Below are 128,796 nucleotides of genomic sequence, written 5' to 3'. Positions count from 1 at the left end.
CAGGACTCAAGGTCAAGAGACTGCCGCTGGAGGCAATGGTGGTGGAAGCAGTAGTGACACTAGGGGTGGAAATACGGGTAACAACACCGGCGAAGGTTGAACTATTGGATGAATTTTGACTTGTCAAACTATTGAAATCTACAGGGGTAGGAGAAACTGAACCTAAAGATCCATTATGAAGAAAAGAACTATTAGGAAGGTTGCCGAAGGAGAATATACCAGCCGTTGGTGTTAGCGTTGATAAAGAAGAAGGAAGTCCAGTTTCAGGTACACTAGAAAACATTTCATATCTGAAACGTCATCAATACCAACTTTTGATGGCTCGGGCACTTTAAGTACAGATCTGTTGCATTGGCTGGCACAGTAGGAAAGCTGTACATGAAGCAAGCAGAAGAAAAACAATAAATTTAGACATACAAGTTCTAAAATGAGAATGCCACCAAGTAACATAATTTCAGAAGATATATTACTACCAAAGAAATATTCTCAGTATTTCTTACTACGCTGCATATTGCTATAAATTGCCAACCAGTGCACATTTTTACCAAAAATATCTCAAGGAGATGGATCGCGCAGACACGATCAGCCAACCCAGTTACATTTACGCCAGACCTAAAACATGCACCAACCATACATCATTTTCACATGTAATATGTCATACAATCTACATCCATATTTCTGCATCGAGCATCATGGCATATTGCTTCATATTGCAATATAGAACACCTATCCCACCCTTCCCTTTTAAATATAAATAAATAAATAAATAAAGCAATTCACATACCTACCTAGCATAAAATAAAAAGGGTGAAATTTATAATATCCAGCACAAAACAACAGAAACATTAAAAAAGATCTAAAAGAGATGAAAAATTAAAGATCTATACCACTTTGACTTCTCTGGAACCCAAAATTCATGGATTTCTCTTGAGAATTTCATCATATTCATAACGACCTAACCCAAATTTTCAATATTACAAATAACAGGAATGGTAAAAAATTATTTAATTTACTTAATATGAGAAAACAAGAAAAGGGAAAAGAAAATTCTCAATATAAGAGTTTACTAATAATTAATATTCAAAATAACCTTGAAAAACAACCAGCCATATATCAGCATCAAGCAGCATAAAAGATACTAGATCAACAGTCCACCAACACCACATGAGTTGCAACGAAGAAAAAAGGGATCGAGATCATTCAAATTTTAAATAATAAAATACGAATCTAAAATTTACAAAAGAATCAAAAAATAAAAAAATAAAAATGAAAATAACAAAATTCAGTGCCGCAATGCACCCCGACGCATCGGAAAGGAACAACCATAGAAGCATTTGTTTGAGAGAGATACATAACCGTTTTCTTTTTCTTATGATACAAATAGCAGAGTACACAGAACAGAGTGAATAGCATATTATCGCCAAAACCAGAAATCTATCACCTACATGTACTAGTACAAAGCATAACCATTCTTACACTAGACAGAGAGAGAGACTGATACAAAATTGTCAAAACTTATGCTGGCATTGCAACCATAATTTTCCCTTACAAAGAAACAAAAATAAAAGACAAAGCCAAAAACACAAAAAATGAAAGAACAAAAATTAAGAGACAAATATTTAGAAGGAGAAAACAGAATCGTTCTGACCTTCTGGACTTTATAGAAGCTGATCACGTTAAAATAATTCAGGATGATCAACATAACCAGCAACCTCCTGCTGGCGAGGTATTGCAATGGTAAAAATTGTTTTGCACAATCGCAGTACACTACGAAATTTGATGAGGAAACACCAACACTGCTGGTGCAATTACTTCTTCCGCTGCTTACCTTTAATCTTGTAAAATTTTCTATTAGACTTGTCACCACCACCACCACTTCCCATGGAGAAGTTACTCCCTTCAGGAAGTAATCCCATACTACCAGAGACTGGAAATGGAGAAGAGTTCTGAGGGGCTGGCACATTCAATTGGCTTCCGTATTGAAATGGAGTACTTGAATTGATCGTTGTAGCACCAGAAACTGTGGATGGTCCAAAGGAAAATCCAGGTGACGGAGATGCAGAACTGAATGTGGAACCAAATATGGAAGATTTTGCAGCTTGCCAACTGGTACCCAACAAGCCTGTAGGAGTACCACTACTGGAGCTAATGGGGTTGGTATCTGATGGCGAAGCAGCAGAACCGAGTCCAGTAGTTCCTGAACCAAACACTTTAGCAGGAATACTAGAACCAAAGATAGAACTGCCAGTAGAGATGCTATCCCCAGCCAAACCTGAGGATGGAGAAGATGTGGTTGAACCAAATTGAATAGGTATACTAGTGGAGGATGCATTCCCAGTCCCAACAGACAATGCCTGACTATTAGGCATAGATCCACTGCCAGCACCGAAAGTAGAACTCTTAGATTGGTTATCAGCAGTTGAAGTAGCAGTTGCACCAAACCCAAAAATGCTACTGTCAGTGCTTGCAGTGGCAGCAGCTGTGACACCAAATGGTGTGCCACCTACCAAAACCTGTGTCCTTGGCCATGCTTTCTGAGGATGGCAAGTCCGATGCGGCTGAAACTGGTGCAACCGCAGTTGAAGCTGTAGAACCAAATTGAATAGGTATACTAGTGGAGGATGCAATCCCAGTCCCAACAGACAACCTCCGCGGCTTACCTTTAACCTTGTAAAATCTTCTATTACACTTACCTTTCACCTTCAATTGACCTTTAACCCTGTAAAATTTTCTATTAGACGTGTCAACACCACCACCACCACCACTTCTCATGGAGAAGTTACTCCCTTCAGGAAGTAATTCCATACTACCGGAGACTGGAAATCGAAAAAGGGTTCTGAGGGCTGGCAAAATCAATTTGATTTCGAATTCAAATGGAGTACTTTCCGATGGACCCGCTGAACCGAATTGAAATGGAGACGGAAAGCTGTACATGAAACAAGGAGAAGAAAAACAATAAAGTCAGACATACAAGTTCTAAGATGAGAATTCCACCATGTAGACAGACCTAGGCATCAACACAAAACATAAATTTAGAATAATTACTACCAAAATAAACATTCTCGGTAATCCTCACTACACGGCATATTGCAGCATATAAATAGCCATCCAATACTCATTTTTACCAAATTTATTAAACCATTCCAGTTTATTTGTTCACAAGAAATATATTTTTAGATTGTCAACTGTTGCATCAATAACTGAGTTCATGTGTATGTGTATGATTCGATAGTTGATATCTTTCCCCTGTTTTTTTGTTCTCATTATCTAATAAAACTCTTAATTACTTATTAAAAAATAGGGGAAAAAAAAAAAGAAAAGCAAAGATGAAAACAAACATCAAGATAAATGCAAATGAACTATTCAAAATACCAATGAAGCTTCCATAACACTTGTAAATAAAAAAACCAATTACAATCTTCAATTAAATAAGGGCCAAGAAGAGTTTACCTGCTTGAGGTTTCAGGCTTTTGGTCTGGAAAAGAACCAGATTCTGTGGCTGCTGATTCAGTAACAACTGCCGGGGAGGAGGCAAATATTGTAAATGTCTCTGGAACTTCATCAGCAGGTTTAGAGCCAAAACTACTTGTGGGAGAAGCAGCATCTGAATCTTTTGACGATGCAACTTTTGACACCTTGGGTGGAGAAGCTACATCAGATGTCAAGGGAGACTGAGTAGCAACCTCGGTGCACAGAACTGCCATACTAGGGGAAGATGCATCTGCATTGACAAAGTTGCTATTTTTCTCAGCACTCACAGATCCATCAGAGGTTTCGGGATCAGGTTTCTTATTCACTGCAGATTTAGAAGGTTCGCATTCCAAGAAAGCTAGGGGCGGCTTCTCCAGTATAACAGCTTCAGTATTGTGGCTCTTCCTCTCTGCTGAAAAGGTATCCACCTTCTGTGTCCCATCGGTCGATGAATGAGATGCAGCACCATTGGAAGATACTTAGTTTCAATATTCATTGATGTATTCTTCTTTGGCACCGCAGAATCTACATCAGTCACCACATCAGTGGCCACGTCACAAGAAGCGACAGTTTTTAACCGACCACTTTCTTCAACCGTGTCTTGTTCAAGTGAAGCAGTGTCTCGAGCATCGTGTACTTTCTTGTCAAGTGAAGCATCCAACTTATTCTTATATTGTTCATCACCCCGATAATTTGATGAATCAACAGCCTTAAGGCTTTTCAGAGGCTGTCCATGTGGCATGGATGGTAACATATTAGTAAGTGATTTATCCATTGAAGTTAGCAGATTTGGCTCAGATAATTCGTCTTTTGGTAAGACCAACCTATGTTGCTCGGACCAGGTGCGGGAGTCAGATACGGACACATATCTAAGAGTTGGATTTGTGAATTTTTAAAATTTAAGATACGAGGACGGATAATAAATATTAAAAATTTAGATACGAGTACGGAAATACGTTTGAAATGATATTCTTGTTTAGTAATATGGACATTTTAATTCCTTTTAAATGTTATATCTTTTAAAATTAATATACTAATAGTAAAAATTAAAAATAAAAACTAATAATAAAAAAAAATTAAAAGCACCAATTTTTTATCTAATTTTTATTTAATATAAAATTAATAAAATAATAATAAAAATAGGATTGTTTTCTTCTCAATACTTTTAAAATCACATTGGAAAATATATAGCAGACAGATTGGACTCTGCACGTCTCTTCATTGTCCAATGCTTTTCTTCTCTTCCCTATGCTTGTCTTCAAACCTTTCTCCTCTCTCTTCTCTTTCTTGTTCCACCATGGAAGCTCAGCAGGTAGGAAACTCTGTTCTTTCTCTTTATGCCATGGATGCTCGGATCCTTTCTTTTATATCTCTTTTCCTTTCTTTTTATATCTCTTTTCCGTCTCTATCCTTTTTTCTTCTCTTTATCAATGCTTTTCTCTCTTTTTTTTCCTCCTCCATGGATAGATTCCTTATTTTCTTCATGGAAGCTTTGTAGATGTTGGTTGTGTGAAACAACCGCACCCATTTTCTCATGGCGTATCCGGAACGGATTCCGCACCCGTATCTGTGTCGTGTCGTATCGACATGGTGCTTCGGTGATTTTGACGAGTCCGAGCATCACAGAGACAAACTTATCAAGTTGCTGCAACATTTTAGAATCCATCTCACTCGATTTTGTTGGAACAGAGGAGAAACTTGTACTAGGCACGGTGCTTTCCTCGTTTTCAGTTGAAGCTTCCTCGTAATCATTCTTAAGTTCACCGGATGAATTCAGGTTCTGTATTGAAGATGATGGTTTTTGAGCAGCCACAGACCCAAGTCCAATTTTGGGAATGGAAAGGCTACCAGAAACAGATGGACCGCTTGATCCAATGTCATTGTCTAACACAGAACTCTGGCACTGTAAAGCCTGAAAACGAAATAAACAACCATGGAGTGAATCCCAAAATTTAAAGAAGCATTCAATAATCAATAAAGATTTCTTACCCCTTCTTTAGACGATGTAAATAGGCTTTGCTCGCGTGCAGACTGAGAAGATGATGGTCCACCATAAGGACTAACTGCAGGCCCCACATCCTGGAATATGATCAGACAGAATTAAGAACATTATCTCTCAACAAAATTTAGAATATATTATATATAATATATGATACATATATATATATATATATATATGGCCAGAAGTTCTTGGTAGGCAAGACACATTGTGGAATTCCCCTGCAGCTTGGATTTCAATAGCAGCTTCCATTGCCATCTCCTTTGCTTTCCTGCTCATCCGATGGCGGGACCCCAAATCCAGTAACTTCCCACTCAAGCAATTAATATTTGCTCTGCCTTCATTTGTTAGAAACTTCTCTGAATGTTGAGAGATCTTCCTATCTACTTTGCTAAGCCAGTTGGCAACATCAGCTTCAATTTGGTCTTCACTGTTTTTCTTAGCCCTATAGTGGATTGATGAAGCTTATCTCTTTCATCCTTCAAAAGCTAAATTTGGGTTTTGAGGTTTTCTGTCAGAACCCGCCCAGAATTCCTTCCCCGGAACCCTAGACAAGCCCTGATCCCAAGGAAACCCTACCGAACTCTCCAACGGAAAATCCGGCAGAGCCTCCCCTAAGGGATTTACTTACCACAAATTTACCTGCACTGAAAACACACTTCTATACTCATCCCCTTATTCCTCCCGCAAACTACAAATTGTTCCACAAATTTCAGCACTTCTCAAAAACAACAACAGTCCAGTGCATAAATAAAACATAAGTATTCCAATAGTATACAGAGCCTTAAGAAGTGCTAAACAATAGAAATACCACAAGGCTGAAAGAAATAATACACTGAAATGAAAGAGTACAGAAGTATTTCTCGAAACACAACAGCAGCGGAAAACTTGGTTCGCTCCGGAAGAACGTCTACCACCATTTGCACCTAAGGGAACGGAATTTAAGAGTGTGAGATGCTAATCATTTCCGTGAGTAATCCGAACTACTGAACACCTTTTGTGATAATAAAAATAATAGTAATAGCAATTAAGGAATAGAACACATACCAACAATTAATAAATAAATAATAATAATAACTGTTGAAAAATAATAATTTCCCTCAAAACTCTCACCAATTGCTTCGTTTGAAATGTTCCCTTTTTAAAACCTTTTCGCAAAACCCAATGTACATACCTCCCAAAAACCAAGGGATTAAATAATTTAACAACAACAATTAAATAAATAAATACCCCAAATATAATTAAAATGTAATAAATTATAATAAATAATTTTTGAACACCTTTGGGGTTTAAAACATTATTTGCAATTTACACCGACGCACCACACCATATACCGCTGATGCCCTCCGATACCCAGCGTCCCAAGCACCGACTGGCGGGGGGTTAAAAAGAGAGAAACCTGGAACGGTCACTTCGGCGTCCCGACAGTACCGCTGCTAAAACCATCAACCCGGCCAAGGAGGGGGGCGGCTGTGCGCAACAATAACCTTGCCTGCCCACGGTCCAATGGCAACTCACAGGTGAAGTAATAACCGTGCGCTAAACCACATAATAACCGCGCACTACCACGTGTCCATACACCATACACCAGAACATCAATACTGTATGAGTGCGTCTAAAAATAAACATTAATAACCAACCGTACCGTTTTCCAAAATTACCATGGGAAGTATACCAAATTTTCACAAAACACCATCCCACATATTTTATTCAACAACCCGGTACGAAACAGCGATAATCAACAACCCACAACTTTTTCGAAGTACGAGATGCAACCATAAAAATACCGCGGGCATAATTTATAAAATTTAAACAAATATTTTCGTAAAATATTTAACCCAATTATGCCCGGAAAAAATCAAATTTAAAACCACGTACAAATACTACCAAAATACACCTTGCTCATGCATAATAAATTAAACCACAATATAATTTATAAATAAATCACACCACATAAGCATAATTTAAATACCAATTTAAATACCAATTAAACATAATTAATTGCCCAAAATAATTTTGAAGGTGGGTCACTCACCTTGAGCACGCAAATCAACTAAGATCTTCTTCGGGATCAACTCCACCACTAGTACGCGCACCTAAACAACCACAGTGCACCAACCAAAAATATTAATATTTTATTCAGGTAATTCCTAAATGGATACCCGGGGAGCGAACACCAAGCGATATCTAAGGGTTACGAGTTATATACCGAGTCGAAGCTCGCGTGATGAGGATCACGGATTCGGTCTTACTTTCCGGTGATCGGACCCGAAGGGGTCGGAATCTCGCCGGAAAGCTTTTCGAGTTTCGGCTCCGCAATTCTCCCAAACCATCGCGAATTGGCAGAAATGGAAGCCGGATTCGGGTTCAAGAGGTCGAACACAGCGGACTGGAACAGTACTTTCCAGCGAGTCGCCGCGGTCACCGGCAACTGTCGCCGGCGGTGGCGCGTGCGGTGGCCGTTGGTCGTGAAATTTTGTCGACTTGTAGATCGTGAGGAGAGCAATCCAACGGGACCGACGGTGAGCAAAACGGAGGCCGGACGGCGGAGAAATCACCGTTTGAAGATTTTTGGTGGGTCGGCCGGACTTGAGGAGAGGATCAAGGGTGTACGGCGCATGTGGCCGGAAAATGGCCGGAAGTGGGTCGATTTGCGGTGGCCGGCGGTGGAGGGGTAAAACTCGCCGCCGATCTTCAGAGGTCCGATCCGGGCGCGTCCGGCGGCCGTTCGCCGTGAAATTTGGAGGTTTTGTCGGAAATGGGGAGGGGAAGCTTTCTGGCCGGCGTGTGTACTGTAGATCGGTCGGAACAGTGGAAAAATTCAGGTGGCCGGCGGTCTCTCTCTCCTCTCTCTCTTTCTCTCTCTTCCCCGAGAATTTTATCAAATAAAAACCCCTATGTGACACTGTTCATGCCACATGGACCAATCAGAAGCCGACACGTGGCATTTCACTGTTCACCGACCCAAAAACATTAAAATATTACGGTATCCTAGTACAACTTTTTAACCAGATGTCCGTTTTGAGCGTGCCGCTAGTCTGTGAACTCGTATCGACGAGCACTTCACAACCATGCACTAGTCAAAGCTCATTTCCCCATAAACAAAAAGTCAACTCCGGCACCCTTGGACAGTTTGGACCGCAACTTGTTTTGTCCATAACTTTCAAACCGTAGCTCCGTTTTCGATGTGCTACCAGTCTACGAACTCGTGGCATCGTGCACTTCGCCACGGTACCTTGGTCAACTCAAAATTCCCACCGAGTCAAAAAGTCAACTTTTGACCCCTTCGGTCAACGATTAACGGTCAACCTCGGTCAACGTGCACGGATTCCGGTGTGATTTGGGACGGGGTGTTACATTTTCTACATTATTTTTATAGTTAAAAAGGTAACCCAATTGGCGGCCAATAGGCTCAACGGTGTACTCACTAATCTTTGACCCTATGCTAATGATTATCGCCATGGGTTGGTTTACTTGGAATTTGAGTAAATTTTCAACCCAATAAAAGCAAAATGGTAAGGATGAATAAACGGCAAGAAAATAGTTCAATTGGATTCAGCACTAGGGATGTCAATTTGCCCCGCCCATCCCCGAAACCGCGGTGCACCGCCCCTAACGGGGCGGTTTTTCCCCTCAAAAACGGGGTGACAGGGCGGGCTTGGGCTTACTCTCTTAGACCCGAAGCGGGGATGGGCCGGGACCGGGTATTAAAGACCCCGGCCCGAACCCGGCCCGTATATATTACCTTTTTTTTTAATATTTTTTTAAATATTTTGAAAATTAAAATTAAACTTATTCGATTGGTTATGGGCTGAAATTAATGGTATGAAAAATTAAATTTTATATTTTTTTTGTGTTTAATAATTTTTGTATTTATTGTTAACTAATTAATCTCATTTTTGTTAGCTTCATCTTCTTCACCGTATGTTGGAGCTTGTTCTTCTATTATGAGTGACATAGAAATTGATGAGGAGGTAAATTGAATTTATTTATTACAAAAAATGTTTATATTAAATTGTTTAAAATTTTTTGATATTATTTAATATTTTTATCTATTTTTGTAGCAATCAACTCTTACGGAACATTTTTTCATGGAGACTTAAGGAAATGAGAAGTAAAACTTTATTATGTGTGCATGTGTATTTTTATAAATTTTATGTTTATGTATTTGGATTATATTATATTGTATTTTTTGAGAATGTATGTTATTAAAATTATAAATTTGAACTTTGATATCTTTTATTGTATTTTTATTATATTTTTGGTCATTTTATTTATATTTTGCTTATAGAAGAAATTTTTTTAATATAAATTTATCAAAAGAAATTATATTAATTATATGAAAAAAAACAAATGGGGAAACCGTCCCCGCACCGCCATCGATTGGGGAATCCCCGTCCCCGTCCCGCTTCTAAAAAAACGGGGAAAATTGCGGGGATGGGATGAAAAATCCCATACGGGGATGGGGACGGGATTTTAAAAACCGGCCCCGTCCCGCCCCGTTGACATCCCTATTCAGCACAATGAAATGAAAGTGATAATCACCAAAAATACATGCAGCAAAACAAATGAAAGAAATAAGAAAAAAGTAAAGCAAGTTTGCGTGCCTGTGCTTGAAGAAACTACAAAGTAGAGTGAAAAGCAAAAATGAAAACCCACCCACGTGGTTTAATCTGTGTATTGTTATGGAAAAAGGGCCATGATCGTGGATGAAAAGTGGACAATCAGGACAACGACGTACGTCTTTGATTAGTATCATATATTGACTCTGCGTCAACGGGCCAATATAACTTACTCATTTTTCTATCAAATTAAGTAATGTACTCCACCCGTGACATAAAGAGCTCAAAGTAGTTTTTTTTTTTAAATTTTTAAATTTTATTTTTTATTTTCCTTTTATGTAATGTTTGTTTGTTTTAAAATTTTATTTTTTCTTGTCCTTTCCAAGAAGGATAATTCAAAACAACTATGTGTCTAGCTTCCGCAATTTTTTTTTTCAACGTTGGTAAATGGTATTGAAATTATATAGCAATCAATTGGTCAATACCAGAATTGGCCATTCATTATTTTGTCTCAAACATTGCTACACGGCTGAACCAACATGATTATTTTTAGTCTATATATATATATATATTTGGATTTTTTATCTAGTTCTTCTATAATTCAGTTATGCTTTCATTTGTTTGTAGTATGACAATGAAAGATTATCCAATTTTCTTTGTCATTTATGGAAGAGGAAATTCCTAAACTTTTCACCTGAAACAAAAAAAAAAAAAAAAAAAAAAAGAGGGAAATTCACAGCACGACTAAACTTCCTTCGTGATAATTTTAGAGGAGAAGGTGAAAAATAATATGGTAGCAGAAGCCCTTTTAACATGAACACACACAATACATGGTATATCCACAGTCCACCTTCCCAAGACTTGGAAATTGTCTCCAAAAGCCTCTTCAAATAAGTGATACAGACAAAAAATAAAATCAGTATTTAAATAGAAATATGCTTCATTTGCATGCTAAGCAATTTGTGTGCCAAACACAAAATTATAAGACAAAGGTAACTTGAGGAAAATTCATTTCTGGGTATGAACAATTGGGAACCATTAGATAAAGCTCAGGTTAAACTTGCTCTTCTACATGCCATTATTATTTCAATTTTAGATGACATTACTCCAAACAAAATAATACGAATTTGCTGCAGCTTGAAGCAAGGTTTCCTCTTTTCTCCACCAGAAGTTCAACCTACACCAGGAACACTATCAAAACCAACGAGAGCACAAAAATAAGTCCCAGTTAACTACAACGTTATCACGTAATAGGATGAACTTTGAATCAAGCTCCAGGCTGAAAATCTTAAAAGAATTTAACACTACCTTACACTTTCAATGTTTTCCATTTCAATTCCTTCCTGAGATTTTACAAGCAAGCCTAATGATCTCTTCTGAATGATTAACAAAATGCTGCATATGCTCCTTCAATTTTGGGTCTGCATATATAAACCCCAAATCATAGGCATTAATGTAAGACAGAACAATGAAAAGTCATGTTTTCTTAGGCATTAAGAAAGTAAAGCATATTTACCCAAACTGCACGCTCAGGCTATTTCTTTTCTTGCATCATAGCTCTTAGTAAATTCCTCCTCAATCGATTGAGAAGGGCATTTGGAATCTGTTGACCTGCAACTACACAGAAAGCTGCATCATGCAAAAGTCAATCCTAGTTTGAAGACTCGTTTACATATATGCAGCAAGGTTCAAAGAAATAACAACATTGCTATGACAAGTGTGGGATGCATTTAATTATATCTTCAAATCAACTTATTCTGATTTCGTTTTGTACTTAGCAGTCATACACTTCGTAGTTGAATTATCAACACTGAGAGCCTCAACATCTGCTGCACCCGGTCTTGCCTATGATCTTCTTAATGGCCATATATGAATGGAAATAAACAGGGCAGAAAAGTGCAGCATATCAATTTAACACAGTTACCATCCTTAAGAAAGACTAAGAATAGCAGCTATTGTATCATGAGGTTTTTTGAATGTAACATGAAAATCATATTTCTTGTAGCCAAAATAGGCATTCGTCCATACTCAACCACAAGACTGCAGAGAAAAACTTAAACTGTAGAACAAAAGATACAAAACTAAAAGAAAAATAAAACTATTTATCCTGTGCTCTTTAAACCTTGGATTTTGTTTTATGTTAAAAAATAGCAGTGCTTTTGCAGTTTAATATAATGAATAAAGGTATTCTCAGAAGTTCAACACAGAGGAATAAATAAGCTGAATCTGTTTAGACCTATTCCATGTACAATTGTTGCAAGGCCAGACCACCTTGGTCCTCCCAAAGCTGTCCTATGGCGGTATTAATGTCACCCTCTAGTAACTCTTTTATGAGCTTATCGCTGTCCACCTTTTCATCGCTGATTATCAGCAGCTCATCAAAATACAGTTCTGTGTTTCTGGCAATTTTATGTCGTCATTATCAGTGTGAAATTGTGCATCTTTTGACTTTTCATCAAGCAGTGTCAATTTGTCTGGTTGTGGAGTGCTTACGATTCCATGATAGAAACTCCTCATCTCAGGCAGTAACTGATGCCCACATATTTCATTGGAAATCCCATCGTAAAGTTACCTGAACAGAAGCTTGTGAGGCTAGATAAGCATTGATCTTGCAATTCTACCAATTGGTTGAAACTGATTTTAACTCCTATTTCTCTTCCCTCGTGTGCGATTGTTTCCGTCATGCTTTTTCATCCACTAATGTCCATCCCTTTCAGTTGTGTCATAATTTTAGCTGTTGAGGAAGTCAGTAAATTTACCATTCTATTGAAGTTTGATACTCGCAGTACTATCAAAGTTCGGAAAGATATCCAGGATGGTGGAAGGTTCTTTAACTAGTAACATTTTACTACTTGAATAACCTCCAAATTCATGAAGTCTCTCTCTGCATGGTAGCTCTCATCCCTTAAGTGTATCATCAAGTTGGGCAGTTTGGACAGTGTCAGTCCTCTCAAACTGGAAAATACACATGTAGGTTCTTCATGACCAAGTACGCTTTTAGATTCACCATTTGATTAAACTTAGAAAATGCGACCTGGTAAAACAATTATGTGAGCATTAAAAGAATTGGATGAATTCTCTCAACTGGTCTGGGAAAGGGAAAAAAAAAAAAAAATTTGGAAAATATGCTAAAAAATTCGTGGCAAAGCTCATATATTTCCTACTAGAAGAGATACTCCTTTGCAATTTAATAACAAAACTCACATCATATAACAATGTGGTTAGCCTACTTTAAGATTGAAGCTTTTGAATTCTAATAATGTAACTTCTTTTATGGTCACATAATGCATTGTAAATAAAATATTTTTCCATCTAATATGCACATTAAAGTAAAAATTAACATGGTAAAGTTATGAGACAGGTGATTGAGCCTGTATAGCAACTTTGCCAAGTCCTACAAGCTCAAACAGTTAGCAATGCAATCATTAAAAGACCAAAAACAATATTTTAAAGTCATCTCAATAAACCGTACCTTTTCATTCAAAGCGGACTTGCCAAATTTTGCAACCAGCTGCTCATCTTTCCTTTGGTTTCTGCAGTTTGTCTCAACTTGAGAGTAAAAGTGCATGACGTTTGGTAGACAAGACACCTTCAAGGTGCGAAATTGAGGAAATTGAATCTTTTGGAATGTTTCATTACTAATGTTTTGAGATTCATCTTCTTTTTCACCAATGTTATAAAATCTCTTAATGTTGAGGAATCATCCTATCTACTCTGCTAAGCCAGTTGAGAACATCAGCTTCAATTTCTTCTTCATAGTTTTTCTTAGCCTCATCAATGGAATGGTGAAGCTCATCTTTTGCATCCTTCAAATGCTGAATTTGCGTTCTGAGATTTTCTATATTGCTTTGATAATAAAAGAGGTAACCCAGTTGGCAGGCAATAGGTTCAACTGTGTACTCACTAATCTTTGCCCCTACTCTAATAATTATCTCCATGGTTTGGTTTTTCTTGCAATTTGAGAATAAAAGTAGAAAAATGGTAAATAATAGTAAATTGACAATATAGTTCAATTAGATTGAACACAATGAGATGTAAAGGGAATTCACAAAATCAAATGAAGCAAAGTAAAACAAAATTAAACACAAAAGAGGGAATTAAGTAAAAGCAAGTTTGTGTAGCTGGGGTTAGCTTTAGCTTGAAGAAACTGCAAGGAAACAAGAGACCCAAGTGCTAAATATCTGTGCTTTGGTATGGAAAAATTATGGAAGCAGAACAGAAGGGACTAGGATCGCTGATTAAAGTGGGCCATCACCACCACGTGGACGACAATTATCAGAGGTTGACAATGAGTCAACGGGTCAAGAGTTTACTTAATTTTCTTTGCTTATTGAATACATGTCAAAATTGGTAAATCCATTTAATTATTTTCTTATTGAATACATGTCATAAGTGCTAAATCCATTTAATTATTGACACTTACTGTATTAATTAATTAATTATCAAAGTTCCCAACTGAGTATTTCAGGATAACAGGTGTATGTTTGGGTAGATGTAGAAATTCATTGTGAAAGAGTGAGTCTTTTTATAGGAATAATTTTCACATAGAGATATGCAACGATCTGTTTGCCTCTGTTTTTATTATTATTTATTAACTTTGGTAATAACACATTTGGAACTGCATGATGATATACTTCATTTAATTGAAATAACAAAACAGGACAGTTTTCTTCATAATTTTTTTTTTCACTGTGCAGGAAGAACGTTGTTGTTGGTTTTTGTTTTTATTTTTTATCTTTTATTTTTGTTTCTGGTACAAGGTGCAAGATGAAAGTTGTTATATTTTATTTGAAATATAAAATTATAAATTTACAGCCGGAAAATCCTTTTTTTTTTTTTTTTTTTTGTTCAAAAACAGTCTAAGATATTTTATCAAGCCATTATAGTGTGGAGTAATGACGATGACCTTCCATTTTCCAACCAAGGAGCTGTTTTTGGGTTTTTTTTTTTTGGTCACAATTTAATGGCTGTGGGGGTGATATATGAGCATAAGCTTAAACAAGGTACAGATAAATCTTCCGAATCAAGAATTTGATGAAAACTTGTGGAAAACAGTTCGTTAGATTGACTTTAACTCACTAATTTATTAATTATTTATATAATATTGCAATTTAAATACCTAGAAATGCCTGTACAGATGGTAATTAACAATTACTATATTTACCTATCAAAAATAAAACAAACGATACTTTGGCCCAGATAATGTTCCATGCATCAGCCACGGACTTAGTCTAAGCCATTCTAAATTTGGGGTTCTCTGTCTTGGGCTTTTGCAACAATATATGCACAGAACTCCACAAGTGGAAGAATCTTATAAGAAGTATGGTACCAAAACATCTTCAACATGACACATACATTCACCTCCCAAGAATCTCTACACCGGACAATATCCCAAATTTCCTTCACAAATCACATTAAGATATCAACCAAAATACCCACAAATCATCCTGATGCATATAAATACAGTGTGCTTGTTATATCTTACAGTTTCAAAATGCATTAAGCATTTGATGAGAAGCAAAAGACTACCATATACAAGTACATTCATCAGGAAAAGCATAAAAGCAAAAGTTGTCTGGGACCGATGCATACTTCATACGGATGGAGTATCTTGTGCTCTACAAACCTTCATAGTCTTCTCCACAGTCTAGTATGCATAGAATTCGTCATGTTAGAAAATAAGAGTGTTGTTGCAGTTGTATGCAATGCAATGCAAAACTCTTAAAAATTTCAAGAAAAAATGAAACTAGTATTTTTACCTATTCTGTGAACAATTGTCGCAATGCCAAACCAATTTGGTTCTTCTCCTGAAGATGTCTTATGGTTGTATTAATGTCGCCTTCTATCAACTCTTGTTGTATGCTCTCACCATAGTTCAGCTCGTCATCACTGATCAACTCATCAAAATCCAATGCTGTGTTAAATCCGTCTGGCAATTCCATATCCTCATCGTCAGTCTCAAATATTACCTTTTCCAACTCTTTGTCAAGTAGCGTTAATTTGTGTAGTTGTGGAGTGCTGACGACTCCACGAGAGAAACTCCTCATCTCAGGGCAGAGACCAATGCGTACACATTTCAATTTCGGAAATTTCATCACAAGGTTTCCGGAGTAGAAGCTTGTGAGGCTTGGTAAACGACGAACTTCGAGCACTAACAATTCATTAAAAACAATTTCACCTCCTGTTTCACTTCCTTTATTAGCAATTATTTCATTCATGCTTTTGCATGCATTAATGGTCATCATTCTCAGCTGTGACATACTTTTTGCTGTTGAGGAAGTAAACAAATTTACCATTCCATGAGAATTTGACACTGCCAAAATCATTAAATTTTGGAAAGATATCCAGGATGGTGCTAAGTTCTTGAACCTGTCACATCTAGATACTTTTAGAGCCATCAAATTCAAGAAGGCTGTGTCTGTATGGTAGTTCTCATCCCATAAGTGCATCAAGTCGGGCAGTTCGGATATTGTCAATGAGGCCAAACCGGAAAATACAGATGTAGGCAGACCTTCAGATTGACCATGCCATATCTCCTTCAGGAAACCAACCTCTTTCAGTGTCAAATTTTTCAACTTAGGAAATGTGACCTGGGAAAACAATAATGAAAGCAATGCAAAAATTTTCCCAATCTATTAAAATCCTTCAATGCGTTAAAATTCATGGCATAGCTCAGAATCCAACAATACTAATGCAACGCCAAAAACCAAAAAACCATATTATAGTTTGAACTCAAAACTGTACCTTTTCGTGGAAGAAGGGTCTGGCAAAGTCTGCAATCAATTGCTCGTCTTTCCTTTGATTTCTGCAATTTGTCTCCACTTGAGAGTGATACTGTATAAGGTTTCGTAGAGAACACAGCTTCAAGGTTTTCAATTTAGGAAATGGAATCTTTTGGAAAGTTTCATTACTTATGCTTTGAGAATCATCCTTTCTTTCATAAATAACTTCCTCCATCGTTTCGCATCCAACCACTTCAATCTTTTCAAGGTGCAAAAGGCCTATTGCAATGGAAAATGAGAAAAGGTTCTTCAATTTATCACAGTTGGACACTTCTATAACTCTTAATTTTCCAAAGCAATTTTCTGTAAGTTTTCCATGGCATATCTTTTCGAGACTCCATAAACCATTAAGTTGCAATATATCCAAACTTACAAAGGCACTACAAGCATGAATCTTTTCCACCGAGTTGATGATGTATTGAATTCCAACAATCGATTGTAGTTGGAGATGCTTCAGTTGTGGAAACCCTTCCGCATCCAATTCATAAACAACATTGTTGAAGCCCGATGATCCACTTAAATACAATACTTCAGACTTTTTCAGTAACATTTCAAGACCATGATCATTGAATATGTCTCTTTTATTGATCTTGAGGTACAACTGTTTTGAAGATCTAGAATCAGGAAGTACAACATTAACATCTCCGATTACTATGTTATATTTTTCCCATTTTTCACTGAAAAATTCTTTTGGTAGAAGTGCAGCATTTGGTATCTGCAAATATAAAGTGGTAAGTCGATGCAAGTCCTTTAACTCCAAAAGACTGGCATTCCTTATTTCACCTTCATTTCCATTAACATGCCAGTCTGCGAAACTGCCTGCCATATTCAACTCTTCTAATCTTGTTAAGCTTGATATGATATTTGGTTGAACCACTTTCAGCTTGTAACAATGTTTCAAATCTAACATTCGTAGCTGAGTTAGTTGTCCAATTTGTTTCGGTAGCTCTTCTATGCTAGATCCTCTGAGGTCAAGAATTTTTAAATTTTTTAACTCTCCAATCATACCTACTTCTCCGATGTCACAGCGCCACAAACATAGCGTTTGAAGATTTTGAATGGAAAAAATGGACGAAGGTAATGGTCTCAAACAAACAGAGATCAACTCTAAAACTCTAAGCTCCTTCATTTCTTCAAAAAAGTGGTTTGGGATTTCCAATTCTTTACCATACTGTTCATATATATACCTCTGATTTAGAAGATTGTGCATGTTAAAATTCTGGAAAGGTCTACTTCTGTTACTCAAGCAAAATAACTGAACTTTTGGAAATTCTAACTTTTCAGGTAGCCGACAAATGTGATCAATTTCTGAAAGCGAAACTGCAATTGAATCCACAAGTTTTCTACTACTGAAACATTCTTCCAACTCAGCAACATTTCGAAGATTATACATGTGTCTATCATTAGATCCAATTGATAAAGTAACATCCCGAATGACATCATGCATTTTAGCACAACCATCATAATCACCATCCAACAACAAGCAACAAGCCTTTAGATCTTCAATTAACGTAACCACCTTGTTTCTTGCCTCCTCCAATTTAGTTATGCCTTGAAATAGGCCCCAACCTGTAGCTTGTCTCAACAAGTGTTCGATCTCTATGTTTGCATCCTCATGAAACCAACTACAAAGCAACAACAATGACTTTGCTTCCTCACTTCTCAAAGAATCATAACTCAACTTTATACCAGAATAGACTTTTTCATGCATTCCTTTGATGTTAGTTGGGGTGGAAATTCTTAGCTCTTGCAATGCATTTTTCCAAACATGATGACTTTTATTTCTTAATGCATTTGCAACGGTTGCAATTGCAATGGGTAAACCTGCACATTCTTTAATAATCTCACTTGCTAAAGGTTGGATGCTAAGTTTTCTAACTGTATCACCCACTATTTTGTCGAACAAATTAGTTGCTTCACTCTCTGATAAAACTCCAACCAAAAAATTAAGCTCGACACCCATATCATTATATAAAACTTCTTGAGATCTAGAGGTTAGCAGTATCTTGTATTCCTCATTATCATCTCCAAATGATATTCCAATATCCTCCAACTCAAGTTTCTCCCAAATGTCATCTAGAATTACAAGCAAACTTTTTTCTTTTCTCAATTTATATCTTAGTCGATCTGCTCTCCCGGGTATGCTTTTCTCTTCCAACTTTAGTCCTAACTTCTCCGCAACTTCTTGTTGAATGCTTTCAAGACTTGGAGTCTGGGATACAGTAACCATGACGGCCTTAGCGAACAACATTTGTTCTTTGACCTGTTTAGCAACCTCTTTACAAAGCATAGTTTTTCCGACACCACCCATGCCATAAACCCCAATCATGTCAACATCCGGATCTCTTAGAGCCTCCATAATTCTGTTCAAGGTTGACATTCTTGATCGAAAAGCCACGTAGCCTTTGACTTCGAAAACACTTGGTATAGTTGGAAGGTAAGACACCTTGTGGAATCCCCCTGCAGCTTGGATTTCACTTGCAACATCCAGTGCCATCTTCTTCGCCTTCCTGCTCATCCGATGTCGGGACACCAAATCCGGAAAATTCCCACTCAAACACTTCATATTTAACTGGCCTTCATTTGTTAGAAAGTTCTCCGTATGTTCTGAAATCATCCTGTCTACTCTGCTAAGCCAGTTGACAACATCAGCTTCGATTTCTTCACCGTTTCTTTTTGCCTCATCAATGGAATGGTGAAGCCTATCTTTTGCATCCTTCAAATGCTGAACGTGGGTTCTGAGGTTCTCTACATTTCTTTGATAGTAAAAGAGGTAACCCAGTTGGCGGGCAATAGGTTTAACTGTGTACTCACTAATCTTTGCCCCTATCCTAATAATTATCTCCATGGGTTTGCTTTACTTGCAATCTAAGAGTATTTTCTACCCAATAAAAAGCAAAAACAGTAAGGATGATAAACAGCCAAAAATAGTTCAATTAGATTCAACATAATGAAATAAAGAGATGATCATCAAAATCATACGCAGAGAAACAAATGGAATTAAACCAAAAATATTTATAAAAAAGAAAAAATGTAAAGCAAGTTTGCGTACCTGGTGTGGTCAAATTACAGGATAAAGTAAGTTTTGCTTGAAGAAACTGCAAGGTGAAAACCAGAGAAGAAAACTCAAAGAGCTGCTTAATCTGTGTTTTTGGTAACGGAAAATGGGTAGAAGAGAAAAAGATGCTTTGCAGGTGCTGGGGCTAAACGACCACCGACCAAAGTGGCACTATTAGATGTTGACCTTGCGTCAACGGGGCCAATAACTTTTGCAGTATCTTTCAAAATAATCGGGTAATGTACTCCAGCTGTCATACAGAAGCTCAAAGTTTTTTATCGTTTATTTATTTATTTAAGGAATTGGGTTTCTAAGAATATCCAAAATAAGTCTGTGCTAAGCTTTTGCAGTTTTATATTATTTGTTTATTTTGATAAAATTATTTTATTTTTGTTTTAAATGGTAAATGGATTCAAATTATACCGCAAACAATTGGTCATAATTTTGTCTCAAACATTCCTACAAAGCTGAACCAACATGACGGAGAGCATTTTTTACTGGTTATGGAGATCCTTTTAATCAGCCTCAAGATTGTTTCAAATTTTATAATCTTTTTTTTTTTTTTGATATATATTATAGATATGTCATCTTTTGCTCCTCTAATTCAATACCATGGTATGCTTCATTTATTTGTCACATATAACAATCAAAGATTATCCATTTTTCTTTATTAATTATGGAAGAGGAAAATGGTATATTTTTTAACTGAAACATAAAAAAATAAAAAATAAAAAAGAAGGAAGTTTACAGCACTACTAGACTTCCTTTGTGGTTATTTTAGAGGAGAAAAATTATATGGTTACAGAAACTCTTTAACATGAACATATATAATACAAAAATAATTGATATACTTTCTTAACATCATAACTTCCCCTTATGTTATATCTCTCGTTTATTATTATTAATATTAAAATGAAAAACTAATTATTATTACTATTAATAAAAATTATTATTAATAGTAATAGTAAATAATAAAAGTAATAAAAATTATTATTGCTATTAATAAGAAAAAAAGAATGTTGATTTTAATGAATAAATCTCCCAATATTCTAAGCCAATCACTGAATTCTAATGATGTATGGTTCTTATAAAATGTGAGCTTGTTCATTTAACGTTTCACAGCACGAAACAAGTTGCTTTAGATAGATATAAAATCCAAAAATGGATAAATGATAACTTTTAATTATTAAATGGAAATAAATTTTATCTGCAAGGAAGATAAAATTTGATTAAGATAAAACCTATAAAGTATTTTATCACAAATTTAGATTGGAGATTATATAAAAGGGGTAGAAGATATCGCTATTTACAAATTCATTAACTGTTAGTCTCTAACTTTCATTTAACTGTTATTTACATTTTATTTTGCCATTCTTTTATTTTTGCCAATTTTTTTTGTGAGTTAAATTTCTTCTATTTAGAAATCCAATTTTGTTCTCTGTTTCTATTACTGGTAGTTTTGTCATTTATTTTATTTTTTCTTAAATTTACATTTACTCACCTTGCAATAGTGAAAACTGCTAAATATTGTAAGACATACCGACAGTATTTCTACATATCTTTTGTTCAACCTTTATTCATAGAGCTTTATTATATCGTATGCTACAGGTCATTTTCACAGTTCAATTCAATTAGACTATTTTGTTATCGTTGTTTGGGGGCTAGTACCATTGAATCCTTGTAGTTTCACAACCCATGGAATATTAGTTTCTATCTTTTACGGAACTCAAAGTTTATATCCCTTTATAATTTAAGAAAGTCCCAGAAATACTTCTCTGCTCAAGTCCATTTCAGTTTCCAGATTCGATAGGGACGGCAAGGAACTTAGTTGTCATGAACCTTTTTATTTTTATTTTTTCCCTTCTCCTTTTGATAAAAAGAAAATAAAATTCCACAGATTTTGAATTTTGATGGAACCCAATGCTTAGTGATTGATGCATAAAACTTCCCTAGAGAACATTCTATGACTAAAAATTGTCCAAAACAACTCTTGATTAATTTCATCATATTAAAAATGACCATTTTTAAGTTTTAAAACGTTTAGAAAAAAGTGTCTATGAAATGAACCAAAAAACAATTCATTTAAAATAAAGCTAATCCTAATTTTCAATATTACAAATTTACAAATAATAGGATTGGAAAAAAATTATTTAAAAAATATTTAAATTTCTATATGTATAAGGAAACAAGAAAAAGAAAAAGAAAATTCTTATCATAGAGTTTGTTAATTGACAATTAATATTCATCATAACCTTGCAAACCAATCTGCCATGTATCAACATCCAGGAAGCAAAAATGAAAACTATATACAAGCCAACAAAATAATGATAACTCTATTTTACCAATGTTGACCTCTAATCACCTCCATCTTTCGGTGTAATGAGGATATAAAATGTCCGTCTGCCTATTTCTTTGTGGAGTTTGAATATGAAAAGTCTGCAGCGGCCATGGAAGATAGATAGATTCTCAAACTTGCCAGAAGGTTCTGCTCTGCTTTTCCGCTGCTTTCCAATAATCAACTTTGAATTCAATCATCATCCCTTCTTTGTTTGAGATTTTTTGCTGGTAGAGATTCTCATCATTTAAGGAGTGCCATATACAGCAATGTAGTAAGTTGCAGGGGTTGCTGTAAATTCAAGGAGATCAAGGTATCATCTTGAATATCTCTAAATGCTTTGGAGTTGGATTTTTTAGATTTTGCCGAAGTTGAGATTGAAGCTCCAAGTCTTGTTTCCTTGACTTATCAATTGACTAAACAATTAGTATCGGTTGGACCTCCCGAGATCTGCATAAGCAGCAGCTCTACAAAACTGAAGCACCTGCACTAGCTCAGAGTGTAACTGTTATTACACTAAACAGAGCGATGGATACACACTTGGCATGGTGACCATAGTGTTTCCTTTCCCAAAAAAAAAAAAAAAAAAAAAAAAGAAAAAGAAAAGAAAATTAAAACTAGAAAACATGATCATCAGACCTTCCAGACCTCACTACAGCAAAATGATCGTTTACTGATGAAACTTTTTCCGACGACACATAATATTGTGGCTAAAGAGACATTTACCGACGAAAATACACTTTCTCAGTAACATTGAGACTTTTGGTGACAAAACATAAAAGTCATGGGCAAATGATATCTTTTTAATGATGAAAACACAATTTCGCCGCTATTGTAATAGTTTTTACTGACGAGTTTTGATGTTGCTGGGAAAAAGTGGAATTACCGACGAAATGTTAACTTCGTCGGCAAAAGTAGCATCTTTTACCGACAATTTAAAATTATCTCGGCAAAACGTTTACATTTACCTACAAATGGCATACTTTTGTCGGTAAAAGGTAATATCCCAATATATAAAATTTTGTATTATTTTTACTTAGGTAATTTATGTATTTTATTTGTTTGTAATTAATATATACTATGTTTGAAAATGTTGGCAAAAGGTGTTGGAATTTTTATTTCCCAAAAAATGTATTGTTTGAAAAAAATCCCAAATATTTAATTTGGCCACTATCTATTTTTATGGCATATGTGTACACTTTTTTATTAATGTTTGTAACACTTTTATGACATATGCTTATTAGTTAGTACCATAATAATATAGAAGTTATATTATTAGTATTATTATCATTAGTATTAATAAGAGTACTATTATTTTGGCCCGTAAGCTATAAAATTAAATTGAATCAACCTATTTACAAGTTACTTTTTATCTTAACCTACCTTTAATTTTGCAGGTAAGTTATATTGATGTTAATGCTAGTGGTGGAGAGCAGCTATATTTGTTTTAGTATATATTTATATCATTTTTTAAAACATAGTAAACATTTGTTGATAAAATTTATATTTTATTTACTTGGTAAAGGTATTGCTTTTTTATTTTTGTATTTAGTTAAAATTGACATGTATTGTTTACAAAATAAAAAACTGATATGTATTGTTAATTGTGTGGAAAATGATTTTTTTACTGACGTAATATAGCACATAAATTCAGAAAAAAATAATAATTAGAGGGCTGTGTTTGCCAACGAAATATGGTTGTTCTCGGAAAAAGGTTTGTTGGTGACGAACTGCATTCCTCGGTAAATATCCTATACCGACAAAAGGGTTTATTCCTCGGTAAAAAGTTAGTTTAAGGCGCCCCCAATCTCGCCACACGATCCCGCCATTCTTCAAATGGGAAAATAAATGAAAATACAATAGTTTCTCCTTTCTTTTCATTTTTCTCCTCCATTTGATCTCTTTATTATTCCTTTGCAATAGATTGTGGTTTTCGACTTTCTCGGTGGCTGAATATCTCTGGGTTTTCATCTGCTTCAACAGCAAGTCAAAACAGCAGCTCTCTACATCTCCAAAGGTTGAAGCAACTCATATCACTCTTTGAATTTCGTCTTAGCATTTCTCTCAGAAAAAAGTTTATCTTTGACTTTCTTTCCTTCTTCTGTAGGTAGCCAATCGTCTAGACGTTTATGCTGTTCTGGTTGCCGATCTGGTTTTTGACGTTCTGGAGGTTGGTTTTCTATTTTTTGGCCCTTTTGTTATTCTCTCTCTGTCTGTCTTTGAATTGGTGCAGCTCTGTTTTTTTCCTTGTTTTTTTGCCGTGCTGTCTTGGCCATTGTTGTTAGAAAGAAATGTTGCATTGTTTTGTCAAAATGTGAGGATTTGGGAAACTTGGTGTTGCATATGGCCTTCATATTTTCTGTTTTCGCTATGAGTTGTCGTGGTGTTGATGCTATTACATTTCATGACCATGAACTGTTCATTGAAATTACTATGTGAATGTTAGTCTTAGGAGTTTGGATCGGATTAGATGGAGAGTGATATTATTAGACTTACTAAAACAAATGAAAGGACGAATTACCCATATAACTACAACACACTGACTGTGATAAGAAAGTTTAGCTGATGAAAGGCTTTGTTGCTATAGATGATGGCTAATAAATTCCATCGACATCCACATACATATGTTTGATAATTTAGATGTTGCTTACAAATACAAAAAGAAAAGAAAATGTTTGAATAAAATTAAATAATATAATAAAAATATTGACAGAAAAATTACAAGATTAAAAACTTATAGTTTTTAAAACAAAAGTAAGTGTCTGGTTCCTACATAGGTTTTATATTGAAACATGTAATTGGGAGGCAAAAAGGGCAAGAAAGAGATTTTAGATTGAATTGTGTATTGTGTTAGATTTTAACATAACATAGATAAATCAAAGGTAGTAGTCAATAAGAAGTGTTATGAAGTTAATGAAATTTGTTTTAGTAAATCTTAAGTTTACTAAATCTTAAGAAAGCTGCTAGTGAGCCATAAGATGTTGATAATGGTGAGCATATCTTTATGTATATGTATGAATTAGCTAGATGTGATTATGGAAATGAAGCGAGTCAAGCTAAATGATTCATATGGCATTCATCTAGTTCACACAAAAAACCAGAAAGTCCCAAAGATCCTTTCCTATAGATTGATGAAATATATGTAAACAGACACACAAAAATATAAAATACTTAGAAAAAGAAATCCGGATATAATATGCAAGGATCTAACTATTAAGGGAAAAAAAAAAAAAAAAAAGAAGGCATAGACAAGCTGTGTATGTCTTGTTTTCTTTCATCGATTAAGTTGTGTATCGTTCTCTCCATTCAAATGTAAATCATTCTTTCTCAACTCTGAGATAACATAATCTGCAATTGTTCTATTTTTATTTTTTAAACAAAATATATATATGTTTAGTTCATAAACATATAGAGGTAATTTTTTTTTCTTATTTATGTATTTCTAATTATTAATAAGACATTATTATATGGTAGCTGCAGATTTGGTTAACCAAGATTTGCACATAAAGTTATTGAAAATAAGATGGTCAAATGTCATCCTTATTGTCATGCACAAACTTTGTTGGCTAGCTTATTTTATATAATATAATATATATACATCCTACAAATTAATTGCTAGACTAGACTACACTTGATCAAATGATGACGCATAGAATGAAACGTGACTAATTTGTTTGACAAAATCACATGGAAAAGTCTTGAATCTGGAACATGAATGGATGAAAATATTTCTTAAAAGCAGAAAAGTAGTCCATGAGTCATAATTTTTTACTTTTTTATTGTTGACCAAAAAAATTAAAAATTTAATGCTAAAATCCAACTATTTATGTTTTCAGGGAAAAAAAAAAACTATTTGTTGATTTATTGAATTAGGTAAATTATAAGTTAAACTATTTTCTATTTTTTGCGTGCTGAATAAATAACACACCTTTTTATTCCATTTTATTTTATTTTCATGCGAGATAACACATTTTGATTGGAGGAAATGTTGGATGAATGGTATATACTTTTACAATGAATAGGAATATGCCACGTTTAAACTCTTAGGCCCCCTCCGTAATCGCTTTTTCTATATAGGTTTATATTAAAGCACTTAAGTCTGTTAATTGCTTTTTCTATATAGGTAATCAAAAGGCATAGACAAGCTTCAAATGGTTTTGTCTTGTCATCATTATCCTCAATTCTTTATTATCACTATGATATTTCTAGCTACCTTTGGATAAAAAAAATAAGTTGCTAGTGAGCCATAGGATGTTGATAATGGTGAGCATACCTATATGTATATCTATGAATTAGCTAGATGTGCTTATGTCTATGTCCAAATGGGATGGATTGTTTATTATCTGTTGATGTATGAAATAGATGGATAAAAGTTGGATCGACTTTCTAGAGAATATGTTAATGGGGTAGCATCTTTTATCGAAGTTGCTAAACAACATTTGGATGATGAGGGGAAGACACGTTTCCCGTGCTGTAATTGTCTTAATGCTTATTGGAAATTTATTGAGATTGTACATAAACCTATTCATAGGTATGGGTTCTCTAAATTATATGTAAATTGGATGTTCCATGAAGAAGAACATGTGGCATCCACGAGCAATTCGAGTGTTAGAGAGCAACAAACAGGAGATATGGATGAATATTATGATGATGATATGTTGGACATTTTGAATGATGTGTATCAATCTTATGAAGCAGATGATGTGGAAAATGTCGAGCCAAATACTTCCAATGAGGAAATCAGAAATGATAACAATGGATTTGACAATCTTTTTGTTGAGGCTGGAAGAAAACTATATCCAGGTTGTAAGCTCTTGACATTAACTTTTGTGGTTAAGTTAATGCATCTCAAGGTTCTAAACCATTGGAGTAATAAATCACTTGACATGTTGCTTCAATTATTAGGTGATGCCTTTCCAGAAGGTGTAAATATCCCCAAAGATACATATTCCATGAAGAAGATGTTACGTGCACTTGGATTAGGGCATGAGAAGATTCATGCATGTCGAAATGATTGTGTTTTGTTTTGGAAAGAGAATACTGATTTAGGGAGATGTCCAATATATGATGAGAGTCGTTATAAAGTTAAAAACATTCCACACAAAGTACTTAGATATTTTCCACTGAAACCGAGATTGCAAAGATTATATATGTCGAGACATACGTCAAGGGATATACGGTGGCATAGTGAGAAGTGAGTTGATAATTGTGTGCTTCAACATCCAGCTACTGGTGAAGCTTGGAAAGAATTTAACAGAATGTAGCCATTGTTTTTGGATGATGCATGTAATGTATATCTTGGTCTTGCATCCGATGGGTTTAATCCCTTCGAAAATATCAGTAGTTCATATAGCATTTACTCGGTTATTCTTACACTTTATAATCTACCACCATGGAAATGTATGAAACAACCATATATGTTCATGTATTTATTGATATCCGACCCAAAATCTCCTGGTAGAGAAATTGATGTGTATTTACGACCTTTGGTTGAAGAACTTAAAGAGTTGTGGAATGGGGTGGCAATATCTGACTATTTAACCGGTAAAATCTTTCAAATGCATGCTGTAGTGTTATGGACTATTAATGATTTTCCAGCATATGGACTTCTCTTAAGTTGGAGCACAAAAGGTTATATGGCTTGTCCCGTGTGCAACAAGGAAACATCATCGTTAAAGTTGAGAAGTAAAATATGTTACATGCGTCATCGTCGGTATTTACCTTCTGAACATCGCTGGAGACGAAGTCTTCTACATGATGGTCAATATGAAAATTGACTTGCACCAAAGGAATTATCTGGTGAGGATATAGTGCGGCGGTTGCAATGTGTAGAAACGATGAAATTGGAAAAGCATCCAAGTCTGAAACATAAGCGTACACCAGCAGAGTTAAATTGGACCAAAAGGAGTATATTTTTTGAGTTAGAATATTGGTTCTCTTTGAAAATAAGACATATTCTTGATGTTATGCACATTAAGAGAAATATATGTGATAATATAGTTGGAATCTTGTTGGACATTGATACCAAAATAAAGGATACCAATAAAGCTCGAAAATATTTGGAAGACATGAGAATAAGGAAAGAGCTGCATTTAGTAAAATGTGGTGACCAAAGGTACGTAAAAGCTTCATGCAAAATACACATTAAACGCTAAGAGAGAGTCGAATTTTGTCATTTTTTATCCACCATACAATATCCCTCTAGATATGTAGCAAACATCTCTAAAAGTGGTAATGTTAAAGATGATAAGATAACGGGCCTCAAAAGTCATGATTGTCATGTCTTACTTCAACATCTTCTTCTTATTGGCATTCTAAAATTTTTGCCATGGGATATTTGCATTCCTTTGGTTGAGTTATCAAGTTTTTTCCAACAAGTATGTGCAAAGACAATTTCCATTAATGATTTGATGAAGTTGGAAGATGGAATTGCACTTATATTGTGAAAATTGGAAAGAATATTCCCACCACCAAAAGGTTCCATAGCAGAGGCATATAATGCGAATGAGGCGTTGACATTTTGTTCAATATATTTTCGGGATATTGAGACTAAATTTAATAAGTAGGAATGAAATGTTGATGTTCCACATGAAGCTGGAGGTATTTCTTGTTTCAACCAGCGAGCAAAACCTTATGGTGCTTCCCAGCTAAAACTATTGGAGGAAGAGAAAATTAAGAAAATACAATGGTATATTCTTAATAATTGCGAGGAAATAGCTGATTATTTAAAGTAAGCACATATCATCTTTAGATTTGGAATATATTCTTCATATTCCAATTTATGATAATGTTGGTGGTATGAATTTCACATATTTATTTCTATATTTTAGTGAGCATTTGTTGGAATTGGAAAAAGAAAGTAGTGACAACCTGTTCCAAAGGCAACAAGAAACGTTTCCAGCATGGTTCCAAAATCGTGTAAGTACTTTTGTATCATTTCAAGTCATATGAGAGTAATTATATCATTTTTTGTAGGCATTGTTCGTTTGCCAAACTCTGGAATTTTGTGATTTAGATGGAAACTTTACGGTCTCAAAGAGCAGCAGTAGCAACAGATGATTTTTTTTCGCTAGCAAGTATGCTTGATCATCGAGTGCACATTTATCTTGCTTGCATTGTCAATGGAGTATGATTTATTGTTAAATCATGGGATGATCGACTAACAACTCAAAATAATGGTGTTATGGTACGGGAGTACATGAAGGGGCTGAGATAGACTTCTATGGCATTTTAGAATCAATGGTTAAAGTGCATTATAAGTGGGATAAATTTGCATTTGTGTTCAAGTGTACATGGTTCAATACGAATCCTAAAAAAAATGGGTGCAAAAGGATTTTCACTTAACAAGCATCAATATTTGTCATCAGTGGTATACTAGCGATCCTTACATTTTGGCAAGTCAAGCTCAACAGATTTTCTACATCGATGATCCTAAATTAGGGATCCATTGGAAAGTTGTTCAAAAGGCACACCAAAGAAATTTGTGGGATATTCCTGACAAGTTAGAGGAGGATGATGAAGTTGAAATATCATCACTAGATGCATATCAAGAGGATGAGTCATTAGCTGTTGAGTGGATGGTTAATGATGAGTTAAATGACCTGCAGCTGCAACGAGTTGACGTTGATCTAGACTTTGTTGCATATGTTGAACGACATGTTACAGCCTTATGTGATGATGGCTTTATAGATGATGGAAGTGATAATTCGATGAGTGGTGATAATCCTGCATCTGACAGTGAAGATCATGTATTAACAGAAGAAGACGATAGTGATTGATCACCTGATCTGTGGTGCTGGTGTTGTCTTCATTTGTTCCTTTCTGTTTTTGGTTGTTGTTTTTGTCTTTGTTTCTGTATTTGTTTTTTTTGTTTTTTGGATTATGGGATATTATATGATGGTTAAATTAGTTGTCCAAGTTGTAAAAGCACACTAATGTCCTATGTTTGACCGATCAGTATGTTTGTTGCTTCCAAACACAGACTAAGTGGATTTTGCTAATAATAATAAAAAAAAAGTGTTTAACAGTTGAGTACATACTTTTACTTCAATCTTATGTGTTATACTTTGCTTCCTTATCATGTATCCCTTTCATTATAAGCAGAATATCATATATTCAATTAGATGTATAAGTTACGGTGTGGTCATTCTTGAGTTGGTGCCCATGAGCATGGCCGTGGCCGTGGATGTGGTTGTAGTCGTGGCGAATCAGGGGATATTAATGCAGTTCCATCAACTCCGATCATTCCGACACCTAGCATATCAGAACCGAGCTCATCAATTCCATCCCCTTCATCTGCTCCTCCTGCTTCAGCTGCTCCATCTGTTTCATCCAGCACATGTCCTAGTCTTCATAGGAGCACAGGTACACTTAAAATTTAGTATATGTGCATCTTTCATGTTTACTTCGCAAGCAAGCAAGTTTATCTTCTGCACCATCACCATATTTCGAATTGAGACTATATACATATACATATAAATGAAAATGTGTCATCTTTTTGCTGCAAAGCTGCCAATCATGAATAGTCACTGCATAGAGTTTCATGATATAGAAAACCAAAAAATTTGAGTCTGTGTATTTCATTGAACAGAACATGCATGTGAAGTGGTTTTGGTATTTTTCATTTGGTAGGCTAGCATGCTAACTGAATTTGGTACCAGCAAAAATTGATAACTTTGTTCAACTTTTCCTGAAAAGTGTTGGATGAAGTTTCCCTAACGATGCTTCTCTGATAAATAGACCGAGTGTTTGGCGCTTAGCATTGTGGGACTAGTACAACCATTGGTCTTTTTGCTTTAATGATAATGACTATGTACTGTAGCAGCCAGGAAGTAGATATAGACCAGAAGCTACCGGTTTTATTTTATTTTGCTTCATGGCTTTTCAAAGCAGGTCAAAAAAAAAAGAAAAAAAAAAAAAACATTGAAGGGCTCTATGTGACTAATCATCATTGCTGTCAAAAGTAGAAAAGTTAATTGAAAGTTACATGTGAATCTACAGGAGTTTGGATGATTACATTCGTTTTTCTTATTCTTTGATAGAATCTACATAAATGGACTTAAGAGAATTGTAAACTAGTAGAACACAACTAGAATTGTAAGCTTGTTGGAATTGTTCAGAAGCATTATCAATTTTCCAGGATACTGTTCATGCAAAAACTTTGTCAAACATAAAATTGATAGTAATTATTTATAGATTCATATGATTGAAATTAACAGGAAACTTCCATATATGCATTTTTTTTTTTTAATTTTTTACTTTACTCAAACAAGCTTTGAATTTAATTATACCATTTGGTCTCTGACACCTTGTCAAATTTATATAATATTATAACTATAAGTAAATTCCTAGATCAGACAAACATAGAGAGATAGAGATAGATATAAGCAGCTAGCTAGCTTAAGTGAGCTAGTTTGAGACAATTTCTGCAAGGTTGAGTTCTTAATTAAGAAGTTAGAGAGCCTAGCTAGCTGGTTTCTGCATCTTCTTGAAGCAGAGCCTAATTAATTAGTTATTTATCTAACAGTGCAGGCCACTGCATAAGCCCAGAACTTGAGGTGCTCTTTCATGGCCATATTATCATGAAAAGGAGGCATCTTATAATTATACTTGCAAAATACAGCTGATCCAAAACTCCCATTGCAATACCCACATGGACAGATGCAAACTAAATATATATATATATATGTATATTTTACTCCAAAGCACAAAATAAATAAATAAATAAATAGATATATATATCCATATTTATAAGCAGAAAGTATGGCCTTAGAAATTCCAGAGTTACTAACTTAGACAAGAAGGACCAAGCCTTACCATTTCCTGCAGTAGTAGTTTAATATCAGTGACTATAAATACATGCTTAAACTAGTATTAAGAAGTCTATATTATGTACATAAATGTCTTGTTTTGCTATTGCATATTTTCAGCATCCAATTTGCAAAGCAAAAATGTTAAAGGAGGGACTATTGGCAAAGGAACTGCAGCTATGGTTGCAACTATGGGGAGGTTAACGATGGAACTCGATTATGACATTGGGAGACCCACGAACAAGGAGATTTCAAGTAAATTAACAAGTGAGTGTGGTTATCTAGTAAGAAAGCATGCTCCTCTACACATTGAAGCATGGACGAAGATTGGTGAGAATGAAAGAAAACGAATCAGAGATCTTTTACAGGTTCATAACCATTTTGGATTTTCCTCTATGTTTTCTAACTATTAAGGCTACTCATCTATGAGGTCCTATGCTAGTGCTGCTAATGCCTATTTCATTAATTATTCTTCTATATGCATTTTAAAATCTTCTCTTCCTGCATTACTAGTTTGTAAATCTTCGCAAAATATACTTCATCTTTATGCCAATATTAAATGCTAACTAATTTATATTGGTTCTGTTGGAAGTGTATGTGTATATATATATATTATATATACATATATATATATATATATATACTGAAATGTCTACATATAGATAAGTGCTAATGGTTCTAAGTGCTATTGGATTTTCTAAGCATCTAAGGTTGTTGATGGTGTTAAGTGTTATTGGATATTATATATATACATATATATATATATATATATATATACTGAAATGTCTACATATAGATAAGTGCTAATGGTTCTAAGTGCTATTGGATTTTCTAAGCATCTAAGGTTGTTGCTGGTGTTAAGTGTTATTGGATATTTCTAAGCATCTATACTTCTATTATTCTTTTTGCAATTTAAGTTTGATATTGACCGAGAAGATGAGAGATATGTTAACTATGTCAATACTTTAATGGGCAAAGCATATAGTGATTTTCGTCATAGACTTCATATTCGCTTTTTGGAGTTTGAGACTATCGAAGAAGTTAAACAATCTACTCCTCCCTTAGGTGTAAAGGAAGTGGATTGGCATTGACTATGTGATTTCTTTGGCACCAACCCAAAATATCTTGTATACGTGATTAATTTTTATTATATTTACGGTTATTACATTATACTTTCAAATTGATTAAAGGTAACATGTGCAGCACCGTTCACAAGTAAACAAAAAAAATCATGAAAATGTGCCTTATAGTCATTATGGAGGATCGAAACCCTTTTTATATCATCTTCAGGAAAAATCAAAGGTATATATATACATGTATATTTTTGTCCAAAATTCTCTGTATAACATTTAAAATTGGCAATTTGCTTGTTTATTAATTTTCTGTACATAACATTTTTATGAACAACAGAATTTTCTTGAAGGACAAACATAAGGAAGGGTGGAATTTTTTCATGATATGCATTATCATGATAAAAAATGTTGGATCAATGAGACAGCTCGACAAAGATATGTATGTAAATAATTTTCTACATTTCTCCTTCCAAACTAAGAAACACCTTACTTGTAATTCTTAATTTTCTAAGTGAATAATACATTCATATGAATTTTTGTTTTTTGTAGGAGGACATGCATCAAAGATGTTCACAACTACGTGAGGAAGGATTCGAATCGGTGGATGAGAATGTGATTGTTGATGAAGTATTAGGAACTACAGCTGGATATATACTCGGCATGGGATATGGTCCGAAACCAGCCTCATATTCTCATAAAAGACAACCATCACCAGGTGCAACTGCTTTGCATGAGCGATTGTCAAGTTTGAAAGATGAATATGACTCATATAGGCAACAAAGTGAAGAATGGATGACAATTTTAAAAGAAGAATATGACTCATACAGGCAACAAAATGAAGAACGGATGTCAAAATATGAAGAAGATATGAGCCAAATGAGAAAGTTTATACGACAAATTATGGTACAGCACTCTTGCTCTGGTTATGGTACATCTATTCATTTTCCTCCACCACCTCCACCCCCTCCATCAGCTGCTTGTTGACAAAGATGGATATTTTCATTTTATTGTGGTAGCTTTTGGATTTTTATTCACGTGTATGTTCATAAAATTAAAGAATTCTCTCTTTTGTTCACTTACTTCTGTACAATATGAAAATTTGTATCATATTTGTGTTGATAAAACATATTCAGGTTGATAAAAACTTTCATCCACCATATTTTGCAAAAAATTTTTTAAAAAAATTGGAAATACTTTTGCCAACAAAACTCACTTTCGTCGGCAAAATGATTATCGACCAAAAATTTCCTTGGTAAATGATTGAATATGTACCAATAGAAAAAGTTTTACCGCTAAAACATTTTATTGACAATGGTATATTTGTCCCACAAAACCATTGCTGAAGACCAGTTTCCTCGCTAAATAGCTATTTGGCAACAAATATAAATTTTGTCGACAATAATAAATTTTCCGAAAAACTATAACTTCATCTTTAATGGAGCCTACGCCAACAAATTATAGTATCGTCGTTTGAGAACTCATTGCTGACAAACAATCAATTCGTTGCTAAAGGTGCCTTGTCCGACAATATCTTGTTGTCGCTAATGGTTTTAAAATTTTCAGCATTGTATTTTCAACTGCTTCTTTTTTTGTCTGCAAAGCCCTTTATCGACAATTCTTGGGTCGATGGAAATATTATTTGGCTAGAAAGTTTAGTATTCATCGATAAAGGGATTCACCGAGAAACATAAAATATTTCTCGATAAATACAATCCCAGAGGACGTATACCAGACAACAGTGCCGACAAATTTAGTTTCCTCGGTAAATCCTTTACCAATGAATTTTCCAGTTTCGCCGACAATTTATGTTCATCGGTAATTGATAATTTTCTTGTAGTGCCTCAGAGAAGCGGGGGATGACCAACATAACCAGCATAGCAATGGTATAAATCGTTTTGCACAATTGCAATTCACAATGAACATTGATGAGGAAACCTATCTGGGAATTACATCCTCCGCTGCTAACCATTAACCTTGTAAAATTTTCTATTACACTTGTGAACACCACCACCTCCATCACTTCCCATGAAGAAGTTGCTACCATAGATGAGTTGTTTATGGTAGCACCAGTAGCTGTGAACATGAATTGTTTGTGGTAGCAGCAGAAGCTGTGGATAGTCCGAAGGAAAATCCAGGTGATGAAGATTTAGAACAGAATGTGGAACTAAATATGGAAGATTTTGCAGGTTGCCAACGAGTACCAAGCAAGCCTGTAGGAATACCACCTCCGGAGTTTAGGAGGAGCAGTAGAACCAAAGATAGAATTGCCAGTAGCAGTTGCACCAAACCCAAAAATGCTACTTCCAGTGCTTGTAGTGGCAGCAGCTGTGACACCAAATGGTGCGCCACTTATGCAAAAACCTGTGTCCTTCTTGGCTATGCTTTCTGAGGATGGCAAGTCCAACGTGGCTGAAACTGGTGCAACCGCAGTTGAAGCTGCAGAACCAAATTTAAAAACTGATACAACTGGAAATGAAGATGCAGGAGTCAAGGTCAAGAGACTGCCGGTGGAGGCAATGGTGGTGGAAGCAGTAGTGACACTAGGGGTGGAAATAAGGCTAACAACACCGGCCAAGGTTGAACTATTGGATGAATTGTGACTTGTCAAACTATTGAAATCTACAGGGGTACCAGAAGCTGAAGCTAAAGACTACTAGGAAGGTTGCCGAAGGAGAATATACCAGCAGTTGGTGTTGGTGTTAGCGTTGATAAAGAAGAAGGAAGTCCAGTTTCAGGTATACTAGAAAACACTCCATAGTCTTCTGAAACGTCACTACTACCAACATTTGATGGCTCGGGCACCTTAAGTACAGAATCTGTTGCATTGGCTGGCACAGTAGGAAAGCTGTACATGAAGCAAGCAGAAGAAAAAAATAAATTTAGACATACAAGTTCTAAAATGAGAATGCCCCCAAGTAACATAGATTAGAAGATATTTCTACCAAAGAAATATACTCAGTAATTCTTACTACGCTGCATGTTGCTATAAATTGCCAACCAGTACACATTTTTACCAAATATATCTCAAGGAGATGGATCGCACAGACACGATCAGCCAACCCAGTTACATTGAGGCCAGACCCAAAACATGCACCAACCATACATCATTTTCACATCTAATATGTCATACAATCTACATCCATACTTCTGCATCGAGCATCATGGCCCATTGTTTCATATTGCAAAGAGATGAAAAATTAAAGATCTATTCCACTTTGAATTCTCTGGAACCCAAAATTCATGGACTTCCCTTGAGAATTTCATCATATTCATAGCGACCTAACCCAAATTTTCAATATTACAAATAACAGGAATGGTAAAAAATTATTTAAATTACTTTATATGAGAAAACAAGAAAAGGGAAAAGAAAATTCTCAACATAAGAGTTTATTAATAATTAATATTCAAAATAACCTTGAAAAACAACATGCCATATATCAGCATCGAGCAGTATAAAAGATACTAGATCAACGGTCCACCAACACCTCATCAGTTGCAACGAGGAAAAAAGGGATCGAGATCATTCAAATTTTAAATAATAAAATACGAATCTAAAATTTACAAAAGAATCAAAAAATAAAAAAATAACAATGAAAATAACAAAATTCAGTGCCGCAATGCACCCCGACGCATCGGAAAGGAACAACCATAGAAGCATTTGTTTGAGAGAGATACATAACCGTTTTCTTTTTTTTATGATACAAATAGCAGAGTACACAGAACAGAGTGAATAGCATATTATCACCAAAAACAGAAATCTATCACCTACATGTACTAGTACAAAGCATAACCATTCTTACACTAGATAGAGAGAGAGACTGATACAAAATTGTCAAAACTTATGCTGGCATTGCAACCATAATATTCCCTTACAAAGAAACAAAAATAAAAGACAAAGCCCAAAACACAAAAAAAGAAAGACAAATATTTAGAAGGAGAAAACAGAATCGAACAAAAATTAAGAGACAAATATTTAGAAGGAGAAAACAGAATCGAACAAAAATTAAGAGACAAATATTTAGAAGGAGAAAACAGAATCGTTCTAACAAAAATTAAGAGACAAATATTTAGAAGGAGAAAACAGAATCGTTCTGACCTTCTGGAGTTTATAGAAGCTGATCACGATCAAATAATTCAGGATGACCAACATAACCAGCAACCTTCTGCTGGCGGGGTGTTGCAATGGTAAAAATTGCTTTCACAATCGCAATTCACTATGAAATTTGATGAGGAAACACCACCACTGCTGGTGCAATTACTTCTTCAGTGGCTTACCTTTAACCTTGTAAAATTTTCTATTAGACTTGTCACCACCACCACCACCACCACCACCACATCCAAAGGAGAAGTTACTCCCTTCAGGAAGTAATCCCATACTACCGGAGACTGGAAATGGAGAACTGTTCTGATGGGCTGGCACATTCAATTGGCTTCCGAATTGAAATGGAGTACTTGCCGATGGACCCGCTGAACCGAATTGAAATGGAGATGAAGAGGGTGAGGGCAAGACTGATTGTTGACCAAATACTGGGACCGAAGGCACTGATGCTACAGTGTCCTCAGCCACGCTGTCTTCCATATTCATTTGATCATTATTAGCTGCGGCAGAAGAACAAAATGAGAAAGCAGAACTAGGGTTACCAAACGTAGGCTGTGTTGAGGCACCAACAAAGGGTGAAGTGAATGAAAAAATGGAACTTGTTGATGCACCATTGGATGATCCAAAAAATGCAGGTGCACTATTTGTGGCGGCAGCGGAACTTGTCGATGCCCCAAAAACCATGGGTGCACTGTTTGTGGTAGTAGCAGAACCTGTGGACGCCCCAAGAACCATAGGTGAATTGATCGTTGTAGCACCAGAAGCTGTGGATGGTCCAAAGGAAAATCCAGGTGATGGAGATGCAGACCTGAATGTGGAACCAAATATTGAATATTTTGCAGGTTGCCAACTGGTACCCAACAAGACTGTAGGAGTACCACTACTGGAGCTAATGGGGTTGGTATCTGATGGCGAAGCAGCAGAACCAAGTCCAGTAGTTCCTGAACCAAACACTTGAGCAGCAGTAGTAGAACCAAAGATAGAACTGCCAGTAGAGATGCTATTCCCAGCAAAACCTGAGGATGGAGATGATGTGGTTGAACCAAATTGAATAGGTATACTAGTGGAGGATGCATTCCCAGTCCCAACAGACAACCTCCGCTGCTTACCTTTAACCTTGTTAAATCCTCTATTACACTTACGGTTAACCCTGTAAAATTTTCTATTAGACTTGTTAACACCACCACCACTTCCCATGGAGAATTCCACCATGTAGACAGACCTAGGCATTAACACAAAAAATAATTTTAGAACAATTACTACCAAAAGAAACATTCTCGGGAATCCTCACTACACTGCATATTGCAGCATACAAATAGCCATCCAATACTCATTTTTACCAAATTTATTAAACCATTCCAGTTTATTTGCTCACAAGAAATATATTTTTAGATTGTCAACTGTTGCATTAATATCTGAGCTCATGTGTGTGTGTATGATTCGATAGTTGATATGTTTCGATAGTTGATATCTTTCCCCTGTTGATTCGATAGTTGATATCTTTCCCCTGTTTTTTTGTTTTCATTATTATCTAATAAAACTCTTAATTACTTATTAAAAATAGGGAAAAAAAACAAAGATGAAAACAAGCATCAAGATAAATGCAAATGCACTACTTAAAATACCAACGAAGCTTCCATAACACTTGCAATGACAAAACCAATTACAATCTTCCATTAAATAACGGCCAAGAAGAGTTTACCTGCTTGAGGTTTCAGGCTTTGGGTCTGGAAAAGAACCAGATTCTGTGGCTGCTGATTCAGTAACAACTGCCGGGGAGGAAGCAAATGTTGTAGATGTCTCTGGAACTTCATCAGCGTGTTTAGAGCCAAAACTACTTGTGTTAGAAGCAGCATCTGAATCTTTTGTTGATGCAACTTTATCCCCAAAGCTAAATATGGGCAGGGCGACATTTGACACCATGGGTGGAGAAGCTACATCAGATGTCAAGGGAGCCCGAGTAGCAACCTCCGTGCACAGAACTGCCATACTAGGGGAAGATGCATCTGCATTGACAATGTTGCTATTTACGTCAGCACTCACTGATCCATCATAGGTTTCTGGATCAGATTTCTTATTCACTGCAGATGTAGAATGTTTGCATTCCAAGAAAGCTAAGGGCGGCTTCGCCAGTATAACAGCTTCAGTATTGTGGCTTTTCCTCTCTGCTGAAAAGGTATCCACCTTCTGTGTCCCATCGGTCGATGAATGAGATGCAGCACCATTGGAACATACATCATCATCATCATCATCATCGAGCTCCAGAAAATCCTACAAGGAATATCCATAACAAAAATTCTGAAGATTCATTTTCATGAAGGTTAAAAATTAATAAATATTAAAGAGAATATTCACTGGAAAAAAAAAAAAATGTCACTATCTCACAGTGAAAAAATGTTGAATGTTATAAGACCAGTCTAATGTCAAATTCATAAGAAATTGTTTAACCAAACTATCATACAGCATATTTATCTCGCTGTAAGGACATTCTATGATTATACATATGCTGCAAGTAGTTACTTCAAATATGATATAACAGCAGAAATAAAAAGAATAGATAAATAAGATGCTGTATAAATCAGAGTATTAACTTCCCATAACTTCTCGATGTTTATGAACCGTTGGATAAACCTATATGAGGGATAAAATCATTTGTCAAAAAGACTGTCAGATATCAAGTCGATGGACCACTTCCCAATATATATGGTTAAATAAAGATATCTACACGTAGTAGAAACCAAGAAAACTAAAATACCTCAGGTACACTCATCCGAAAAGCCCACTTCTTTTGTGGAGGAGAGGCAACAAAGATTGGTGCATCAGAAACTGTAGAATCACTATTCATTGATATATTCTTCTTTGGCACTGCAGAATCTACATCATTCACCACATCAGTGGCCTCGTCACAAGAAGTGACAATTTTTAACCGGCCACTTTCTTCAACCGTGTCTTGTTCAAAAGAAGTAGTGTCTCGAGCATCCGGTATTTTCTTGTCAAGTGAAGCATCCAACTTATCTTGTACATCACCCAGAAATTTTGATGAATCAACAGCCTCAAGGCTTTTCAGAGCCTGTCCGTGGAGCATGGATGGTGACATATTAGTAGGTGATTTATCCGTTGAAGTAGGTAGATTTGGCTCAGATAATTTGTCTTTTGGTAAGATCAACTTATCAAGTTGCTGCAATATTTTAGAATCCATCTCACTCGATTTTGTTAGAACAGAGGAGAAACTTGTACTAGGCATGGTGCTTTCCTCGTTTTCAGTTGCTTCCTCATAATCATTCTTAAGTTCACCAGATGAATTCAGCTTCTGTATTGAAGACGATGGTTTTGGAGCAACCACAGACCCAAGTCCAGTTTTGGGAATGGAAAGGCTACCAGAAACAGGTCAACTCTTAATTACTTATTAAAAAAATAGGAAAAAAACAAAGATGAAAACAAACATCATGATAAATTCAAATGCACTATTTAAAATACCAATGAAGCTTCCATAACGCTTGTAAAGACAAAACCAATTACAATCTTCCATTAAATAAGAGCCAAGAAGAGTAACGGTATCAAGCTGAGTCGAAATATCTTATCCATCTCTACAGCAAAATGGATATCTCCAGAAAAGATTTTAAGTTCAATCTTTTTTTTTTTTTTCCCCTCTCTACTCGTACCAATCCACCTGCTCGACTTCTTATATTTAAAGTGATTCGTGTATCTATTCCAATCATACTATTGTTCCGTACCATTATGGAAGAAGATTCGGGTAAAATATGCACTTCCTCGGGAATGAAAAAAAAATCGATCTACTTTCATTTGGTATTTTGGCTTAAATACTTTGACTCCTCGATACTCAAGCAAATCCTCTTTTTTGAGGATTGAATACAACCCTGTCGTCCCATATTTAGTAATTTCTGAACTTTTTCAACCCTGTCATCCCATATTTAGTAATTCCTGAACTTTTTCTTCTGTATTGAGGATCATCAAAATAAGCAAAAATAATATTTCAACGAAAAATACCATTTATCGGTATTTCAATCTTACCTGCTTGAGGTTTCAGGCTTTTGCTCTGGAAAAGAACCACATTCTGTGGCTCCTGATTCAGTAACAACTGCTGGGGAGGAAGCAAATGTTGTAAATGTCTCTGGAACTTCATCAGTGGGTTTTGTTGGGCGAGAAAATAAATTAATTCTACTATACTAATAATTTATACAAGCAAATACATTGATATAATATAAAATACTCATACACATGCAGCAGGACCCACACACATAATTAAGACTCAACACATAAACACAACTCTTAACATTTATTGACACATGAAAGCTCTCTCTTTCTAAGAGCTTACTCTACTCAATTGAGTAGCTCTTTCATTCACACCAACCGAGAGCCTCCTTGGAGCTCACTTGTGTAGCTCACCAAGCAGGGAAGCCAAAGCTTCCTTTTATACTTGACAAAGTCGGTTGCTTTGGCCTACTCAAAGCTTCTAGACTTCTCCACTGTGTCCTTGGTCTCATCCTCAATTTTAGATATTTTTTCCACAAATTCCAATGCTCGACTTCCAACCAAGTATATCAAATATACTAGTTAATTCTAGAATCTTCTAGGTCAATATTGATCCTTCAGGTTTAGAGCCAAAACTACACGTGGGAGAAGCAGCATCTGAATCTTTTGTCGACGCAACTTTATCCCCAAAGTTAAATATGGACAGGGCAACATTTGAGACCATAGGTGGAGAAGCTGCATCAGATGTCAGGGGAGACTGAGTAGCAACCTCAGGGCGCAGAATTGCCATGCTAGGGGAAGATGCATCTGCATTGACAAAGTTGCTATTTTTCTCAGCACTCACAGATCCATCAGAGGTTTCTGGATCAGGTTTGTTATTCACTGCAGATGTAGAAGGTTTGCATTCCAAGAAAGCTAGGGGCGGCTTCTCCAGTATAACAGCTTCCGTATTGTGGCTCTTCCTCTCTGCTGAAAAGGTATCCACCTTCTGTGTCCCATCGGCCGATGAATGAGATACAGCTCCATTGGAATATACTGTAGTTTCAATATTCATTGATGTAATCTTCTTTGGCACTGCAGAATCTACATCATTCACCACATCAGTGGCCTTGTCACAAGAAGCAACAATTTTTAACCGGCCACTTTCTTCAACCGTGTCTTGTTCAAGTGAAGTAGTGTCTCGAGCATCGGGTACTTTCTTGTCAAGTGAAGCATCCAACTTCTTCTTATCTTGTTCATCACCCAGATAATTTGATGAATCAACAGCCTCAAGGCTTTTCAGAGCCTGTCCATGTGGCACGGATGGTGACATATTAGTAAGTGATTTATCCATTGAAGTTAGCAGATTTGGCTCAGATAATTCGTCTTTTGGTAAGACCAACTTATCAAGTTGCTGCAACATTTTAGAATCCATCCCACTCGATTTTGTTGGAACAGAGGAGAAACTTGTACTAGACATAGTGCTTTCCTCGTTTTCAGTTGAAGCTTCCTCGTAATCATTCTTAAGTTCACCAGATGAATTCAGCTTCTGTATTGAAGATGATGGTGTTTGAGCTGCCACAGACCCAAGTCCAGTTTTGGGAATGGAAAGGCTACCAGAAACAGATGGACCACTTGATCCAATGTCATTGTCTAACACAGAACTCTGGCACTGTAAAGCCTGAAAATAAAATAAACAGCCATGGAGTGAATCCCAAAATTTAAAGAAGCATTCAATAATCAATAAAGATTTCTTACCCCTTCTTTAGACGATGTAAATAGGCTTTGCTCGCGTGCAGACTGAGAAGATGATGGTCCACCATAAGGACTAACAGCAGGCCCCACATCCTGGAATATGATCAGACAGAATTAAGAACATTATCTCTCAGCAAAATTTAGAATATATTATATATATAATATATGATACACACACACACACACACACACATATATATATATATATATATATATGGCCAGAAGTTCTTGGTAGGCAAGACACCTTGTGGAATTCCCCTGCAGCTAGGATTTCAATAGCAGCTTCCATTGCCATCTTCTTTGCTTTCCTGCTCATCCGATGGCGGGACCCCAAATCCAGTAACTTCCCACTCAAGCAATTAATATTTGCTCTGCCTTCATTTGTTAGAAACTTCTCTGAATGTTGAGAAATCATCCTATCAATTCTGCTAAGCCAGTTGGCAACATCAGCTTCAATTTCTTCTTCACTGTTTTTCTTAGCCTCATCAATGGAATGCTGAAGCTTATCTCTTTCATCCTTCAAATGCTGAATTTGAGTTCTGAGATTTTCTACATTGCTTTTATAGTTAAGGAGGTAACCCAGTTGGCGGCCAATAGGTTCAACTGTGTACTCACTAATCTTTGCCCCTATGCTAATGATTATCGCCATGGGTTGGTTAAGTTGGTATTTGAGTAAATTTTCAACCCAATAAAAGCAAAATGGTATGGATGAATGAACGGCAAGAAAATAGTTCAATTGGATTCAGCACAATGAAATGAAAGAGATAATCACCAAAAATATATGCAGCAAAACAAATGAAAGAAACAGAAGAGAAATAAGAAAAAAGTAAAGCAAGTTTGCGTACCTGTGCTTGAAGAAACTACAAAGTAGAGTGAAAAGTAAAGATGAAAACCCACACACGTGGGTTAATCCGCGTATTGGTATGGAAAAAGGGCCATGATCGTGGATGAAAAGTGGACAATCAGGACAACAACGTACGTCAATGATTAATATCACATATTGACTATGCGTCAACGGGCCAATAAACTTATTCATTTTTCTTTCAAGTTAAGGAATGCACTCCACCCGTGACATAAAAGAAGCTCAAAGTATTTTTTTTTTTAATTTTAATTTTTAATTTTTTCTTTTCCTTTTTTGTACTGTTTGTTTGTTTTAAGGAATTGGTTTGCCAGGAAGGATAATCCAAAACAACTGTGTTTAGCTTCCGCAATTTTTTTTTTTTTTTTCAACGTTGGTAAATGATGTTCAAATTATATAGCTTGGTCAACACTGGAATTGGTCGTTAATTATTTTATCTCAAACATTCCTACACCGTTGAACCAACATGATTCTTTAAGTTTTAGTCTAAATAGATATTTATATATATATATATATATGGATTTTTTTATCTGCTGCTTCTATAATTCAATACGTTTATATTTCATTTGTTAGAAGTATAACTATGAAAGATTATCCAATTTCTTTATCATTTATGGAAGAGGAAATTCCTATACTTTTTACCTGAAACATAAAAAAGGAAATTCACAGCACGACTAAACTTCCTTAGTGATAATTTTAGAGGAGAAAAATTATATGGTAGCAGAAGCAGTTTTAGCATGAACACAATACATGGTATATCCACAGTCCACCTTCCCAAGACTTGGAAATTGTCTCCAAAAGCCTCTTCAAAGAAGTGATACAGAGAAAAAGATGAAATCAGTATTTAAACAGAAATATGCTTCATTTGCATGCTAAGCAATTTATTTGTCAAACAGAAAATTATGAGACAAAGGTAACTTGACGAAAATTCATTTCTGGTATGAACAATTGGGAACCATTAGATAAAGCTCAGGTTAAACTTGCTCTTCTACATGCCCACTATTATTTCAATTTTAGATGACATTACTCCGAACAAAATAATACGAATTTGCTCCCGCTTGAAGCAAGGTTTCCTCTTTTCTCCACCAGAAGTTCAACCTGCACCAGGAACACTATCAAAACCAACGATAGCACCAAAATAGGTCCCAGTTAACTACAGCGTTATCACTAATAGGATGAACTTTGAATCAAGCTCCAGGCTTGAAAATCCTTTATTTTCAATGTTTTCCATCTCAACTCCTTCCTGAGATATTACAAGCCAGCTTAATGATCTCTTCTGAATGATCAACAAAATGCTGCATATGCTCCTTCAATTTTGGGCCTGCATATATAAACCCCAAATCCTAGGCATTAATGTAAGACAGAACAATGAAAAGTCATGTTTACTTAGCCATTAAGAAAGTAAAACATATTTACCCAAATTCCATGCTTAGGCTATTGCTTTTCTTGCACCATAGCTCTTAGTAAATTCCTCCTCAATCAATTCAGAAGGGCATTTGGAATCTGTTGACCTGCAACTACACAGAAAGCTGCATCATGCAAAAGTCAATCTTAGTTTGAAGACTCGTATACATATATGCAGCAAGGTTCAAATAAATAACAATGCTATGACAAGCGTGGGATGCATTTAACTATTTCAAATCAACTTATTCTGATTTCGTTTTGTACTTAGCAGTCATACACTTTGTAGTTGAATTATCAACACTGAAAGCCTCAACATCTGCTGCACCCGGTCTTCCTTATGATCTTCTTAATTGCCATATATGAATGGAAATAAACAGGGCAGAAAAGTGCAGCATATCAATTTAACACAATTACCATCCTTAGTAAAGACTAACAATAGCAGCTACTGTATCACAAGGCTTTGAATGTAACATGAAAATCATATTTCTTATAGGCAGAATAGGCATTCGTCCATACTCAACCACAAGACTGCAGAGAAAAACTTAAACTGAAGAACAAAAGATACAAAACTAAAAGAACAAAACAATGCAAAGCAAAGCAAAAGAAAATGGAAAGAAATATATACATATATTATTTTCCCTTCAAGATGTCTAGGTGGGTGTGGTGAGGCTAAGTAAACTGCATTTATGCATCACATGCTCTGCAAGGTTAGAGTGCTTAATCACCTCTACAACTATCACCACTTTTCTTCCAGTAAGCTACCGACAACCTTGGTAGAAATAAAACAACTCTGCTGATAAAATCATTGAGTATAAAATCTCGTTATCCAACAAAACAAAAGAAACAGAAAGAAAAGGAATTCAAATCTACAGAAAAATTGTAAAGCACCACTTTAAAGCATCTGAAATCTCTACCAATTTCCACCTATAACAAATGGATCTTTTATTCATCTTCAAGCATTGCAATCGCTAGGGATGTTTGATCGTGTAAACTGATGTAGAATGAGAATGATGATGTCAGTACCATTACCTCTAGCAGCACCAAGCGTCTTGATCACCATCGATCTTAATTCCAACTCAACGTCTTTTATCAGTCTCAGTATAACCAGCCATTGAAATGTATGTCTGTGATCGCAAGTGCAGTAGCATATCAACCTCTTAACAATAAACAACAAGCATTTCAAAGAAAATGCAATCCTTTTCAACTACAACCCATAAACAAAAGGTCGATACTTATATAGCATTTCTAACCATTTATGTTAAAATTGTGTGTAAAACATTATTTCAACATGTTGCCATGAAGCAGACTCCATCTTTATTATTATTCAAATATATTTATATGAATAAATTATATAAGCCTATGAATTTCATTCATACACAGCCAAGATAACAAAGGAAAGCATGAATTTCTTGCTAAGTTGAACCATATATCAATTTTATGGCCAAAAGAATTAAAAAAAAAAAATTAAATGGAAAAAAACATTTCATGATGTCCATGTGCAGAGATTAGTGGAATCCAATGCAAGCTCATAATACAATTTCATATATGCTCAGTGGTATACAAAATTTGGTATCCAATTTGATGCCCAAAGCATTACTCAAGAATAAATCACTTTGAAAGCATAGGGATCGGTTGCATATAAAACTTGGACAAATTTCCGTCACGCTTAGTTTTGTATACTACTACTATGAGGAAAAGGTTGAATCTCCTATATCTAATTATCCACAATTATCAAATAAACTAAACCCAGTTCAAACTTGCACCAAAAAAGTAACAAAGGAACTTAAAAAAAAAAAAAAAAAAAAATTGTGCACACTCTGGGATGCTTTGGTTGCAACTTGCAATAGTGGGTCAGGCCTACAACCAGGCTTGGTAACCTACATTTCCATGGGAATGGGGTTTCAGAGAAATCCCACATCAAAAGTTAACTGTCCAAATCACAACATATAAACCTTCTATTGAGCAGTCGAGATTACGACCTAACTAGAACAGGATCTGTTCTATAGGCTCGTACGTCTCTATCCTTGTGATCAAAGAAGACAGGAACCTCAAAACTGGTGGATGAAGCATGACCGTGTGATCAGAGCGTGATTAACAGCTTGGATGGTCTGTGGACCGTCTGACGCAGTAGATCATTTCCACTCGGACTTCTGGCTGGGATGGTCACACGGTTGTCTGACAGGTTTCCCGTCCTTTTTAACTCTTTGTTTACTTCTTCATCTCCTTTACCACACTACCCATAATCCAGCCTCACAGTCTTTTTTATTTTTTATTTATCTTTTGTGTCAATAATCCAATCTCAGCTTTTTTATTTTTTTGGGTAAATAATCCAGTCTCAGAGTCTTTTTTTTTTTTTTTGGTTTGAAATCCAGTCTCACAGTCACCGACTTTTTGTCATTTCGCTTGTCATCATTTTCCCTTTGTCACTGGTTTGAGAATTTCTGAATACAAACTATAAATTTAGTGTGTATATATGTGATATAACCATATAATGAAGTAACAACTCAGCTTCTTGTAAAATAATAATAATAATAAATAAAACCCACAGTTTTCACCTATTGAATTTTTCCCAATAACATATTTGTGTGTATATATATATATATATATATTTTCTTTCTTTCTTTTAATGAATTTCCCAATAACATATAAACCGATATTGAAAGGGCGCTACATAGAATTGGTTGGTTGTAAAATATTAAATATACGATTTGAGTGGTTGGGTGGCAAGAAAAACGCTCCAACTTTCGCATTAAGATGGTATGCGGTCCCTGAGTAGTTTTTTTTGTCTTCTTTTGTTCTTGAAGGAAAGTGTGAAATATTACAATTAAGCTAATGTTTTCAATTCCATTTAATTATATATATGTACACTTTTTTTTTCTTTCCCTTTTTGTTGTAATGATATATATATATATATATATACATTTTATGTCATATATTTGACAGTAATCAATTTTTAACTGACGCTGTGACCTGTCCGTGGTCTGATATGACTTTTCAATTTTTATTTTTATTTTTTCCATTTTATTAATTTAATTTTGATATTGACAGTTTGCTACCTTCTTAATGCCGTTTCGTTTGCCGAGAAAAGTGACTTGTTCAAAGCATTTAAAGCAGATGTGTGGCACATATTACTCCAACTCTGCAGCTCTGCTATCATCACAAGTCGCCTTCTTCTTCGTTCCTCATACACACACACAAACAAAAAGAAGAAAAAGAAAAAACAAAGCCATGGCAGTAGTAGCCTCCACATTGCTAGGATTTATGTTCCCACCTCCTCCTTCTCTTTTCATCAACACCATGTCTGTAATCAGTGCAACTTCATTAGCTGTTTCTGGGTTATCTGAGATCAGAGGCAAACACTTGCAATATTCCAAATTCTGGGATGTTTCTCATCCTCAAAACCCGCAACCCAAAAACCAAATTAAGCTTTCAAGCAGAACTGGGATGCTTTTGCTTTACACTCCTGCCTTCCTTGCTGCTTTCTCATCCTTCCTGTTTTTCCCCATTAATGGTGGTGATATCAGATTCCTCCTCCTCAGTTCTGCTTTAGCCCTCCATTTCTTCAAGAGGGATTTTGAGGTATATATGTGTATATATATTTTGTATATAATAAAACTTGTTTTGATTCTTACCAATGTCCATTTTATTTTATTTTATTTATTTATTTATTTTTATGCAGGTTCTGTTTGTTCACAGATATAGTGGTGGGATGGTTCTTGACAGTGTCATTGTTATAACCCTAAGTTATTTCTTATCCACTGTAAGCATGATTTATGCACAGAATCTAACACAAGGGCTTCCTGATCCACCAATTGATTTAAAGTACCCTGGAGTTGTGCTTTTTCTAGTAGGGATGTTTGGGAATTTCTACCACCATTACCTTCTTTCTCAACTAAGAGGAAAGGGTGAGAAAGAGTATAAGATTCCCAAAGGTGGTCTATTTGGGCTTGTTATTTGCCCACACTACCTGTTTGAGATAATGATTTTTGTTGGGGTGTCATTTATTTCTCAGACACTCTATGCATTCTCATTCACAGCAGGAACAATTTTCTACTTGATGGGAAGGAGTTATGCCACTAGGAGATGGTACCTTTCCAAATTTGAAGCCTTCCCTCAACATGTCAAGGCTCTCGTTCCATTTGTCTTTTAAACATGTATGTATATGTATATATATGTGTGTGTGTGTGTGTGTATCATCTAAAACCATAATTCTGTAAAGGGTTGAAGATGAAAGAACTGTTGTTGCTGTCCTTTTTTCTTTTCTTTTTTTGTGTTTGCGTTGGGGTGGGGGTGGGGGTGGGGGCGGGGAGGGAAGGGGTTTGTTTTTTCTTTGGTCAAAGAAGGGAAGGATTGCATAACTGTAGCTTTCAATAATTGTGGTGGAAACAAACAATTTTTTTGAATTTAAGAAAAGGAAACCAGTTGTGATAATAATTAAAACTTTAGACTTTGTGGTCACTGACAAAGTTTCTTGGCTGATTAAGTTGCTTCCAATGTGTAAGATCGTTATATAGACGACTCTTGTTTTGGGTCTGCATATGAAAATTGCAAATCATATACATGGTCATTCTTTATTATGAGTGTATATGCGTGTGCGTGTGTGTGTGTGTGTGTGTGTGTGTGTGTGTGTGTGCATTCTTTATTATGAGTGTATATGCGTGTGTGTGTGTGTACGCTACTCTTGGTTTTTTTGGCTGAAAGTGGGGTGTTATAAAACCAAAAGGAGCAAACATACATACAATCATGTTGCTAATGAATCAGGTCATGGTGATACTACTACTTTCCTGGTTCATTGTAGATACAAAAAGATTGGAAATGTTAGAAGGAGACACCGAGCCTAATCTTACATTTACAAGAGTCCAGCGGGCAACCATATGAGCCAACCCATTGTTTTGCCTCGGTGTCCACTGAAAAGAGATTGAATCAAAAAAAGGTGATCAGCTCCCTGATATTCCTAATGAAGCTAACAGCTGTCCAATGAGTAGACTTTCCCGGATCCTTCACACTTTCGATAACTGATTTGGCATCGCTTTCGCAGCATACTTTAGTGAAACCTTCTTCAAGTGCCAAGCTGACAGCTTTATATAACGCAGCCGCTTCAGCAGCTTCAGGATTATCCATTCTTTCCTAAAAGCTTGAATTTTTATCACTTTGCCAGTATGACTTCTAGCAACTAAACCAGGCCCTGCATGCCCCTTTCCTAAGGAGGCATCAGTGTTAATCTTGATAGTTCCCACAGGAGGCTTGCACCAAGAGGAGATCACTCTCTGCTCAGCTCTAGGGGATCAAGCCAAAACTGAGGCTATAAACTCATTATATCTACCATACAACAGCTTTACTTGTTCCTCAAGGCAGCAATTAACTCCTTCAAAAAGTAGTTTATTCCTCGCGTCCCATATCGTCATTAAGATAAGAGCTGCAAAGAGGAAAAAATTGCTTCTATCACTGGAATGAACTGGAAGCCTATCCTCCGGATTAGATAAACGATCAAAATAGGATTCCAAACCATTAGGTTGATCTTCGCTCCATCTGATGCTCCAAGGGGAAGGCAACCACAGAGCTCTGGCCACATGACACTGGAAGAAGAGATGGATTTCATCCTCGGTTCTGGGCTGTGCATATGACAATTGCAAATAACATACTTGGTCATTCTATATTATGTGTGTGTGTGTGTGTGTGTGTGTGTGTGTGTTTGGCCATTTTTTATTATATGTGGATGTGTGCGCCTGTATGTATGTTTGGTCATTCTTTATTGTGTCAGTGTGTGCGCGTGCGGAAATAGTGATTGAAATACGGCGTTGAAAAACATTGTGTATATGTGTGTGGAAATAGTGTTTGAAAAACAGAGTTGAAAAACAGTGTGTTATGGAAATAGTGTTTGAAAACAGAGTGGGGGTGGAATGAGAAATTTTGGGGGTGGTCTTGCCTGCTAGTGACTGAAAAATGACATACTGAATGGAACATGTATAGAAAGTCAATAAAGGTAGCAACAAACTATTGGTAGAGTAAGTTTGCGAAGAAGTTGAGATTCTTGTGTTAAATTGTCTTGCCTGTTTTTGTGTGTGTGTGTATATATATATATATATATATATGACGCTTTGGTATAAAAGGAGAAAAATAATAAATAAAAGATATAAAAAAATTGGTGTCAACTTGGTTTCATACAAAGGACAAAGTGGGACCTTATATGAATATGCCAACTTTAGGTATAATTAATTATATATGAAAATTTGCTCGTTAAAGTTTCAAGCATTTTGTGCGAATTAAGAAGTGAAATTGTAATAAAATTGAAATTTAAAATGAGATTTATATAAATTTAGAAATGGAAACAAAAATTGGTAATACTCAAATAAATAGGGGGTATATTAGTGTAAATTTTCATATATATATATATATATATATATATATATATATTATATAATACTTATTGGGCAGGTATATTTTTACATATATTGGGCATGTATATTCCTGTACCACATAATTCCCAAGACAAGAATTTTTGTGGAGAGAGTACTTCATAAATCCTAACCACAGGTTGCTTCAAGAGTTAGTTAGTTGATGGTGATGGTGATTTTGACTTTTTTTTTTTTTTTTTTAATATCCAAAAAAAGCATTTTCTTAAACCACCTTTTTGCCGCTGAGGTCTAGACATTTCAGAACCAGAAAATTTCATCCTTTGATTCGCAGAGGTGATCTGCAATTCATCATAATGGTTTCCCCACAGCTGAAACTGATTTTCCCACCACCACCTTCTGTTTTCATCAATGCAATATCTGTGGTGTCCTTAATATCATCAGCTATTCTTGGGTTGTCAGAGAGTATTGGAAAACAGAACTTACAATATTCAAAGTTCTGTCAAGTTTCTTCTCAAAATTCATCTTCCATAAAGAAAATCAAGCTGCCAAGCAGACTAGGCATGCTCTTTCTTTATCTGCCTGCATTTATTGCCGCTCTGATATCCTGGTTGCTTTTTCCACATGAAATTATCAGAACTCTGTTGCTCAGTTCAACTCTAACCCTTCATTTCTTCAAAAGGGTCTTTGAGGTATCATTTTTTTATCTTATCAAATACATCCAAACACTTGCCTATACATAGCTAACGAAAATTTAAGCATTTTTATATCCTAAAAGACCTTAAAGTCTTGTAAAAATTCTTATAGTGAAGGAAAACACAAAAAAAGTATATATCAAAGCAACCAAACAATATTTTATGGATTATGTGATAGGCTTAGAGAAAACTTATGTAATACTGTGTATAAAGTTGTGAGCCTAAATTTTACACAAACAATTTATTCCTTCTTACTCAGTAGAAACTTCATTTAGCTCAGCCATGCATTCAACTTCAAGAATGTTTGAACCTTCCATCTCATTCTGCAGGGTTTAGATGACTAAAGTTTGCTTCATACAAAAATTCTTAATGAAGTTCCAGATGAATAAAACTATATAGTGCAATGGGGTTTCCATGTTGGATTTGGTAAACCAGAAACAGGTGTCTAACAATTTGGATTTTAGACCAAATGATTGAAAAGTTTGAACACTTGAAGGCTAAAGTAACATGAAAAAATAAACATTTAAACTCTTTTGCATTCATGCTTATGTTAAACTGATGCTTTAAACATCTCATAGCCATATCCTTCAATTTATGAATTTATATTCATTGAAAAATATTGTTTTTACCATTTCTACAGGTTCTATTCGTTCACAAATACAGTGGCGGTATAGTTCTTGACAGTGTAATCCAAATCTCTCTTGCTTATTTCTTGTCCACTGCAAGCTTGATGTATGCTCAACATCTAACAAAAGGGCTTGAAGAGCCAGAAATCGATTTGAAGTACGCTGGGGTTGTGTTATTTCTAGTAGGGATAATTGGTAATTTCTACCACCATTATATTCTTTCCCAGCTTAGAGCAAATGGTGAAAAAGAGTACAAGATTCCCAAAGGTGGTCTGTTTGGCTTTGTCATTTGCCCACATTATCTGTTTGAGATAATTGGATTTATAGGGTTTTCCTTCATTTCTCAGACACTGCATGCATTGTCCATCACTACAGGCATAATTTTCTACTTGATGGGAAGGAGTTATGCCACTAGGAGATGGTATATTTCCAAGTTTGAGGTTTTCCCCAAAAATGTGAAGGCTCTCATTCCATATGTTCTCTAGATATACAAAAAGGAGTGAAACAAAATCAAAAGTCAATTTAATGTTTGGCTGAACAAAGCAGAGGATTTTTTTCTTCTTGTTCTTATTTTTTCGGCTAGTACATTTAGGTGACTACTAGCTGTGACTCTGTGGGTCGTGATGCAAATGAATTAGAAATTTAAATATAAAGTTCAAGCTAGGTGGAGCATCAAGACAAGAATTCAAGAGGGTTGAATCATATATGCAAATTTACTTCACATTTGTAAATCCTTGAAGAATGGTAATCTAGGCTTATATAGAATTTTTAAGTATGTTTAGTCTTGTCAAATGTAGTTGTGTTTTTTTAGGTATGTTTAGTCTTGTTAAATGTAGTTGTGTCCTAAAAACTGGGAATGAAAAATGACAAATATGGTGCTGAAAATAGATCTAAACATCTGGCTTACTTGCTAACTTCCTTTATGCTCTCTTGCAAAGGATTAGCTGACCTTCCTTTCTCAGGCTCTCTCCCGCTTACTGAAAATTCCTTTCTTAGGGTAGGACATGAAAATGCTTAAATCAATTTTATTTTATTTTATTTTATTTTTTTAAAGAACTGAAAATCCTCGCAACCTAATGCTTTATACAAATTAAAAAAACCTTTGGATTGCTTGAAGGGATATAAAGTTTGAATCAATTTTCAAATGATTTTTAACTTATTTTATTATCATTCATTGCTTAGGAAAAAATAATAAATAATACCAAACAAAAATTTTTGGTAATAAAAAATTGGAATCGATAGCATATCAGGACAAAGATGGCATATTATTCTGCAGTGCAAAACCCATCCTAACTTGATGTATTATAATTAAAAAATCTATTTTATGATATTAAATAAAAGGAACAAAAGGATTTCCATGATCAAAAATCTGTTAAAAGTTAGCAATCAACTCCATCAGCAGCGAGAAAAGTCCAATCCTTATTGCCTTACCTCTTATGTCATTTCTCTTCTGTCTCTCTCTCTCTGTGTCCTCTTTCTCATCAGAGGCATCAGAAATTTCCATCCACATAAGAGAAGATAGGGAGAGAGGGTGATCAGCATGATCATGGCTCTGCTGCTGAGAGTGATTTTCCCACCCCGCCTTCGTTTGTCATCAATGGGATCTCTACGATTTTCTTAATATTATTGGCTATCCTTGGGTTCTTAGAGAAGACAGGAAAAATGCACTTACAATATTCGAAGTTCTGGAATACGACGACTCGAAAATCAGCTGTGACACAGAAAATTAAGCTGCCTAGCACAATAGGCATGCTCTTTCTTTATGTTCCTGCATTTCTTGCTGCTTTTATATCCTTGGTGATTTTTCCCCTTGAATGTATCAGGATTTTGTTGCTCTGTTCTGCTCTAGCACTTCATTTCTTCAAAAGGATCTTTGAGATATCATTTTACCTTTCCTTATCAAAACATTTCAAATTGTCACAGAGGTCTGAGGATTGTGCATTAATTAGGCATTCACATGTAGTTATGAACATTGAAATACCTCTTTTTCTATAGAATTTACATAACCTTTCAATGTTCATTTTGTATTGTAATGTCACACTAATTTTGGCATTTCATCAATTGTTATTTAACGAAGAACACACCAAAAACTATGGTTAGCTTGAATTCTTATGACTCCACAACTCTTAATTGTAATTTAAAAAAAAAAAATGAAAAAGAAAAACTATATTTTGCAAATGGGTTGCTGGTTTGGATCTGATAAACCAAAACGGTTATCCAACAACTTAGATTTTACACAGATTATTAACTAGCTTGAGTAACAAGAAATCTAATTTTACTGCAAATTTTGTTTAAAATATTTCAATACTTTTGTAATGATCAAGCTTATGTTGATCAACTGCTTCCCATCCATATCCTTCATGTGAACTTAAACCTGTTTGATTGAATAAATATTCGATCATACGTCACGTTTCCAGGTTCTATTCGATCACAAATACAGCGGCGGCATGATTCTCGATAGTGTTATCCTAATCACTTTCACTTACTTTTCTCTCACTGCAAGCATGATTTATGTTCAGAACCTGACACAAGGATTTCCAGAGCCAGAAATTGATCTGAAGTACCTTGGTTTTGTGTTGTTTCTAATAGGAATAGCTGGGAATTTCTACCACCACATTCTTCTTGCCCATCTAAGGAAAAAGGGTGAAAAATAGTACAAAATTCCTAAAGGTGGCCTTTTTGGGCTTGTTATTTGCCCACATTGTCTATTTGAGATAATTGGATTTGTAGGGTTTTTCCTTATCTTTCAGACACTACATGCATTTTTCATTGCTATAGGCATAAGTTTCTACTTGATGGGAAGGAGTTATGCCACTAGGAGATGATATATTTCCAAGTTCGAGAATTTCCCTAAAGATGTCAAGGCTCTCATTCCATCTGTTCTCTAAATGTACAAAACATCAATTTAATACATAATTGGCTGAATAAGGCAGAGGAAATTAAGACTGTTATTATTATTCCTTTTCAGTTTTATGCATAGTATGTTATTATTCCTTTTCAGTTTTATGCATAATTTGCTGCATTACTTGTATATAACTTTATACATAAAAGAAAGTTATGTCTTTTTGAAAATATAAAAGGGCTTTTTGCACCTTTAACCTTTGAACTTTGCACCTTGCAATTTGCCCAAGGAACTTTGAACTTTGAACTTTGCATACGTGCACATAGTTTAGAGGGTACAGATGAAAAAAGCAAATTTCATGGGTAAGTTGCAAATTAGTGTAAAATCCAAGGGCATAAATGTAAATAAGCCAAAAATGAATTAAAATTAGAATAAAAGTAATAATAATTAATAGGTGTAAAAAAAGTAATTAGGGGTTATATGACTTTTGAGGATTGATTTAGAGCTTACTTGACGTCAATATATAGATTAGTTTTGGAATTAGTTTGGAAGTTGGGATTTTGGATCCTAGGCCTAGCATGAATTTAGAATGGTGACTTTTTTTTTTTTTTTTTTTCCGCATGAGGTTTGAATTATATAGCTTATTAGGGATTAATAAATTAGTTTGGAAAAATTGAGGATTTGGGTGCTTTGACTTCATGGTTATTGACCTATATATATATTAAAATAGGGTTACAGATAAAACGGGAGAAATACAAAATAGTTCATCTATATATTTTCCAAAAGAACACCAAACTAAAAACTATCAATACGCTTATATTGTTTATTACATTCTTTTTTTTCTGCTTTGATAACATAATTTTAGTTTTGATTTTCTATTTTTAAAATGAAAAAAGCTAAAATCATTGTTGTATACTATAATTAACTTTCTTAGTTTCACTATATAAAGGGATCGGATTAAATCTACCACAATATACATATTTTAAAAAAGAGAATTCAAAAAATAGACTTTTTGGCTGCAAAGCTCAAAAATCAACAAAATGAAAAAGATGAACATAATGACATTGTTTATGTTATGTTTGGTTGTGCTTAGTATGGTGTTTGTGAACCATGTAGAATGAGTTCATTTCATAGATCCAGGTGTGTTGGATCCATGCAAAAGAACAAAAAATTGTCCGACTCATTGTTCTAGTAGTGGTTAGGAATGTCAATTTGCCCTGTACATCCCGAAAATCGAGGTGCATCTCCCCTAATAGGACGGTTTTTCCCAAAAAAATTGAGATTGTAGGGCAAGCTTGGAATAAATCCTTAAAGCCTAAATAGTGGACGGGTCGGGATCAAGGAATAAAGAAACCAGCCTGAACCCGGCCCGTATATATTTATTTATTTTTTTTTATATTTTATATATTTGAACTATTGTATTTTTAAAGATGTATTTTATTATAATAGTAAATTTGGATCTTAATGTATTTTATTGTATTTTTATTATATTTTAATCATTTTATTTATATTTTATTCATAAAAAAAATTTATATAAATTTTCCAAAAAAAATTATATCAATCACCCCGTTCCGTCCTCGATTGGGAAATCCTCATCACCATCCCGCTTCTAAAGAAAAGGAAAAAACTGTGGAAACAGGATGAAAAATTCTCTGCGGGAATGAGGATAGAATTTTGAAAATTGACCTCGTCCCGCCCTGTTGATATTCCTAGTAGTGGTCCTCCGGTTGCAGCTAACCCCTACAACCGTGGTTGCTCTAAATTCAATAAATGTTGAGGCAACGACCCATAATGGTTGCTTCTTGACTAGAGATCAACCAATTTGCAGTTTGAAGTATTAATATTGATCATGGTTGTAATATTGCTGTGTTTTAAATGTTTATTTACAATTTATGTACAAATAAAGTGCTTTTTTCAAAGTAGCTTATACATGTGCATGGTTTTGTGGGTGCGCATTATTATTATTATTTATAGTTCAATTTGTTTAGTTGTTGAAATTTTCAAATTAATATTACAGTAAGATGAGAAAATGGTTAACAAAATTAATAGTAGTCGAAGTAGGCCCGTTAAAAATCTCATACATTATGATAACACAATACGAAATGCGATATTGGATTAACAATCTTTTCGGATCAGTATTAATATAACCCATTAAGACCTACTAAATTAATGAGTTTAACGGATGAAATACAATAATACATGATAAACTCATTAAAAAGGAGTATTTTATAATTATGCAAGTTTTATAATATTAAAAATATTAAATTTATTGTTAAACATATATTGAGTTGTTCTTTTTTAGTTTGATTTTTTTAAAATCTAAAAGCTAACAAGTTAATTTGCAAGATTTTTTTTTTTTTAGAAACATCATTTTATTATTTGAAAGCTAAGTTAATTTTAAATTTTTATATATTTGTACCGAATTAATAGTAGAAGGGTTATATGATAATTTAAAGAATGATTTTGAATTTATCTATTTCCATACAAAAACTTACTGATCATATTTCGGTTGACTAAATTTTATAATAATATAACATAAATACGATTCAATATCTAGGTCTAAGTTGAAGTATAAAAATAAAATTAAAAAACCCTCTAAACATTCATCAATTGATTTGATTATTTATACAAAGATACTGTTTAATTATAAATCTCATGATAGTTTTCTCTACTTGGGCCACAAAGAAAATTGGGCTGGCCCTGAATCAAGTTCTCCACGGCCACAGACGCCGGAGTCCATTAAGCATCAGTGCGGAAAAAATGAAATAAAATAAAATCCATCCATCTGATGGTAGTATTTGCATGCAACACTTCAAATCCCATATCCCACACCATATAGAGAAAATACGGTAGAATCACCGCAGCTATTTTTTGTATTTTTTTTTAAATTTTAAATTTATTTTCCAACCAAGATTGTCCATTTTATTACAAGAAAAAAACAATGACATCCTCCATTAAATCAAATAGACAAATTAAAATATTAAAACTAAGTGAAGGTATTCAAAAATTGGTAAAAAATAGTTTAGGCACTCAATAATACTCAGTTAAAACATTATGAGCGCGTATATATTTTTATATATGTTTGTTTGGTTTCTAAATTATTTTTTCGCATTGGGTCATCAACTTTTCTTCATTTTGCTTTATTCGATTTAAGTATTTAGAGCTTCATCTTTAAATAAGTGAAAATACAATCGCTTTTTTTTTTTTTCTTTTTTATTTAATGCTTCATGATAATGCGTATAAAAAATTGAAATACTTCTCTTAACAATATTTGGCCACTTTATTCAGTATATATATTAATGTCCCATTTAGTAGATATGTTAGTTTTTATCAACTGTTAATCCTCAACTTTGTTAATTTACATGCAAAATTAATAACTTATAGAATATATGTATATTTTTAGTAATTTCACTAGTTAATTTTTTTTTGTTATTAATTAACAACTTTTGTTGAAAGAGTGAAGAAAATGAGGATCGCATAATTTTAAGGGACTGATTGTTCAATTAGTCTTCAGTTATTTAATATTTTTAAAAAATATAAAATTTTTAATGATAGTTTAAGTTTCGCATATAAATATATTAAGTTTTGTTTTCATAGCATATTTTAGTACTTACTAATCTTTCTTTGTTTATTTAATCATTTAAAAATATATTATAAATTTTTAATATATTAGTTTCTTCATATAACTATATTTATTTTTATTTCCATAACATATTGTTACAAATAATCCTGGATGCATCAATTAGTCTATCAAATTATTTACTAAATGTATACATATCTTTATTGATTAGTTTATATTTAATTATGTTTATCATTTTAAATGTTGACTTATCTATATCTATTTTATATTAGTATGTTAATCAATTAAAAAATAACATATATTTACTTAGTAAATAATTTGGTAGACTAGATTGGTGCTATGGTGCCTGTAGTATTACTCTAATGTTATACTTACTAATCTTTCTTTGTTTGTTTGAAAAAGAATTTTTTAAATTTATTATTTACTCATTAGTATTTTTAATTATTTTCTTTTCAAAATAAAAATAGTATTCAAATCATTCATTCTAATACAAAATTTAAGTTTCACTTATATAAATTTTAATTTTAATTTAATTTTTTGATCATTTGATAATTTACTCATTTATTTCATCTATTAACTAAGTATTTTATATCATTTCCGAAGAAGATTTTATAAATATATATATTTTTTATATAAGTTGATCTTTTAAATTACTACGCCGGTCCCCTGCTTTGAAAATAAGTGGAGTTTTAGTGCTGACTTTTTTTTACAATGTTCTTTTTTATTAATTTTTGGGGAAGTGTGCATTTTTTTTTTTTTGGCTACAGGCTATTTTTATTAATTAATAGTTTGCAAATGAATATTCTTATATTATTTGGTAATATGAATCTGAACTATTCGAAAATGTTTAATCAATTAAAGTTGAATATACCTTTAATGTCAATGTCAATTAAAATTAACTTAGTTAAGAAATCATTTACATTTAAATCTAAATAATTATAGATTTGAAATACTTAAATAACAAAAAGTTATTGTAAATAATTCAAAAAATAAAAAAATAATATATCTCGAATGGTCATCAAAATATAACATTCTTTCTTTCAAGACCTTACATCACTTTTACATGAGATGAAGCTTCAGAATAAAATGGTTGTGTATTTGCTGGTTACATAAAAGAAATTGTATTATCTCCATTCCATATCTCGATTACCTATTTAATTATTCTTTATTTTATATTTAAAAAATTACTTTTTTTAAAAAAAATAAATATATTTAAAACTTGTTAACATTCTCATCTCCCTTTTCAAACCAATACATATATAATTTATTAAAAAAAATTATAAAACATAAATAATAATAATATTTTTTTATTTTGTATATATATATATATATAGTGTAAACGGAAAGGGTACAATAGAGATTATATTTTCTGCCTCGCCTTAGGGCGTGTTTGTTACGCAGGACTGGGCAGGTTAGGACAGGACCCAGTCCCAGTCCGGTGTTTGGAAAGTAAAAATGGGAGGGAGACAGGTTTGTCCCGTTGATCATTTTATCCCAAATGAAAGGGATAGATCTGACCCATCTGGAGGCTGGGTCGCTTTTGTCCGACTGAGCTCTCTTCTACCGCATCAAGTCCTTTTATTTCCCGCCACTGATAGGAATCTTTGTCGCGAAGGTTCTTGGCGGTTGAGTCTAAACCACTTTCTTTTTTATTCGGAACCCTAGGAGGAGAAGAAGCAGAACTCGGCCTCAGCCATGAACGATCATATCTCCAGCGTGTTTCACTGTCCTATGGCAGGCGTCGTTAAAAGAATCCGGCTATAGAACTTCATGTGCCACAGTCACCTGGAAATCGAGCTCGGCGACTCCATCAATTTCATCACCGGTCAAAATGGAAGTAAGGCTCCTCTTTCTATCTTCTCTATGCCTAGGGTTTATGGCATCCAGAATTTGTTGATTTTGCCTATGGTTTCAATTTTCTCAGGTTTTTGTTTTTTATTTTTTTAGTGTATGTGTTTGAGCGCAATTATATTTGTTAGATAGGCAATTAGTCTAAATTTTAGCAGCCTGTTGGGAGTTTAATTTTAAAAATGCAATATTTTTTTTCTTTCTTTTATTATTATTTTTTTTTTGGTGTGATGGTGTTTACAGGTGGTAAGAGTGCGATACTTACTGCTTTGTGCGTTGCATTTGGGTGTCGAGCTAAAGGGACTCAAAGGGCTTCAACGTTGAAGGATTTTATTAAAACTGGTTGCAGGTTTGTGTTCGCCTTGCCATTCTTTTTTCTTGTTTGTTGTTTGGTTTTTTGGGGCAGGTTAATGAGAAACATTCACATCATAGAAGTTAATTCTATGTTTTTGAAATAAAATCTTTTCATTTTGTCATTGTGAAAGGTTTGTGCTTCATATTCCTTTCAAGGTGTGTTTCATTTTGACGTCATGAGACATCTAGCTAAAAGAATTGGCCACATAGAACGCCATGCCACTGTGCTAATAGAGAATCGCAGATCTTGCTAGAAAAGGGATCACTTTAATTTAGATGTGAAAATCTGAATGCTTGACTTTGTAGGGTAGAAGGTCCGCAGATGACAAGTTGTAGAGTAGGATATACATTTCTGAGAAGTTTGTAGCTGTACCTGCTGAGGATTGTTAAGAGAGAATTCGGTGTTTTTGATACAAGTCCATCAGAGAAACAACGGACTATAACAATTTTTGTTTGTATGCCACCTTTCGTACAGGTTTAATATTCTCATGGCTGTTTGTGAGTAATAAAAATTCATTGATCTGTCTAGAAATTTAGAATATATGAACTATGTTTACTTTGATAAAGCATTTCACTCTTGATGTACAGGGCCCTACTGTAAGAGGATAGAGATAAGTTAAATTTAGGAAGTTCTATCTGAAAGGAGTGTTTTACTAATAACCTTGTTGATTGGATTGGTGATGGGAAGTTCTGGAAGAGTAGTGATTCTCTGATATCCTTGTTAATTGGATTTGTAATTGGGAGATTTCTCAACCAGTTCTCAGTCTCCGTACAGCTTTAGTTCTTCTTACATTCACCTAAGTATCTAATTTCTTTAGGCCAAGTTGGATTAGTCTTACTTTTGCAATGCTGTTAAACTTTTATTGATATATTATGTAAATTTTCCCTCTTCCTTTAACATTGAGAGAAACTTCATTCTTTGGGCATCAGTATTTTCTCTTGTGCTTCTTTACTCTAACCATTAACTGGATCCTTTTGATTAGTGATTCTGTAGCCTGCAGTATTGCTTTAATGAGTGAGACACTTTTAGTTATCTCATTAGACCTGAAGTATCCATAAAGATCTTTCTTAATTTGCGTTTAAGGTGGTTGTTGAAATTGTTTCAGACTTTCTTTTAGTTTTCAGTGGCCTGAAGCATAGTGGGAGCACTGTAAATATAACAGAGAATCAAGTTTGTGAATAACATATAGTTGGTTTATATTTTTTTTCTTTTTTCAAGAGGCATTTTCTGCATTTGAGATATTTTAATGTGCTTCCTATGCTTGCAAAAGAGTGTTTTAAGACTTACTTAATAGTTCAATTTGGTTTGTTTATTTATTTATTTTATTTTTGTTGCAGTTATGCAAATGTTCATGTAGAAATTAAAAATGAAGGGGAGGATGCTTTGAAGCCAGAAATATATGGCGATGTCATAATTATAGAGCATAGGATTTCTGAAATAAAACTATAATTATAAAATAGTCTAATCCAGTTCGATTCTGCACCAAACATGGGACAACTAGTCCAACATTCAGTCCAGAATTATACCAAACACAGTACTGCACTATTCAATCCTGTCCGATCCGAACTTATCCTGTCCGATCTCGTCCGATCCGGACCTATCCTGCGTACCAAACGCCCCCTTATGGTTACCAAATTTGCTTCGTCCTTAATTGGACATTCCAACCCTACTAGGGGTGGGGCATTGCAGTCTGCAAGGATGGGATGATTCAAAGCAAAGTGTCATCCGTACTCTAAAAGTGGAAGCCTCATTGAAATGACTTTAGGTAGACATAGCTTTACTTCTATTTTTGTTTTCTTTTTTTACTTTTTCAAAAATGCTTATTGAAAAATTATTTTTTATCAACTTTCATTGAAGTTTTTATTTTTTTATTTTTTTATTTTTTTATTTTTTTATTTTTTATTTTTTAATTTTTTGAAGCTTGAAGCTTGAAGCACTTTTAGAATATTTTTTGAACACTCTAGCAGCAGCTTTTGGACCAATAATTAGAAAAAAAGATAATTATAATTAACAGGTGTAAAGAAAGTAACTAGGGATTATAAGCTCTTTGATTTATAGCTTACTACCATATAGATTAGTTTGGAAGTTGATATTTTGGATGCTAGGTCTAGCATGAATTTAAATGGTGATTTTTTTTCCCCATGAGGTTTGAATTATATAGCTTATTAGCGATTAAAAGTTTTGCTTGGAAAAACTGAGGATTTGGATGCTTTGACTATATGGTTATTGACTATATTAAAATAGGGCTACAGATCAAATGGGAGAAATACAAAACAGCTTATCGCTTCCTTATCTTCTTATCTCCCTTTACAGTTTCTATATATTTTCCAAAAGAACACGAAACTAAAATTTTAGTTTTATGTTATCAATCAAAACGCTTTGATAACAAAATTTTGGTTTTGATTTTCTATTTTAAAAATGAAAAAACCTAAACTTATTTCTGTATACTATAATTAACTTTCTTAATTTGACTATATAAAGCGATGAGATTAAATCTATTACAGTATACCCATTTTAAACAAGAGAAATAAAACATAGACCTTTTGGCAAAGATCAATGATCAACAAAATGAAAATGATGATGAATATAACGACATTGTTTATGTTATGTTTGGTTGTGCTTTCTATGGTGTTTGTGAACCATGTAGAAGGAGCTCGTTCCATAGATCCCGGTGTGTTGGATCCATGCAGAAGAACAAAAAATCGTCCGGCTTATTGTTCCAGCGGTGGTCCTCCGGTAGCAGCCAATCCCTACAACCGTGGTTGCTCTAAAATTAATAGGTGTCGAAGCAGCCACCCATAATCGTCGCTTATTAAAACCAAGATCAACCACTTTGCAGTTGTTTGAAGTATTAATACTGTTCATGGATAATATTGCTGTGTTTTTAAATGTTTATTTACAATTTATGTACTAAATAAAATGTTATTATCAAATTAGCTTAAAAATGTGTGCCCATGTGTGTGCAATTTTTTTTAATAGTTTAATTTGTTTATTTATTGAAATTTTCGAATTATTGGATCATAATATTGCAGTAAGAGTGGAAAAATGATCAAGAAAAATACATTAGTTGAAATATAAAGACAAAAAAAAAAAAAAACCTGTAAACATACATGAATTAATTTGATTGTTTATTTAAAGATACTATTCAAGTACCATGCTCATATTGATTTACTCTCCTTGGGCCAGCCCTGAGTCAAGGTCTCCACTGCCGTAGAAACTGGGTCCATCAAATCATTTCTGTTGGCAAAAGAATAAAATAAAATAAAATAAAACCCATCCCTCCTATACTAGTGCTTTTTACATGTAACAAGTGTATGGAATTTGTATGCAACACTTAAAATCCCGTATCCCACACCACATACGGTTATATATTATATATATATATATATATATCACAGCAGCTAGTTTTAGTTTTTTCTTTTTTTTTTTCAACATAGGTAGTTCATTTCCTTTAAAAAAAAAAAACAAAACAGAAATCCTCTAAAAAATCAAATAGACAAATTAAAATACTAACACAAAGTGAAGGTATTCAAAAATTGGTAAAAAATACTTTAGGCACTCGATAATACTCAGTTGAAAGGTTATAAATTCATAAATATTATTTTTGTATTTCCATAGCATATTTTTATACTTACTTATTTTTCATTTGTTTGTTACACATGGAATTTTTTAAATTATGCTACAAAGAACCTTAAAAGATCAAATCGTAACCTTTTCCAAAAGAAAAATGTTATATGTCAAATCATTAGTGAACCAATTTGAAATTTAATTATATATTATTTTTTTAAAAAAAATATTATATTTCATTGAAGGATAAATTATCAGTGTTTGAATTTACATCTATATATATTTTCTTAATGGTAAATTATTCAAAATACACTTTTAAATTTGAAATTTAAATATTAATATGAATAAACTTCCCTTCTACCTTAATTATAGTGAATTTAATGTTGTCTACCGGTGATGTGTAGGTCACTTTACCAAATAATCTCCTCTTTATTGAGCATCAAACAATTCCCCAACTTGATTAAGGAAGCGCCAAGGGGCCTACTTGTAATAGCTATTTTGATGGTAGCCAACAATATTTACCCTGAACTATTTGGCAACATCGAACCAATTTTTGGCAATCAGAATCTTCTTATCATCTTTGTTTTTATTATCAACCTAGACTGACCAGAAACCTAGTTTGATCGTAGCTAGCAATATTTACAAGCTAATTATTGTCTTCACCATCAACCATATATTTGGCATAATCCAATCAAATTTTTGTCAATCAGAATCTTCTTATCATCTTTGTTTTTATCAATACTTCTAGACTGACCAGATACTTCCCGGCCCCCCACCCGCTCTCAAACGATCTTTTCCTACTTCCACCAATGTTTGGTTCAGTTCTATGAAAATCCATGACCAGTTAACTTCCAACATTTAGCACAAGCGCTTTCAGTACTCATCAGCCTTAAATTTGAGAACGACAATGACTATAGATTTCATACATATATATATAATCCCATCATACTGGAAGACGTTACACAGATTATCTTGAGCACAGACAATTTCTCAATATGGAGAGTTTGCTTTTCTCGATTACCTCCGCACACGATAAAACAGGTGATGCCATCCAGTAGAATAAAATTTATATTTATCTAAGAACTTATGTGTAGGGAAATATGTCACCACATATAATGGGATGCATAAATTTTATATGACATCCCATCATAGATTGTGTAACGTTAACCCTGTACTTTAGTATGAAAATTGACTTATTTTTATTAATTAATTAATTATTTTTTTCTTTATTTTGTTTGTAAATTAAAAAAAAATTCAATTTTATTAATTTTTAAACTTTAGGTTAGTCAATTTGAGACGAAATCAAGGTAATGTGAAAAAAGTTGTAAATTGAGGATTTGATGTAAAACGTTTCAAATTTGAGGGCCTAATATGCAATCTGATTAAAGTATTGGGTATTAAAATACAATTAATTCTTCAATTTATTATTGTGATATTGGATACAAAGAGTGTTTTGTATTGGAGTTCTGTGGTGGTAATCTTCATAAACAATCTTTGTTTAATCATCTTTCTATTATTATTAGCAATATTCATAAGAAGCCTAGCATTTCATTGTCTCTTTGATTTTGTACTAATACATACTCTATAGTATAGTTAGTTAAATACAAGATCGTAAAAAATATATAGTATATATGTTTATAAAATATATTATATACAAAAACAGAGAAAAATTGGATGAAAGTTTGTAAATTCGGTTCATACGAGTATGATATATTAAGTTAAAAAAATACAGGTACTAAATATTATATTAAAATCAATTATTTTTAATATGCACGATAAAAATATAACTATTAGTTAGATATAATAATTTAATTAATCTATCAAGGAATCATAAATAACAGATTATTAAAAGCATAAAATAAAAAATTCTATCTTATACACATCTTTTTATGTTGTTGTAAAGGTGAAAAATAACTGAAAATATATATACTTTCTTCAAACAAATGTATTTTTTTTCTCACTCGTATAATACGAAAATAAGTTTAATACATGTTTTAAACTTTTAACTTCAAAAAATAACTTTTATTTATTTATTTTTTTGTATAAATGAAAACAATGCAAAAAACAGAAGTATTATTTTTTCCCCTCAAAAATATGTTCGTATGCGTATTATCCATGAATTTAACAATTAGGATATATAGTTGCATCTAAACTAGAATTAAGGTTGTGCTGAAGATTTTACTATAAAGGTCTTATTATTAATCTTGATTAGGGGTTGAAATTCAAAAATATATTGATGAATTATATGAATTTAGTTAAATAATATAAAATCTTGTAATGACAAACAAAGGTCTTTATGGATTTTAATCACTGCAATCTTGCCTTGAGAATTCTTATATTATGTTATACGTTATTTTGTTATCTTAACCCTCACATTTCTAACCCGTCCACTTTTTTTGTTCAAGCTAAATCTTACATGTGTTTTAAAATTAATTGACAAAATTGCTAAGTTTTGAATCCAACTTAATTATCATTATTCTCAAAAACTTAATATATTTTAAATAATTTTTTGATTTTCTTTTATATATATATATATATATATATATATTTATACGCACACAAAAATTAATTTCTCATTCAGGAATTAATTTTGCCGTAAAAAGCAAGCATACCCATGGTATCAAGGGTAGTCCCTGTCAATTTCATGTAATCTTATATAGGTTATATTTTATAGATCATATGAATTGAATGATGTAACCCACCAGAGCTAATGGGTTAAATGTATATCGAAAATTTGCCCGTGTTTTATACGAAACTCTCTCTCTCTTTCTCTCTGTCTCTCTCTCTGTGGAGATATATATATATATATATATATAGATATATTTAGTGCTGTTTTCTGGATTATAAATAGTAGATAGACTTCTACCGATTCTTCTTGTGAAGCGTTGCAGAAAATCTAAGAGAGATAGAAAGATTGAGAAAGACAGAGTGAGTTATATACACAAAAGTTTCAACAAATAACCATGATGTTGTTGCAGTGGTTTATCTTCCCACCACCTCCTTCTGTTTTCATCAAGGCAATGTCAGTTATAAGTTTAACATCGATAGCTATATTGGGGTTTTCAGAGATGAGAGGAAAGCACTTGAATTACTCAAAATTCTGGAATTCTAATTCTCAAAATTCAACTTCTAAACGGCAAATAAAACTATCAGGAAGAGCAGGCATGCTTCTTCTTTATACCCCTGCCTTTCTTGCTGCCTTCATATCCTTGCTTCTTTTACCCCATCACCATATCAGATTTGTCTTGCTCAATTCAGCTCTAGCCCTTCATTTCTTCAAAAGAATCTTCGAGGTATAGCATATATCTCTTAATTTAATTTCCTTACTCTCATATATTATGCTGATGTACATATGGCCGTATATTTTATATATATATATATATATATACACGTTTTTATATAATATCTGCAACTACTAACTATATCCCGTCCTCAAACTGGGATTGATCCAATTAGATTGTTTCTTTTCATTTTTCATAAAAGAAGAATAACTACTAGACTATTTATCCGATGTTTGTTTAAAGAACATTTATTTAATTGGAGGATCAGATTAAAATCCACTTTTTTAGGCCGATTAGTTTGAATAGCACAGTCCAGTTGAACAAAAAATTGACAAGACCCAACACATAAATGAGTAAATAATTTTTGAAAAGCTGGTGGTAATAATAGGGTTCGAGCCCAAGATTTTCAGCTCTAATATCACGTCTGAAGCACCTACGTTTCCTAAAAGCTCATTAGCAGGCTCAACCAATGGTTTATATATACTTCAATATATACCCTCAGATAATATGTTTATTTTATGTATATTTAAAATAATATTGAATGACCAATTGATATTATATTATCATGTTTTTCTGCAGGTTCTGTTTGTTCATAGATTTAGCAGTGACATGGTTCTCAATAGTGCTATTGTGATCTCACTGAGTTACTTCTCCTCCACTTCAACCATGATTTATGCTCAGAAGCTAACACAAGGTCTTCCGGAGCCACCAATCGATTTGATGTACTTTGGAATTGTATTGTTTCTAATAGGAATATTTGGGAATTTCTACCACCACTACATCCTTTCCAATCTAAGAGGAAACGGTGAGAAAGAGTATAAAATTCCCAAAGGAGGTCTTTTTGGGTTTGTTATTTGCCCACATTATTTGTTTGAGATAATTATGTTTGTTGGGGTGTCCTCTGTTTCTCAAACTCTCTATGCATTCTGCTTCACAATAGGCACATTTTTCTACTTGATGGGAAGGAGTTATGCTACAAGAAGATGGTATCATTCCAAGTTTGAAGATTTTCCTCAACATATCAAGGCTCTTATTCCATACATCTTTTAATTAAGGGTACTTACTTAGCCGCTAATATTAGATATATGGAGTACTCTTGCTTAATATTAAAAGTGTTTTTCGACTAATAAGTTGCTTAATTGAGAGACATATACTAATAACACTTTTGTTAATTTATCTACACTATATATATAGTTTGGTGTTGCGACTATATATATCATTGTGAGTTTGTTTTATATACAAAATTAAGAAATTGTCTCCATTGTTTAAAAACAGAGGAATTTTCCATGAATATCAATACAAAGTAAGAAGTTACTTTTTCATTTTTTTTTTTTTTCACAAAATTCTGTTTGATGATTTTCTCTTTTTTTGGTCCACGGTTTGAAAGCTCCATAGTGTAATTAATTATTCCTCAATCTTTTATTGACCAAACCACGTGTCTGCTTCTGTTGCCCATACCAACTTGCGGGTCTCAATCAGCCTAGATACCATTGCTATAGCTTCTTTCACCCAACACCATAATTCAAAAAAAGAAAAAAAAAGACCCTATTTCAACCAAAAGAATAAATAAATAAAATTCCATCAAAAAAAAAAAAAAAAAAAAAGAGGAAAGTAGATCATGACAAAATCATTGATGGAATTTTTTTACTTTTATGGTATGTTTGGGTAAAGATAAAATTAATGGAAATTTAATTTTTTTGAGAAAGTGATAATTTTTTTTATTTGAATTTTTACTGTGAAGTGGAAAAGTATGGATTCAGAAAATTAAATTTCCACAAATATAAGAAAATATGTGGAAAAATTATTCCCATCTATATAGGTGTCATTTTGAGAATGCCAGATAAAATAATTTTAATTTTTTTTTAAATACATATTTATCCTTAATTTATTATACAATATTAAATTTAATTACTTATCAATTCCAACTTTCCTATTACTTACCAAACAGATCAAGAAAAAAAATAATTATTAAAAAATTAAATTCTAAAAAACTAAATTGAGAAATCAATTTTCCTCTCATCCAAACGTCCCGTTAACTCCTATTTATTCCCATTAACCAATCAATGAATGAGAATATACTATTGTTTTTTCATTTTATTAAAAAAAAATTGTTTCACCGGATTACCAAAATACAGTTTGAACATGAAATCCCATTTTCCTGACACATGACCACCATATCAAATAAAATTTGTTTACATTCACCAAAAAAAAAAGGGGAAAAAAAGTATAAAATTTCTTCACGTATAATTTTATATACATATATCATGATCGGTTTACATATCCACATGCATTTTTCAGGATTTAGCAGATCATGCATACAATTTAACTTTTACAATTTCATTTGCCCTACAACCAGACAATTTATCCATTCATACATAAATGTCCACACCAACTCGAAAAAGCTGATGCAGTTAAAAAAATAAAAAATAAAAAAATAAAAATGTTGTAGTTTAATGTCGGTGACATTATCTTTCAAGTGCATTGCATTTGGACCTACCCATCACAATAAATTATTATTAATTAAATCTTTTTTTTTTCTAAAAATATTATTAATTAAATCTTACCCTTTAAAGTTGTGCAGAACATCATCTTATAGTTTGGTAGTTTTATAAATGATCACGTAATTCAAGACGTTTTTGCTTTTAGTGGTTTCCCACGCACCAAATCGATGCCTTTGTTTTCAAAGGATATATATATATATATATATTTTTTTTTTTTGTCCCACCTGTATATGCATTACAGTTCAGCTTAGCCTGTCCCCATCTCCTAGTTCACGTGGTCAAGTGGGTGAGTGTTGATCTCCGGATAACAGGTTCAAGAGAGGCGGTGGGAAAAAACAAACACTTCAGCTCGGCCTTTCCTGTGGAACATTTGCAGAACATCTAAAGAGAGAAAATATTATTCAAGCAAGAAATCAATAATTTCATTAGCTCTTTATGGGATCTCAGAGATGGTAGGAAAGCACTTGAATTACTTAAAATTCTGGAATGTTACTTATTATGAAAAATAGAATAAAATAATAGCAATAGAATAATAAAATAGAACACACAGATTTATGTGGAAAACTCTTGATGGAGAAAAACCATGAGCAAAGAGAGGTAAACTTTTATTAATGAAAATTGGTACAAAAGGTGAGTAAAATAGAGTGATTAAAATAGATTTCATTAAATGAGTCGCACCGCGAGCTTTTTAGATCGGATCAACAAGAATTTGAATCACCAACTCTAACAATCTTCACCTTGACACGAATTCCATATAAGGAATAAAACACACAAAACTCCAATCTTCGATAACAGTTGCCATCCTTTTCCACACAAAACCAAAGCTTAGCAACGAACACCAACCAAGTCCAAGCAATGCTCAAACTTAGCTATTTGTCTTAGTCATCATCTCAGCAGGATTATCATGAGTACTCACCTTGTGAACAACAATATCACCACAAGCAATAACATCACGCACAAAATGATACCAAACATCTATATGCTTTGTCCTCTCATAAAACATTTGATCTTTTGTGAGAAAGATTGCACTCTGACTATCACAAAATATTGTGGTAATTTACAAATCATCACTAAGCTCACCAAATAATCCTTTCAACCAAATAGCTTCCTTACAAGCTTCAGTAATAGCCATGTACTCTGTCTCAGTAGTTGACAACGCATTTGTATTCTACAAAGTAGCTTTCCAACTAATAGCACAGCCACCAATAGTAAACACATACCCAGTGAGAGATCTTCTTTTATCCAAGTCTCCAGCAAAATCAGAATCTACATACCCAATGACTCCATCTCTAGTCCTCTCAAACTGCAAACGAACATCAGAAGAGGCACGCAAGTATCTGAAAATCCACTGAACTGCTTTCCAATGTTCTTTACCACGGTTCGCCACGTATCTATAAACCGCACTAACTACATATCCCAAATCTGGACGTGAACAAACCATAGCATACGTGAGAGATCCCACTGCACTAGAATATGGAACTCGAGACATATAATCAACATCATCATCTAATTGCGGAGATAAAGCATATGAAAGACTGAAATGAGCTGCTAATGGTGTACTAACAGGTTTGGCATTCTGTATATTGAACCTACTAAGTATTTTCTCAATATATCCTTTCTGACTTAGATACAATCTGCCTGCCTATCTATATCTAAGAACTTCCATTCCTAGAATCTTCTTTGCCGCTCCCAAATCTTTCATCTCAAACTCTCTACTAAGTTGGGCTTTAACCTTTCTTATCTTTCTCTTATCCTTGGCTGCTATTAGCATGTCATCCACATAGAAAAGTAAGTAAACAAACGACCCATCATCACTCCTCCTAAAATAAACACAACTATCGTAATTGCATCTCTTAAAACCATTAGAGATCATAAATGAGTCAAACCTCTTGTACCATTGCCTGGGAGACTGTTTCAGACCATAAAGAGATTTTTTCAACAAGCACACATAGTCCTCATTACCTGAAACTATAAAGCCCTCTGGTTGTTGCATGTAGATGTCCTCCTCAAGCTCACCATGTAAAAATGTTGTCTTTACATCTAACTACTCAAGCTCAAAATCATGCAAAGCCACAATACCCAGCAACGCTCTAATTAAACTATGCTTTACAACTGGTGAAAACACATCTGCAAAGTCAACACCTAAAATCTGACTATAACCCTTTGCAACTAGTCTTGCCTTATATCTGGCTTCTTCAACTCTAGGTATCCCTTCCTTTCTTTTGAACACCCATTTGCAACGAACAACTTTCTTACCCGTGGGCGATCTTACCAACTCCCATGTGCCATTCTTATGTAGAGACTCTATCTCCTCCTGCATAGCAATCATCCACCTATCAGAATCATCACAACTAACTGCCTCTGAATAAGTAGAAGGCTCTTCATTTGAATCAATACTCTTTGCTACATTCAAGGCATAGGCAACCAAATCAACCTTAGCATATCTCTGTGGAGGTCTAACATCTCTTCTAGGCCTGTCCTTAGCGATCGAATACTGTGGTGCTGGAGGTGGTGGTGTAGGGACAGCACCACCATGTGTCTCTGAACTAGGTTGAGGTGTCAACTCTGATGTAGATCCTGACCCAATCTGAAACTCAACCTGTGTACTTGATTTTTGCTTACTTGTATCAGAAAAATCACTAGAAGGCAAATTTCGTAGCATAGCATTTTCATCAAAAATAACATCTCTGCTAATTATGAGCTTACCAGTTTCAGAACACCATAGTTTATATCCAACACCAGACTTATAACCCAGAAAAACACACTTAACAGATCTGGGTTCTAGTTTTCCATTATCAACATGAGCATATGCAAGACATCCAAAAATCTTCAAATTAGAGTAATCAACAGGAGTACCAGACCATACCTCTAGAGGAGTCTGTTTGTCAATAGCAATTGAAGGAGACTGATTAATGAGAAAACAAACTGTAAAAGCCGCTTCAGCCCAAAACGACTTTGGCAAACCAGCATTAGAAAGCATGCAGTGTACCTTCTCCATTATTGTCCTATTCATTCGCTCTGCTACACTGTCTTGTTGTGGAGTTTGACGAACTATATGGTGTCTCATAATTCCTTCTGACTTGCATAAGCCATTAAACTTGTCAGAGCAAAACTCCAAGCCATTGTCAGTGCATAAATCCCTGTTTGTTTCTCTAACATGGTCTTCCAATCTCTAAACATAGCAAAAACTTCACTCTTTTGTTTCAAAAAGAATACCCAAAGTCTTCGAGAGAAATCATCAATAATGGTTAACATATAACTGGCACCTCCTTTAGAAAGCACTCTAGATGGTCCCCATAGAGCAGAATGTATATAATCAAGTATCCCGTTGGTGTTGTGAATGCCTTTTGCGAATCTGACTCTCTTCTGCTTCCCAAAGACACAGTGCTCATAAAACTCCAATTTACTAATACTCTGACTGTCAAGAAGTCCTCTTCTGCTCAACTCAGCCATGCCATTCTCACTCATATAACCAAGACGCATATGCCAAAGTCTAGTGATATCAGACTCTGACAGAGCACGCGTAGCAACAGCTGCATCACCTGTAACAGTAAAGCCCTGCAAGATATATAACTTGGCAGATTTTCTCTGCCCTTTCATCACAACGAGAGTACCTTTGCTAATGTTCAGAACTCCACCTTCACCAGTGTACTTATACCCTTTCAAATCAAGAGTACTCAATGAGATGAGATTCCTTTTCAAATCTGGGATGTGGTTCACATCCCCCAGTGTCCTGACAACTCCATCAAACATCTTAGTCCTGACTATTCCAACACCTGCAATCTTACAAGATGCATAATTTCCCATCAACACAGCACCTTTAGATACAAGTTTATATGTTGAAAACCAATCCTGATTGGGACACATATGAAACATACAGCCAGAATCCAGAATCCACTCATCACTAGATTTCGAGTTATCAGAGACAACAAGGAGCTCTCCATCACTGTAATTATCTTCTGCAACACTAGCTTAGCCTAAATTGTCCTGTTGCCTTCCCTTTTGATTAGCAACAACCCTCTTATTCTTATTCTGTAATTTATAACACTCTGATTTAATGTGTCCTTTCTTGTTGCAATACCTACACACCTTTTCCTTGTTACTTGATTTTGATCTGTCTCTTCCGTCACCACCAAAATTCCTCTTTTGCGTCCTACCTCTAATAGCAAGACCTTCTGCTTGAATCTCGGATCCCACTACAAGCTGCTTCATCTTTTCCTTAGAGAATAGAGCATCATAAAACTCTTCCAAAGTAAGAGTATCACGACTATATAAAATTGTATCTCTAAAAGTCGAATATGAAGAAGGCAGCGAACATAGCAAAATCAACCCTAAATCCTCATTCTCATACTTAAACTCCATAGCTCTAAAATAGCAACAATTTCCTTAAAGACAGTTAAGTGATCAGCCAAAGACATACCTTCAGACATACGATGAGAATACAATCGCTGCTTCAGATGCAATTTGCTAGTCAAACTTTTCGTCATGCATAATTTCTCCAATTTCAGCCATAATGCAGCGGCAGTTTTCTCCTTCAAAATGTCCTGCAGAATCTGATTAGAGAGATGAAGTTGAATTTGAGTTAGGGCTTTATGATCCTTCCGTTGTTTCTCTTCCGAGGTCCAAGACGAGGGCATTTTATCAAACCCTAATAGCACATCTTCCAAATCCATCTGCACAAGAACAGCCCGCATCTTAACTTGCCATAACGCAAATTTGGTGTCGCGATCCAATAGCAGAATATCATACTTCACAGATGCCATTGTCGAAAAAACAAGCTTGGCTCTGATATCACTTGTTATGGAAAATAGAATAAAACAATAGCAATAGAAGAATAAAATACAACATATAGATTTACGTGGAAAATCCTTGACGGGGAAAAACGACCATAAAGCCCATTTTTTCTCTCAAAATAGATTTCATCAAATGGGTCGCACAGCGAGCTTTTCGGATTGGATCAACAAGAATTTGGGTCACCGACTCTAGCATTACTAATTCTCATCAACGACCCACAAAGCAATTAAGGGTGTCAGGAAGAACAGGCATGCTTTTTCTTTATACTCCATCCTTTCTCGTTGCTTTCACATCTTTGCTGTTTTTCTCCAATGGTGATATCAGAGTTCTGCTGCTTAAATATGCTCTAGCCCTCCATTTCTTCAAAAGGATCTTTGAGGTATATCACTTTAATTTCCTTTCTCTCTCTTGCATATTCATGTCAGCTTGTATACCAGTATTTAGGATCACTTTCACTATATATTATTTGCATAAGTCTATACCTGATGATTTATAAATAAGCACTAAATGCTCTGTTTAATGTACACTGTACTTGTGTTTTTCCTCCAAATCTTGAATTTTCCAATCCATGATGTGATTCAAGTTTATTTATCTAATTATTTTTTTGCAGGTTCTGTTTGTTCACAGATTTAGTGGACAGATGGTTGTTGATAGTGCTATTGTGATTTCACTGACTTACTTCTCTTCCACAGCAACCATGATTTATACTCAGCACCTAACACAAGTGCTTCAAGGCCCACCAATTGATTTGAAGTACATTGGGGTTTTGCTGTTTCTAACGGGTATATGTGGGAATTTCTACCACCATTACCTTCTTTCTCAACTAAGAGGAAAGGGTGAGAAAGAGTATAAGATTCCTAAGGGTGGTCTGTTTGGGCTCGTCATTGGCCCCCACTACCTGTTTAAGATAATTGCATTTGTTAGGGTGTCTTTTATTTCTCAAACAGTCTACGCATTCTGCTTCACAATAGGCACGCTTTTCTACTTGATGGGAAGGAGTTATGCAACTAGGAGGTGGTACCTTTCCAAGTTTGAAGATTTCCCACAACATGTCAAAGCTCTTCTTCCATATGTGTTTTAGAGACTACTGTTTTTGTTATAAATTATACTTGGTTATGCAGAAAATTAAGGTAGCTAGAAGGCTGCTATTTCATTTTACTGCTTACACACAGACACACACTCTTACAGATATGCATATATGTCCATCTTATTTTGGTGCTTAATTATATAATTCATTTTTCAAGAGTATTATACTGAAACATACCGCATATTTTGAAAGCATGAGGTCTACCATATTACTTATATAGTGTAGCACATTCTAAGAGAAGCTCAAAGTTCAAACTAGTACAATACCTCATTATAACATACAAATCCACACCATTGAAATGACATAGTAATAACAAAAAACACTAGGCAAGACTAATTAAGATTAAACAACATAGATATTAAAAAATAAATAAATAAATAAATAAAAACAAAAAACTACAAATAAAATATACAAGACCATATTAAACTAGATACATAGCTTGATAGTACTACTCAAGTACTTCTCTGTCCTCTCCTTCGCTTTCTCCTTTTGGACAGCATCTCGACCATTTAGGCGTCCTCTTCATTGCAATGTCAGCAAGAACAACTCCAACAACCAGCTCACTTATGTAACCTGTCAATATAAATATCCAGTATTTTTCAAATATAGACTTTGAATCCTTGTGATCTTCTTCAAAAGGTGGTAGCGAGGACTGTGAATTTCCACATTTCTTAGACAATGGATTGCCACACAGTTCTGGGTCCTTATAAAAGGAACTGTTATCAAACACACTAAACTGGTTCCCTTAAGGTATAGGCCCTGCGAGATTATTATGGGAGACATTAAAGCTTGAGAGGAATCCAAGTTGCTTCAGTTGTTGAGGGATATGACAGGAGAGGTGGTTTTGAGACAGGTCCAATGATTCAAGCTCTGTTAAATTCCCCAGCGATGAAGGTATGCAACCAGTGAGTATGTTGTTGGAAAGGTTTAAAGAGTGAAGGGCCTTTAGCTTTCCAAACAACTCAGGAATCTCTCCTTCAAATCCATTGTCTGATAGATCAATGAAGAAAAAGATATCTTGGATGGCTTCGTAGTACATAGCTACCCCTTTATACATTATTGTGATCCTATATCGCTCGTCACCACTTACTTGATAATTCTTTGCAAAAGTAACGTTCCACATGGCACTCATATATCTCAAACCACTGATTTTGATAGACTTCATGGCATACTAGTTGAAGACATATTGAGATGGTAACTCACTAGTAAAACTATTAGAGGACAGATCAAGCACTCGCAAATTGGAGAAGTCTAAATCCTTTTCGGGTTCCCCAATTACACCGTAGAACCCACTATGGTGCAGCATGAGAAGTTTCAATGATGGAAGAGATCCTAACCAAGATGGAAAAGAATCATGCAGTTGATTGTTCGAGACGACAATAGCTACAAGCATCGAACAGTTGGACAATGATCGTGGTAGCATCCCTTGCAACTGATTATAACTAACATCAATCATTTTCAACGGACTTGCATTGTTGCTGTATAGTTGAGGAATGATGCAATGAAAGGAATTGTTTCTTAAATTCAAAACTGACAGAGAACTGCCCGAGTTTCCCAAACATTACGGAATTATGCCACCCAAGTTATTATTAGACAAATCAAGGATGCTAAGTGAACTCATGTTGCAAAATAAAGGTGAAATTTCTCCGGTCAGTATGTTGTTTGAGATCTCATATCCAAAGATGGATGGTGGAGGAATTGGTAGTGGTCCTTGCAACATATTCATTAAAATATCAAAATCTTTTAAGTTGACCCATGGAAGAACCTGATCAGGAAGTTCGTCAAAGCTTGTTAGCAAGTTGTCAACAACATCAAACATGACCAAAGTATCTACACTTGCGTTCCACATCCAATTTGGTATTCGACCTCTTATCTTGTTTTTCTTAAGAACCAACCACTCCAGTTCGTTTTGATGCTTGAGAAAATACGGGAATTTTCTCAGGTTGCATGCATTCAGACTTAAAAGCTTGAATTTTGAAACTGTTGCATTTTTGTTTGGTTTTACAAAGATCAATGACAAATTGTTGTTGTTAAGTTGGAGTTGAGTGAGACTTTTCATGTTGTTTAAAAACATGTCGAACTTCAAATTTCCACCCAAATTGTTTAGGTTTAAGAAAAGATTTTCAAGATTCACGAGTGTAGATAATGATTGGGGAACTTGACCATGCAATAGATTCTCCTGAAGACATAGCTCAGCTAGTTTGGTAAGGTTCCCCAACCATGGTGGGATTGGACCAGTTAATTGATTAGAGTTGAGCAATAACTCCGTGAGGTGGGTGAGGTTTTGAAGAGAAGACAGAATGTTACCATTGAAACTATTGTTATAAAGATACAGATATGTGAGTTGCGTAAGTTTACCTAGTGAAGATGGAATAGGCCCTGAAAAATTGCACTCATAAACTTCTAATATTTCTAACGAGTCAAGTTTTTCAATTGAGTAGGGTAGGGTTCCAAAAAAGTTGGTACCCCTTATTCTCAATCTTGTAAGAGGGCTTTTTTTCTGGAATTCAGGCAAATGGCCGGTGAGATTCTCATTGAGCTCCAAATTCAAACTCTGTAGGTTTGGTAAAGGAAAAATTTTAGCAGGAAAATCACCATATAGTTCACAATCTCTAAGATGCAATTCTTTTAAAGAAGTGAAGTTTGTGAGTGCATCAGGTACCTTAGATGATATGTCTACACAACTAAGGACAAGTATTTCTAACGTGGTCAATTTCCTAAGTAGCGTTTCAAAGTTGGGATTTCTAAGCTTCAAAAACTTTTCTTCAATAACTGGATCATAATTGTAAGACATGTCGAGGAAGGACAACTTGGTCAAGTTGGAAATTTCCAAAGGGATTTGGCCATAAAGAAAAGAAATAGAGAGGTTGAGATAAATCGTACTTAACTTTTAATGATTTTTTTTCCCCCCTCTTCAATGTTTTGTTTGTCATCATAATTATTATTATTGTTTTTCTTTTTATTTTTCAGAAAATTTTTTTTGCTTGAGGAAAAGAAAAAGAATCAAATGTGAATTCTATCTAAGGATTTGCTGGAAAAAAATTTCTCCTACTTTGAAAGTGTGGTACTGTAACATGTTTGTGGTAAGATTAATAATATTAACCGTAACTTTCCATCTTGTTAGTTTGAAATGAATATTTTGCTTGCCTTTTATTTTCATGTTTATACCCAAAATAGTCACCGTATAATTTGTCAAGTTATAGCTTGTAACTTGATTGTGGTTTTATGCATTAAAAAATAAGCTTGATATCAGATATAATTTGTCAAGTTGTAGCTTGTAACTTGATTGTGATTTTATGTATTAAAAAATAAGCTTGATATACATTATTAGATCCATTTTCTACCAGTAATTTAATATGATATCAAAGCCTTGGTGACTGAAAGGTCTTGTATTCTAATCTTGGTATCCCAGTTTAAATTTGTATTTGTGTTGAATTGTTGCTTGGGTTGCTTGGCATGTCTAAGGCCCTTGAATTTGTATGTCTGTTGGATCGTAGATATAGCTTTGGTGATAAATGGTGGTTTAACATTGTGAGGGTTTAACTTTTCTAACATTAGTTTGTTATTCTGCTACCTAACGACCAATTTCAGACGTTCTGTTTTTCAGTCTGTGCTAAAACTTTCTATGAACGTGTTATGTTTCTTTGTAAGAGAAACAAATATCTCCCTACTTTTGACGCGCACTTTGGCTTTCATCTATGTAGGTTACCTTTGTAAAGATGGTGCATATAGCTACTGCTAGCATTTCCAATGGTGAGATAAAGTAGAATAATTAGTGGCCATATTCAGAATATTCATATGCAAGAGTCGCACATTTTCGCAGGGGGAAAATTTACTTTCTTGTGACAGCTTCTTAATGATGTTAATCCACACAAACCTCATGTGATTATGAAATTGAGACAATAGTTACTTATTCAGGAAGATATTTTAAATTTTAATCCAGTCGAGTTTTGGTTTTCTTTGTAAACTACAAGACAAACTTTTGACTCTAATTAGCAATGCAAAGTCTGTTGCACCAACCCAAAGTTATGTTAAAAGCACATCTTGGATGGATTTCTTATTAAGTTGCACAGGATCTGAAGTGTTTTTGCAGCGGTTCTTATATGGAATCTTGAAAGAGAAAAAAAGAATTCGCAAATTGAGATTTGGCAGCCGTCTTGAAATCATCAGTGGAAAAAAAAAACTTGGTATGCACAGGATTACACATGCTGCAGTTACCGTGCTATGTCATTTGTAAAAACCTTATGAGTTGTAACACAGATCATTTTGCTTTTACCATTAGGAGTGTCCATTGATTAAAGAGATAAGAAATTGCCTTACCACATGTAAACATGTTCATACTCCGTATAACTTTAGCTGCAGTATGCACAGATTAAGATTTGGTGCTTCTTTCCCACTAAAAGGAAAAAGAAAAAGAGAAACAAAAAGGTCATTTTGCCTCATGATGCGATGGCATAGTAGAGTCGTGATTCATGAGCTTGAAGTTGTTACCGGGCATCCACAAGGAAAACAACTTCTAAAGTTCATGGAAGGTAGAGTAACTTTGGCCTGCATGAGCTGTAAAGTTACAATTTCTAATGAAGCTTCTTCTAAGTGGAATTACTTTACAAAAAGAGGATTTAGCTAACTGTTAAATAAGTTAATTAATTAATTAATTTATTTCTATGTTGCTCAATTGCATAATTGGGCAGAATATAATTGAATATTAATTAGTTGTGGAGAAAATACATTGACACCCTCTGTATTACCTGCGTTGCATAAATACCATTTTATTTTTGTAAATTATAAAAATGTCCATTCGCATTTCATTTTTGTCTAAATATCACATCTTTTATATATATATATATATATATATAGGGAAAATTTTGAAATATAAATTGACAGTTTACCTGAATACTTTTAGATAGATTTGTAAAATTTTATAGGCATCAAATTTCAAAGATACTGAAAATTGATAAATATTTTGATGCCCATAATATTATTATTTTGAAAATATTTTGATATTAACACATCATTATATAGTTTCTCCTTTTTAGAAAAAAAAATATATATATATATATTTATATATATATATTTCCAATTATGGAGTTGGAAGAAATGAAAATAATCTCTATCATCCCACATATGGATTTCCATGATATTTAAACCGTTCAAAAGGAATCAAACAATATTGATCTCATGGAGTAGTGTTAACAAAAATTCAGGGGTAACGATATTAATCTCATAGTTTAGGAGACAATTTACAACATAGGACCGAGCAAATATATATAGATATATAGTTCATGAGGGAGTTAGCGAAACACTCAAACACCAATCTACACATATGGATTGAAAATGTTGAGGAGTAATGGTGTAAATGTAGTTGAATGGTGATCAGATGGTTGTTGGTAGTGGTATTGTGATCTCATCGAGTTACTTCACCGTCAAGGCAAGCATGATTTATGATCAGAGCCTAAGGAAAGGCTTAACCTGACCCACCAATTGATTTAAGCTACGTACCTTTTGTGCGAGGTTGTGCTGATTCTGTTAGGGATATGTTGGATTTAATTTCTTCCAGCACTACTATTTTTCCATCTAAGAGGAAAGGGATGAGAAAGATCCTAAAGGTGGTCTGTTTGGGGTTGTTGTTTGCTCACATTGCCTGCTTGAGATAATGAATGCATTTGTGGGTGTGTGCTTTATTTCTCACACACTATGCATGCATTGTGCTTCATAATAGGCACAATTTTCTACTTGATGGAAAGGAGTTATGCAATAGGAGATGGTACATTTCCAACTTATGAAGATTTCCCTCAGCATGTCAAAGCTCTTATTCCATATTTGTTTTGGAGACTAGTAGTTTGTTAGATATTGTATTGAAAGAAACCATATTTATTGAACGGTTGAGTTCTACCATATTTACGTATTTAGTGTAGTATCTGCAAAGAGAAGCTCAAAGTTCAAACTAACACAATCACCAAATAGAATTTATTTTATTTTATTTTATTTTTTTAATTTGTAAGTTTCCAATTCAATACCTCATTGTAATAAACAAATTCACACCATTGAAATGTCAGGAAAGAAGTACAAAATACAGAGTAATTAAGATTAAACAATATAGTGATTGAGAAAAGAAAAAAAATATATAAACAAAATACAGAGTAATTAAGATTAAACAACATAATGATTGAGAAAAGAAAAAATATATATATATACAAATAAAATAGGAAGGTCATAGTTAAACAGATAGACAGGATAGCTTGATATTTAGTACTACTCAAGTTCTCTGTTCCCTCCTTCTCTTTCTCCTTTTGGATAGAGCATCTCCACAAACTATCCAGGTGTCCTCTTCATCACAATGTCAGCAAGAGCCACTCCAAACGCCGGCCCCACTTATATAACCTTCTAATATAAATATCCACTCTTTTTTGAATATAGAAATGGGAAAATAAGAAATAGGGAGGGTTAAGTGCCATGGCCAGTATATAGTTCCGTTTGCTGCTTATGAACATCTACATTTGCGTCAAAAACACCTCACCAAGTCAAGTAAACGAACACTAAAAAGACTAGGAAAACCACTGTTTCTTTTCTCTTCTATATTTAAATTTAATTTATTAGTTATTTTTCTATTATAGGTTAATTATTATTATATATTGTCATTGGATAGATTATATTCTTTACTATTGTTTTAATTTATATGCATGTTCAAATTCTCTAGAATTAGTCAACTAATATAAACAAAAGGAAAAGGAAAAAGATTAGTGGTGTTTGCTTAAAGGTTTCTACCTGCTCTGTTTAATTTTGAACTTTCAAACACAAAAAGTGGGTTTTTCAGTTTCTTGCCAAGACTTGGAAAAGACTCCCATGGGACGGTGCTATTTGCTGTACAGGATGCTCCACTCAGATATATTTATGGGACCCACCATGCTGGGTCCACCCGTATGTGACTGGGGCGATCCTATAGATTTTATTTGCTTATTTTATTTGCTCAATGAAAGATTTTGTCGTAGCCAACAAGCAAAGGATGAAAGACTTAAGGTAGTATTTAATTTCAGACTAAATATTCATCTAGTTATTTCATATTTGATGCAATTGAATTAATTTATTTTATAATTTTTTATTTTTTTTAAAATAAAAAAATTAAAAATTATAATAAAAAATAATATATTTAATTAATATTATAAATTTATATATTTGTATTTACATATAAAATTTAATTTTTTATTACATTCATAAATTATATTAATTTATAATTTTAAAAATAAATTAAAACTAAATTATAATATAATATTTTATAAATAACAATTAATTAAAAATAAAAATAATTAATGAAATTCAAGGCTAATCCAGTGCTCCTCATCGTCATCTTCATCTTCATGTTTTGTCTCTTCACCTCTCCAATCCAATCGACCCAATCTGTTGCGACCATCAGTGTCTAGCCCAAGCCAAGAACCTTCTCTTGGCCCAATCCCACCGTTACCTCTCCCCAGCCGCCGATCACTATCACGGTTTCAGACCTTAGTGCGCAGCTTCACCACAGCGTCGACAAGTCCTCCTCGCTCGCTATCGCAGTCCATGGTGGAGTTGCTAATATCAAAGCCAATACTATTTGGGGCACCATGAGAGGCCTTGAGACCTTCTCTCAGCTTGTTGGGGAAATCCATCGGTTGTGGCAGTGGGGTTGTACGTTTGGGACTCACCATTGTTTCCCCACAGAGGAGTTATGCTCGCACCTCAGGGAATTTCTATGGAGTGGATGATATTCTGAGGACCATTTAAGCCATGAGCTAGAACGACATTGTTCGTTTGAGTTCGTTTGAGTTTGGGACAAAAATGACCGGGGGGGAGACGGGTGAGATGAGTCCCTGGGATTAAAATACTGTTTAGGACAAGATGATCCGATTTCAAATTGTAAAACCAAACATCAGATTGGCACACAGCCTCATCCAATTCTGGCCAATCCCGCTTACCAAACACAACCTAATAAAATAGTAAACAGTAATAAAACTGCATTGGGACTAGGTGCTCAACCCATCCCAACTCAGAAAAATAAAAAATAGTAGTATATGCTACAATAAAAAAAAATAATCTCAACATCGGAAAAATAATAATAATAATAATAATAATAAAGAAAATAAGGGAGACAAATAAGAAAGAGAAGAGAAAAGGGAAAAAAAATAGAGTGGAGGCTTAAAGCATAAATCACTTTCCGCATTTTAATAAGCAGTTATTTTTCCACTCAAAAAAAAAAAAGAGTAGTTATTTTTCATTTTTCATTTTTTTTTTGTTGTTTTTGATATAAAAAAAAATGTTTATTTGGAATTCTTTTAAGGAAAAAAATGTGGAGAGGGGATACATACTAATAAATTAAATAATATGTATGATTAAATTTTACAAGTCTTAAAAAACGGAATCGTTTTTTTTTGTAAAAAAAAGGGTATTATGTTTTTTTGGTTAATTTGTTTCATTTATTTCACTTGAGGAATTAGGTACAATAACTTATGCTTGTATTTTGAAATTCTAACATATTTTAATTAATTTTCTGCATGTTTGGATAACAATAAAATTAGTAGGAATCTAATTTTTTTAGAAAATAAATAATTTTATTTTGTTTTGGATATTTATTGTGAGGTAGAAAAATGTGAACCTAGAAAATTAGATTTCCACGGAAAATGTGTTAAAAATTTTTTTTCACTTATAAATGTGTTATTTTGACAATCCTAGAAAAAATAATTTTAATTTTTCTTGAAAATATATATTTATTTTTAATTTATTATACAATATTAAATTTAATTACTTATAAGTACTAACTTTCTTATTACTCATCAAATATACCAAAAAAAATTAATTATCAAAAAATTAAATCTTATAAAATTCAAAAATAAAATTTCACTAGTTTTCTTTCAAGATCTTGATTTTTCTATATCAATCACATTATACTGTTTGCCAGTGCATGTATTATGTAGCAAAAATAAAAACCAAAAGATCTTTGATTTCTTTTTTCTTTTTTTTCTTTTTAAATGTAGTCAAGAAAAGAAAAAATCAAAACCAAACGATTTTTTTTTTTTTAAATGTCATCAAGAAAAAAAAACTATTAATACGCTACAACACAAATTATAATCTCAAATCCCAAAAATATAATAATAAAAGAAAAGAAAAGAAATAAATAAAGTAAGATTGAGAAATAGAAATATGAAAGAGAAGAGGGGACAAAAATAATAATAATAACAATAAAAAAGAGTGGAGTCCTTTTTTTTAAATAAATAAATAAATAAATAAAAGAGTGGAGACTTAAAAGCTAATTACTTGCATTTTAATAAATATTTGTTTTTCACTTTTCATTGTTTTTGTTTGGTTTTTGAGATTAAAAAAATATTTTTGAAGTTAAAATTAGTTTTATATTAGGATAGATTTGAGTTGGGATCTACAATTTTGATTAGTGATATTGAAAATTGTGACAAGGATGATTTAGTTAGGATTTATTACTATAATAAATATAAAATTAATAATTCATTTTTTATGTTATTATTATTTTTTTGACAAAACTTTTTTATGTTATTATTGATAGAGATTTTTTTTTTTTTTTGGCAGATAAATACATCATTGAGAGGGATTGTTGAAGAAATTGATTCATGTTTCATAACTGATATAGTTAATCCTTTTATGCATATGTTTTTGTGTGAATTTTGTTTTTATACCATGAGTCCATGACAATGATTATTATTATTTTTTTGGGTGCAGCATCTGTTTGTTCACAGATTTATTGGTCAAATGACAACCACAGTGCTATTGCGATCTAGACAAATTACTTACGTCTCTTCCACTGCAATCATGATTTATAGTATTCAGCACCTACCACAAGGGCTTTGGCTTTCAAAGCTTTCTGACTATCAACCGATCTGAAGTAGCGGTTTTGGTGTTTCTATTTGGTATATGTGGGAATTTCTACCACCAGTATTACCTTTTTCCCAACTAAGAGGAAAAGGTGCGCCACAGTAGCTACCTGTTTGAGATAATTGCATTTGTTTGGGTGTCCTACATTTCTCAAACACTCAATGCATTGTGCCTCGCAATAGGCACAATTTTCTACTATATGGGAAGGGAGTTATTTAAATAGGAGATGGGTACATTTCCACGTTTGAAGATTTCCCTCAGCATGTCAAAGCTCTTATTCCATTTGTGTTTTAAAGACTACTGTTTGTTACATATGAATTATATATGGTTATGCAGACAAATTTTGGTAGCTAAACACTGCTATGTCGTTTTACTGCCTATGCGTATACACAGATATGCAGTGTATCTATATGTTTAGTATATGCCAAGGGAAGCTCATCAACTAATACAATCAATACCTCATTAAAAGTTATAACATACAAATCCACACCAGTGAGATGATACAGTAGTTAAGCAGAACAAAATACAGAGTAATTAAAATTAAACAGCATAGCATAGTAAAACAGACAAGATCATCGTAAAATAGAAACATATATAGCTTTGTCATTGGGCCACACTACCTGTCTGAGTAATTGCATTGTTGAGGTGTCCTATATTTCTCAAACACTCAAGGCATTCTGCTTCACAATAGGCACAATTTTCTACTTCATGGGAAGGGCATTATTTCAACTAAGAGATGGTACATTTCCAAGTTTGAAGATATCCCTCAGCATGTCAAAGCTCTTATTCCATCTGTGTTCTAAAGACTACTGTTTGTTATATATGACTTATATCTGGTTATGCAGACAAATTTTGGTAGCTAAAGACTGCTATTTCGTTTTACTGCCTATGCACACACACACACACACACAGAGACAGATGTGCAATGTATCTATATGTATAGTATAAGCCAAGAGAAGCTCAAACTAATACAATCACCATGTATATATATATATATATTCAATTCAATACCTCATTATAAGTTATAACATACAAATCCACACCTCTGAAGTGACACAATAGTAACAAAATGAAGAGTAACTAAGATTAAAGACCATAACATAATAAGGTAGACAAGATCATAGTAAAATAGAAACATATATAGCTTGATATTACTACTCAAGTTCTCCGTCCCCTCCTTGGCTTTCTCCACTCCGATAGCACATCAACAAACCAATGAAACCATCCAGGTGTCTTCTCCATCGCAATGTCAGCAAGAACCACTCCAACAACCAGCCCACTTATATAACCTGCCAAAATAAACATCCAGTCTTTTTTGAGTATAGACTTTGAATCCTTACGATAATCTTCAAAAGGTGATGGGGGAGACTGTGAATTTCCACATTTCTTTGGTAATGGATCACCGCACAATTCTGGGTTCCCATCATATGAGCTGCTATCAAATGCGTTAAACTGCTTCCCTTGAGGTATAGGCCCCGTGAGATTATTGTGGGACACATTAAAGCTTGAGAGGAATCCAAGTTGCGTAAGCTCTTGAGGGATATGACATGAGAGGTTGTTTCGAGAAAGGTCCAACGATTCAAGCTCTGATAAATTCCACAACGACGATGGGATGCAACCAGTGAGCATATTATTGGAGAAATTCAAAGAGTGAAGGGCTTTTAGGTTCCCAAACAAATCAGAAATCTCTCCTTCAAATATGTTGTCTGATAGATCAATGAACGCAAAGACATCTTGGATGGAATCGAAGTAAGTAGCCACCCCTTTAGACATTATTGTGATTCTGTAACGCTCTTCAATTGTAGTATCATAACCCGTTGTTGAATTAGTACTGTAGTACATGTTGGCACCCATATATGTCAAACCATTGGCATTGGATTTGATGGAATTCAAGGCATTCCAATGGAAGATGTATTGAGATGGTAACTCACCTGTAAAATTATTCGAAGACAGATCAAGGACTTGCAAATTGGAGAAGTAAAAATCTTGTTTGGGTTTCTCAATTGAACCGTAGAACCCATTTCGGTGTAGTATGAGAAGTTTCAAATCTGGAAGGGATCCCAACCAAGATGGAAAAGAACCATGTAGTTGATTGTTGGAGACCACAATAGCTTCAAGCATCAAACAGTTAGACAACGATCGTGGTAGCTTCCCCTGGAATTGATTATAACTAACATCAATCATTTTCAACTGACTTGCATTGTTGCTGCTGCATAGTGGAGGGATGATGCCATGAAAGGAGTTGTTTCTTAAATTCAGAACTGATAGAGAACTACTTGAGTTTCCCAAACATTGTGGAATTATGCCACCCAAGTTGTTATCAGACAAATCAAGGATGTGAAGTGAACTCATGTTGCAAAATACAGGTGGAATTTCTCCAGTCAGCATGTTGTTTGAGACATCATATCGAGCAATGGATGGTGGAGGAATTGGCAGCTCTACTTGCAACATATTAGATGAAATATCAAATAGGCCTAAGTTGACCCAAGGAAGAACTGCAGGAATTTGATCGAAGCCTGTTAGGAAGTTGTTACTTACGTGCAACTTCATCAAAGTGTTTTTGCTTGTGTTCCACATCCAATTTGGTATTTTGCCACTTATCTTGTTTCCACCAAGAGTCAACAACTCCAGTTCATTTTGATGCCTGAGAAAATTCGGGAATTTTCTCAGGTTGCATGAGCCCAGATGTAGAACCTTGAATTTTGAAACAGTCGCATTTCGGTTTTCCTCTCCAAAGATCAATGACAAATTGTTATGGCCAAGTCGGAGATGAGTGAGATTTTTCATGTTAAAAAACATGTCAAATTTCAAATTGCCACCCAAATTGTTATACCTTATATTAAGCTTTTCAAGATTCACGAGCATAGATAATGATTGTGGAACTGTACCATGCAATAGATTATCTTGAAGGCTTAACTTACTTAGTTTGGTAAGGTTCCCCAGCCATAGTGGGATTGGACCTGTTATTTGATTTTCTCCAATTGATAATGTTGTGAGATGGGTAAGGTTTCGAAGAGAAGATGGAATGTCACCACTGAAATTATTTCCCTTAAGGTTTAGATACGTAAGGTGGGTAAGTTTACCAAGGGAAAATGGAATAGGCCCTGAAAAATTGCAATATTTAACATCTAACATATCTAATGAGTCAAGTTTTTCAATTGAATAAGGCAGGCTTCCAAAAAACTTGGTACCCCTTAGTCTCAATGTTGTAAGAGGGCTTCTTTGCCGGAATTCAGGAAGACGACCAGTGAGATTCTCATTGAACTGCACAATCAAACTCTGTAGGTTTGGTAGTTGAAAAAGTTCAGGGGGAAAATCACCATACAGTTCACATTCCCTAAGATGCAATGTCGTCAAAGAAGTGAAATTTGTGAGCAAATCAGGTATGTCAGACGATATGTCTACATAACTAAGGATAAGGATTTCTAACCCCGACAAATTCTGAACTAATGTTTTGAGATTGGGATTTCTAAGCAGCAAAAATTTTTCTCCAGTATCTGGATCATAATTGGAAGACATATCAAGGGAGGACAACTTGGACAAGTTTGAAATTTCCAATGGGACTTGGCCATAAAAGGCAGAACTAGAAAGGTTGAGAAAAGTTAGGCTAGACAGTTGGCCAATAGCAGCAGGAATCTGAGAGAAATTAAAGTGGTTGTCTGCAACACTCAACATTTGAAGATGGACAAGGGTAAAGAGGGTGCTACTGGAGTTGATAGAGCCAAAGAGACAACTACTGCCAAGGTCGAGACCAATCACATGACCAGTTTCCTCATCGCAATCGATTCCATCCCATAAGCAGCAATTACTACCAGAATTCCATTGTAAAACCTTTGGATAAGCACCTTCAAAAGAAGAAGTAGATTTGTTAATGACAAAGCTATCCTTGAACTGCAATAATGCTAATCTTTCTTCGTCATGGCAAAATGGCTGCTGCTCAGAAGCAAAAGATATATAATTAGAAACAAAAACAGTAAACAGCAAAAGCCTTATAAGTAGACGATAAAACACAATTAAGCGCAATGATAACCCCAATATGCTCATTTTTTTTTTGTTTATTTTTTTTTTTTTATGAAGAAGAAGAAGAAAAAGAAATGGTTTTGCTCTGCCTGCATAAACCTGAAAGTATTTATAATTGAAGGGCTTCTTGGCATTACTGTGACTAGGATTAAAAAATCTACTTCAAGTTACGGCCTCTACTGATCAAGACAAACCGCGTAATCATGTTTCTTGTATAAATTCCATATTTGTAGGCCCCATAAGCGTGCCTGATATAACTAGTTTTCATACGTTTTTGAATTAATATGATAAATTAAAAAATCTTTAGTCTACTTTTTTTTTCCATCATATGTTTTGATGTATGTATAAATGTGTTATCTCTGAAGAATTAGTGTATAAATATTATAACTTTCTAATCTAACAGATTTTCTGTAATATTCGTTTAAGATCTTGACTATAATTAAATTCTCAGTCTTTATCGATCATAATATATGCATGGGGATGTACTATTATAATTTAAATCAAAACCAAAGCACCTTTTTTGGGGTCCTAAAAGAAAAATCAGGGCATGCTTTTGGTTTTTTGTTATCTGGAATTGTTTCTTTAAAATAGTGAATAAAAGTTATTTTTATTAATTAAAAAATGTTAGGAAAATTGTTTTTCTTTTCTATAAATTGAAAATTAAGAAATTGCTTGAGGTTGAATAGTCTACTTCAAGTCACATCCTCTCCTAGAGAATTTTCAAATCAACGCAAACCGCGTATAGCTAGTTTGTAGGTCCCATAGGTGTACATGATAAGACTAGTTTTTAGACGTTCTTGAATTAATAACAATGAAACCTTTAATTTGATTTTTTTTTTTTTCCATGATATGTTTTGACGTACATTTTCCTATAAATGTGTTACCTCTTGAGAATGAGTTATAAATGTTCTAAATTTCTAAAAAAATTTCTGTAATATTGCTTTTATATTTTGACTATTTAAATTCTTAATCTTTCTTAGGACAATATATGCACGTGGATGTATTATTATAATTTAAATCAAAACCAAGTCACCCCTTTTTTTTTGTTTTTTGGAATTGGTTTTTTAATGGTGAATAAAAGATATTTTTATTAGAACTATAAAGTGTTTGGAAAATTGTTCAAGCAGGAAAAAAAAAAAAAAAGTATTTGGAAAATTGTTTTTCTTTTCTATGATTTACTTTTCACGCGCATGGTCCTTGGGTTCTGAAATGGCCCAGCTGCGCCAAGGAAAAGAATATTCAATTATTATTGACTAATAAAAAAAAACTCACTCACGCATAGTCAATGAGGGTTTTGACCCTATGCTGTTGATGACAATTCAATGGATTCTTCCCTCTTGGCTCTGTCTCAGTAGATTCCGAACTCATGTCAAATCAATTGAGTAAGCAATGGACTCAAGTCTAAAGTTACATATGTATATAGTATGAGAAATCTCTTTTGTCAAAGATATTTTTATTTTTATTTTTTTTATTAGGATTCCATTCTTAAACATTTGGATTGCTAAGCTGTAATATTATATTTAGGCTTTAAATAAATCTAAATATAGTTCATTTATCTTTGTAGGATTTTAGTTTTAATTTATTTATATCATCTAAATATTTTCAAATTTGAACCTTTGAAAACATCTAACAATTGATAAAAAAGATCTTAATAAAAAAATCATCAAAACGTTTTTATAAGAAATTAACTATATAAATATATATATATATATATATAAATATATATACAGTTCGTTTATGATGCGGACAGTTCTCATGCAGATCACAGTATTGATGACGGTTTTTCATAGTATTGGTGATGATTTTCTAAGAAACCGTCGTTAATATTATAAAAAATCATCACTAATACTGCGATCCTCATACGGACTGTCTTCACCATAAAATTTTCGTATATATATATATATATATATTTAAGTGTTGGAGTCTGGTTGGTTCTCGTTATCCTCTCCTAAAGTAAGTGACGGTCTCAAATCAATGCAAACCACTAGTTTGTAGAAGAATTCTCCCATTAGGATGTTTAGATGGTTTTTTATTAAAATTTTACTTTTTAATCTTGGATTACTTCAATATTCAAAAGTTAATATTATTTTTAAAGTTTAAATAAGTTCATATAAGATTCATTTTAACCTTTTAAGATTTTAATAATAATCTAATTCATTTAAATCACCAAAATATTTTTAAACTCCAACTTTTAAAAAAATCTAACAGCTAATAAAGAATATCATGATAAAAAATCCATCACATTATACTGATTGTGTATATATATATATATATATAATTACCGAAATCAAATTAGTTCTCGTCATGGTGTCTAGCTAGCACATAAAAAAGTTTCGGATTCACAAGGATAAAGTGGTATATATCGTCCATGCTAATAAATTCTTCTTCCATATTCTTATGGTCTTTTGAAACAACTGGAAAGAACTTTTTATTTTTTATTTGTCTTTTTAAAGTTATTAAAAGAAATTTGTTTTTAAATTTGTTTTTGCAAAACAATGGGTAAGCACCTAAACTGTTTAACTTTCAGCTTTTAAACACAAGATAACCTTTTAGTATCATGCCAAGACTTGATTTTATTTCTTTATTTATTTGTTGCTCTGTGATTTTTTTTTTTTTTTTTTATTGGTGAATGCTTGGTCAATGAAAGATTTACATAGCTAAAAATCCAAAAATAAAATTTTCAAATAAGACTATATGAACTGTAACAGAACTACCTTGGGGCTAGGTCAATGAAACCCAGAAAAAGAAAATGAAAAAATTATATTAATATGCAACATCAAAAATAATAATCCCAACATCCAAAAAAATAGAAAGGAAAAAAAAAAAAAAAGAGATATAATGAAACTAAGACAAAGAAGAAAGAGAAGAGAGGATAAAAAAAAAATAAAAAAAGAAGAGGAAGAAAAAGTGGAGACGCATAAATCACTTTGAATTTTTATGAGTATTTGTTTTTAATTTTTCGTTTTTTGAGATAAAAATTATTTGCAATTTTTTAAGACAAAACATGCGGGTAGGGAGACCGTCCATACTAATAAATTCAGATAATATATATGAATAAATCATACAAGTTTTGAAATAGTAAATTTTTATTTTTTTTGGGGTTAATTTGTTCTATAAACGTTATCTTGAGAGAATTGAATTAGGCATACGTATAATAATTTATGCCTTGTATTTTAAATGTTTTAAAAAAATTTCTATAATTTTCTTTAGGTAATTTTTTTGTAAAAAAATATTTTAATAAATTTTCAATAATTTTAAACGTCATAACTCATTTAATTGTCGTAACTTGTAATTCTAGAACCCACAATGTAGGCTTCACCTGCATGTGAGTGGAGCGGTCAGCGGTCCTACCCACTGAAATTTTTTTTCCCAAAGATTTGATGGTCCTACGCACTGAATTTTTTTTATTTATTTTTTTTTCCAAGATTTTGATTTTATTTGTTTAATTTCCATGTTCAGTAAAACATTTTGACATAGCTATAACAAGCCAAGAATGAAAGACTTTATTAAGACTATGAACAATAACAAAACTGCCATAGAGGCTAGTGGTGTTTGCTTAGGTGTATTTGTTTGATAGGATTAGCCAGGTTAGGATAGGACTTCATTTTAATTTGGTGTTTGATGATGCAAAATTCAAATTGAATTGAATGGGACATACATTAGTCTAAAACATGGAATAGTGAAGAATTTTTATAGTTCTACCTTTCAACTTTAAACTTTGAAAAAAAAAAAAAAAAAAGAAAAAAAAAAGGCAGGTCTTTCGTATGATGCCAAAACTTGGAGAAAATTTCCATGGGATGGTCTTATAGGACGCTTCAATCACATACACTTGTGAGACTTACCATGTGGGGTCCATCTGCATGTGAGTGGAGTTTCCAATAGAACTGGCCCACTGAAGTTTCTAACAAATTTTCTCCGTATCAGTCACATTACCCTGTTAATTACCAAGAAAAAAAAAAACAAAAAATCGCAGTACACTGAAAAGATTTTTTTGGTGTTTGAAATGTCTCAGAGAAAAACAAAACAATTTGGTTTTCTTTGACCTCGACTTACATTTTATTGAGCCCATTTCCTTGCCTAGTGGAAGGTTTTGACATAGCTAACACGGTGGCCAAGAATGGACTTTATAAAAAATTGGACTCCAAGGTCACATTCCAAATATGTATTTTTTTTTATATTTTTTTATTATTAATAATTTATATATGGTTATTAATGTTTATTATAAATTAATTGATAAAAAAATATAATATTTATTTAATATTTTAATAATTTTTATAGTTAATTTGATAATTAATTAATTTTAACATTTCAATAATTTTTAAAACTAAATTTTCATCCATTTTTATGATTTTTTTTAATATCCAATATTTTTCAATACTTGCATAAAATTTTTCATATTTTAAATTCTATACTTTCATAAATATCGTTGAATCTCGTTTGGAAATACTAGTCAATAGCAAACTTTTATATTTTGAATTCTATACTTTCATAAATACCATTGAATTTTGCTTGGAAATACTAGTCAATAGCAAACATAATATGAACGTAATTATAACTTGAAATATTTTCGTTGCTTCAAAAATATTTTTTTAAGAGAAATTATTCAACACACAATGTGTACTCACTTGGAATTTTACATCGTACACGCAACTAATCAAATGTTGCCATGTGTGTCGTTAATTTCATATCAGCAACTACATGCTTAAACGTCGTCTATACATCTCTTCTTCATAGAAGCTGGACATCATCTGTCACTTTCTTTGCCTCCACTAGATGTGATCCAAGAACCAACTTTAACATCTCTTTAGTCTACCTAGATGACTTAAGAATGTTTATTAACCAGAACCAATTGAAGAGTCCTGAATGAATCAATTTCATCTTTTACACTCCAAAAGTTTTGGACCTAGTTATCAAACACGCCAGTGATACAAATTGTTGGAATGGCAGGTCGATCATCGTCGTTCCTTTGCAAAAAAATCTATTCGTAATGGTTTCGTACAGAATTTGGATGTAATGAAAATTTTGAAAATTATTGATTCATTTTTAAAATGTATGACTACCAAATAACGCAAAATGGAAGAAAATGCAAAATCTATGGGATTGCCAATCTGGAGTTTATTGAATGGTGTTCAAGGTTATAAAGTGAATGGAAAGTTAGGAGCACCCTAATTAGATAACGGTGGCGAACATGATGGTAAAGACGAATGTAGGAGCCCGCATATAAAAAAAAATAGACTTGAGAAATTGAACCATAATGTTTACATTTCTTTCATTGCAATTAGTTGTGAAATTATATTTAAGTCAAGTCATCTCTTAATTGAAGATTTAAGGTCTGAAATCTAAACCACGCGATTATTTCCCATAGAATATTTCCAAACTATCAAATTTGTAGGTCCCATAAATTAGTTCTTGAACGTTTATAAACATGAGAATAGGGAAATTTTCAACTGAGAAATTATTCAATAAGATATGCCTATCACAATAGTTGTAGGTCAATTTGTTATGTCAATTCATCAAATATAATATATCATTTATGCTATTTTTAAAAGTTAATATATTTGAATTTTAAGTTGGTTAGTTATTTATCATCGAATTAATTCCCTTATTTAATTCATTTATTAATATATTTCATTTCTTTCTAAAGAATAATTATATCATTTACTTTATTGTATGTAAAAAGTAAAAATGACTTACTTTATTTAAATTTATTTTAAAAATAACAAACTTAAAATTTTTTAAAAACTTAAAAAATATATATTTCATTCAAAAATACCATAACAAATGTTATTATGATTTCATATTTCATCCAAAAAAAAAAATATATATATATATATATAAACCCTATAAATACTATCGTGTATTTTATATTTCATCCAATACATAGATACACACATATACTTTTGAGTTTTATATAACAAATTGAGGGGATATCTTTTTATATTTACTTTTTAGGGTTTGGAAATTTTTTTTAAAAAAAATTATACTTTGTGTTGCTACTATTTTATAATATATATATATATATATATATACTCCACAAGATGGGCCGATTACCAAGATAGTCAAGATCCATATGATCTGGGATCTGACTAAATCAAAAGAAGGAATCTCTGACAACACAAAGTTGTTTTCAGAAATTCAAAATCAGACAAATCAGACAAATCACGAGACTTTACTGTTCAATCACTATTCATGAACAGTAAAAGAATTGAAGTCGAAAGCAACTCACTGTTCAATCACTATTCACCGACAGAGCACTGTTTAATCAACCGACAGAGCACTGTTCAATCACTGTTCAATCAACTATTCACAAGACCTCCTTTGCCTATATAAAGGAGCCTCATTTTCATTTGTAATCAAGCTTTTTTCTTGGAGAGTTTTTTACTACGGAAGTTAGAGAGAGTTTAGAGAGTTTATGGCAGATTTCTCCTCTTTTCTTAATCTTCTTCCATCAACAAAAAACATCTCTGTAATCAATTTAGTTTGAGTGCTTGTAACAATTGGTTCTTCGAATCAAGTAAGCATTCATCCATATCTTACATTTCTGCATATTTATTAATATATTTTTTGGCTGGCTTTGCCGCCTCTATCATTTATCTTGTTTTAAGTATTTTATATTTTATATTTGACAAAATAAAAGATAAGATAGATAGGCGGCAATGCCAGCCAAAAATAATGAAATGAAAATAAAATATAAAATATAAAATACTTAAAACAAGATAAATGATAGAGGCGGCAAAGCCAGCCAAAAATATATTAATAAATATGCAGAAATGTAAGATACGGATGAATGCTTACTTGATTCGAAGAACCAAATGTTACAAGCACTCAAACTAAATTGATTACAGAGATGTTTTTTGTTGATGGAAGAAGATTAAGAAAAGAGGAGAAATCTGCCAGAAACTCTCTAAACTCTCTCTAACTTCCGTAGTAAAAAACTCTCCAAGAAAAAAGCTTTAGTTTGAGTGCAGAAACTCTCTAAGCTTTTTTCTTGGAGAGTTTTTTACTACGGAAGTTAGAGAGAGTTTAGAGAGTTTCTGGCAGATTTCTCCTCTTTTCTTAATCTTCTTCCATCAACAAAAAACATCTCTGTAATCAATTTAGTTTGAGTGCTTGTAACATTTGGTTCTTCGAATCAAGTAAGCATTCATCCATATCTTACATTTCTGCATATTTATTAATATATTTTTTGGCTGGCTTTGCCGCCTCTATCATTTATCTTGTTTTAAGTATTTTATATTTTATATAGATATATATATATATATATATATATATATATATATATATATATATATATATATATATATATATATATATATATATATATATATATATGCCTATACCAATTTTCCCCAAATGCTTATAAAAATAGGGAAATAGTATACACATAATGTTATGTATTATCTTTAAAAGAAACTAATAACAATTATTAGAAATAATATTTATATTTTTTTTCGGATTGTTTGGCAAATTAAATGAATAAGATATTTCTTTTAAAGGAAATTAAATATCTTAATAAATTCATATTAAAGAAATTGGTTTTTTGGGGATAAAATAGTAAAGGAATTTGATGTCTTAACAACTAAGGGGGATGTATTCAATTTAGAATTTGAAGGATTTTAAAAGTCTTTTAAAGTTTTGAGGTATTCGATTTAGATTTTAAGAGAGTCCATATAAATCTAATGATATTCAATTCAGATTTTGATGGATTTTATAAAAGTCCATTAAAATCTAGATGTATTCAATTAGGACTTTATAAAATTCTTTTAAAATCTGATGGTATTTAAAAAGTCATTGATTTTAAAAGATTTTAAAAAATAATGGATTTTAATGGATTTGAACGGATTTTAACAGGAAAATTGTGAAAAAAATTATCAATATGAAATCCAGCTTTAAATCCAAAGATTTCATTGGATTCTTATAAAATCTTTATAGAGTCTGTAGAATTCCATAACAATCCATCAAATCTTTTAAAATCTATAATTCATTTTAAATCCATCAAACTCTAAATTGAATAATCCCCCTAAGAGTTCAGTTATATTGAATATTAAATTCTTTTGAATTGGTAAACAAATATAAACAAAAGGAAAAAAAGATAATGGGTGTTTTCTTATAGGTACTACCTACGCTAACTTTCAGCTTTTTTGAACAAAAAAAGACAACTTTTCAATATCATGCCAAGACTTGATTTTATTTGTTTATTTTCCTACCAACTTAAAGTATGAAAGCCTTGACCCCCAAAAAAAAAAAAAAAAAAAAGTAAACTATGAAAGACAATTAATAAAAAAAGAAAGGAAAAAAAAAAGCATGAAAAGTAAACTATGAAAGACAATTAATAAAAAAAGAAAGGAAAAAAAAAGTATGAAAAGTAAATTAGGCAATGTGTGATAAATCATTTTCATATGAAATTTAGTCAACACAAACACAATCCACTAAGTTTTTATGTAAAAATAAATAAACCCAAATCTATTTGTATAATTTGTTGTCGATTTGTTCATCCATTAATATTCTATACAAATTTGAAAATTTAAATTCAATTTAGTTTTCAAATATAATATATATATATATATATATATATATATATATATATTTACATTTTGCAAATAAACATGTTTGTTTTTATATTTTTAAAAAAATTAGATTGAAAAAGAACATATTCATGCATGTTTAAATAATAAACTAAGTTTTCTTAATGTTATAAAAAAAATTAGATAATTACAAAAATAACTCTCTTTAATAGGTTTAAGGGCCTTATCATGTTTATCATATTTCACTTGTTAAGATTTATCAATTTATTATTATATTAGATAAAATTGATATGAATCCAACATAATATCATAAATTCAAATTTATAAATTATTATATGAATTCATATTATATAATTATGTAGTATGATATTTTGTTAGATCTAATGAAAAGCTCAAATAAGACTATTAGTAGTAAAATAATTACCTTGTGCTAGGCCCTCAAGCACCCAACCGGGAAAAAAAATAAAAAAATAACACTAATATGCCATTGCTAAGTAAGAGAGAAAAATAAGACAAAGAAGAGAGGAGAAAAAAAAAAAAAAACAAAAAATAAATGAATAAGAAGAGTGGAGATTTAAAAGCATAAATCACTTTGCATTTTCATGAGTAGTTGTTTTCCATCAAAATAAAAAGAGTAGTTATTTTTCATTTTTCACTTTTTTTTTGGTTTGTTTTTGAGATTAAAAAAAAAAAAGTTTATTTGGAATTTTCTAGAGAGAAAAATGTGAAGGCGGAGACTGTTCATGCTAATAAATTAGAGGATGATATTTTTACCATGACTCCACGATATTTTTTTAGTGGTCAAATGATCACTCAAAGTGCGATTATGATCTAGATCACTTAATCACATCTCTTCCACTGCGATAATGATTTATGTCACTCAGCACCTAACACGTGACCTTCGGCCTTCTGACCCATCAATTGATTAGAAGTACATTGGGGTTTTGCTGTTTCTAATAGGTATACTGGGAATTTCCACCACCAGTATTACTACCATTTTTCCTTCCCCTTTTTTTCTCTTTTTTGTTTTAAACTTAATATTACCTTCTTTGAACCATAATGTTTATATTGTATTCATTGTGAATGGTTGTGAAATTAAAGACTTGATGTTCTGAAATCCAACTCCTTTGTTGGAAATTTCCTTATTTTCAAGTTTATACACGTCCAAGAATTAATTTATGGGACCAACAAATTTGATACTGTTTGGAAATATTCTGTGGCATTATGAAGAAAAATTGCGTAACAATTTTCAATAGCAAAGTTCAAAAGCGATTAAAACTGCGTCCTGTACTACTTTTTAACACAGTTTTCCATTTTGCATAGTTAAAAAAAAAAAAAAAAAACAATAGGTGTGGTATTTTTTATTTAAAATATCGATTTTGTTTTCATATTTTAAAATATATTTTAAAAGTTTTGAATTCTAAAAAAAATAGGATAACTAACAAATATATAGATAAAATTTAAAAATTTCCATATAAATATTTATCATATATATATATATATTATATCATATTTAATGTTATATTTATAGAGTCACGCTTATATCATGGTTTTAATATAAAATTTTTTGGATTAAATCAAAGGATATACTACAACCATATCTATATAATTTCTTGTATAGGAGTTTCAAAAAATAACTATGAAATTTTCTATTTCCTATGCTCTGCTGCTAATACCTGCATTAATAATAAGCCAAAGAGATAACACCAAATAAATATCAAAGTTGCGTCTTTCTCCAAATACTGGAGGGGCAGATGGTTGGATTTTTTTTTTCTTTTTTAATAATAAAAAAGAGCTTTCTAACAGGAATTATTGTTCCATAAACTACTTAGGCCAATAGATCATTACTAGTCCATCTTTCTAATCCGATGGGAGTGCAGATTAGCGATTGACAACCCACATAGCCCCCTCCTCCACAGAGTTCAGTAATGAAGTGCACATGAGGTGGACATGGGGCTTGCTAAGGATCGAGCTAAGATCCGCAAGGCAGGGGCAGATGGTTGTTGATAGTGCTATTGTGAATATTAGTCAGTTACCCCTCCTTCACGGCAACCATGATTTACGGTCAGCACCTAAACAAAGTCATCCTGACCCACACCAATAGAAAATAAGTACTTTGTGGAGTGTGGTTTGAATTTCTAGCGCCGCCACCTCCTTTCCAAGCCGAGGAGGTGTCCTTTTATTTCTCAAAAATTATCTTTTCCTATATTAATCTCGATGATCCCAGGTGTCGTTCTCTAGTGACATTTTTAAACCGTTCCTAGGAGTCAAAACAATTATTTGTTGGGATAATCTTTAGTTCTCAAACGCTCTATGCTTCACAATTTTCTACATGATAGGGAGGGGTTATGCCACTAAGAGATTGTACCTTTCCAAGTTTGAAGATTTCCCTCAACATGTCAATGTTATAAAGTACTGATTTTGTTACATATACCAATTATATATGGTTGTGCACAAAATTAAGGTAGCTTTAAGACTGCTATTTAGTTTTACGGCTTATATACTCATAAAGAGGAAAGTATTATATTTAAATGTTATTTTTGTGCTTAATTTATAAAATCTATCTCTCAGTATTGACCTTCAACAAACCATATACGTTAAAAGCTCGAGGTGTAATCTACTTACATAATAAGTGCAGTATGTGCCACTACTAAGCAAAGCTCACAGTTCAAACTAATACAAACAACGTGTAGAATTTTTGGTTTTTATTTTTTTAAATTCAGTACCTCAATTTATACAGCATAAAAATCCACACTAGTGAAATGACTCGGTATATAATAAAACATAACAAAAAAGAGAAATTAAGACTAAACAACACGGCAAAGCAAAATACACAGGATCATAGTAAAATAGAAATATATATAGCTTGATAATACTACTCAACGTCTCCTTCCCCTCCTTCGCTTTTTGATCCTTTTGGATAGCATCTCAACCAACCATCTAGGTGTCCTTTTCATCATAATGTCAGCAAGAACAACTCCGACAACTAGCCCACTTATAAAACCTGCCAATATAAATATCCAGTCCATTTTGAATATGGACTTTGAATCGTTATGATCTTCTTCAGAAGGTGATGGCAAGGACTCTGAATTTCCACATTTCTTTAGCAATGGCTCACCACACAATTCTGGGTTCCCAGCAAATGAACTGCTAGCAAATGTGTAAAACTGCTTCCCTTGAGGTATAGGCCCTGTGACATTATTGTGGGAGACGTTAAAGCTTGAGAGGAATCCAAGTTGCTTTAGTTCTTCAGGGATATGACATGAGAGGTTGTTTCGAGAAAGGTCCAAAGACTCAAGCTCTGTTAAATTCCCCAATGATGATGGGATGCAACCAGTAAGCATGTTGTTGGAGACATTCATAGAGTGAAGGGCCTTAAGATTCCAAAACACCTCAAGAATCTGTCCTTCAAATCTGTTGTCTGATAGATCAATGAAAGCAAAAATATCTGGGATGGCTTCGTAGGACGTAGCTACCCCTTTAGATGTTATTGTGATCCTATAACGCTCATAAATACTGGCCCCATAATGATTTAAAAAAGTATGACTCCAAGAAGCACTCATGTATCTCAGACCACTGGGCTTGATAGACTTCATGGCATTCCAATTAAAGATGTATTGAGACGGTAACTCACCAGTAAAACTATTAGAAGACACATCAAGCACCTGCAAATTGGAGAAGTTTAAATCCTTTTTGGATCTCTCAATTGCACCATAGAACCCATTTTGGTGCAATATGAGAAGTTTCAACTCTGAAAGGTATCCCAACCAAGATGGAAAGTGTTAGAGTTAGTGACCCGAATTCTTGTTGACCCGACCCGAAAAGCTCGCGGTGCGACCCATTTGGTGAAACTAATTTTAGAGAAAAATTTGGGGCTCTGTGGTGGAAGCGGAAGTACGGACCTGTTCAATTTTAGGGTTTTTTCCATACAATATATATTTCTTATGCTTTTGGGATTTTTCGGCTGAAATTGAGGTTTCAGGGTATCGCGAAATTTTGCTCACCTTTGTACCAATTTTTCGATATTTGATTTGCTTCTCCCTGCCCGTGGTTTTTCCCGTCAAGGGTTTCCACGTACATTGTGTGTTTGTTCTTCGCTTTCTTTGTTTCCGTTGCTAGTTATTTTTCTCCCAATTCCCTAACAGAAAGGAATCATGTAATTGATTGTTTGAGACTACAATAGCTTCGAGCATCAAACAATGGGACAATGATCGTGGTAGCTTCCCTTGCAACTGATTATAACTAACATCAACCATTTTCAACTGACTTGCATTGTTGCTGCATAGTTGAGGTATAATTCCATGAAATGAATTGTTTCTCAAACTCAACGTCAATAGAGCCTTACTTGAGCTTCCCAAACATTTTGGAACCATGCCCTCCAAGTTGTTGTTAGACAAATCAAGGTTACGAAATGAAGTCATATTGCAAAATAGAGGTGGAATTTCTCCAGTTAGCATGTTGTTTGAGGCATTATAATAAGCAATGGATGGTGGAGGAATTGGTAGGGGTCCTAAAAACTTATTCAGTGATATATCAAACATGAATAAGTTAATCCAAGGAAGAAACTGATTAGGAAGTTGGTCAAAGTCTGTTAAGGAGTTATTACTAACGTCCAACACGATCAAAGTGTGTGTGCTTGTGTTCCACATCCAAATTGGTATTTGGCCGCTTATCTTGTTTCCATCGAGAAACAACAACTCCAGTTCACTTTGATTTCTGAGAAAATGGGGGAATTTTCTCAGCTTGCATGAACTCAAATCTAGAGACTTGAATTGGTGACTAGTTGCATTTCTATTTGCTTTTCCAAATATCAGTGACAAATTGGTGTGGCCAAGTCGGAGATGAGTAAGATTTTTCATGTTAAAAAACATGTCGAACTTCAAATTGCCACCCAAATTGTTATTATTTATATTAAGCTTTTCAAGATTCACGAGCATAGATAAAGACTTTGACGGAATGTCACCGTTGAAATTATTAAACCCAAGGTCTAGATATGTAAGTTGGGTAAGTTTACCTAGGGATAATGGAATAGGCCCTGAAAAACTGCAGTTTCTAACATCTAACATATCTAATGACTCGAGTTTTTCAATTGAATAGGGTAGGCTTCCAAAAAAGCTGGTACCCCCTAGTCTCAATCTTGTAAGTGGGCTTCTTTTCTGGAATTCAGGCAAACGACCAGTGAGATTCTCATTGAGCTGCAAATTCAAACTCAGCAGGTTTGGCAGTTGAAAGATTTTAGTAGGAAAGTTACCATGCAGTTCGCAATCTTTAAGATGCAATGTTGTCAAAAAAGTGAAATTTGCAAGTACCTCAGGCACCTCAGTTGATATGTCTACAAAATCAAGGATAAGTATTTCTAACCTGGTCAGATTCCGAACTAGTGTTTTGAAGTTGTGATGATCTTTAAGCTGCAAAACCTTTTCTCCAGTATCTGGATCATAATTGGAAGACACATCAAGGGAGGACAACTTGGTCAAGTTTGAAATCTCCGATGGGACTTGGCCATAAAAAGCAGAATTAGAGAGGTTGAGATAAGTTAGGCCAGACAGTTGGCCGATAGCAGCGGGAATTTGAGATAAATTAAAGTGGTTGTCTGCAAGGCTCAGCATTTGAAGATGAACAAGGGTGAAGAGGGTGCTATTGAAGTTGATAGAGCCAAAGAGACAACTACTACCAAGGTCAAGGCCAATCACATGACTTGTCTCTGCATCGCAACCGATGCCATCCCATAAGCAGCAATTACTACCAGATTTCCATCGTAAAACCTTTGGATAAGCACCTTCAAAAGAAGAAGCAGATTTGTTAATGACAAAGCTATCCTTGAACTGCATTAATGCTGACCTTTCTTCATCATGGCAAGATGGCTGCTGAATATTAGCAGAAGATATATAATCAGCAACAAAAATATTAAATAACAAAAGCTTTGCAACCAAATTCTGAAACACAACTAAGCACAGCGATAACCCCATTATGCTTCTTTTTTTTTTTTTTTTTTTTTTTTTTCGTTTTCTAAGATGAAAAAAGAAATTAGTGTGCTCTGGTTACATAAGCCTGGAAACTCTTATATAAGTAAAGGACTTCATAGAAATTGAACCATATTGTTACATTGCATTCACTGTGATTAGTTGTGAAATAAAATTCATGTCGAGTCATCTCTTAATCAAAGACTATGGTCTGAAATACAAACACGCAATCATTTCCCATAGGATATTTCCAAAAAATATCAAACTGGTAGGTCCCATAAATTATCTCTTGGACGTGTGTGAACTTGAAATGGGGAAGTTTCCAAGTGGGAACAACTTTCAAGAGCAAAGTTAAAAAATGATTAAAAGATATACCCAAGATTCAAAGAAAGCGAACCCATAAATATCATATGCCACATCATTTTGGGAAAAGAAATATAGTAAAAAGAAATTTAATACCTTATGATTACTGTTCATAAATTAATACCTGCATGGTTATGGATGGCTTTTATATGTGTGTTGTTTGCTTGTTTTTTAAATATTTTACTGAAAACATCGTTGAAGAAAATTGCTCATAATTTTTTTCAGGAGGTTTAAACCCCTTTGAAAAGTTGTTAAAATCCATAGTTATTAAATTTAAATTAAAAAAAAAAAAAAAAGCGATCACCAATCACAAGGTTATGATGTTTAAAAGTATCAATATATGCACATTGAAGATTTTATAAATTTTGGACTAACTTTTTTTCCGAGAATGGGGTCTGACCATAAGAACTTAAAGTCAAAACCATTGCCCAAGAAAAAGCCATTGAGCTATCCTAGAAGGAGAGAGTTATATTTGTAATGGTTATGTCAGATAATCCATGCCTTTCTATCATTACGTGCAAAATAAATTTTATAACGTATAATTTTTTATAACATCATATAAATTGTTAAATGTTCAAGAATGAATAACTTGTTACACCGTGTTATTCATATAATGGTTGTTTATAATTTATTTTTTTTTAAATGATACAGATTTTGAATTTTAAAAGAACAGTTAATTTTAAAGGAAAAAAAAAAGAAAAAGAAAATGAAAAGGGCTTCATAAAAATTAGACCGCAAGGTCAAATCTCATGCATTATGATTAGTCGTCAAGTTACTTTAAATCAAGTCATCTCCTAATTTTTATTTTTATTTTTTATCATTGTCTCCTAAATTATTAGACAGTCTAAATATGCAAACCATATAATTATTTCCCCTGTATCTCTGTGAACAAATTGAATTTTGTGTTTTACTCTCCACCTGTATCGCCCAAAAGTCAATCATAACAAAATACAAATACCACACTATAATATACAAATCCAAACCAATGAAATGACATGGTACGTATTAAAGAAGATCAAAATACAGAGTAATTAAGCTATCCCAAAAAAATAAATAAGTAAAATAAATACAGAATCATTCAATACCTCACAATAACATAGATCATCCATACAGTTGAAATGGCATAATTGTAGACGACAAAATACAAAGTAATTAATTAAGATTAAACAAAAGGGCGACTGAAAAAAAAATATAGCCATTCATATCCTTTTTTTTTTTTTTTTTTTTTTGGTAGAATATAGCCATTCATATCTATAGTTTTAATAATGATTGCGCCGCATATAAACCACTTTCAAAAAAAGTTAAACCTATCTATAATCGTGTGCAAAACAAATAAAATTTTTATAATTAAAGGACTATTATAAAGTTTCACTTTTTAATATGGTTGATTTTAGCAGGACAGTCTCTTAATAATAGACTTTTTTTTTTTTTTTTGGGGGTAAAATTAAAGTTTCACTTTTTAAAAGGACATTATATTTTATTTATATATTTATTAAAACCAGTAGGACAGTGTGTAAGATGGTTACATTACAAGACTTGTTGTCCCAAATAAATTAGAACTATATAAAAATAAACTAATTTTCTTTAAAAACAAAAAGGATATATATTATTCCAGATAAAATGTAATTAGTAGTATTAATAATAAATAAATAAAATTATATAAAAAAAAAAAAAAAAAACCAACCGTTTCTTCACTGGCTAACTGTTTGATTCTTAGTTCCTTGTGGCGTTCCATTTAGGCATTTAAATTTCCAAGAAATTGTTTTTATGAAAATAATCGTTCTAATTTCCATCACTTGGAGTGTGGATTATGAACCAATTGAAGAAGTTGGCTTTCCCCATCCTTTGAGGAACTCTCTAACGGATGTGTCCATGGCACTGCTCGTTTCTTGCATGTCTTCAACCTTGATTCCACCATGCATGTTACATCTCCAGTACTCTTCATCTCAACAATCTCACAACTAATTGGTTTATGGATTTCACGGGAAAAATGGGTCAGGTTGACCATGATGATCCTGATAACCTCTCTTTCTCTCCTCAGATTTAATGCTCAGTGGGTTTCTAGTTTCACCCATTGAATATGCAGGTCAGCAATGCGGAAGAAGAATTGTTGCAGTGGTATGAAGAAAGTATGAAGAAAAATCCCAATATACTTGAAAATGCTACTGATAGGTCGATGTGCCGCAGGAACCTGAACTCTATGTGTATCTCCGTTCACCAAGAGATATTAAAAAACAGAGCAAAAAACAGAGTGATTCGGAAAACAGAGTAATGCAATCAGAGAACTGTAGTCTTTTATCGGCTAACTTTATTTATTTGTTTTGTTGACTTTTGGCTTGGAAAATTCCTTTGTTTCGGAATACGGATAGTTTTTTTAAGTTATCACCGGCTCATTGGTAAAGCAATCTTGTATTCATGCCCACTTGGTAAGCAATCTTCAAAAAAAGTTAAACCTAACAATTTACAATCGTATGCAAAATAAAATAAAGTTTTGATATAAATTCTTAGTCTTTCTCGATCACAATGTATGCACCTGGATGTATTATTATAATTTAAATAAAAACCAAAACACCTTGTTTTTAGGTCCTGAGAGAAAAACCAGGGCCTTTTTTTGGCCTTTTTTGGCTCTTTTTTTTTTTTTTTTTTTTTTTGGTGTCTTTTGGAATTGTATTTTTAAAATAGTTAATAAAAGATATTTATTAAAACTGAACAATGTTTGGAAAATAGTTTTTCTTTTCTATAAAACAGACATTAAAAAATTGCGGGAGGTTGGCTCTCGTTATCCAGTATCTAGCACATAAAAAGTTGGGGATTCATAGGCACATAATTATATAATTCATCTTTCAAAATTATTGTACTGAGACAAACCATGTATTTTGAAAGCATGAGGTTTACCATATTACTTCTATAGTGTAGCATGTTGTAAGAGAAGCTCAAACTAATACAATACCTCATTGTAACGAACGAATCCACACCATTGAAGTGACATAGCAGTAAAGAAGAACAACATGCAGAGTAATTAAGATTAAACTACATAGATATTAAAAAAAAAAAAAAAAATAAAACCAAAAAACTACAAATAAAATATACAAGACCATACTAAATTAGATACATAGCTTGATGGTACTTCTCTGTCCTCTCCTTCGCTTTCTCGTTTTGGACAGCATCTCAACCAACCATTCAGGCGTCCTCTTCATCACAATGTCAGCAAGAACCATTCCAACAACCAGCCCACTTATGTAACTTGCCTGTTAGCCTACGTGTCTTAGGAGTACCACCCGATAGTGTTTCAGATAAATATCCCACCAACAAGTAGATAACTATTACACCTGGTTGTGTTTAGCTATATCTGTCATTTAGCTATTGTTGATAACTATGCAGTGGTAGAAATCCACCTACTGTCATGTATATATTTCGTTCTTTCACAGTAAATAACAGAGCACAGTTTATTCTCTTGATTTTACATTTGTGCTTACATGGTATCAGAGCTTTAATATACTCAAACGAGTTCATTCGATCGAAATGGCCAATTCCTCTGCTGTGGTGACCACATCCTCTCTTCCTTCTCTATCTGAAGTTAATTTACCAAACTATACATTTCCATTCAAGTTAGATCAAAATAACTGTATAACCTGGAGATCACAGATTCTACCAACAATTATTGGCTGCAATTTAGAAGGCTTTATTAATCGCTCTTTACAGGCTCCACCGATCACCTCTGCGGCAGATACAATCAGCGATGGCCAAACTATCACTTTGTCGATTTCGAATCCGGATTATCATCAATGGAGACGGCTTGATCAAGCTCTTCTTGGCTAGATTCTTTCTTCTATCTCACCAGAAATTCAAGCTCAAATCACCAAAGCTTCCACATCTATTACTGCTCATCAACTGTGGAGTGGCCTTGAACAATTATTTGGCAGTCAGTTAAAAGGAAAAATCATGCAATTGAAGATACAATTTCAAACGACTAAACAGGACTCCTTATCTGTCAGTTCCTACTTCTCAAGGATGAAAAACATTGCCGATTCTTTAACAATGGCAGGATATTTTGTGTCAGATGAAGATTTTATCATGCAATTATTGGCTGGTTTACCTTTGGAACACGATGCCATCATAGCAAACATCAATTCCAGTCGCACCACCATGATAGTGGAAGAAGTACAGTCTCTTCTTTTGAATCAAGAAGTGCGGATTCAACAAGCCACTCCTTCTGATGTTATTTCTGCCAATATTGCTACTAAACATCAGAAACGCAATGAATCTGGCCGTACATTCAATTTTGCACGTGGTTATGATCAAAATCATCCTCCATTATCACAATCTCAATTCCATGGATGTGGGAGAGTTTTTAACATAGGACGAGGACGAGGACGTGGTCACAGTGGCCCTAACAACAGGATCTATTATCATATCTGCAAGCTGCCTGGTCATTGTGCAGATCGTTGTTGGTATAGATATGATGAAAACTATACAAATTCAAACAACACAAGTGCCTTTTATGCTTCACCAGATGTCCTTGCTCATCCTGAATGGTTGCTTGATAGTGGTGCTACCAACCATGTCACTTCAAATTCTTCCAATATACTAAACGGAGTGAATACTATGGTGGTGATAAATTAATTTTGGGGAACAGTCAAGGTTTGCCTATCACTTCTACTGGTTGTTCTTCTGTTACTACCAATTTTGGAACTGTAAAACTTAATCAAATGTTACATGTTCCTAAAATTTAAAAAAAAAAAAAAAATTAATAAGCCTATCGAGATTAACCACTGATAATAATGTTGTTGTGGAATTTACTAATCAGTTTGTCTTTGTGAAGGACAAGGATAAGAAGAGAGTTCTTCTCAGTGGACTGCGTAAGGATGGACTCTATCAAGTGAAGCTCCCCAAGAATTTTGTGGTCTCACCTAGGATTTTTATTTCTCGTTTAAATAAAGCTTCAGACTCTTTATCATGTTTTAATTCCAAATTTCCATTACATAAATTGTGGCATTATCATTTAGGAGATCCTAGTTGTACTATTTTAAATAAAGTAGCATCACAATCCAATTTTTCTATATCATCTTGATGTGATTTTTTTTGTACTGCTTGTCAATTAGGAAAAAAATAAACGACTACATGCTCCTCCACCATCCTCAACTATTAGTCGTGCACCATTAGATTTAATATTTTCAGATATGTTGCGTCCAGCTTTGGTTGAGTCTCCTGAAAGGTACAAATATTATGTATTATTTGAGGATAACTATATTCGTTTTTTTTTTATTTATCCCATGACGTTAAAGTCATAAGTAACAACAATATTTTTGCTTTTTTTTTTTTTTAAAAAATGATTGAAAATTTAACTGATAAAAAAATTAAAAATTTTCAAGCTAATTAGGGCAGAGAATATCGACCCCTTAAAGCCATTTTAAATAATTTTGGTATAATCTTTCAATATCCTTGTCCTCATACTTACAATCAAAATGGCAAAGTCGAGAGAAAACATGGTCACATTACTGAAATTGCTCTTACTCTCTTGGCTCAAGGTTCAATGCCATTTAACCATTGGTGGAATGCTTGTTCTATTGCTACTTTTTTAATTAACAGACTTCCTACCAAAGTGTTAAAATTTCGATCTCCTCTTCAAAAATTGTTTTAAAAAAAATTTATTTTTATTTTTTAAAAAGTTTTGGATGTGAGTGTTTTTCTTTTCTTAGATCGTACAGAAATAAAAAAAATTTAGTTTTCACTTTGAAAAATGTATTTTCATTGGATATAGCTCCTCTCATAAGGGTATAAATGCTTAATGCTGGTCACTGGAAAAAATTTTGTTTCCCCGAATGTCATTTTTAATGAATATTGTTACCCTTTCTCTACCTCAACTGGACTGCCCATATATGAAAACACTAAGCCCATTAACTCTATTCCTAGTTCCTAGGCTTCCTTGCAGGTCAAACCATAGTGGATCCAAGCCCATTTTCAGCCATCCTTATCAGCTCCTTTGAGAGACTCTTCATCGACCTTGTCTTCTCGAAACAACATTGAATTAAATTCTACTGCTCATGGGATCAATCAACCAGATGGCTCTCCTTCTCCATCACCATTAGATCAAGCCTCTCTTGTTGATCACACAGCTCTGGTACCCACTGATTCCCTTATATGCACCTTGCGTGTCCTTGGCCAATCCATCATCTCCATTGTCTGCATCTTCATCTTCGCTGGCACGAGAACTACAGCCCAATTTTGACAACTCCTTCACTTCGCCTCAGCCTCAATCCTTACTTCCTACTCATCCGTGCAAAAGCTGGCATCTTCAAGCTAAAAATCTTTTCTGCTACTATAACACCTGCTTCTCCCTTGGTTGAACCTTCCGTGCTGGCATCTTCAAGCTAAAAATTTTGCTAAAGTCGGCCATAGAAGCTGAATTTGATGCCTTAAGGAAAAATAATACATGGTCTTTAGTTCCTCCTCAACCACATCAACGTCTAGTTGGCAATAAGTGGATCTTCAAAATCATGTGGCATCTCGATGGTTCTATATTACGCCATAAGGCCCGCCCAGTGGCCAAAGGTTTCCATCAGAAACCAGACCGGACTTCAAGGAGACATTTAGCCCAATCATAAAACCATCTATCATGTGTGTTGTCCTCTCTATTGCTATCTCTAAACATTGGGATGTCAAGCAGATTGATGTAAACAGCGCGTTCTTAAATGGAGTTCTAACTGAGGATGTCTATATGCCATAACCTGAAGGTTTTGTTGATCCTTCCCAACCTACTACAGTGTGTAAACTTCATCGATCTTTGTATGGCCTTCGTCAAGCTCCTCGGGATTGGTATGATCAGTTTAAATCCACATTATGTACCTAGGGGTTCTCTAATTCCAAGATGGATTCTTCTCTCTTTATACTTCACAACTCTACTCGTACGCTTTGGGTCTTAGTTTATGTCAATGATATACTGTTTACTCGCAATAACAAATCCTTGATTGATGAGTTTATTCGTAAATTAGATACCACTTTTTCCTTAAAGGATTTGGGACCTTTAACTTATTTTTTAGGCATAGAGGTACACCATTCCACACAAGGTATGCATCTTTCCCAAGTAGCTTATATAAATGAGCTCCTCCACCGAAGCCAAATGTTGGATTGCAAGATATCTCCTTCACCTGCCAGTTCCTCTATCCAGCTATCTACTACTGTGGACAATCCTTTTTCTAATGATTTTCTATATTGAAGCACGATTGGTATGCTTCAATATCTCACCATCACAAGGCCTGAAATCTCTTTTATTGTGAATAAATTAAGTCAATATATGCATCATCCCACCGATCAACATTGGTCTATCTGCAAGAGGATAATTCGTTACCTTTAGGGGACAAAGCATTTTGGTCTTCTCTTACGGCCATCTTCGTCGATGAGCATAAGTTTACAGGCATATATTGTATTTATCTTGGGAATTCTTTAGTCTCTTGGTTGTCAAAAAAACAAAATGTCATTGCTCGCTCTAGTACGGAGTCTGAATACCGTGCTATGGCACATGGTGCATCTGAAATTCTCTAGCTGCAACAGCTTTTGAAAGAGCTCGCATTTCTTCACCCATCATTCCAATGATATGGTGTGCTAATATGGGGGCTGGTTGTCAATCCAATCTTTCACGAACAGACGAAGCATATGGAGGTTGACGTTCATTTTATCCGGGACAGGGTAGCTCAACTCTCACTGGAGGTCCGTTACATACCCAGTGAGGAACAAGTTGCAGACATTCCCACCAAACCGTTGGCTACACCTCGCTTCACACAACTTCGAACCAAGCTCAATGTTGTTCCTCTTACTTTTTTCTTGTAGGGGGATGTTAGCCTACGTGTCTCAAGAGTACCAACTAATAGTGTTTCAGATAAATATCCCACAAACAAGTAGATAACTATTACACCTGGCTGTGGTTAGCTATATTTGTCATTTAGCTATTGTTGATAACTATGCAGTGTTAGAAATCCACCTATTGTCATGTATATATTTCATTCTTTCACAGTAAATAACAAAGCACAGTTTATTCATGTATATAAATATTCAGTATTTTTCAAATATAGACTTTGAATCCTTATGATCTTCTTCAAAAGGTGGCAGTGAGGATTCTGCATTTCTACATTTCTTGGACAATGGATTGCCACACAGTTATGGGTTCCCATAAAAGGAACTGTTATCAAACACACTAAACTAGTTCCCTTGAGGCATAGGCCCTGTGAGATTATTATGGGAGATTAAAGCTTGAGAGGAGTCCAAGTTGCTTCAGTTGTTGAGGGGTATGACAAGAGAGGTGGTTTTGGGACAGGTCCAATGATTCAAGGTCTGTTAAATTCCCCAACGATGAAGGTATGCAACCAGTGAGCATGTTGTTGGAAAGGTTTAAAGAGTGAAGGGCCTTTAGCTTGCCAAACAACTTAGGAATCTCTCTTTCAAATCTGTTGTCTGATAGATCAATAAAGACAAAGATATCTTAGATGGCTTCGTAATACGTAGCTACCCCTTTATACATTATTGTGATCCTATAATGCTCATCACCATTTAACTCATAAGTCTTTGCAAAAGTAATGCTCCACATGGCACTCATATATTTCAACCCACTGATATTGATAGATAGAATGGCATTCCAGTTGAAGACAAATTGAGATGGTAACTCACCAGTGAAACTATTAGAGGACAGATCAAGCACTCGCAAATTGGAGAAGTGTAAATCCTTTTTGGGTGCCCCAATTACACCATAGAACCCATTCTGGTGCAGCATCAGAAGTTTCAAAAATGGAAGGGATCCTAACCAAGATGGAAAAGAATCATGCTGTTGATTGTCTGAGACGACAATAGCTTCAAGCATCAAACAGTTGGACAACGATCGTGGTAGCTTTCCATGCAACTCATGATAACTAACATCAATCATTTTCAACTGACTTGCATTGTTGCTGCAGAGTTGAGGAATGATGCCATGAAAAGAATCGTTTCTTAAATTCAAAACTGACAGAGAACTGCTCGAGTTTCCCAAACAATGTGGAATTATGCCGCACAAGTTATTATTAGACAAATCAAGGATTCTAAGCGAACTCATGTTGCAAAATAAAGGTGAAATTTCTCCAGTCAGCATGTTGTTTGAGATCTCGTATTTAACTTTGGATGGTGGAGGAATAGGTAGTGGTCCTTGCAACATATTCATTAAAATATCAAAATTTTTTAAGTTGACCCATGGAAGAACCTGATTAGGAAGTTGGTCAAAGCCTATTAGCAAGTTGTTAGCAACAACAAACGTGACCAAAGTATCTACACTCGTGTTCCACATCCACTTTGGTATTTGGTCACTTATCTTGTTTTTCTTAAGAGCCAACCACTCCAGTTCGTGTTGATGCTTGAGAAAATATGGGAGTTTTCTCAGGTTTCATTCACCCAGATTTAGATGCTTGAATTCTGTTTGCTTTTCCAAAGATCAATGACAAATTGTTGTTGTTAAGTTAGAGTTGAGTGAGACTTTTCATGTTGTTTAAAAAGATGCCAAACTTCAAATTGCCACCCAAATTGTTTTGGTTTAAAAAAAGAGTTTCAAGATTGAGAAGCATATATAATGATTGTGGAACTTGACCATGCAATAGATTTTCCTGAAGATCTAGCGCAGTTAGTTTGGTAATGTTCCCCAACCATGGTGGGATTGGACCAGTTAATTGATTAGGGTTAAGCAAAATCTCCGTAAGGTGGGTGAGATTTTGAAGAGAAGACAGAATGTTACCACTGAAACTATTGTTATAAAGATATAGATATGTGAGTTGGGTGAGTTTACCTAGTGAAAGATGGAATAGGCCTTGAAAAATTGCACTCACAATCTTCTAATATTTCTAATGAGTCAAGTTTTTCAATTGAGTAGGGTAGGCTTCCAAAAAAGTTGGCACCCCCTATTCTAATCTTGTCAGAGGGCTTTTTTTCTGGAATTCAGGCAAAAGGCTAGTGAGATTCTCATTGAGCTCCAAATTCAAACTCTGTAGGTTTGGCAAACGAAAAATTTTAGCAGGAAAATCACCATATAGTTCACAATCTCTAAGATGCAATTCTTTTAAAGAAGTGAAGTTTGTGAGTGCATCAGGTACCTTAGATGATACGTCTACATAACTAAGAACAAGTATTTCTAACATGGTCAATTTCCTAAGTAGTGTTTCAAAGTTGGGATTTCTAAGCTTCAAAAACTTTTCTTCAGTAACTGGATCATAATTGTAAGACATGTCGAGGAAGGACAACTTGGTCAAGTTGGAAATTTCCAAAGGGATTTGGCCATAAAGAAAAGAAATAGAGAGGTCGAGATAAATTAGGCCACACAGTTGGCCAATAGCAGCAGGAATTTGAGAGAAATTGAAATGGTTGTCGGAAAGGCTAAGCATTTGAAGATGAAAAAGGCTGAAGAGGGTACTATTGGAGTTGATAGAGCCAAATAGACAGCTACTGCTAAGATCAAGGCCAATCACATGACCTGTCTATGCATCGCAATAGATGCCATCCCATATGCAGCAATTACTAGATTTCCATTGTAGAACTTTTGGATAAGCACCTTCAAACGCAGAAGCAGATTTGGTAATGACAAAGCTTTCCTTCAACTGCAACAGTGCTGACCTTTCTTTATCACGGCAAGTTGGCTGCTGTTGCACAGAGGCAAAAGACATATTAGCAACAACAATATTAGTCAACAGAAGCTTTAAAAGCAGATGATGGAACACAACTAAGCACAATGATAACCCCATTGTTCTTCAATTTTCTATCTTTTATTATATACATTTTTTTTTTTTTTTCAGGAAGAGAAAAGAAAAGAAAAGAAATTGGTTTGCTCTAGTTACATAAGCCTGGAAGTATATTTATAAGCATAGAGTCTTCTTTTTGCCTTATTGTGATTAGGATTGACAAGTTCATGACTTCAAGTCAAGTCGTCTTCGTGTGTCCCATGTACAGATCTATACATGTTCTTTGGTTCAAGTCAAGGTAAGTATGCCTTTGCTCTGTTTTGTTCTGTTTTACCAATCTGTAGTAACCATATAATATGCTCAAACTACAGGTAAAATATTTTGGAAGCTCCGTTTTGAGATATTGGAAACTATTCTATTTTTAAAAATATTGCTCCTCTTATACATTCTTTGAGAAGGATTTAAAATTTATTGAAAAATAAATCAAACTTAAATTTTAATGATTTTTTTTTTTTTTTGACCCTCTTCAATGTTTTGTTTGTCATCATAATTATTATTGCTGTTTTTCTTTTTTCCTTTTCAGAAAAATTTTGTGCTTGACGAAAAGAAAAAGAATCAAATGTGAATTCTATCTAAGGATTTGCTGGAAAAAAATTTCTCCTACTTTGGAAGTGTGGTCCTGTAGCATGTTTGTGGTAAGATTAATATTATTAACCTTAAATTTCCATCTTGCTAGTTTCAAATGAATATTTTGCTTGCCTTTTATTTTCATGTTTATACCCAAAATGGTCACTGTATAATGTGTCAAGTTGCAGCTTGTAACTTGATTGTGGTTTTATGTATTAAAAAATAAGCTTGATATCACTGTATAATTTGTCAAGTTGTAGCTTGTAACATGATTGTGGTTTTATGTATTAAAAAATAAGCTTCATATACATTATTAGATCCACTTTCTACTAGTAATTTAATATGATATCAAAGCCTTGGTGACCGAAAGGTTCTTGTGTTCTAATTTTGGTATCCCAGTTTAAATTTGTATTTGTGTTAAATTGTTGTTTGGGATTCTTGTCATGTCTAAGGCCCTTGAATTTGTATGTCTGTTGGATTGTAGCTATAGCTTTGGGGATAAATGGTGGTTTAACATTGTGAAGATTTAACTTTTCTAACATTAGTTTGTTATTCTGCTGCCTAACGACCAATTTCAGACGTTCTATTTTTCACAGTTTGTGCTAAAACTTTCTATGAACGTGTTATGTTTCTTTATAAGGGAAACAAATATCTCCCTACTTTTGGCACACACTTTGGCTGTCATCTATGCAGGTTACCTTTGTAAAGATGGTGCATATGCTAGTGCCGGCATTTCCAATGATGAGATAAAGTAGAATAATTAATGGCCATATTCAGAATATTCATATGCAAGCGTCGGGCATTTTGGCAGGGGGAAAATTTAGTTTCTTGTGCAGCTTCTTAATGATGTTAATCCACACAAGCCTTATGTGATTATGAAATTGAGACAATAGTTACTTATTCAGGAAGATATTTTAAATGTCTCAAATTTGAGATACTTTTACTCCAGTCGGGATTTTGTTTTCTTCGTAAACTACAAAGTTGGAGAAGATATGGACAAACTTTTGACTCTAATTAGCAATGCAAAGTCTGTTGCATCAACCCAAAGTTATGTTAAACCACATCTTGGATGGAATTGTTATTAACTTGCACAGGATCTGAAGCGTTTTTGCACCAATTCTTATATGGAATCTTGAAAGGAAAAAAAGAATTCAGAAATTGAGATTTGGCAGCCGTCTTGATCATCATTGGAAAAAGAACTTGCACTTGGTATGCACTGGATTACATATGCTGCAGTTGCCGTGCAAAAACTTTATGAGTTGTAACACAGATCATTTTGCTTTTACCATTAGGAGTGTAAGAAATTGCTTTAACACATGTAAAAATGTTCATACTCTGTATAACTTTAGGTGAAGTATGCACACAGATTAAGATTTGGAGCTTCTTTCCCACTAAAAGGAAAAAGGAAAAGAGAAACAAAAAAGGTCATTTTGCCTCATGATGAGATGGCATAGTAGAGTTGTGATTCATGAGCTTGAAGTTGTTTTCCTTGTGGATGCCCAGATGAGTTACTGTGAAGCCACAACTTCTAAAGTTCATGGAAGGTAGAGTAACTTTGGCCTAGATGAGGTGTAAAGTTAAAATTTCTAATGAAGCTTCTTTTAAGTGGAATTACTTTACGAAAAGAGGATTTGGCTAACTGTTAAATAAGTTTATCTATTTATTTCTATGTTGCTCAATTGCATAATTGGGCAGAATATAATTGAATATTAATTAGTTGTGAAGAAAATACATTGACATCCTCTGTATGACCTGTTTTGCATAAATACCATTTTATTTTTGTAAATTATAAAAATGTCCAATCGCATTTCATTTTTGTCGAAATATCACCTCTTATATATATATATATATATAGGCAAAATTTTGAAATGTAAATTGACAGTTTACCTGAGTACTTTTAAATAGATTTGTGAAATTTTATATGTATCAAATTCAAAAGATAATGAAAATTGATAAATATTTTGATGCCCATAATATTATTATTTGGAAAATATTTTGCTATTAACACATCATTATATAGTTTCTCTTTTTTAGAAAAAAATATTTCTTTTCCAATTATGGAGTTGGAAGAAATGAAAATAATCTCTATCATCTCACATATGGATTTTCATGATATTTAAACCGTTCAAAAAGAATCAAACAATATTGATCTCATGGAGTAGTGTTAAGAAAAATTCAGGGGTAACGATATTAAGCTCATAGTTTAGGAGACAATTTACAACATAGGACCAAGCAAATATATATATATATATATAGTTCATGAGGGAGTTAGCGAAACACTCAAATACCAATCTACGCATATGGATTGAAAATGTTGAAGAATATGGTGTAAATGTAGTAGTACATGTTTCCATAAATCCATATTTCCGCCAAATGTTGAATGGTGATCAGATGGTTGGTGGTAGTGGTATTGTGATCTCACCGAGTTACTTCACCGCCAAGGCAAGCATGATTTATGATCAGAGCCTAAGGAAAGGCTTAACCTGACCCACCAATTGATTAAAGCTACGTACCTTAGCTTTTGTGCGAGGTTGTGCTGATTCTTTTAGGGATACGTTGGATTTAATTTCTTCCAGCACTACTATTTTCCCATCTAAGAGGAAAGGGATGAGAAAGAGTATATATTCCTAAAGGTGGTCTGTTTGGGGTTGTTGTTTGCCCACATTACCTGTTTGAGATAATGAATGCATTTGTGGGGGTGTGCTTTATTTCTCACACACTATGCATGCATTGTGCTTCACAATAGGCACAATTTTCTACTTGATGGAAAGGAGTTATGCAATAGAAGATGGTTCATTTCCAAGTTATGAAGATTTCCCTCAACATGTCAAAGCTCTTATTCCATATTTGTTTTGGAGACTAGTAGTTTGTTAGATATTGTATTGAAAGAAACCATATTTATTGAACGGTTGAGTTCTACCATATTTACTTATTTAGTGTAGTATCTGCAAAGAGAAGCTCAAAGCTCAAACTAACACAATCACCACATAGAATTTATTTACTTATTTATTTATTTTTATGTTTCCAATTCAATACCTCATTGTAACAAACAAATTCACACCATTGAAATGTCAGGAGAGAAGTACAAAATACAGAGTAATTAAGATTAAACAACATAGTGATTTAGAAAAGAAAAAAAAAATATAAACAAAATACAGAATAATTAAAATTAACAACATAGCGATTGAGAAAAGACAAAAAAATATATACAAATAAAATAGAAAGGTCATAGTAAAACAGATAGACAGATAGCTTGATATTTAGTACTACTCAAGTTCTCTGTTCCCTCCTCTTTCTCCATTTGGATAGAGTCTCCAACCATCCAAGAGTCCTCTTCATTACAATGCCAGCAAGGGCCACCCCAAAAGCCGGCCCACCTAATATAAATATCCACTCTTTTTTGAATATAGAAATGGGAAAATAAGAAATTGGGAGGGTTAGGGGCGATGGCCAGTATATAGTTCCGTTTGCTGCTTATGAACATCCACATTTGCGTCAAAAACACCTCACCAAGTCAAGTAAACGAACACTAAAAAGACTAGGAAAACCACTGTTTCTTTTCTCTTCTCACCATTGAATTATATGCTATATTTAAATTTTATTTATTAGTTATTTTTCTATTATAGGTTAATTTATCATTATATATTGTCATTGGATAGATTATATTCTTTACTATTGTTTTAATATATATGCATGTTCAAATTCTCTTGAATTGGTCAACTAATATAAACAGAAGGAAAAGGAAAAAGATTAGTGGTGTTTGCTTAAACGTTTCTACCTGCTCTGTTTAATTTTCAACTTTTAAACACAAAGAGATGGTTTTTTTTAGTTTCATGCCAAGATTTGGAAAAAGACTTCCATGGGATGATCCTATACTATACAAGACGCTCCACTCACATACATTTGTGGGACCCACCATGTGGGGTACACTTGTATGTGACTGGGCCGATCCTATAGATTTGATTTGCTTATTTTATTTTATTTACTCAATGAAAGATTTTGACGTAGCTAGGGATGTTAACGGGGCGGGACGGGACCGGTTTTTAAAATTTCGTCCCCGTTTTCGCGGGGAATTTTACATCCCATCTTCGCGATTTTTCCCGTTTGTTTAGGTGCGGGGCGGGATCGGGGATTTTGCGGGGCGGGGACGGGGCGTGACGGTTTTCCCCATTTTATTTTTTAATTGATATTTTTTTAAAAAATTTATATAAAAAAATTATTTTATGATTAAAATATAAAGAAAATGACAACAATGCAATAAAAATATAATAAAATACATCAAGGAACAAATTTACAATTATAATAAAATACATATTTAGAAAAATAAATTAAAAAAAAAGAAGAAAATAATTTTACATAAATAAAATTTTATAAAAAAAATAATAAATATATATATATATAGGGGCGGGTTCGGGGCGGGGTTATATCGGGGCGGGTTCGGGGCGACTCTGTTTTTAAGTATTTGCCCCGAGCCCGCCCCGCATCCCCGAATTTTCGGGAAAAAACCGCCCCGTTAGAGACGGTGCACCGCGGTTTCGGGGATGGACGGGGCAAATTGACATCCCTAGACGTAGCTAACAAGCAAAGGATGAAAGACTCTAATAAAACAGTGAACAGTAACAGAACTGCCTTGGGGCTAGGTGCTCAAGCCAACCCAACTCAGAAAAAGAAAAAATAGTACTATATGCTACAAAAAATAAAAATAAAAAAAATCTCAACTTCGGAATAATAATAATAATAATAATAAGAAGAAGAAGAAGAAGAGAGACATATAAGAAAGAGAAGAGAAAAGAAAAAAAAAATTACTTTTTGCTTTTTAATGAGTAGTTATTTTTCCACTCAAAAAAAAAAAAAAAGGATTAGTTATTTTTCATTTTTCATTTTTCATTTTCTTTTTTGTTTTTGAGATAAACAAGTTTATTTGGTATTTTTAAGTGAGAAACGTGGAGAGGAGGACTGCCCATACTAATATATTAGATAATATGTATGACTAAATTTTACAAGTTTTAAAAAATGAAATCATTTTTTTAACAAAAAAAAAGAAGTATGATGTTTCTTTTTGTTAATTTGTTCCATATATGGTTTCTTGAGAGAATTAGGTATAATAATTTATGCTTGCATTTTGAAATTCTAAAAAATTTTGACTAATTTTCTTTCAAGATCTTGATTTTTCTATATCAATCACATTACACTGTTTGCCAGTGCATGTATTATGTAGCAAAAATCAAAACCAAAAGCTCTTTGTTTTCTTTTTTCTTTCTTTTTTTTAAATGTCGTCAAGAAAAGGAAAAAAAAAAAACTATTAATACGCTACAACACAAATAATAATCTCAACATCCCAAAAATATAATAATAGAATAAAAGAAAAGAAATAAAGAAAGTAAGATTGAGATATAGAAATATGAAAGAGAAGAGGGGACAAAAATAATAATAATAAAAAAATAGTGGAGTCTTTGGGATAAAAGGGTCGAGACTTGCATTTTAATAAGTATTTTTTTTGTCATTTTTCATTGTTTTTGTTTGGTTTTTGAGATTAAAAAAATATTTTTAAATTAAAATTAGTTTTATATTAGTATAGATTTGAGTTGGGATCTACAATTTTGATTCGTGATATTGAAAATTGTGATAAAGATGATTTAGTCAGGGTTTATTACTATAATAAATATAAAATTAACAGTTCATTTTTTATGTTATTATTATTCTTTTGACATAACTTTTTATGTTACTATTGATAGAGATTTTTTTTTTTTTTGGTAGATAAATATATTATTGAGAGGGATTGTTGAAGCAATTGATCCATATTTCATAACTGATACATTCAATCTTTTTATGCATATGTTTTTGTGTGAATATTTTTTTTATACCATGAGTCCTTGACAATGTTTTTTTTTTTTTTTTTTTTTTGGTGGGGGGGTGCAGGTTCTGCTTGTTCACATATTAGTGGTCAAATGATTACCACAGTGCTATTGCGATCTAGACAAATTACTTGTCTCTTCCACCGCAATCATGATTTATAGTACTCAGCACCTAACACAAGGGCTTTGGTTTTCAAAGCTTTCTGACTATCAACTGATTTGAAGTAGCAGTTTTGGTGTTTCTATTTGGTATATGTGGGAATTTCTATCACCAGTATTACCTTTTTCCCAACTAAGAGGAAAAGGTACGCCACAGTAGCTACCAGTTTGAAATAATTGCATTTGTTGGGGTGTCCTACATTTCTCAAACACTCAATGCATTGTGCCTCGCAAGAGGCACAATTTTCTACTGTATGGGGAGGGAGTCATTTAACTAGGAGATGGTACATTTCCAAGTCTGAAGATTTCCCTCAGCATGTCAAAGCTCTTATTCCATTTGTGTTCTAAACACTGTTTGTTATATATGAATTATATATGGTTATGCAGACAAATTTTGGCAGCTAAAGATTGCTATTTTGTTTTACTGCTTATGCACACAAACACACACACACACACAAATGTGCAATGTATCTAGATGTATAGTATAAGCCAAGAGAAGCTCAAAGTTCAAACTAATACAATCACCATGTACATATATATGTGTATATATATTCAATTCAATACCTCGTTATAACATACAAATCCACACCTGTGAAATGACATAGTAATAACAAAATATAGAGTAACTAAGACTAAAGACTATAACACAATAAGGTAGACAAGATCATAGTAAAATAGAAACATATATAGCTTGATATTACTCCTCAAGTTCTCCGTCCCCTCCTTGGCTTTCTCCACTCCGATAGCACATCAACAAACCAATGAAACCATCCAGGTGTCTTCTCCATCGCAATGTCAGCAAGAACCACTCCAACAACCAGCCAACTTATATAACCTGCCAAAATAAACATCCAGTCTTTTTTTAATGTAGACTTTGAATCCTTATGATCATCTTCAAGAGGTGATGGGGGCGAGTGTGAATTTCCACATTTCTTTGGCATTGGATCACCGCATAATTCTGGGTTCCCATCATATGAATTGCTATCAAATGCGTAAAACTACTTCCTTGAGGTATAGGCCATGTGAGATTATTTTGGGACACATTAAAGCTTTGGAGTGCTAGTATCATATATACAGTGGAAGCCTAATCGAGATTGAATAAAATGTGCAATAAATTATGTCATTATCCATAAGTTTACTAACCTTTAGCGTAGAACCTTCCAAACTATTCTCTGAACGACAGATTACCTGATCACATAAGAAACAAGAAGATTAATCTGAAAAAAATCTCTGAAACTCACAGTTTCTGTTTTTCTCTTAAGGTGTTTTATTTTCTACTGAGATTCTAAATCTCTAGAAAATAATACGTTAAACTTTTTTTTTTTAACTGGAGGCTAGTAAACAGTATATTTATTGACTGCTAACCCTAATCCTCCTAGGGTTTAATAACACCTTGGGCCCAATTAATGGGCTCCTTCTTGTATCTTAATAATAAATTAAATGGGCTCTGTCAATTAATGAGCTAGTTTGGGGATCCTACGGCTCATTATTAATCAATGCTCTTAATCATGGATTAGCTTGCTCCAAGAGCATTAATCCAACAATCTCCCACTTGCTCAGAGCAAGCCTGGGACCGTGATCTTATCTAGTGCTATTCCACTAAAAGCCCATATGTGAACTCCAAGATTAATAATATTTATATTAAATGTATTTTTCCTTTGTAAAATATTAATAATTAATTGATAATAATTTCTGTCAATCAATTAATTATTTATTCTCTTAACTTATCAGTTTCTCTAACGGATCCAATGCACTGGCCAATGACTTTCAACATTAGAGTATCGAAACATGTCAAGAGGATATTTCATACAAATTGTAACATCCCATCCCAAATCGCATCGGAATCCGTGCACGTTGACCAAGGTTGACCGTTGACCATTGACCGAAGGGGGTCAAAAGTTGACTTTTTGACTCGGTGGGAATTTCAAGTTGACCAGGGTACCATGGCGAAGTGCACGATGCCACGAGTTCGTAGACTGGTAGCACGTCGAAAACGGAGCTACGGTTTGGAAGTTATGGACGAAACAAGTTGCGGTCTAAACTGTCCAGGGGTGTCGGAGTTGACTTTTTGTTTATGTGGAAATGAGCTTTGAATCGTGCATGGTTGTGAAGTGCTCGTCGATACGAGTTCACAGACTAGCGGCACGCTCAAAACGGACATCCGGTTAAAAAGTTATGGACGTCTGAAGTTTACTGGATACCGTATTATTTTAATGTTTTTGGATCGATGAACAGTGAAATGCCACGTGTCAGCTTCTGATTGGTCCATGTGGCATGAACAGTGTCACACAGGGGTTTTTATTTGTTAAAACTCTCGGGGAAGAGAGAGAAAGAGAGAGAGAGAGGACCGCCGGCCACCGGAGTTTTTCCACTGTTCCGGCCGAGTTACTGTGCACGCGCCGGCCAGCAAGCTTGTCCTCCTCATTTCCGGCAAAACCTCCAAATTTCACGGCGAACGGCCGCCGGACGCGCCCGGATCGGACCTCCGAAGATCGGCGGCGACTTTTACCCCTCCACCGCCGGCCACCGCAAATCAACCCATTTCCGGCCATTTTCTGGCCACACGTGCCATAAACCCTTGATCCTCTCCTCAAGTCCGGCCGACCCACCAAAAATCACGGCCATCAGACCACCGACGCGCCGGGATCGGAGCGTTTTTCGGCGAGGGGCCGGAAAACTTCAAACGGTGATTTCTCCACCGTACGGCCTCCGTTTTGCTCACCGCCGGTCCCGTTGGGTTGTTCTCCTCAAGATCTACAAGTCTGTAAAATTTCACGACCAACAGCCACCGCACGCGCCGCCGCCGGCGACGGTTGCCGGTGACCGCGGCGGCTCGCTGGAAATTACTGTTCCGGCGAGTACCCAGTTTTCCGGCCAGCTCCAGTCTGCAGTGTTCGACCTCCTGAACCCGAATCCAGCTTCCGTTTCCGCCAATTCGGGACGGTTTGAGAGAATTGCGGAGCCGAAACTCGAAAAGCTTTCCGGCGAGATTCCGACCCCGTCGGGTCCGATCACCGGAAAGTAAGACCGAATCCGTGATCCTCATCACGCGAGCTTCGATTCGGTATATAACTCGTAACCCTTAGATGTCGTTTGGTGTTCGCTCCCCGGGTACCCATTTGGGAATTATCCGAATAAAATATTAATATTTTTGGTTGGTGCACTGTGGTTGTTTAGGTGCACGCGCGAGTAGTGGAGTTGATCCCGAGGAGGATCTTAGTTGATTTGCGTGTTCCAGGTGAGTGACCCACCTTCAAAAATTATTTTGGGCAATTAATTATATTTAATTGGTATTTAATTTGGTATTTAAATTATGCTCATGTGGTGTGGTTTATTTATGGTTTTATTGTGGTTTAATTTATTATGCATGAGCAAGGTGTATTTTGGTAGTATTTGTACGTGGTTTTAAATTTGATTTTTCCGGGCATAATTGGGTTAAATATTTTACGAAAATATTGGTTTGAATTTTATAAATTATGCCCACTGTACTTTTATGGTTGCATCTCGTACTTCGAAAAAATTGTGGTTTGTTGTTATCGCTGTTTCGTACCGGGTTATTAAATAAAAATATGTGGGATGGTGTTTTGTGAAAATTTGGTATACTTCCCACGGTGGTTTTTTGGAAAAACGGTACGGTTGGTTACTTATGTTTATTTTTTTAGACGCACTCATACAGTATTGGTGTTCTGGTGTATGGTGTATGGACACGTGGTAGTGCGCGGTTATTATCTGGTTTAGCGCACGGTTTTTACTTCACCCGTGAGTTAACATTGGACCGTGGGCAGGCAAGTTGTTATTGGCCACAGCCGCCCCCCTCCTTGGCCGGGTGATGGTTTTTAGCAGTCGGTACTGTCGGGACGCCGAAGTGACCGTTGCAGGTTTCTCTCTTTAACCCCCCGCCAGTCGGTGCTCGGGATGCTGGATATCGGAGGGCATCACCGGTATATGGTGTGGTGCGTCGGTGTAAATTGCAAATAATGGTTTAAACCCCAAAGGTGTTCAAAATTTATTTACTATAATTTATTATATTTTTATTATATATTTGGGGTATGTTTTCTATTTATTTATTGTGTATCAACTGGTTTAATCCCTTGGTTTTTGGGAGGTATGTACATTGGGTTTTGCGAAAAGGTTTTAAAAAGGGAACATTTCAAACGGAGCGATTGGTGAGAGTTTTGAAGGAAATTATTATTTTCCAACAGTTATTATTATTTATTTATTAATTGCTGGTATTTGTTCTATTCCTTAATTGCTATTACTATTATTTTTATTATCGCAAAAGGTGTTCAGTAGTTCGGGTTACTCACGGAGATGATTAACATCTCACACTCTTAAATTCCGTTCCCTTAGGTGCAAGTGGTTGTAGACGTTCTTCCGGAGCGAACCAAGTTTTCCGTTGCTGTTGTGTTTCGAGAAGTATCTTTGTACTCTTTCATTTCAGTGTATTATTTCTTTTCAACCTTGTTGTATTTGTGTTGTTTAGCACTTCTTAAAGCTCTGTATACTATTGGGATACTTCTGTTTTATTTATGCACTGGACTGTTGTTGCTTTTGAGAAGTGCTGAAATTTGTGGGACCAATTTGTAGTAATGTGGGAGGAATAAGGGGATGTTTTTAGAAGTGCGTTTTCAGTGCAGGTAATTTGTGGTAAGTAAATCCCTTAGGGGAGGCTCTGTCGGATTTTCCGTTGGAGGGTCCGGTAGGGTTTCCCTGGGATCAGGGCTGTCTAGGGTTCCGGGGAAGGAATTCTGGACGAGTCTTGACACAAATTCCTTTTTGTATATTTCATAAATACTTAGCAATCAAAGGACCATAATTCCCAAATCATCAAGATATTGGCCGTTCAAAAATAGACCTCACCTATTGATAATTCAAATAACCATAGTCATTTAATTACCTATTTATAATATACTCAGGATTAAGAAAAATAACATATCTAATATCGCCTGAGAATTAATACATTTCACAGAAATTTATCCTTAATTAAATCTCTTCCGATCCTCTCAGAATGACCATAATTCATTCCAATATTTTATAATAACCAAGACAGATTATTTCATAAAATATTGCAGTCTAAATCTTTATTTAACAACTGTGAGATAATTCATTAATTATAAGAACCAATGACCATGTCTTCTATGGATATATCCATATGATCATATACTACATATTTAATTTGGACCTTATACGTAAAATAAAATGTGCATAAGAATTGAAAATCCATACATTAAATCAAAAAATGAAATTACAATTAGTCTTGCTCCTAGAGCATAAATGTAACCAACTCCCACTTACTCTAAAGTAAGTCTGGAATCCTCTTAAGACCCATACAATTTACATGCTTCTCAAACACACGTTCAGGAAGAGTCTTAGTAAAAGGGTCTGCTAGGTTCTCCTCAGATGCTATCTTAGTAACCACTGTATCTCCTCTATCAATGAAATCACGGATCAAGTGGTACTTTCTTAATATGTGTTTCTGCTTTTTGTGAGACCTAGGTTCTTTGGACTGTGCTACGGCCCCACTGTTATCACAGTAAAGGGTAATGGGCCGATCTGCACCTGGTATCACATGGAGATCCAAAAGAAATTTCTTAAGCCATACAGCTTCCTTTGCAGGTTCAGATGCAGCTACATATTCAGCTTAAATTGTGGAGTCAGCAACACAAGTTTGTTTAATACTCCTCCAACAAATGGCTCCTCCATTTAGGGTAAACACATATCCTGATGTTGATTTGCTAGAATCAATATCCCCTTGAAAATCAGAGTCCGTATAACTAAGGGTTTCAAGACTCCCACTAGAATACACCAACATATAATCCCTCGTTCTCTTTAAATACTTGAGTATATGTTTCACGGCAGTCCAGTGTTCTACTCCGAGGTCTGATTGGTATCGGCTTACTACTCCCACCGCATGGTAGATATCTGGCCTGGTACATAGCATGGCATACATGAGACTACCAACAGCCAAAGCATAAGGTTTCTTACTCATGAGTTCTTTCTCTTCAAGAGTTTTTGGTGA

At 33.9% G+C, this 128,796-nt stretch overlaps 14 protein-coding genes, 1 long non-coding RNA gene and 1 other non-coding gene across 40 annotated transcripts; 7 read left to right on the top strand and 9 right to left on the bottom strand.

Annotated features, from left to right (window-relative positions):
- Positions 1-15,368: 15,368 nt before the first annotated feature.
- Positions 15,369-20,071, bottom strand: LOC107413007 (probable disease resistance protein At4g27220). Of its 3 annotated transcripts, none has more exons than XM_060819642.1 (4): positions 19,867-20,071; positions 16,777-19,682; positions 15,792-16,622; positions 15,369-15,679 (listed from the first exon to the last, which is right to left on the bottom strand). In XM_060819642.1, exons 2-3 carry the CDS (start codon positions 19,660-19,662, stop codon positions 15,792-15,794), a joined length of 3,717 nt encoding a protein of 1,238 aa, XP_060675625.1. In that variant the 5' UTR covers positions 19,663-19,682; positions 19,867-20,071; the 3' UTR covers positions 15,369-15,679. The 3 variants fall into 3 exon arrangements, with proteins under 3 accessions (XP_060675625.1, XP_048326873.2, XP_024927515.3); XM_048470916.2 differs by having other exon boundaries at positions 16,777-19,695; positions 19,867-20,070; XM_025071747.3 differs by lacking the exon at positions 19,867-20,071 and having other exon boundaries at positions 16,777-19,851.
- Positions 20,072-32,819: 12,748 nt separating this feature from the next.
- Positions 32,820-34,213, top strand: LOC132805002 (uncharacterized). Of its 3 annotated transcripts, none has more exons than XM_060819644.1 (3): positions 32,820-33,318; positions 33,427-33,528; positions 33,639-34,213. In XM_060819644.1, the coding sequence occupies exons 2-3, from the start codon at positions 33,475-33,477 to the stop codon at positions 34,071-34,073; spliced, it is 489 nt and encodes a 162-aa protein (XP_060675627.1). In that variant the 5' UTR covers positions 32,820-33,318; positions 33,427-33,474; the 3' UTR covers positions 34,074-34,213. The 3 variants fall into 3 exon arrangements, with proteins under 3 accessions (XP_060675627.1, XP_060675626.1, XP_060675628.1); XM_060819645.1 differs by having other exon boundaries at positions 33,233-33,318; positions 33,440-33,528; XM_060819643.1 differs by having other exon boundaries at positions 32,820-33,528.
- Positions 34,214-34,375: 162 nt separating this feature from the next.
- Positions 34,376-41,796, bottom strand: LOC107412992 (nuclear pore complex protein NUP1). 2 transcript variants are annotated; one of them, XM_048469408.2, is made up of 6 exons: positions 41,221-41,796; positions 39,944-40,562; positions 38,891-39,459; positions 37,800-38,410; positions 37,186-37,688; positions 34,377-35,934 (listed from the first exon to the last, which is right to left on the bottom strand). In XM_048469408.2, exons 2-5 carry the CDS (start codon positions 40,430-40,432, stop codon positions 37,345-37,347), a joined length of 2,013 nt encoding a protein of 670 aa, XP_048325365.2. In that variant the 5' UTR covers positions 40,433-40,562; positions 41,221-41,796; the 3' UTR covers positions 34,377-35,934; positions 37,186-37,344. The 2 variants fall into 2 exon arrangements, with proteins under 2 accessions (XP_048325364.2, XP_048325365.2); XM_048469407.2 differs by having other exon boundaries at positions 34,376-35,934; positions 37,186-38,410.
- LOC132805038 (nuclear pore complex protein NUP1-like) lies at positions 41,780-43,731 on the bottom strand. The gene is made up of 3 exons (XM_060819789.1): positions 43,160-43,731; positions 42,919-43,008; positions 41,780-42,841 (listed from the first exon to the last, which is right to left on the bottom strand). Exons 1-3 carry the CDS (start codon positions 43,562-43,564, stop codon positions 41,780-41,782), a joined length of 1,557 nt encoding a protein of 518 aa, XP_060675772.1. The 5' UTR covers positions 43,565-43,731.
- Positions 43,732-44,409: 678 nt separating this feature from the next.
- On the bottom strand, positions 44,410-47,955 carry LOC112490870 (uncharacterized). Of its 12 annotated transcripts, none has more exons than XR_009640475.1 (5): positions 46,995-47,955; positions 46,208-46,302; positions 45,904-45,971; positions 45,191-45,303; positions 44,410-45,095 (listed from the first exon to the last, which is right to left on the bottom strand). It is a non-coding gene; the product is annotated as an uncharacterized LOC112490870 (long non-coding RNA). The 12 variants fall into 12 exon arrangements; XR_009640473.1 differs by having other exon boundaries at positions 45,904-45,968; positions 46,995-47,952; XR_009640479.1 differs by having other exon boundaries at positions 45,191-45,285; positions 45,904-45,968; positions 46,995-47,952.
- LOC112491151 (small nucleolar RNA U3) lies at positions 47,153-47,363 on the top strand. Its single transcript, XR_003055456.3, has one exon. It is a non-coding gene; the product is annotated as a small nucleolar RNA U3 (small nucleolar RNA).
- A 295-nt stretch (positions 47,956-48,250) lies between the features above and the next one.
- Positions 48,251-51,219, top strand: LOC125421678 (uncharacterized). 3 transcript variants are annotated; one of them, XM_048471029.2, is made up of 3 exons: positions 48,251-48,757; positions 48,858-49,332; positions 49,977-51,219. In XM_048471029.2, exons 1-2 carry the CDS (start codon positions 48,293-48,295, stop codon positions 49,326-49,328), a joined length of 936 nt encoding a protein of 311 aa, XP_048326986.2. In that variant the 5' UTR covers positions 48,251-48,292; the 3' UTR covers positions 49,329-49,332; positions 49,977-51,219. The 3 variants fall into 3 exon arrangements, 2 of the variants coding, with proteins under 2 accessions (XP_048326986.2, XP_048326985.2); XR_007239990.2 differs by having other exon boundaries at positions 48,252-48,757; positions 48,858-50,111; positions 50,217-51,219; XM_048471028.2 differs by having other exon boundaries at positions 48,252-48,757; positions 48,858-51,219.
- A 422-nt stretch (positions 51,220-51,641) lies between these two features.
- LOC107413003 (uncharacterized) lies at positions 51,642-53,749 on the top strand. The gene is made up of 2 exons (XM_016020848.4): positions 51,642-52,223; positions 52,867-53,749. The coding sequence occupies exons 1-2, from the start codon at positions 51,888-51,890 to the stop codon at positions 53,335-53,337; spliced, it is 807 nt and encodes a 268-aa protein (XP_015876334.3). The 5' UTR covers positions 51,642-51,887; the 3' UTR covers positions 53,338-53,749.
- A 6,949-nt stretch (positions 53,750-60,698) lies between these two features.
- Positions 60,699-63,099, top strand: LOC107413008 (structural maintenance of chromosomes protein 6A-like). 4 transcript variants are annotated; one of them, XM_060819933.1, is made up of 3 exons: positions 60,699-61,198; positions 61,366-61,471; positions 62,815-63,099. In XM_060819933.1, exons 1-3 carry the CDS (start codon positions 61,045-61,047, stop codon positions 62,924-62,926), a joined length of 372 nt encoding a protein of 123 aa, XP_060675916.1. In that variant the 5' UTR covers positions 60,699-61,044; the 3' UTR covers positions 62,927-63,099. The 4 variants fall into 4 exon arrangements, with proteins under 4 accessions (XP_060675916.1, XP_015876339.3, XP_060675917.1 ...); XM_016020853.4 differs by having other exon boundaries at positions 60,699-61,111; positions 62,815-63,098; XM_060819934.1 differs by lacking the exon at positions 62,815-63,099 and adding an exon at positions 61,783-62,626.
- A 4,764-nt stretch (positions 63,100-67,863) lies between these two features.
- On the top strand, positions 67,864-69,647 carry LOC132799092 (uncharacterized). 3 transcript variants are annotated; one of them, XM_048471061.2, is made up of 3 exons: positions 67,864-68,337; positions 68,905-69,170; positions 69,266-69,647. In XM_048471061.2, the coding sequence occupies exons 1-3, from the start codon at positions 68,008-68,010 to the stop codon at positions 69,327-69,329; spliced, it is 660 nt and encodes a 219-aa protein (XP_048327018.2). In that variant the 5' UTR covers positions 67,864-68,007; the 3' UTR covers positions 69,330-69,647. The 3 variants fall into 3 exon arrangements, with proteins under 3 accessions (XP_048327018.2, XP_048327017.2, XP_015876337.3); XM_048471060.2 differs by having other exon boundaries at positions 67,865-68,337; positions 68,905-69,130; XM_016020851.4 differs by having other exon boundaries at positions 67,865-68,337; positions 68,905-69,647.
- Positions 69,648-70,778: 1,131 nt separating this feature from the next.
- Positions 70,779-76,783, top strand: LOC107413006 (uncharacterized). The gene is made up of 4 exons (XM_060819788.1): positions 70,779-70,784; positions 71,138-71,331; positions 75,819-75,999; positions 76,231-76,783. The coding sequence occupies exons 1-4, from the start codon at positions 70,779-70,781 to the stop codon at positions 76,699-76,701; spliced, it is 852 nt and encodes a 283-aa protein (XP_060675771.1). The 3' UTR covers positions 76,702-76,783.
- Positions 76,784-78,268: 1,485 nt separating this feature from the next.
- Positions 78,269-79,501, bottom strand: LOC125421505 (receptor-like protein 7). The gene has a single exon (XM_048470696.2). It carries the CDS (start codon positions 79,499-79,501, stop codon positions 78,269-78,271), a length of 1,233 nt encoding a protein of 410 aa, XP_048326653.2.
- An 8,237-nt stretch (positions 79,502-87,738) lies between these two features.
- LOC107412996 (receptor-like protein 7) lies at positions 87,739-90,624 on the bottom strand. Its single transcript, XM_016020841.2, has one exon. It carries the CDS (start codon positions 90,622-90,624, stop codon positions 87,739-87,741), a length of 2,886 nt encoding a protein of 961 aa, XP_015876327.2.
- An 11,380-nt stretch (positions 90,625-102,004) lies between these two features.
- LOC125418090 (putative receptor like protein 25) lies at positions 102,005-102,721 on the bottom strand. The gene has a single exon (XM_048470695.2). It carries the CDS (start codon positions 102,719-102,721, stop codon positions 102,005-102,007), a length of 717 nt encoding a protein of 238 aa, XP_048326652.2.
- A 177-nt stretch (positions 102,722-102,898) lies between these two features.
- On the bottom strand, positions 102,899-105,172 carry LOC132804949 (receptor-like protein 9DC1). 2 transcript variants are annotated; one of them, XM_060819441.1, is made up of 2 exons: positions 104,487-105,172; positions 102,899-103,841 (listed from the first exon to the last, which is right to left on the bottom strand). In XM_060819441.1, exons 1-2 carry the CDS (start codon positions 105,092-105,094, stop codon positions 103,241-103,243), a joined length of 1,209 nt encoding a protein of 402 aa, XP_060675424.1. In that variant the 5' UTR covers positions 105,095-105,172; the 3' UTR covers positions 102,899-103,240. The 2 variants fall into 2 exon arrangements, with proteins under 2 accessions (XP_060675424.1, XP_060675425.1); XM_060819442.1 differs by lacking the exon at positions 102,899-103,841 and adding an exon at positions 104,185-104,320 and having other exon boundaries at positions 104,487-105,159.
- A 10,190-nt stretch (positions 105,173-115,362) lies between these two features.
- LOC125421504 (receptor-like protein 7) lies at positions 115,363-116,199 on the bottom strand. The gene is made up of 2 exons (XM_048470694.2): positions 116,010-116,199; positions 115,363-115,931 (listed from the first exon to the last, which is right to left on the bottom strand). The coding sequence occupies exons 1-2, from the start codon at positions 116,197-116,199 to the stop codon at positions 115,363-115,365; spliced, it is 759 nt and encodes a 252-aa protein (XP_048326651.1).
- Between the last annotated feature and the right edge of the window lie 12,597 nt (positions 116,200-128,796).

The sequence above is a fragment of the Ziziphus jujuba genome, chromosome 8 (genome assembly GCF_031755915.1).
Source record: "Ziziphus jujuba cultivar Dongzao chromosome 8, ASM3175591v1".
In the NCBI taxonomy this organism is placed as follows: Eukaryota; Viridiplantae; Streptophyta; class Magnoliopsida; order Rosales; family Rhamnaceae; genus Ziziphus; species Ziziphus jujuba.
This window is presented reverse-complemented; position numbering and strand designations above follow the sequence as displayed.

Bases quoted from the DNA above. Each gene is read 5' to 3' on its own strand.
- LOC107413007 (XM_060819642.1), bottom strand. From the start codon at position 19,662: ATGGAGATAATTATTAGGATAGGGGCAAAGATTAGTGAGTACACAGTT. The intron at 16,623-16,776 runs GTACAGTTTTGA...TTGTTTTCCCAG, and splicing joins GACCCTTCTTCCACGAAAAG to GTCACATTTCCTAAGTTGAA.
- LOC125421504 (XM_048470694.2), bottom strand. From the start codon at position 116,199: ATGGGGTTATCATTGTGCTTAGTTGTGTTCCATCATCTGCTTTTAAAG. The intron at 115,932-116,009 runs GTGCTTATCCAA...ATGCATAGACAG, and splicing joins ATCTGCTTCTGCGTTTGAAG to GTCATGTGATTGGCCTTGAT.
- LOC125421678 (XM_048471029.2), top strand. From the start codon at position 48,293: ATGTGTGGCACATATTACTCCAACTCTGCAGCTCTGCTATCATCACAA. The intron at 48,758-48,857 runs GTATATATGTGT...ATTTTTATGCAG, and splicing joins TCTTCAAGAGGGATTTTGAG to GTTCTGTTTGTTCACAGATA.
- LOC107413003 (XM_016020848.4), top strand. From the start codon at position 51,888: ATGGTTTCCCCACAGCTGAAACTGATTTTCCCACCACCACCTTCTGTT. The intron at 52,224-52,866 runs GTATCATTTTTT...CCATTTCTACAG, and splicing joins TCTTCAAAAGGGTCTTTGAG to GTTCTATTCGTTCACAAATA.
- LOC107413006 (XM_060819788.1), top strand. The intron at 71,332-75,818 runs ATAGAATAAAAT...CTCTAGCATTAC, and splicing joins AATGTTACTTATTATGAAAA to TAATTCTCATCAACGACCCA. The intron at 76,000-76,230 runs GTATATCACTTT...ATTTTTTTGCAG, and splicing joins TCTTCAAAAGGATCTTTGAG to GTTCTGTTTGTTCACAGATT.
- LOC107412996 (XM_016020841.2), bottom strand. From the start codon at position 90,624: ATGAGCATATTGGGGTTATCATTGCGCTTAATTGTGTTTTATCGTCTA.
- LOC132805038 (XM_060819789.1), bottom strand. From the start codon at position 43,564: ATGGCGATAATCATTAGCATAGGGGCAAAGATTAGTGAGTACACAGTT. The intron at 43,009-43,159 runs GTGTCTTGCCTA...ATCATATTCCAG, and splicing joins CTGCAGGGGAATTCCACAAG to GATGTGGGGCCTGCTGTTAG. The intron at 42,842-42,918 runs GTAAGAAATCTT...TTTTATTTTCAG, and splicing joins TTACATCGTCTAAAGAAGGG to GCTTTACAGTGCCAGAGTTC.
- LOC132799092 (XM_016020851.4), top strand. From the start codon at position 68,008: ATGATGTTGTTGCAGTGGTTTATCTTCCCACCACCTCCTTCTGTTTTC. The intron at 68,338-68,904 runs GTATAGCATATA...GTTTTTCTGCAG, and splicing joins TCTTCAAAAGAATCTTCGAG to GTTCTGTTTGTTCATAGATT.
- LOC132804949 (XM_060819441.1), bottom strand. From the start codon at position 105,094: ATGGGGTTATCGCTGTGCTTAGTTGTGTTTCAGAATTTGGTTGCAAAG. The intron at 103,842-104,486 runs GTTAGAAATACT...CCATTTTCTCAG, and splicing joins CTAGTTCGGAATCTGACCAG to AAATCAAAGTGAACTGGAGT.
- LOC125421505 (XM_048470696.2), bottom strand. From the start codon at position 79,501: ATGTCTTACAATTATGATCCAGTTATTGAAGAAAAGTTTTTGAAGCTT.
- LOC107412992 (XM_048469407.2), bottom strand. From the start codon at position 40,432: ATGCCTAGTACAAGTTTCTCCTCTGTTCTAACAAAATCGAGTGAGATG. The intron at 39,460-39,943 runs GTATTTTAGTTT...TATTCCTTGTAG, and splicing joins TTCGGATGAGTGTACCTGAG to GATTTTCTGGAGCTCGATGA. The intron at 38,411-38,890 runs GTAAACTCTTCT...GTTAATGCCTAG, and splicing joins AAGCCTGAAACCTCAAGCAG to GTCTGTCTACATGGTGGAAT.
- LOC107413008 (XM_060819933.1), top strand. From the start codon at position 61,045: ATGTGCCACAGTCACCTGGAAATCGAGCTCGGCGACTCCATCAATTTC. The intron at 61,199-61,365 runs GTTTTTGTTTTT...TGGTGTTTACAG, and splicing joins TATGGTTTCAATTTTCTCAG to GTGGTAAGAGTGCGATACTT. The intron at 61,472-62,814 runs GTTTGTGTTCGC...TTTTTGTTGCAG, and splicing joins TTTATTAAAACTGGTTGCAG to TTATGCAAATGTTCATGTAG.
- LOC132805002 (XM_060819644.1), top strand. From the start codon at position 33,475: ATGCATTATCATGATAAAAAATGTTGGATCAATGAGACAGCTCGACAA. The intron at 33,529-33,638 runs GTATGTAAATAA...TGTTTTTTGTAG, and splicing joins AGACAGCTCGACAAAGATAT to GAGGACATGCATCAAAGATG.
- LOC125418090 (XM_048470695.2), bottom strand. From the start codon at position 102,721: ATGAAGTCTATCAAGCCCAGTGGTCTGAGATACATGAGTGCTTCTTGG.